This window comes from Drosophila eugracilis, unplaced genomic scaffold (genome assembly GCF_018153835.1).
Source record: "Drosophila eugracilis isolate 14026-0451.02 unplaced genomic scaffold, ASM1815383v1 contig_1317, whole genome shotgun sequence".
In the NCBI taxonomy this organism is placed as follows: Eukaryota; Metazoa; Arthropoda; class Insecta; order Diptera; family Drosophilidae; genus Drosophila; species Drosophila eugracilis.
The window spans coordinates 292,240-406,615 of NW_024572115.1; the positions used below are offsets into that span (position 1 = coordinate 292,240).

Genomic DNA, 114,376 nt, shown 5'->3' on the forward strand with positions numbered 1-114,376 from the left:
TAATTACAGCTTATAATATGTTATCAGAACCTTAAGTTTTCCAAAATTGCAATATTCTTTCAAAAATCTTTAAGAAAAACATAATTTTTAAGATAAAGAAATGTTAATTGGCCCGATTAGTTTATCGATAAACCTAAAAATTGCTTTCTTTTTGTGGAATCAGAAGTAATAACTTATCAGAAGTTTAAGTTTAGGAAACAATCCTATTATAATCTAAAATTCTTTCATTTAGTTTTGTAAAAAACCATCACATGAAAGTTATCATTATTAGAGTATCGATAGATCTGCCATAAGAACTCTTTTAGCATTTGAAGTCCGCGCTCTCTTTTTTCTTCTTGTCAAACAGTCAGAGGGGTGCGGGGGCGGTCTGCAAGCGCAGCTGCTGTCATTGTTGTTGCTGTGGCATTTTTCAAATTTGCGCATTTGTCTGCGCTTTGCATAATTTTCGTCTTATTTATTTTGCGGTTTTTTTCATTTTTTGTTTATTTTTGCTTGTTGCGCCTGCCTGCCTGCCTTCTCGCTTCTTGCTCTGCCTGCTTCTTACCATATTTTGGGTCATATTTTGTTGTTGTTGTTGTTTTTCGCTCGCAGCACAGCAACATTTTGCGTCCGAATGTGTGGTGTTGGACTTTTTGGAGTGTTTTGCATGTGGCGGGGCAATTCTTCTAAGTGGCCAAAAAAGAGAAGAAAAACAAAAACAAAGCAAAGAAAAGCACAGTCAATAGGAAAACAAAAACCGCAGAAATAATAAAACGAACAAATAAGAAAAATAAGAGAAGAAATACCAGCCAGCCAGCAGAAACAATAAAGTTCAGAGTTCGGCCTCCAAATGAGGCACAAATGGTCACCCAAAATAATGGTGGGAATCGAAGGCGGAGGCGGAGGCGCAGGCATGTTGCACACAAGACTATAGTCGATCTAAGCCAATTGTCCAGTTCAAATTGTTGCTCCTTTTTTACATTTATTTTTAATTTGATTGCTGATTGAGTGGGTTGTTTTTATGGAGGTTAAAATGGCTTAAGCGTTAAATCGAAACCGCAATGTGGTTAAGGTTTTTCTTTTTGTATTTTTCATTGATAGGTTGCTACGTTTTTTATATAAAACTTTTTAGATATAGAAATTTAGAGGGGAAAAGTATAATGAATAAACCATAATTATCAACAATAAGCTGATATTTTGTTTAAAGTTTAAAAACCGAATCGAAAGCATTTAGTTCTACTACCAGCTTTTTATTTTTTTGTTAAGCTTAGCTTAAATTTGTTACTATTTTGGGCCAAATTATGCCGCTCATTCAACGAAATGTGATATGCGAGACCTCAATTAAAACTGTCATTAGTCACCAATTTTAAGTTGGTTAATTCTTAGGTCTTAGGTGGAACTGCATTATTAGAGGTGGAAAATAACAAAGGGGGAGTAGGTTTTTGTAATGTTTTTTTTTTAGACATTTTTAATTGAAAATTAAAAAATGATGAATATATAAAAGAGTAACTTAATGCTAAGATCAAAAAGTCACAAAAAGTTCTTAACTAGACAAAACTTTTATGGTTTTCTAATATTAAACAAAAGTAATTTAATTTTCTATATTTTTTAATTTAAAATTGCCTTAACAATTATCTGTAAATTTCTTAATTTTATTTTACCAAAAACTTTAAATCTTTTCATTAACATTTTATATATGAAATTTAACATAAAAAACGACATAAAACTTATGTTTTAACACCTTTTTTAGCTAAAACTTTAAAGCATTCAACTTAGCCATCTCCCTGTTTTGCCTGCCTGCCTCCGCCCCAAAATCATCCATTCATCCTTCTCTTTCATTACTTGCCCCATCCGCGCTGATTGCTTCCCACCCATTTACCATTTTTGGGGTGACTCGAGCAGAAGTCAATTCACCTACAAAAGTTCGCGGACCCGCAACATTTGACCCCTTTGTCTTGCTGTCTCTCTTGCTCTTCCAAGTGCTCCTTTTTCTGTTTTTTTATTTGTTATTTTTTTTTTTGCATCATTCCTATATTCTATTGCCTGCTCGCTTGCACACCTTTTCGTGTAACAGTAATCCAGTTGCAGGCTTTCGGAGCTTTTGTTGCAACACGCTTTTGTGGCACGTTCGTTGCCTGAGTCTTTTGTTTGCCACGCAGATTTATGTCATTCCTTTTGGTTTTCATTTTGCATGGCCTGCAAAGAGGAGGTGAGGAAAGGGGTAGCAACTTTAACTGACCGAAAGTCTGGGATTACAGTGGGCACTTGATGAGTTGGATTTATGCAATGAAAGTATTTATTGAGGAAAAGAGGCTGAATGTGAGCTAAAACTAATTTTTTGTTAAGATTACATTTATGTTTTTAAGTTTAATAATAATTTTTTAAAGAGATTTTTTAAAATAAATTTTTGAAATAATTTGAAAAAACTTTCTATTTTCTGTTATTTTGTATTTTCCAAGTCCCTTTTAACGAGTTAGTCCTGTACTCTTTCAATTGTTGCCTTGCGCCTTTTTGCTATTTCTTTCTTGCCTTGCATTCTGCTGCTGTTTCTGCTTCTGTTGTTGTTGTTGTTGTTCCTGCTGCTGCTTTAGTTTTATTTCTTATTTGTGTTTCTTTTTTCTTCGTTGTTGCTGTTGCTGTTGTTGTTGTTTTTGTATTTTGTGCATTCCTTGGGCGAACGAACCTCAACCGGTTCTGTGTTTGCCATTTTAGTTACATTTTGTCCGTCCGTCGTGCGAAGAGGAAGAGAAGTGGCGAAAATTGTTGTCAGGTTGGTTTGCTCTTTGGCCAAATGCAAAGAGACAGCCTCGAAAGAGATGGTAGAATGGCAGCGTGACAGAGATAGCCTCAACCATTGGGGAACTCTTCTCCTTTTTCCCACCTTCTTTTTGGTTTGGTTTTTGTTTTGGTAGCGATTTGCAGTGGCTCTCCTGCTGCATCCTGTTGAACCGGTTCACCATCCACTCCTGCTGCACGAGAAAAAAAAGAGATTAAAAAAAATAAAGCCACAAAACTGACACAAGTCAGAATTCTAAAGGAGCATTTTTCGACTTTCGGATTACCCAGTAATTGGGTTTTAATATTGTTTTTATGTTAAGAAAAGTGGATTTTATTTTTTATAAAAATTATGGAATTTTAGGCTCTATTAAGAAATCTTTTTTATTAAATAATACAAGAAAAATATCTTATAATCCTTTAAAAAAAATATATAAAAAATATCAAATTGAACTGAAATTAAAATCTTTTTTTCTTCCCCTTCCAACTGTTGCACATACCCTTGCTCTTTATATTCGTTCGTAGCATTAAAAAAAAAACAGCGGTGGCAGCTTGTTTTTCGTGTTTTCCGTTCAGTTTATTTCGGTTTATACGGATTTTTCCTTAAAACTTCTTCTTTCCTCCTGCTGTTGTTGCTATTGTTAGTGCACCCAACACATTCCACACTTGCAACACGAACTTGCAGCATCAAACCTGTTGTGCTATGCAAACGGAGAATAAAAACGTCAAGTTCTATTCGAACCACTGTTGCGCTAACGCAACACTTAACAGTTATGTTAAAAAAGGAGCCAAAGGCAAACAACAACTGTTAGCCATATGAGTTCGATGCGAACGGCAACGTCGAACCGAAGAAATGTTCGATGTGAAAAGTGAAGTTGGAATATTGTAGAGTGCTTCGCTCGCGATTCAAATCGAATTTGGACTTCGCTGTGAACGTTTCCAAAAGGCGTTCGGTCGGAAAACGGTAAAAACGGCAAATCGGGCAAAAGGCGGGGAAGGAAAACTTCATTTCGGAACTCGGCTTTTCGGCCTTTCGACGGGCGCGCGCGTTTCTTTGTCACTGTGTGTGTTTTTATTATTATTATTATCATCATTATTATTATTATTATTATTGTTGCTGCTGTGCGTCGGTGTGTGTGCGTATTTCAAGCGAGGGAGAAATTGTTAACACAAAACAACAACAAAAAATAGAAAAAAAAACCGGTTCCTTTATATCTGCTTTTGCTTCTTCTTCCTCTTCATCGTCGTCGTCGTCGTCGTCATCTGCAATTGCCTTTTCGTAATTCGTAATAACCAAAATCGAAATCGAGCCTCTCGCCTTTTTTATTTTCATTTCGGTTTTTTGGCTCCTGATTTTTCGGTGCGAAAATAAATAAAGAAACCGAAAACAACCACAAAAAAACCATTGCATTGCAAAAAATTACCAATTTTTTTTTACTGTGCGAACGAATATAACAAAAAAAATAAATTCCAACGAATCAGTGAGTGAGAGAAAATCAAGGAGATAAAGTTGAGAATTTAAGAGTCAGTGCCAAAAAAAGAAATATAAGGAAAAAAGTGAGCGAGAAATACGAGAAACAAAACAAAAGTTGCAAATTTAACGAAAAAAAAAATAAAATTAAAACAAGCACAAGCACCAGGAAAGAAATACGAAATACAAGGAAGAAAGGTGAGCGAAAGAAGGGGACAAAAAGAATACGGTAAAAATCGAATTGTTGTTGCCTGCACCCATTCACTTGCATTTTGCGCGAGCAAGAAGGAGATAGAAGTAGGCGAAGTAGGCGCAGGCAAGCAGATAAAAATGTTCTCTCTCTTTTGAGAGGAGGATCAGATCGGTTTAGGTCCTCTCCCTCCTCTCTCTTTTCGGTTTTACTCTTTGTTGTGCATTTTGCATTTATGTTCCCTCTGTTTGTGGTTTTCTTCCTAACAAAAACCCAGCATATTTTGTAATTGCTATCCCTTTCTTACTTGGTACTTGCTTCCGTACTGTGGAATTTTCTATGTTTTTAGAGTGAAAAATAAATGGATTTTTTTTCGAAAATTAAGTTAACTTTGTAGGTTTTGCGTTAAAAAGGAATTTAGTATTCGTTTTTTTATGTTAGTTAAGTAAAAAACATAATTTCAAGGGTTAAATTCGATTTAAAAATGTAAGGTGTTAAAAAATTTCTCGAAAATTTAGTATAGACAGTGTTAAATATGTTAATTTTTAATCGGAAAAAGACAATGGAAATGTATTTTATCTTAAGAATTGAAGTTTTGATCTTTAAAATTGAAAATTTAGCAGTTTTCTTAAGTTTTTTCATGGGAAAAGTATAACATCTTAAGTATTATGATAAAAAACGTATAAGTTCTGAGTTTTTATCATAGATTTTGCCTTGATTTGTGTTTTAAATCAGAAAATATTCAAATACAAGTGACATATTCGAACTTCTAATTACTAAAACTAGTCAAACTAATTCTAAATTAAAGAAAAAATCCCATACTAAAAGGCAATCTATAATTTAGCCTGCATATATAGGAATTTATTTCGAATTTCGCTTGTTAAACGCCATTTTCAGTCCCATAAAATTCGATTTAGTCAAGTTGGGACGGTAGTAGTTTTTGGTTTTAGTTTTTCTAACGCGCCAAGTGCATGACATTTTAATGGCCTGTGGCAAGAGCAGTGTTTTTTGGGTTATGGTTGGGGTAAAGGGGCGTGGCTGGGTAAGAGAGGGAGGGGGAGGGGTGTGGGGACTCCAACATTGTTAAGTGCCTTGCAATGTGCTGCATAAGAGGAGGAGGGAGGGGGTTTGGGGGCAATAGCGGGCTAATGAGCCGCAGCCAATTCGAATGCCAATTAAGCGGAATCTAAATAAAAATTTCAATTTTTGCGGTCTATTTTAGCTGCAGATCAATAGGCCATCGGGGAAATTGTGTAGAAAATTCCAAGGGAAACAGCGCAAACCCATTAAAAATGAAAAGGCAACAAGAAAATGCATTCGAAATTGTTAGTCTATGCTTTTGGGGGTAATATTGGTAGTGAGGAAATTAAGATGCTAAAATAAGTTTTAATGATTTCATAATTAAGTTTGTTCTTAAAGTATTTTCTAGTTTAAACTTTAACTAGTTTACATTATTTAACTATGATTTTCCGTACAATTTCTTCAATTAACTAACTTAACTTAACTTGCTTTTTCTTTCCTAATAAAATAGTTCGAAAGAAGAAACCACAAAGAAAACATTTTTTAAGATGCTCAAATAAATCAGGCAGACCACAAAAAGTTAGTTAACATCGCCATTAACTGTAATAAGGAATTAAAAAAAAAAAGGGCCAAGAACTATGTGAACCTAGACAAGCTATAAAAAAAAAAAATAAAACAAAAGGGAGAATCAAAAACGGAATATAAACGGAAAGAAAAACTATATAAACGGGGGCCCAGATGAAGTTGGCTGAAGATGATAGTTAAATGTGGCTGAGAACAGGGTTTCCCCTCAAAGAGAAGATAGGGGATTAAGATATTTTATAGTTTAAATAGTAGAGATTAAAGATATATAGTATATATATTTATTTGATTTTTTGAACATTTTTTTTAGAGGATTTTTAGGGTTAGGCAAGTTTAAGTTAGTTAAATGTTGCTGAGAACAGGGAAAAAAGCAAAGAAAAGATATGGAATTGAGATGGATAGTACTTTAAACGGCAAGAAAAAGTTGAGATATATACTATATAAGTTTTCTAGATTTTAACTGGCATTTTTTAAGGGTTTTTAAAAGTTGTTAGTTAAGATTAAGATGGCCAAAAGTAGCAAAAGGCAAAGAAAATCAAAGGAAATATTTTAGATAAAGTTTAAAGATTTCTAAAGATTACATAAATCAAAATTCCTTCCACATTTCACGATATTTTTAAGAATTTTAATCAAGTTTAAGGTAGTTAAATGTTCCCGAAAACAGGAGAAATCAAAGAAATGTTGAGATATTAAGATAGTTAGTAATTTAAACGGCAATAAAAATAAAGATATAAAATTTCTCAATTTTTCTGAGTTATTTCGAGGGTTTTTAAAAGTGCGTTAACCAAGTTTGAGATGTTTAAAAGACGCAAAAGGCTAAGGAAATCAAGTAAAACATATTAGATAAAAAATATTCTAAAGATTAAAGTTTAAACCTATATACTATATACATTTACCATAATTCCTTCCACATTTCAAGGGATTTTCAAAGTTATTAATTAAGTTTAAGACCTCGAGACGACTTGCCAGCCAAGTTGTAGTCAAAGTCGAAGTCGTCTCTTCTTCAATAACTTGGGTTTCCTCTTACTCTCTCTTCATTTCCCCTTTTAATAGCCAAAGGGGCCTCAACAGAGTTTCATTTTTCTTGTTTATTATTATTTTAATTTTATTTTTTTCTTTATGATTTTGTGCTGTTTGTTGTTGTGTTTGTTGTTGTGTTGTTTGTTTGTTTGCTGTGGTTGTCTTCCGTTTAAGGTTATATTTATTCAACTTTTATTGCAGTCGCCGCGTGCGACAAATGAAAATAAACGGAAAGTAAAGATGAAAAACGTTAGGAAAAAGCACAAAATAAATTGAAAATTCCCAAAAAAAAAAAAAAAAAAAGAGAAGTTAAGGTTGAAGTTGATTTGATTACATTTTGGCAGCAGGAAAATTATATTAGAAAAACTCTGTGAAAAGTTATTGTAATTTATGTCTTTGGAAAATGATTTTAATTTGATTTTAACAGGGCTAAGTCTGCTTTTTTGCTTTCCACATTTTAATTAATAAACAAGAATATTGATTAGTTTTAATTTAAGTTTAAGGTTTCCGCCTTTTTTAATAAGTTTTTCATGTATTTTCCCAGAGAAATTGTTTACTTTCTTTGCTTTCCTTTTTAACTTTGCCAGTTCTTTGTTAGTTTCTATATTAATCATGAAAGAAAAGAGTAAACCCTTTATAGATATTAAATTTCCCAATGATTTTTCCATCTGTTGCAAGATAAAGATAGAAAGAGAAAACTAGACAGAAAAAAGGGGGTTTTGGTGAAGGGAAAATGTCGGCCGCCCATGGTAACTTGACTTTGATTGCTTTCGGCTGATAAACGTTTGGAAAAAAAAAGAAAATTCCAACTAAAACGGACATACTCCCACTCCTCCCTTTACAATTTCCCCCCTCGCCCTGCGACAAATTGTGTGTGTGTGTGTGTGTGTTTTTTTTTTAAGCAACGGAAAGCGTAGAAAAAAAAACAGTTTTGTCATGCTCCTCTTTGCTCATATGACAATTGTCTCTCCACATTTCCATTCTCATATTTTCCATTGGGTTTTCCTTCTTCTCCATCTCCTTCCCCTTTTGTTTTTTTGCTCATTCACGGTCAACCACTTGACCTGGCCAACAATTTCCACTCCTTCGACCACGTTGATGACTTCATGTCAGCAAGTTTGCAACGTTTTGGGGCAGGGGTAGGGCTTGGAAAAGCAAATGTCAGTGGAAATTATCTTTCGAAGAAATAATCATTTTGAATTTTTTTATTTTTTTTATTTTTTTGATATGTCGCTGAGTCCCTGACAAGTCCCTGAGAAGCAGAAGAAGTCTTCTGTTTTTCCGACTGCGTGAGAAAATGCCAAGTTTTTAATGTTAAAAGGGGTTTTCTGTAGGGGGGGAAATGAAGGAAATGCAAGGGAAATGTCTGAAGTATAAAAATGTTAAATGTTTTTTTTGATAGGAAAATTAAGTTATTTAAGGGAATATTTAAGATTTTCCCTAAGAAATTTCTTTGTTTTGGTAAGCTAAAACTTAAATTTCAAATATTTTAATTAATTTTTCCAATCTAAGATTTTATATAATACCAATTAAGTTAACAACCAGCTTTGAGGGAAGTCAATCAAATGGAATCAAATCAAAGTTCTTTCATCTCACTTTGGTTGGCCTCCCTTCTGTCTCTTTCTCTATCTTTCTGTCTCTCTTTTCTAACACAAAATTAAATATTTTTGTCCATCTTGTTTCCATATTAAAACGTTTTATGGCCCAAAGACATTTTGATTTTCATGATGCTCGAATTAAAATGCAAAAAAGAGGCAGGGGGAAAAAAAAAGAAGCAGATAATGAAATCAAAACTCAAATCGATTAGCCCAAAAAAATGATAATGGTAAATGTTAATGAGAAGCAAGTCGCTGCGCGTGATTTTTCGCCCGACTTAAAGTCGTTTTATATTCCATATGATATCTCAGCAAAAAAAGAAAGAAAAGAAAAACCAAAATAATAAGAAATCAAGAATGGAAAACAAGTCAAACTTGGCCCTGACTTGGCCTAAAAGAAAGAAAAAAAGCATGTCTTGAGAGAAATTTGGTAATTCAGAGCGTTTAATCATTTAAAAAGCATCTTTGTAAGCGAGTCCTCATAGCAATTTTCTTAGGAATAAAGAAGGAAATTTTTTAGGTTTTTTATTTTGGTTTTGCTTGAAGGGTTTTTTGTATGCCCTCTAAAAAGTTGGATATTGTAAGGTTTTTTAAGGGGTTTGTTAGGGAGTGAACTTGGAATTTGTGAGGGTTTCGAATTTTCTTAGTTAGATTTGGAAAATATATATGAAAATAAAGATAAAATAAGATAATATACTTAAAACTACTTATAAAACTAAGATAGTTTAAGAATAAGACGATTTAGGATGAAAAATTCTTGATTTCTTACATAGCCTTCTGCATTTTTCATGTTTTTCTTTCATAATTAATCGATTTTGTAAATATTTCTTTAATTTTTCTTTTTAAAATAATGCTACTAAAGGTGTTCTTAAACTAAACTGAGTTTAAATAAGCTAGGAACTTACATAACATTCTGTTTTTGATGTTTTAACATTCCTAAAAGATGGATTTTCTGAACGATTTTGTGACTTTATAAAGAAGGAATATTGCCAGCCATGTTTTAGTAGATCTCCCCTTATAACTTCCCTTAAATTAAAGCTTCTAACAAAAATAACATCTTATTTATTTACTATAAATATAAAATATTTCAATTTAGTGTCGAAAACTTCTCTTAAATATCCTTAAATATCTCATAACTGTCAAAGAACTTTTCAATTTGCAAGAGTATCTTCAAATTCGTTTTCAAACTTTCTTTTCCCTGCCATTATTTTTTGTATATATTTGTCCTGTAAAACAGTCCAAAGTTGTCGTTGATTTTATTTTTTTATATATACAAAAAAAGTCACAGTTGGCAAGATTCTGCCGCCCCCCTTCACCCCCGTTTGGTCACGCATTGAACTAAAGATTGAGGTCACCAAAAAAAAAGAAAGAAAAGCAGACGAGGATTTTCATTGGGACTGTGGAAGGAAATGCGTGGCAAGTAGGCGCGCGTGGCGCCTCAGTTTCGGTATCAATTCCACCGCCCACAACCTCTATAACCCTCGTAGGAGACGCCCCTGAATAAGGCACCCCACCCACCTCCTTTAACCCAACAATTGGCCTTGCCTTGCCGGCGGGCCAAAAGTTACAATAACTTTTGCCACAGTTTAAGTTGCTGCTGCCGCCGTGCCATTTCGTATCTTTTGTATCTTTTCTTGGCCTTTTTTTTTAAATATTCTTTTTTGTTGTATTTTTTTTTTTTTTTGCGTACTCCGCTCTTCTGCTTCTTCTTAAGTTTTTCAGGGGGAGGGCAAGGGGGCGTGTCAGTGTCATTGCTACTCGAATGCATTTTAATTCGATTGAGCATCTCACGCCGTTTTTGGGCCGACTTTTTCGGTTTAAAATTCGCGATAAAAAGGGGGTGGGGTATGGGGTATGATAAAATATATATTAGAAACTATAACGACTTAAGATTTAGCTGTTTTAACTTATAAAAACTTAATTAATATTTAATTTTTAAGCCTTAAAAAACAAGAAAAATCTATAAAGTCAGCCTTGAGCTTGTTTTTGGCAAGAATTTTGGTTTAATGACTTAAAAACTCTTAAAAAAATATTACAAAAATGTTATTTTAAATATTTTCCAAGTCATAGGGTATCAAAAAGTCTATCCATCTCTCACATTTGAAAACCAATTCTTATTTTCACTTAATTTTTTTTTCGCAATGACTACGACTTTTTTTTTTTTGCCAAGACTAGCAAAAGTTTGATTCTCTTTTTTATTTTCGGTTGAACTTTATTTAGTAGTTGGTTTTATTTTCTTAAGTTTTTTTCCTCTGTTTTCTTTTTTTGCTTTTTAAAGAACAAAAGAAAATTGAACTTGAGGCAAGTTTGCTTGCAACTGAAGAAAGGTTTTAGCCCCGGGGTCAGGGTTTCGGGGAAGGAATGGAGAAAAGAGAAAAGGGCTTTAAAAAATGGTCAGCAAAAAGCGGTGGTTATCCCTTCTTGTCATCTATAAATCTGGGTTTTTGCGGTTTTTATTTATATTTCTTTTGTTTTTTTTTTTTTTTTTTGGTTTTGGTTTTAAATGACTCACAAAGTTGTTAGATTGGGGGCAATAGAAGTAAGGGAACTGGATTGTCCACATAAAAGTGTTAATTTCTCAAGTTTTCGAATAAAATAAACCAACAAAAAAAAGAAGAAGCCTAAAAATTATGATAAATATTCATGAGCCCAGTGAATCAGATGGGCTGTCAAAATAGTTTGAAAGTTGAAACAAATTGAAGGGTTTTTTATATGAAAGATTGGTGTTAGAAAGCTATGAGGGAGTTAAGTTTAACTTTAAGACGTTATTTAAGTTAAATTAAATTAATTTTTGATAATTCCAAGATTTAACCTTATTATTAAGCATTTTTCTTAACAATTAACCTTTTAAGAATATTTAACTGCATCTGAGAAAACTTTAACTTAGCTTTCCATTTAGTTTTCCTTTTCCATTGTTTATTATTCAAAAATTGACTAACTCTTTTTGTGATCTTTTTGCAGGCATAACTTTGGGGTTACCAACTTTGCCAGCATCATTGCATCTGTTTGTTGGTTGCACAGCGCAGAGTCCAGCTTTTTAGAGTGGACCAGTTGGAAAAACAAAAGCCAGAAAAGGAAAAGCAGCAGAAACCGAAACTGCAACTGGGAAAAAGATAGAGAGAGAGAGAGTAAAACATAAACACACAGGTAAGTGAAGCAGAAGTAAGGTGAAGCCACCTGTTGTCAACTAAGTGAACTTAAGTTAACTAGTAACTAGTATCTAGGATAGACTATCTACTGACTCATACGTATCTGTATCTTGTTTTGTTTTTTTAAGAAGGGGGGGTTCTCGTATGTAGTAACTTGTATCTTGTCTAGTGTGTCAAAAGTGAGCGTAAAACTTTGCGCTTTCGACTTGTAGATACTTTACACTAGCCAGCTAGCCTAGCCACCTTATAAACTATACCTTAACCTAACAAGTAACTAAGAGTTAACCTCCCTACCTCCCTCCCTTTAACTTACATCCGTTGCTTTTGTTTGGCTTTCTTGGAGTTTGCTATCTTTTGAGATACTTTCTTCGTATTTCGGTTATTGTTCTTTTTTGGTTCAGCTTCAGTTTCAGTTTTCCTCTCTGCCTGGCCTGGCCTGACTTGGCTTGGCTGCAATTTTCCAAACAAACAACAACAAATGCAGCTGCAAAACTCTTTGGAACAAATTTTCGTTGTTTTCTGGGTCTTTTTTTTCCTCTTTTTCGAGGTTTTTCTTCTTGTGTTCGGCTTTTCTTCGGAGAGGGGGTAGAAGAAAAACAACAACAACAACTCACTCACTCGACTCGATCGACAAATATTTGTGATTGCAATTAGCGTTCACCTGTGATTGAGCTGCTATTTGTTAGGGTTAAGCAGAGGAAAATTCTAGAGTTTAAAAGTAATTTGCATAGGGATTTTCGAAGGGAAATGTAAGAGTTTTTTAGGGTTATGTTTTGATGGGGGGAAAACTGTTAGGGGTCTCTCTGCGATTTATGAGGCTTAAAACGGTCCATATCTGAAGGTTACATATGGGGTATTATCTTTTTAATATATTTCTCTCACCTGAATAAACTTTTTCTGGTCAAGAAAAACCCCTGAAAAAAAAGGTCCAAAATCACAAATTACTGATAAAAAAAGAGAAGAAAACCCGACGAAGAGCTGAGTAAACTTCACTTAAGTTGGGAACAACTTATCGCTTTTTTTTTTTCTCACTTAAATCCCCCGCCTACCTGGCTTTCCCCCCTCCCACGACCTCTTCTCGCACTTTACCCGTCCGTTCGTCCGTCCGTCCGTCGAACCATTCAAATTTAAATCAATTTGATTCTGATTAGCCACACACGCAGTTTTCTCCTCTGCTGCCCCTGCTTCTCCTTCTTCGTCATCAACCAACCTCTTCCGAACAAAATAAACCTTTTTTCAGTTTTTTTTTTTATATTTTGTCGCCATGGTTTTTCGAAGTAAATTTCGAAGTCGTTTTCTTCAGCAAAACCTCGAATGTTGTTGAAGTTGTTGTTGTTGTTCTTTGTACCTACAACTAGTAAATAAATTAGTTTTTATTATTGAGAAAACAGGTTTCCACTTTAAACCGAGCCAGAGCGAGAGGCAGCGATATAGGGAGTCGGAATGCTGACTCTTGGGCACGCAGGTTCAAAAATGGTAAAAAAGCAAGTAACAGAAGGCATTGAGAGAAATTTTTTTTTGGTTATTTATGAAAGTATTTTAAAGTTTTTCTATTTTTTTATGAGAAAAAGTGTTTAATTTTTGTTCGATTTTAATTAAAATAAAATGTTTATTAATTATTAAAAAGAGAATTTAAAATAAAAATGTCTAAAAAGTGGGAAAATATTATTAAAATTGTAAATAAAATTGTTTTAAGAGGCATTTTATATGAAAATAATTAACAAAATTGTTTAAGAAAGTATTTTATATTAGTTAAATATTTAATTTTATAAAAAGAAATACAATTTTTAAGGTTTTTTTAAACAGTTTTATTATATTTATAAGCAAAAAATTAGCTAAAATAAACAACAAAAATTTAGTAAATATTTTTTGGCTCTAAAAAAAAAGAGCTTCTTTCAAAAAAAGATTTAAAAAATAAAAATTAAAATTTTAAATATTAACAAAACAAAATAAAACTTAAATTATAACTTAAAATAATCCTAAAAAAATTATCATTAAATATTTACCAAATTTAATAACCCTTAAAAATAAAATATTTAAGCAATTTTTTTTTTTTTTTTTGCCTAATTTTAAGTAATTAATTTAACTAAATTTTTTTTTAGTGCATAGGAAAAAAAAAAGAATTCTTTCACAGTTCGCTGACAGAACCTGTTTAAACAGAAAGAGACAGAGCCATAGGCCAGGCAGGTAGACTGCTAGAAAGAGAGAGGCAGACAGAAAAGGGTTCCAATACCGAATGCGGAGTCTTCTCTTGGCTTCTTTCGCTCGATTTCTTAACACTTTCGTGATTTGAATTTCTTCTCTCCTCTTTTTTATTTTTTATTTCGAATCAATTAAATCAATGGAAAATGCACAGAGTTTTCTCACTCCATAAAAGAAGAAGGAAAAAACCAAGAAAAAAAAGCAAAGAAAAACAAAGAAAAACAAAGAAAATCAAAGAAAAAACAAAGAAAAACAAAGAAAAACATAGAAAAACAGGGAAAATTCAAACAAATTATGAACAAACAGCAGTAAAAGAAGAAAACGAAGTAGAAGAAGAATTTGTATCTCATGGATATATGGATGGATGGGGGGCGACCAGTATAGGCTATAAACCCAAGGAGTTGGCCAAGCGATGAAATATTATTATTCAATGCCATCGATGCGCTCTGTTTGCCATCCACTTTAATTTTCCTCATCGTTTTTCCAGCTTGTATTGCTTGTATTGTTGGCCACTGTTTATGCGCCGTGTCTAATGACAGTTTTGTGGTCATTATTTGATATATATATCTATACTTTATATATCCTATATCTGTATATATAGATATATATGGCAATATATATAGGCTCTTAGATAGCCGGGTGTGATGCGTATTTATGCGCTGGATAACGCCCTAGAAAATCCGACACAAACAAGCTGAATTTTCGCAATTAAATGTTGGCCATAAATTAAATGTTTGTCCATTGTTGTTGTTGTTGTTGTCGTTTCAACCATAAAAACAAAAGAAAAAAGAAAAAATTGGAATAGTGACTTGAAAATAATAGATAAACGAATGTTAGATACCCTAGAAGGGAGTTTGGGGAAGTTTTCTTATGTGAAATGATTTATGGAATTTTGGTTATTTAAGGCTAAAGAAAATATTGTAAATATTTATTTAACAATTTTTAACTATTATTTAACTTGATTTGTAACTTTTTCTAATCATCTCGAAGTTCTTGAACTGAAACTAAAGGGCTGAAGGATTATAATAAGCCCTTTGAAAGCTTAAAAAGTTGCTAAAATGTTTAATAAAGTTGTGGTTTTAAAAGTTATTTCTGTTTAAAAAATATTTTAAATATTATTCTTAAAATATTATATTATAAAATGTATTAAAGAAGCTTAAGAGGTGGTCAAATGTTGGTTGTTTTTAGTCTATAAAACTTTTACTGAACTTAATACCAACTTTTCAAGGGTATTTTTAAAATATTAAAGGAATCTGAAAGTCTGAAGGCGATGAAATACTTTCTACAGCTAAAATGTTAAATATTATATTATAAAATATCTTCAAAATATTAAGCTGATGTTCAACTTTATCCTAAATTTTTAAGATTATCTTCAACATCTTGTTTGAATTTTAAAAGTCTGAAGAGGATAAAATACCATTTATAAGCTTAAATAGTATTTAAAATGTTAAATAAAAAGAATTATCTTCAAAATCATAAACTGATCCTCAACTTTATCCTAACTTTTCAAAATTCTTTCCAAGATGTTAAATTAAATCTAAAAGTCTAAACTATAAAGTACCCCATAAAAGCTTAAAATATAGGTAAAAAAGGTAATTTTTTCAAAATTTCAAACTTGTTCTTAACTTAATCCTAATTTTACAAAATTCTATCCAAGATGTTGAATAAATCTAAAAGTCTTAACTATAAATTAGTAGCCTATATAAGCTTAAAATATACGTAAATTATCTTTAAAATCATAAACTGATGTTGATCCTAACCTTTTTTTTTTTTAAATTTTTTTCAAGATGTTGGGTTGGGATGAGGGAACTATAAAGTGTCCTATATCAGCTTAATTTTGGTAAAATGGTTAAATTATTTTCAAAATATCAAACTTATTCTCAACTTGATCCTAACTTATAAGATCTTTTTTTAAAATCTTAAAAAAACCTAACTTAATGTTAAGTTTCTTAAGAGTTTCTTATAAATATAATATTTTGGGGATAATATAATATTAAACCACTGGGAAAGTTCTTAATTTCTTGTTAAATCTCCAGAGGAAAACCTTTCCCTAGAAGTCTTCTTAACCCCTTTAACCATATCTGTGTTAAGAAATATCTTAACTCTCAGTTCTAAACCCTTTCATGTTTATTTCTTAGATCTTAAATTGATCTTAAAACTAAAAACATTTTAAAAATTGAATAATTTTCATTATGGTAACCCCTAAGAAAACCTAAAACCTACCAATCTTTCTTAACCCCCTCTAGCCATACCTCTTATAAGTCTTGCCTTAACTCTTAGTTCCCTTCGATTGAATTTGAATTTGATGCGATAATGGTCATCACACTATATAATCATCAGCATGTCGATTGTTTATACACACACACACACACACACAGATACACACTCTCACACATACAAACACACACATATACATACATATACACTTCCGAATCAACAATATATATATAGTCTTATATGGTCAATGGTTATGGGCCATATAAATGATGATGCTGCTCATTTCTGGTTCGATATTGCCTTGTGGTTGTTGTTTGTTTGTTTCTTGTTGTTGTTGTTGTTGTGTGTGTGGGCCGCTGGTGTTTTTGTTGTTGTTGAAATGCCGCCTCTGATAAATGAGTTTTAGGCTTTTTTTCCCTCTTCTTCTTCTTCTGTTGTTTTCTTTTTTTGTTAAAACGACGTGGGAAAATAATGCATTGATTTACATGGCCAACACATGGATGGATGCAAAACAATGGCCAATGACCAAAAGCCAACATTGAGACCAAGTCTAGACATTCTGGTTAGGCAAGGGAAGAAGGTATAGGGAAAGGGATTGATATACTGGGATTGGACTTGTAAGAATTGTAGACTCAACTTCCTCAGATCAAGTAAGAAGTTTTCATGGAAAAAGAAGTTTAGTTTTTCAAGGGAAAAAAAGAGGAAAAAAACAAGAACTAGAAACTAGAAGTGGCTGCCAGAAACTAAACTAACTAAACTAAATTAAGTTAAGAAAGTAATTGACTTTTTAGCCAGGAAGATGTTTATATTTAAGGATAACTTTTTATCTAATTTTAATATAAAGAAACTCTATATATAGTCTATATAGATATATCTCTCATTTAGCTTTCCCTCTTTTATTTTTCCCCTCAAAAATCTTAGCCATGAAAATGCATTTTTTTTTCTGTTTTAAAAGCAAAGCCAGCTGAGAGAGGAGCAGCATTAACTCTGTGTGAAAAATAGCCACTCATTTTCAACTTAATCCCCGCACCAATCTCGATTCCCAATTACTTGACCATTTATTTTACTGCATCCACCCATTCCACCCACCCTCCATTCCTACATTGCACAGTCACTTGGAACAGCTGTTAAACTATTCAAAAGTAATCGCTCTACTTCTGGTTGCCGGTTGCCGCCCCCCTCGCCACCCGCTTAGCTTTTTTCTTTAGTTTAGCCACTTCACCCACACCTTGGATTTCCCCATGTCTCCTACTTCGTCTTCTTCTACTTCTACTCCTCTTCCTCCAACGCCACCGCCTTCTCCTACTTCTCCGCCACCGCCTTCTCCTACTCCTCTTCCTTTCTCTGATTCACTTGTTTGGCTACTTTCTCAACAGCAAAATGAAGAAGAAGCGGCCAGTAGAGTGAAAATATCACTGAGCCAAAAACTATACAAGTTGTTTTTATATTTAGTATTTATATTTTTTTTTATTAAAAGTAAATTTTAGAGTTTTTTTTTACCTCTTGAAGCTTAAAAACTAATATTTAGAAAGCCCAAAAATTTGTAATAAATTTTGGAAATATTTTATGACATTTTAAAGGAAATTTTAAAGTTTTTTTTTGCTCTTAAAGTTTAAAAACTAATATTTATAAAGCTCTTAAACTTACATTTTGGTAATATTTTATATATTTTGAGCTTTTTTGAAATATTTTTTGAGATTTTAGAGAAAATTATAAATTTTTTTTTTTGCCTTTGAAAGCTTTAAAAATAATACCTAAAAAATCCCAAAAACTTCAGTTCTGGAAATTTCACATATCTTTATAATTTTTGTTATATTTTTTACGATTTTAAATAAAAGTTTTTTTTTTTATTGAAAAATTTTATAAGATTTCAAAGAAAATTATGAAGTTTTTTGCCTTTTAAAGCTTAAAAAATAATACCTTAAAAACCCTTAAAACTTCAGTTCTGGTAATTTTACATATCTTTATAATTTTTGTTATATTTTTTACGATTTTAAATAAGTGTTTTTTCTTTTTTTTAATATAAATATTTTATGAGATTAAAAAAAAAATATATTATGAAGGTTTTTGCCTTTTAAAGCTTAGAAAATAATAATTATAAATCTCAAAAACTTCAGTTCTGGAAATTTCACATATATTTATAATTTTTCTTATATTTTTTACGATTTTAGATAAAAGTTTTTTTTATTGAAATATTTTATGAGATTAAAAACAAATATTATAAAGGTTTTGGCCTTTTAAAGCTTAGAAAATAATAATTATAAACCCCCAAAAATATCAGTTCTGGAAATTTTACATATCTTTATAATTTTTGATATATTTTTTACGATTTAAATTAAAATTCATGTTTTACGAAGAAAATAAAAGGTTTTTCTTAACTTTCTAGAGCTTAAAAATGTTAAAAAGGTTATTAATAAAGCCTTTACAATATATTTTTTGAAATTTTCTTTATTTAAGAGTAAAATTTAAACTTTTACCTTACTAAAAGTTTGTATATTAATATAAAAAAATCTTTAAAAATCAAGTTTTCTTCATGTCATAAAATTTCTATATAGATTTTTATAAATATTTCGAATTTTTAATATAAAAGTTGGAAACGTACTCTTTGAAAATCTATAAAAATAAAATTTTTGTTAATATTTTTTATATTTTTATAATTTTTGAAACATTTTAAGATGCCAATTTAAGAGGAAAACTTAAATTTTGTTAAAAAAAAAGGGAGTTTTTATAAGTTTAAAAAAGTGACTTTATTAGTCATAATGAATTTAATGGATATCCAACCTTTTCCTTTTCATATTACCTCCAACTCTCTTTCTAATATTTCTAATATTATCATAACATTAAGCATATATTTTCCGTTTTAAGTGGCCTCCTACCTCCTACCTCCCACCCTTCCACCATTCCTACTAACAAATCGAACAGCAAATCATGCCCATCACTTGCAGAACCCAAAAAGATCTCCTCTACTGGCTGCTTCCATTAGTTTGGAAAATGCCAGAAAAGTTTGCATAACAAAATAAGGAGGGGAGAGAGAGAGAGAGAGAGAGGGAGTAGGCGGGGGAAAACAGGTAAAAGTGGGCATTGGAAAAGCCAATGTTAATGAAGCGGCGGGAACGGGCCTTTGTCCAAAACTGTCGGACTTGTGATATCTGAACTGGCAATAAGCGCCTTTCCATTCATAATTCTATAGATATTTTTTTGTATTTTTTTGGCCAATGCCAAAAACGCCCACGAACGCCCACATTCCCAACATTACTTCCCTTCCCTTCTTTCACTCTGTCCTTCTTCTTCCTTCCTCCATTTACCAAAACGGATTCCAAAACTGTGTGTTAAAAGTATTTTCAACTTTTGGCCACATGCTTCATTTATCACAAATTCATTTATCATTTGTCCCCTCGCACACACCAACACACACTAGCTCACACTCCCTAACACACAGACCCAATGATACAAAATGTGAATGTATTGCCACCCACTACCCCCCTTCTCCTTTCTCTTTTTTATTTTTTTTTTTTAGAGTTTTTTTTTCGGTTGAATATATGTCGCTGGCAGTGCAAGTCGCCATCGCCATCAACGTCGTCGTCTTCTTCGAACCCAAAAACTAAGCTTGGCCAAAATATAAAGCGTAGAGATATGGCCAACTGAAAGGTGGCCGGAGAAGGGGTAGGAGAGGAAAAACCAGACGAAGAAAAATGATAAAGCAACAGCCAGGAACGAAGAGGAGGTTGATTTTTAGAGGGGTGAGTAGAGGGGGTAGAGAGAGGAGCAGCAGCAGGACTGTGTGGGGTCATTTTCCCAGGGCGGAGGCGCGGAAGCGCTACTAGCAAAAATTCGCATAGCTCGATAAAAATTGTGAGGCAAGAAAAAAAGAAGCAAAGGAAAAGCCCCGAAAACTGCCAAAAGTAAAATGATATAAAAGAAGTTTAAATTCGTTTTGGAAATGTTAAATGAAAGGGAAATACCCTGTAATTTAGGGGAAGATATAAAAATATTTTTAGGTTTAAATTTTAGAAGAAGGAAGTTTATCGAAAATGTAGAAGAAAAAAAAGTTTTTAAATTTTATAAATATTTTAAAAAATATGAGAAAAATTGTAAAAGAAATAGAGAAAAGCTTAAAACTTATTTTTTAGCATACAAAACTTTTTTAAAAACTAAAAAATTACCTTAAAATTAGAAAATTTGATTAGAAATTTGATGAAAAAAACAATTTTTATGACAAATTTCTTCTTTAGGAAAAGATTTCATAAGCTTGAGATCTGTTATAGCTTATATTATAAGAAATTTTAAAGGAAAGTTAATGTTTTTAATAACATAAAATATTTTAAATTAATATATTTTTAGAGTAGCTTAATTATTATTAACCAAAAACCTTATAAAAATCCCTCCTTTACCCTGACTCCTTTTCCCCATTCCGTTATTTCTCCTTTTTCCGGCGTCCATTCAGTGGATAAGGTCAGGAAAACGCTTTACAAAATCCTCGAAAGAGACACGGAAAAGCGGATGAATATAACAAAAAAAAAATAAAAATAGACAGAAAAAAAGAAAAATAATCGACGAAAATGAAACGAAGCGAAAATAAAATTTCCCAGCTAATGACAAAAATTTCCGGTTTAACAACAACAACAGCAGCAACAAAAGCAACAACAAATGTTAACAACAATTTTTAGGTGCAGGAAAAAACGCCTTAAATTGGCAACGAATAATGAAGAAGAAGAAGCAGAAGCAGAGCCAAATGTAATCGCTCACAAAACGCTAGCAAAACGCGTGCAAAACGCGCTCAGCGTCTAATGATATCATTTCGTTTGTATGGCAAGTGAAAGTGTCTCAAATTTTGGGGAAAAGCAAGGTGGGGGGAAAAACGTTTAAGGAAAAGAAAATTACACAAGAGGAAAATGTTATGTATTTTTTGTAGATTTTTTTTTAAGGTTGAATATAGATTTTTGTGGAGAGATTAATTTAGGTTTTCTTTTTTATTCTTGAAAATATTGAGTAAAGTTCTTAGATGAGCATTTTTAATATATATTAAGAAGGTTAAGGCGGTTATTGTTGATAAATATATTTAATATTGTTTAATTTTCATACTTTAATAAGTAAGAAAATGTAGAATTTGTGTTTTTATTTCTTTATTTAACTTTAAAGAATACATTTTTTTCATGATAATATTTTTAACAGACATTAATACGTTGCATTTCGATCTTTAAAGGCAAATATAAAATGTAAGTTTAAATATTCATACATTTTGGCAGTTTTTTTTAAAGTTATTTTCATGCTTAAGTTTTCATATTATATTAGTTTTTATATTATATTATTTAAATAATATTATAAGGTCAAAAAATTATTATTTTTTGAGAGTTTTCTTCAAGTTTAACCTATTTTTTCACTTGTAAGGTTTTTCCTATTATAGTTTATATATTTTTTCTTGCACATTTAATTACCAATTTCATAAGAATAATATACCATCTAAGTTCTAAAATTTAAATACAACATTAAAAAAAAAAAGATTTTTTCTTTAAAATCCACAAAATGAGTTTTTGAAAACCAAAGCCAAAAAGTGTGAAAATAAGTGCCAGATTACAGACGGCAGTAAATCAAATTTCAAGTTAACAACATTTGTGGAATATGTCGAGTGGCTAACAAACACACAAAAACACACCCACCCACACACTCACATACACACACAGGCAAATACTTGCCCCGAAATGCTTATTTAACAGTTAATTAGCCTTACCAAAAAAAAAGGAAAGAAAAGAAAAACAACAGCAAGTTGAAAATGAGTTTACAGCATTTTAAAAAGCAATTTTTGCCCAGCGATCCGATTCCAATTCTTCGAGAGAGCAGAGGCGTAGGTGGTCAAGGGGGCAGCCTTTTGTTGCGCATGCGTTAAGCGTTTGACGGTGATTTTTTTTTATTTTTTTCAAAGAGGCAAAGTCGTCGTCGAGGATTGTGGAATTTTAAGTGCTTTTCTCAGGTGGTTTTTTTTTGTGTTTAGCTTTTGTTTTGGATTTTTGTTGCTTTATTTTTTTTTGGGTTAAAATTGAATGGGAGTGGCGTTGGGTTAAGACCAAGACCAAGCGCAAAAACAGTTAAATCCGCGCAGGTAATGGCCCAAATGAATTACCACTGGCGCGCAAATCCCCGCCAAAAGTTAAGACCTCGACTTGGTCGCGGTTTCTTGCGGGGTTCTGGGCTCTCTAGGCTCTGGCGAAATTAGTTTTCCAGGAAAGCAAAAAGCCAAGGCAGGGATTGTATTTCATGGAGGACAGCCAAATGGATGAAATGACATTCCACGAAAAGGCTAAAAAAATAAATAAAAATGTTAAAAATATTAAAAAAAATTCAATTTTTTCAGACATAAATCATTTTATCGCCTTGGCTTAGCATAATAAAACATAAATATTGGAAAAAGTTATTAGAATTTGTGAGGATTTTAAAGAAAATGGCTTAAGTAGAAGTTATTTTTACATATTTTTATGGCTCTTTGGGTTTTTTTTGTAAATATTTTTGGGTTTGTTTTTGGGGGAATTTTGGCAAATATTTTTGGTTATTTTTTTTTTTGGGGAAGGGGTTCATACACCTTGTTAACTTATTTTGATGATTTCATTCATAATTAGCTAGCAAATAAACCTGTTTTTTTAAGTACTTATGTTAATAAGCTTAAAAAATAAGTTACCTGACTTAAACAAGCCTTAAAAGACATGAAAAGGAGGCTAATAAATGCAGGTTTTATGATGATTAAGACTTATGGCTGATTTTATATATCAAGTTTATACAAGCAAATAAAAATGTTAAAAGGAAATCTTTTCCCTCTTCTAACATTCTATTTTTTAACTTCTAATATATATTATTTTTAATTAAATAATTAATTAATATATTCATTAGTTTCTCTTAAAAATAAACTCAAGTTTCCTTGTAGATCGATCTCTCCCTTTTGCTTTTCCTTTTTAGATTATTGCAAAAAAAAAAAAATAAAGTGTAGAAATCTGCAGATCCAATTAATGCAGCCATCTGTTTGTCAGCGACACTCTCATAAAGTTGCAGTCTGTAACCCCCTTAAGCCACCGCCCCCACCCCCACCCCTTTCAGCGCCTTCCATGTGCTTACATCCCCCATTTGGTGTCGCTTCTTCATCTCTTTGCCTGTTCGTTCTTATGCTGCAGCCGTCGTTGCTGCACTTAATTTTCATAATTAAAAAAGTTTACCTTGGCGAACCTCATGTGCGTGCCGCGTCACCCCATCCTTGCCCCACTACCCCCAGCACCCCTTTAAGTTATCAACCTCCCTCCTCCGCCACTGGCTGAATACGCACATTGGATACGTCTCACACTGAGGGAAAGAGTCTTCTTTACTAACTTTTAAATGGGAAAAACTTATAAATAAATAGTTCTTAAGCTTAAATATTGTATATAAAATATTTTATAAAATTTATTAGGTATTAAAAAAGTTTTTTAAATATTTTAAATAATTTTTAAAGCTAGTTTTGAAAGGGATTTACATTTTTAAACTTGTTTTAACTTGTTTTTGTAACTAAAAAATAGTTACAAAAATATTTTCTTAATCTATAAAATCTCCTTATTCATTTCTAGATTTTTAGAAATATTTTAAAAATATTTTAAATATTTTTTTAAGCTAATTTTGAAAAAGCAATACATAAATTCGTTGTTTAAACTTTTTTTTATGTTATTTATTAACTAAAAAATAATTACAAAAATATTTTCTTAATCTATGAAATATCCTTATTTATTTCAAGATTTATTACAATATTTTTAAAATATTTTTAAAATATTTTTGATAATTTAATCTAATTTTGAAAAAGCTTTACATAAATTCTTTGTTATACAATTTTTTTTATGTTATTTTGTTACTAAAAAATATTTGCAAAAATATTTTCTTAATCTATAAAATTTCTATTCATTTCAAAATTTAAAAAAATATTTTTTTTAAATATTTTTTTAAAATATTTTTTATAACTTTTTATTCTTTGTTTAAAAATGTTTTTATATTAAAAATGTTTTATATTAAAAAATATTTACAAAAAAATTTCCTTAATTCACATTGTTCCCCAATTAATTTTTCAAATTTTAAACAGTGTAACTCATACACACACACACACACCCTCCCACACGCTGCTGAAAGGCAAAACGTTTTTGTAATTAATTTATGCAAATAATCAGAGACGCCGCTTAGGGTTGCCACCCCGTTTGAATGTGGTGTACGGGAAGGCGGGTTGCTTTGGGGCAATTGCAATTGCTGCCCTGCCACGCCCCCCAGCTACCTTAAAACCCATGCCGCTGCCGCCCATGCGTGGCCAGCGTTGGCATATTAAAATGAATGACCCTCGCCCCGGAAAACAATATATGTAGAAAAAATATAAGTCTTGGTTGTTTTTTTATACTTTGCCCTATTCCCCATGTTGTATATATATATATATATTTATATATATATTTTATGTTTTCTTTTTTTTTTTTTTTATTTAGCCACTCCCTCACGTAAGGATTAAGTAGACAAGTTGGCAAAACATAGCGCCATGCAATCCAACAATCCCCGGCATTACCCGCCGCTGCACACCCCTCCTGCTCTCTTGTATGTCATCATAATTCCTGCTACTACACTACACATGAAGGGGAAAATCCAGAGGGGTAGGACGAGAGGGGGGGTTGGGCGCTGGGTGTTATGGAAAACCCAAAAGGTTGGGAAGGTAGAGAGCAGAGGGGGGGGCTTTGTAAACTAGTTTTTCTGCAATACTTTATATTTCCCGGTTCTACGCTGCATTTGCATGTGTGTGTGTGGGTGTGTGTGTAGGTGTGTGTTAGTGGGTGTGTGCCTGCGCCTGCTCCTTTTGCCATTTTGGAATTTATTATAAAATATTTTGTATGTAATTCCCTTCTTGACTTGACTTTCGGCTGGCTTTCAGCGTTGGAAACTCTCTTTCTGTAGGACAAAAAAAAGGAAAAGGAAAAGCGGGGAAGCTCGCTAAGGTAGATTTAAAAAAGAAATATAAAGCAGGACCTTTGGAAAAAAAAAAACAGAAACAGGAATAGGAAACATGCTTATTGGGGGAGTGAAAAGATACTTTGGGGAAGCTAATAATTTTGGGTGTTAAGGAAGGGCATTTAAGGTTAACAATAAGGGGTAATAAAAATATAAATGGTTTAAAGGAAAATGCATAAGAAATGAAAACATAATTAAGAACAAAAAAGGGTCTAGTTTGTTGGCAAAACATAGTTTAAGAAAGCTTACTTTGGTTGTTAATGAACCAAATTTAAGTTAAATTTTAAGGTTATTGAGGGTGGCCCATTCGTTTGCGATTTTGAACTATCGATAATTTTAACTTTGACATTTCGAATGTCAATAAGTCAAATATTTAGTAGAAGGTATGCGGTTTACGAAATGGTTAAGTTTACTCTCAAAGAAAATTGCTAAATATTCATATTTTTATAGCGATTTTAAAACGCAAATCTTCCGTGGGCCCACCCTATTTATTAGCAATTATATATTCAGCTGCAATTTTTTATTAATTTAAACATTTTCTCTTCTTTTCTTTGCAGGTATGTTTGGACTTTTCATGAAAGAAATCAAAAATCATCACAAAAAAAGTGCAAAAAGGGTAAAAACTAAACTAAAGTTTGCTAAAAGCGCAACAAATTCGAACTATCAAAGTTAATATCAGTTAAAATGTCTAAAAAATTGTTAAAAAGTAATACAATTTTGTTTAGAATTTTCTAAAAAATTTAAGGCAATTTAAGTTATGATGGTAATTTTATCTTAAAAACTTTCCAAACTTTCCAAACTTTCTTAAATTACCTTAAATTTTCTTTAAAATAACCTTCAAATTTCTTTCTCTGCCCCAAAAAAAAAAAGACCGAAATCTCCATCTATTCTGTGCTCCTACTTATGGACTTCCTATAGAGTAAAAACAAAGACTACCAAAAAGTTAATCTTTGATTGGTGAACAAAACCCAAAACTATTTCCAATCTCAGAGAGTTCTAAGCTTAGAAATCCAAGTTAACTCCGTTTTAATCCTTATCAGTTTAAAGTTAAAACCAGTAAAAGTAGGTAGGATCATAAATAGGACATTCATATCTTTAGCTATATATATAGCTACATATATAGTTAGATATATAGTTCCCCACCAAGAGGAGACATCTTTGCTTTACAACTTAAAGCCTAGAAGAATGTCCCTGCCACCGTGTCAAGCCTTTCGCTGATTTCACCCTCTTACACCCTTCGCGACATTTTGGTATGGCAGTTTTTTTTTTTGGCCTGGCTAAGACACAATGACTGTATTTCATTTCAGAGTTTTGTTGCGGAGGGGGGGAGGGTGGGTAAAGAGGCGAGGCGACTCCCTTTTCTTTTTCGAGGGACCCTCGCAGAAATTGTCAAACAAAAGCTAAAGGCAGGCATTGACTGAGAGGGGGCGATGGATGTGGTGAGGCGAGCCTAATGACTTGAGCCACAGTCACACTGCGAGAGAGTCACCACAGAGTTCCCGCTATCCCAGGGACTTCCCCCTTTTTTCCTATTTTACTTGATTTCTTTTTTGTTTTTCTCTGCCGGGAGTGCCTTTTGTGACTGGTGGGTACTCTCAATCAAAGCCGAGCCGGGACTTTGGACTCGAGCTCCCCTTTTTGGCAGGGAGCGAAAAAAGTGTAAAAAAAAATATACAAAATATTAAGGGGAGTTTCAGAAACTACCAAAATGGGGGAGAACTACTAGTAGTAGTAGCAGTAGTACCGCTGCTGTTGCTGCTGTTGCTGTTGCCGCTACTGTGACGGCGACAAAAAGATGAGGGAGGAAGCAGCAGCAGCAGCAGCAGCAGCAGTTGTTGGGAAATAGGGAAACCAAACTGTGCGGTTGTTGGCCCGATTTCTTTTTTCGGGAAAGGGCTTTATGCCAGTTTACCCGATTGCTGCTGCTGCGTGGCGGTTCGACGTTACTTTTGGCCCGCTGTGGGGGGGTGAAAAACTGCAAAAGTTGAGGCTGCAAGATGCGTCTATGAAATTGGGCATAAGCGGTTCATAACCGATACGTAACCGATTCATAACCGATTCTTAACCGGTTCAAAATATTTAGGATTTTGGTTAATTGAAGGGGTTTTAATGGTTTAAAGTAAATTTTAGCTTAAAATGTATTTGAAAAATGTTTCGAAAATAGTTTTAAGTTGAAAAAAACTTGAAAAAAAAGTTATAGAATGTTTGGTATACTATCTTAACTTCCCTTTAAGAGGCTCTTTAACTTCGGGGATATTTAAAAAAAAAGCAGCTTCCTTTGGACAATAATTTTTGCACCCTTCCGTCATTTTGATGGGGCAACAATTTTGCTGTTGTTTTTTTTTCTTTTCGCCCCCTCGAAAAAGGGGTTATTGCCCGACACTGGGCAACCCTACCCACCAGTAAATAAAAATACAAAAAAAAAAAGAGAAGTAAATGGGGGAGCCCAGTGGGAAACCCTCTGTGCCAACTGCACTGACTCACTTCGACTACTTGAGAGTGTGTTGCACCCGCAAAAAAAGGGTTTTTCATTTTTTTTTTTTTCGAAATATTTTATATATATATACTATATACTAGGAGAAAATGGGTATTAGGAGAGGATTATTAAAGTGAGAAAGGGGGAGAGCATAAAAGTGGCAAATGTGGGCAATGTTTATTTTGCGTGTCGGGGCACTTAGCGCAATTTCCGTTTCTAGGCGAGGCTTCAGAGACAAAGTATGAAAAACTCTCTTCTCTAACTTGCCTGTTTCATTCTGAATCTTCAGCACTCTTAGTCTCAGGCAATCAGCCAATGTCTTTTTGGCTTTAACATTTTCCGGTTTTCCTGGCCTTAGCTTTAGCTTAAGACCTTATTCTTAAGGCTTCATTAACTGATTTTTGCACTTAAAGAAAAGTTTGGAAAGAACTGAGGGGAAATTATGGATATTTTTGGGGCTGAAAAGGTTTCTTTGTTAGGAAAATTTAATGTAGAAAAATTATTTTTTAAAGCAGAAATTAACTTATACCGGGCGGCCCACGGAAGATTTGCGTTTTAAAATCTCTATAAATCTCTATAAAAATATCAAAATTTTGCAATTTTTTTTAAAACCTTCTAAATATCTGACTCAATGAAATTCGAAATATCAAAACCAAAACTATCGATAGTTCAAAAAGCAAACGCTACATGGGCCGCCCTGTAGTTTGGTTTAAATATCTTAAGGCTTGAAATATGTTAAAAACTCCATAAAAAAAAAATCTACAAATCTTAATTTAAAACTAATTTTCATTTGATTTTATGATCTTAAGCAGAAAAGAGGCCTTTAAATCTGAAATACTTTCTAAAATCTCTTCTTAAACTTCCTTAATTTTCAATATTTTCTTTTAAAAGTTTTTTAATTTCCCTGCCAAAGAACCTCCCCCCTTATTTCTCTCTCTGTACACACTCATAAAACATATTTATCTGTGCGTTTATCTTCTGCCTGCCTCACATTAGTTTCTGGGTTTCTCTCTGGAACTCAGGACTCGCCATGAGACAGACTACCTGAGCTACTTTTAGGCAAATATCGAATGACAGTAACCCACGGAGCACCCCTCCTCCTCTCACGACCTTTGCTTACCGCTTAAGTGGCTCAATGCTCATTGAAATTTGAGGCTGCAACAGCCTCTCCTCCGCCCATCTTCCCGCAGGGCTACAAACGAACATCAAATGTCAAGCAGCCGCCAAAAAAAGGAGAATAAAGAGAATAGAAAGAAAGAAGGAAAGAAAGAAAGGAAAGCGGAAAGCGAACAAATCGCAGGCAGAACCTTTAACGGTCTCGCTGACAAAAGTCTCATTGTCTCACCACGGGCCATATGGAGGAAGCTGTAATCAAATATCAATGAAACGGAGGAGCTACTATCTTTATACACTGAGAGAAAGTTATATTTAATGAACAGAAATTTGTTAAAATTTAAATTTCATGTCTTGAAAGACCCAAATTCTGTTTCTTTAACATTGAAAATGAAAATTTAAAGTTAAATCTTATTAAAAAATATATTTTTCTTTATACACTTTTCTCCCTCTGTGTAACCTTAACCCCTTCTATATCTCTTTTTTTGGGTTATCCCTCGAAAAGTTCGCTTTAACTTTGCGGTCTAATTAAGCTTGGGGCGACACACACAGAACTAGTGTCGAAAAGCCAAGGCAAAAAGCAGAAAGAAGTTGCCCCGGTAAAAAGGGTTGCTGCAAGGCAAGCATAAGCGAAGAAGGAGTTGCTAGGCCAGAGGTTAAAAAAGAAGCAGGAGAGGCGGCGGCCTGGTGGCAAGCACAAAAAAGGAGCACTGGAAACGGATGTTGCAAATGATTCAATCAATTTGGATTAGATGCCAATTCTTAGACTTTTTCTCTTTCTTTCTGCGCGACAAACTGCGGATGTGAAAGCGAGGAAATGAGGCAAAAGGAGGGTTTCCTGAAGGTTCTTAAAGCTGAAGGTTCTTAAAACTGAAGGTTCTTTAAAGATAAAGGTTTTTAAATGGAATTAGGTTTGTGGAGAGTTTTTAACATTAAAAAAGAGAAAAACCAAAAAGGATTTAAAAAAAGAGAAGCCCCTCTGTTAAATATTAATATTTTTTGCCAGAAAGTCACAAACAGATTGACCAAAAAATACTTCTCGCGTATCGTTTTAATATTTAAAATTAAAATATTTGCCAGTTTTTTCACAAATGGAAAGCGCCTAAATGTGTAAATATGTGAAATACAGAAAAGGCCTTAGGATATGTTTACCTCTTTACCATTTTTTTAATAGCCATTTCGTTTGGCTTTTACATTTTTTTTGTTGTTAATTAATATCTGCACTGATTTAAGCTGGCTGCTTAAATAGTGCCATTTTTTGATGGGTCCTCCCTCCCATGTTTTTCCCAGCATCATCATCATCATCATCTCACCGTAAAAAACCTTCCCATTCCATCGCTTTATTCCATGGCCATTCACTCTTCCGCATTCCATTAGAGCGTCAAAAGTCCATTCCCCCCGCATCGCGAAGGGAACTCACTTAGAGACTTTTCCATCCGTTTGTCTCGCAGCAGCTCATCCCTTTGTCTTTGGATCTTCAGAACTGGGAAACCCAGAGAGCTCCAGAACTCAGAACTCTTCCACCAACCTGCTGGGTTTTTGTGTTGACTACGTCGCCGCCAGAGGTTCATTTTTACAACCGAAAAAAATACAAAAAAAAAGGAAAGAAAGAGAAAACCCCGGCAGTGGGGGGTGGGGGGTCTGTTGCAAAATTCTCCCGCAAGTTCTTGGTTTGAATATATATAATATATATATATATCTGAATATATCTGTATATATCTGTATATATCCCCTAACAAACGTTTTAAATTTTACAAAACTTTTCCCAAACAAAACGAAGAAAGAAGTTGCATGCTAGAAGAGAGAACTAGAGAGAGAGGGAGAGACGGCAGCGGCGGAAAAAAGAATTTCCCTGAAAATTGCAGTCGTAAAGTTTAATTGTGGCCAACACCGTCGTCGGTCGGCCCAGCCAGCCCCCACTTGAGTTGCCACCCGAAAAAGGGGCATCACCCTAGAACCTTGCCAAGGCACGGGCAGTGGTCATTGAGAAATGTGAAATTTTTTTTAGATTTTTTAAGTTTAACAAAATATATTTGAATCATTTTTTAAGTTAAAAAGGGAAAACTTGCAAAGTTTTATCGTTTTTATCGATAAGTAAATACAATAACTTATCGATATATTGATAACTTACAAAAATAATATTGAAAAAAGTTTAGAAAAAGAAATCTATAATTTCTATATTACAAACTAATTAAAAAATCGATATATTTATCGAAGAAAACCAATCGATTACAATAACCTACAACTCAACTTTACATTTACGCAACGCACTGTACATCGAAATACCTTTAAAAAGCAAAGAAAACTGCATGAAATTTGCACAAGAAGTGTTAAAATTGTTCGCCAGCTGCACGCAAATTTACACAGCGCGAAAAAAGAAAGGGAGAGTGAAGGCAGGGCAGGGTTTAGGGCTCTGCTGGCAAAATGGGGGGCGTGGTTGGTTAGTCAAATAAACAAGCTAAAAAAGGAGGAGAAAGGTGGAAGTAGAAGGCAGTAGAAGGCGGCTACAAACTTCTTCAACAATCCAATGAAAAATTGTCCAAATAAATATTTTTGCAATAAACTCAAAGCAAGAAAAAACAACAAAAAAAAAAAATAAAGAAAAATTTTTGGGGGAAAACTGCAAGCGTCGAACAAGTCAACTGATGAAAGCTGAAAAAAAAAAGGAAGAAGAGTAGTGGTAGGAGTAGGGGAAAAGCGGAAGTTCACACTCGAGTCAAGCATGAAATTGTAGAAGAGAAAGTGCAAGGTGAGGAGGTGAGGGGAAGGAGTGCAAGGACCAACGAACTTAACCAAGCTGGACAGTGTCGTCAATGGCCTATAGAGCAGAGAGAAGAAGAAGAAGAAACAGGAGGAGGAGGAGCAGCAGCAGCGGTAGTGCCACAGAATTTCCCAGTGACATCAAAATTTACATTTTGCACTCAAAAAGAGTGCGAAGTGAAAGGCTAAAAAAGAAAAAAGAAGAAAACAAAAATTAAAGGGAATGAAAAAAAAAAATACAAAATTGTATAAAAGGGAAATGCAACTTCCACTGGGAGGAAAATTGGAAAATGGATGGGGAATTTTTAGAAGCAGAGGTGGAGGTCAAAGGGGATTAAAATGGGAATTTTAATTTGAAAGTTTGAAATGGAAAAATGTTTGAGTTTGGAAAAAATCTTAAAAAAAATATGTTAAATATTCAGTTTATTTAATTTTTAATTTATAAACATTTGTTTTTAAGTTTTTTTTTTTAAAGTTTTTTTTTTTTGATTTTTTTCTATAATTATTTTCAGTAAAAGTATAAAAAATCATTGTTTTTCCTATAAAAAAATCTTTCTTAATAATAAAAATTAATAAAACTTTAGGCTAAAATCTTAACTTGATAAAACCCCCTTACAAAAATCCAAAACAACTCCCCTGTTAACGCCAGTAGGTGTTGACTGTGCAACAACAAAGTTGGCAATAAAAATGCAACCAACCTAAGCGAGACAGAGATATATAGAGAGGGAGAGAGAGAGAGGAACCAAGGAAGGGACTAAATCATAAATGGATGATAGTCCAGTCTATGCCAGGAAAAAAAGAGGGGATAGGGAGTCATAGGGGTCATAGGGTAGAGGAGAAGGGACTGAATGAGAAGCTACAGGAGCTAGCCTTAGGGGAAAAGGAAAAGCCAGTAGTGGCTAAGGGACAAGCGGGAAGAAGGAGCTGCAGCTGAAGGAGCATAGGAAATGAGTTTCCAGGACTTTTCCCAGCTTTCTGTCTAATGGCAACTAGCTTGGTCGGCCGGTCACTGCTACTCGAAGGCAGCTCACAGATTTCATTTTGAACTTTTAAGGTCTAAAATGTATATATTATATAAAGATATATATATTTATGATTTGTGGATATATATTTAGCTAAAAATATTTAAATTTTAAGTAATTTTTAGAAAGTCTCTGAAAAGAATTTAGACTAGGAACACTTTTTTGACTCAATAATAAAGAATTTTTAGTCTCATTTCTTATGACTTTTTAGCTCTTTTTTCTCTTTAATATTTATTTAATATTTATATTATAAAAAAAATTCTATAAAATCCTTTAAATATATTTGAAAGCTTTTCTTAATATTTTCTTGAATTTTTCTTTTTAAAAATCTCCAATTTTTCGTAGAATTTTCTTATTAAAAAATATAACCATTTCCTTTGGCATTTCCCTTCCACACACACACACATCCCTTTCTTCTTCTTGCCTTGAAAATATTTTTTAATTTGTCCTCTTTCGCTCTATATATCTTCCAATTTTTGGTCCGTTTCTCTGTTTCATTTTAATTTCCACTTGCCACTTGCCCCCAATTGAGTCACTTGCCGCCTGCCATTCACCAAAAGACACAAAAAAAATATGTAAAAAAAAAACAAGAAAACGTATAAAAAAAAAAACAGATGGAGAAAACATAAAAAACTGTCATGTGTTTGCCTCTGAAGTTGAAAATGTCACTGTCGGTGTTTTTGTAGCTGTGTGTGTGTGTGAGTTTTCTGGTATCTTGTAGTGTTTGATTTGCGCTTGATTTATGCGCTTTTTAAATGGCAAAGATTAGACATTTGTTTAGCAATTAATTTTGGATGACACTTTTGCCCACGAAAATGGGGATGGGAATGATTGTTGTTGTTGTTTTTTTTATATTTGTTTTGTAGTAGAAGAGTGAGGGGGGAGAGGAGTGGTGGCTGTTTGGGATCATTAAGATAGAGAACGCCTACACACGGTCACCCAACGTCTTGTGGCAAACACACTCTCAGTTTGGCTGCCTGTCTTTCTGCCACCGTCTTTACATCGCTTTTCCTCTTCACATTTGGCCTGCCATTCACTCATCCGCCGCCCGCCTTTCCACTACCAATTTTTCTTCTTTTTTTTTTTTCTAGTGGCAGCAAGCGAAACGAGGCAGGCAGGTGCTAATTAATTATAAACGCTAATCAGAGGGTAGCAGAGGGTTGTATTGGGTTGGAGGAAAATGTGATTTTAACATAAAATAAAGAAAATACTAAAACTTGTTGGTATTTAATATGGAAATACCAAATTATTTATAATATTTTGGGTTATTAAATATTTTATTGATCACCTTAAATCAAGTTTACTCATTTTAAGATCATTAAAATACCAAAAATTATAGGTATTTAGAAGTATACTCATTCGAAGATCATTAAAATACCAAAACTGATTAGTATTTAAGATAAATATACCAAATTAATTATAAAATTTTTATTTGAGTATCTTTTTATTTATTGATTTAGTAAGTTAAAAACTTTCTTCTTCATAAAATCATTAAAAATACTAAAAATTTTAGGTAAAACTTAAAACGCCTTAAATTATAATTATTTTGGTATTAAGTTGGGATTTGGTTTTTTTTTTTAGTATTTTCTTTGTAAATACTTCTCAACTCCCTCCTTAGGGTATCCACCAAGTTTACATCCATTTCGAATGCCTTGTCATCTGGTCTTGTGAAATGTTTGGAAGGTGAAAGGTGTCTGGGTGAAGTCTAAAGTGGAAAGTGGGGACCAGAAAGGTGGTGGGGTGGGGGGTGTGTTGCAAGCTGCCAGCAGGCTCTAAGCATGTGGATAAATATGGAGGTGTCTTTGGGGGAGCATCAAGTGCCGCACCTCATTAATTTGCCTTAAAAATTAGTTGATTTTTTTTTTTTAATTTTTCGAATGACAAACTTTGGAAAATATTTAACAACTTTATTTTCTACTTAACTTGAATATTTAATTGCTTAAAAACTAAGTTTTCTTTTTGTTTTTTAGGAACAGAAAATGTTTTCATTTTGCCTTCATTAGCTAAAAAGCTGCCAAATGTCCAATGAAAGTTTTTCATTTCCTTTTGTTTTTTTCACCACTCATTTCCCAGCTCACTCTCTTTTCTGTTTTAATACAATAAAAAAAAAAATACAAAAAAAAAAATGAAAGAAAAACCAAACAAAAAACGAATTAAAAATAAAAACAGACAAAAAGACAAACAGAACTTTTGCTATTGTTGAAAGTCATACAAAACTTCAATTAAATAAATTATTTTTATGAAATTAATTATGTATGGAGCAAGGGGAAAAGCACAAGCAAAGAGATAATTAAAATTTAAATATATATGTATTAAAAAAAAAGGAAAAAACAAACAAACAAACAAACAAAAACCAAAAACAATTGCAAGCAAAATGCATAAAAGGAAACTCCAGGGCTTTTCTTTCTCCCTGGAAAATGACATTAACTTTTGGTCTTCTCTTTTTTTGTTGCTTTTCCTTTTGTTTTTTAGTGGCCAACTGAGAAAATTTGCTACTGTTAGGAGTTGAGAAAAGCTTAAAAAAGGAAAATTATAATAGATGGAAAAATGTAACAAAATATGAAAAGTATTTAGATTAAAGGATTAAAGATTGGAATATTTTTCTCTATTGAAAAAGAAAAGCACCCATTAGATTTCCTCTTAAGTTCTTCTACCCATTTAGCTTGGCATTTTCACAATTTTTCCTATTCGAAACGTTTTCCTAGTGCCTTGCTAGATTTATTTTTAAAAAAATTTTTAAGCATTTGGCAATTTGGTTTTTGGATTTTTGTAGAGTGAAGTTGAAGGCATTTATGCATACACTTCTTTATATAAATATACATGCCCCCTCCCGCTACTCTTGCACCTTAGTGTGGCATGTAGTTTATTTATTTCATAGTTTTTGTGCTGCATCATCTTCATTTCCGGCCAGAGTTAGGGCCATGGCCTGATGGCGAAGGCAAACAACTTCCTAAACAGGCCAGAGCAAAGCAGCAGCAGCTGATGATGATGATGGGCGGGGCAGGTTTAGTTAGAGTTGGAATTAGAGTGTTGGAGTTAGAGTTAGCGTTAGCGTTAGAGTTAGAGACCCCGCAAAACATTTTGTTTTTATGCCCCACTTGCGTGTGGTAGCTGCATTAAGCCAAAACAAAAAAAAAAGAAGAGGGAATGGGTTGGGGCAGGGAGAGACCCCACATGAAGTGAGCCAAAAACTGGGCGGGTGACAAAGTGGCTGTGATTATGGCCACGACACAAGGGCGTAAATTTTATGTATAAAAATAAGGAATATAAAAAGTGAAAGAAAAATATATAAGTAATGATATTGATATATAAAGATTATGATTTATAAAGATTATGATTTATAAAGAAAATTATATTATAATGATAGAGATAAAATCTTAAAAGAAACTTTATATAAACTTTCCTTAGAAGACTTTTTGGTTATTCTAAAAATGGTTAACTTTTTGTATTACTTTAGCATTTCTTTAAAATATTTCCTATATAACAGGGTGGCTCATTTTTTAAACTATCGATAATTTTGACTAATTAACTAAACTAATGTTAAAACTTTTGCTAGTTTTATATTCAGAAATATATCCTTAAAGATTTTTAGTTTCTAAAAAGAAAAAGATAAGCTTATTTAGGGAAAGTATAAACATATTGTTTCAATAAGCCTTTCCAGGAAGGGGCCAAAATATGAAACAGCAAAGGCTAAAAAAAAGTAGTTAAGCCCAAAACAGATTGGGAATTTTAAGGGATTTTTAAGAATTTCAATGAATATATACAGGGTGGCCCATATAACGTTTGCTTTTTGAACTATCGATAGTTTTGACTTTGACATTTCGAATGTCAATGTGTCAAATATTTAGTAGAAGGTTTGCGGTTTACAAAATGATTAAGTTTACTCTCAAAGAAAATTGCTAAATATTCATATTTTTATAGCGATTTTCAAAAACGCAAATCTTCCGTGGGCCACCCTATATATTAGCAATTATATAATTGGTGAAATTTTTATTAATTTAAACATTTTCTCTTCTTTTCTTTGCAGGTATGTTTGGACTTTTCATGAAAGAAATCAAAAATCATTACAAAAAAAACAGTGCAAAAAGGGTAAAAACTAAACTAAAGTTTGCTAAAAGCGCAACAAATTCGAACTATCAAAGTTAATATCAGTTAAAATGTCTACAAAATTGTTGAAAAATAATACAATTTTGTTTAGAATTTTCTATAAATTTAAGGAAATTTAAGTTATGATGTTAATTTTATCTTAAAAACTTTCCAAACTTCCTTAAATTACCTTAAATTTCCTTAAAAAAACCTTTAAATTTCTTTCTCTGCACCAAAAAAAAGAGCGAAATCTCCATCTGTGAGGCTCCTACTTATGGACTTCCTACCGCATCCCAAAGGCACCTAAATTTACCACCACGCCTCCTCTGTAACCTCCCTAACCTGCCTCTAACCTCGTAATCTTTCCCTAACCTTCTCCTAGTACCAATCATCATCATCATCGCCGACGTTTAATTGAAATGGCCCAACGCACGCCATGACCATAAAAACCATTTCAAGGTGCCGCATTAGTCGTCAGCCACAACGCCCCATCAACCAAAAAAAGAAAATATGTTGATGAGTGGTGAGGTGAGGTGAGGGGGTCTTAACTTGGCCATTTCCCAACCAACTACCAAAAAAAGAAGCAGCAGAAGCAGTAGGCCCAACAAAAAGATGACAATTATAAACAATTTTGATTTGCCAGGGCGATTTATCATAGCAGAGGAAGTGGCTGTACGTGGGTTTGTATATGAGTGTGTTGGTGTGTGTGCTTATAGGTCTGTGTGTGTGTGTGTGTATAAGTGTGTGTGCCCACTAAATCATCATAAAAAACAGACATTGAAGGAAAAACTCAAGAACTTTTCTTACAATTTTTCATATTTTTTTTTCCTGCTTTTGACGAGCAAAAATTAAGAACAGAAAATGAAAAATTATATTTAAAATTAAGTGTTTAGGAATTTAAATCAAGATTAGGTTTTTAAATGATGAAAAAATTAAAAAAACAAAGAAGGGAAATTTGATTAAAAAATGCAGAGCTATTTTCCACACACTTTTCTTTACTATTTTCCCTTATAATTTTCCTTTTTGGTTTTCCTTATTTTGGTTAACGCCATCGAATGATGTTGCAATAAAATGTTTTTCACGATGACGATTATGAGGCAAATTCTCTTTCCTTATGCTTCTGGCATAAATTTTCAAACAAAGTTTTCTTCACTTTTCCTGTGGATGGGTGTGTGGGTGGGTGTGGGTGTGGGTGTATGTGAGGGAGAGGTGACGAGGTTGGGTTGGGGGAGGGTATCGTGTTTTACCCCGATAAGCATGCAAAAGTTGAGTTTCAGCATATTTTTCGGCAGTTGGGAAATTCAATTAAAAGGCAACAAACGAGCGTCTCAGCGGGCTAAAAAGAGAGAGAAGGAGGCAAGCGAGGAAAGCGTGGAAAGCGCGTCATGCATCAATCAATGGCATCATCAATCATAAGCCAACAAACAATATATATATATAGAGGGGGGGCAGGCAGGCAGTATGTATGATATTCATATTGCGGCAAGTCATTCATTGAGTTTCGAGTTCAAAGCAAATTGATTAGAACGACCGCGGAACGGACGGCTCGGCTGCAAGGGGTTAATAAGGCTGTGGTGGTTGAGGCTGCCAGCTAGCTTCGAACGAGGGTTAAGACGGCCAAGCCAAGTGTGGAAATTATTTTTTGAAATATTTTTTCTTATCTTTATGGGGGTTTACTTTGCCTGATATTGATTTCCCAGGGTTTGGGGGGTTTTAAGTTTATGTATGAGTCAAGCTTGTGTGTCATCAAGTGTTAATGTTAACCCTTCTTTTTAGTAACAGGAAGTTGTTATTAGATCATCAGGTTTTGTAAGATAAGAAGTTGGTTTTATTTTACAAACAAATTTTGTTAATTTTTGTACAACGAAATGTGAATTTTTCTCTTTTTGAAACTCTGACGGGTTAACTTTTTGATTTTTAACCTTAATTATAGTGATTTTTCCCCTCACATTTCCCTATTTATTGGTTTTGTTAATGATAATTCATTGGTTGTGTGATTGGCAAACAAAATTGTTAATTTCTGTTGCCCTGCCGGTGATGATTGGGGCTTTTTGACTGTTATTTGGTTATTGTTAACGAGAATTTTCGTGTTATATTATTACGTGCTGTAAATTTACAATTTATTGGCGTCGACAGAAAGCCAGGGCATGTGTATGTATGTGGCAAGTTAATGAGGCATGACGGGCCCAAACATATAGTTAGCATTAACTATAGGCAAATCGATTCGGTAAATGGGTAGAGGGAGGAGGAGGAAAGGTAAATGGAGGGGAGGTGGTAGAAGAGGCCTGAATTAATTGTTGCCTGATTTTGCCTGATCTCGTATTTCGCCGCCCCCACCTGGCGTGGAAATCATCATCTTAATTGCTTTTCTGACGATTAGCGGTTTACTCTAACGGAAGCAATTTTCCCTCGTCGCCATCTTTAGCATATTTATGATTATGTAACTGTGATGGTGGGCAGTCATTGTTTGTTAAGGTTTTTCTTTATTTTTTTTCTTTATTTTTTTCTTTATTTTTCTCTTTATTTTTCTCTTTATTTTAGTTAGTTTAGTTAGAGGAAGATGGGTTCAAAAATGTGTAGTAAGTTGTAGGAAAGAAACTGGGGTTTTCCTTATAACATTTTCCTTAAAAGATGAACTTTCTTTAGAAATATTTTCCTTATAAACTGGATTTGCTTTATAAATATTTTTCTTATTAGCTGGATTTTTTCTTTATAGATATATAGATTATAGATATATATAGATATGACTTTATGTTTTCTTTTTTTTAGAATAATTTCTCATAAGTTTTCTGCTTTTTATTTTATTATAAACTCAATTAAGGTCAGTTTTTTGTATGACCATCTATATATGAAGTTCCCGGATATCATTAGGGTCACCCATGGGTGGTTCCGCTAACAGTTCCTATTTTTTTTTAAGATTTATAAAGGCATTAAAAAACTATTAAGTAGCGATAGAAAACTATTATGTAATGATATCAGAAAGTTAGTTTTAAACTTAGTTTTAGAAGAAATGTAGCCCCTGTAGAGTTATTTTCGAACTTCCTTAGCCTTAACCCTCCTTTAACCTTAAATATTAATTTATTAAGTATAAAATCCCCTTAAATTCCAACTATCAAGTATATTTTTCAATATTTACTTTGATAATATATAGTAAATAAAACCCGCCCCAAAGACTTTTCTTTTCTTGCCTCACTTGACAATTGGCATTCAGTTGAGATGTGGCATCTACTTAAGCAAATCCCCACTTTGGGCCCTGTTGTTGCCAGTTTGGTAACGTTTTTATTTTCAAACCCCTTAAACCGCACTTCCAACACACCCCCCTCCTTCCTTGCCATAACCCTGGGTGTGCATTAGTTTCTTTTTGGATTTTTTAGTCTTTTTTTTAAAGGATTTTTAAGGTTTTTTTTTTGATTTTTTTTTTAGAAGGATAAATCAACAGCAGACCAAAAGGAAGAAACGCATCTTTGTCGCTTCGCCTTCGCCTGCACAAACACATCCATAGATACTCCCATTTTCTTCAGTTGAGTGTGGGTATTATATATATATATACTATATATATCTTTTGGTCTTCTCACATCGCTTAGCTTTTGTTTGTTGTTGTTGTTTTAGTTGTTTTTGTTGCTGTTGACTGGCCAGAAACTCGCGGTTTTAATGTGTTTTTAATGTTATTTCCATGACATGCCGCCAACATTTAAGCTTGGCCTCAGCCAATGTGTGGGGTTAAAGGGGATATGGGGGCCCAGTGAGGGGTTTAAGAAGGCGATACCCTCATCCTGTTGTGTTAGAGCGAGATGTAAGCATAGTTTGTTGCACGTTTTTCGCATAGCTGCGACGACGACTTATGGAAGAGAGAGCAGGGGCAGGCCCCCATTCTTCTTTATTTCTTCCCATATCGTGTCGCTCTTACGTTTTGTTTTTTTTTTTGTTTTCTGTTTTTTTGTTGTATTTTTTATGTAGTTTTTTTTTTCTTTGTTTCTTTATCTTTTAAGTATAGTAGGGTGTTTCAGTTTTGGCTAGATGTTTGTGTTTAGAAAGAAACAAAGATGTGAGAGAAATTTTTGGTTTGGTCTTTGGAAGTAAAGAAGAATTAGAAATATTAATGAAGTTTCTATGTTAAAATGATATACTTCTGAGGATATTGTGTTCCTCCATTCTTCTAGCTATACTTTTCTAAGTTACTTTTTCAAAGATTTGCTTTCTTATAAGATATGTACTTAAGCTTGCTTTAAGATCTTATAGGAAAAAAGAAACCTAATGTTAAAGTAATAGTAACAGAACTGCAATATCTTACTGTCCATATATGTTAACCTAAAATATCCTTTTAATAAGATCAATGTTAACCTAAAACATTAAAGGGTTATTTTTAATGGGTTCTATTATATCATGGATGTAAGTAGTAACTTTTATTTCAATCTTTTTATTGCCAATGGAACCCTCATATCATCTTTGTCAATAGTAACTTACTACTATTCTTCTACCAAAGGAACCCCTATATCATCTATATCCATAGTTACTTTATTTTAAAGTCTTACTGATAATATAACTCTTATTTAATGGATTTTAAGGGTATTTTCATTTTAAAGTCTTATTGCCAATGGGAGCCTTATATAATATCATCTTTTTTAATATAAACTTCATTTTATAGTCTTACTGTCAAAAGAACCTTTAGATCACATATTTTATTAGTACTTAAAACTTCTTATCACTAAAAGAAACTATCTACATCTATCTCTATTCAGAGCAACTTTCTTATAAAGTCTTACTGCTTATAGAACTCTTATATCATCTATGTTAAAAGTATTTATGTTAATAGAACTCTCATATCGACTTATTAAAAGTGCATTTATTTTAAAGTCTTAATGTTAATAGAGACCTCATCATGGATTTTAAGAGTATTTTCATTTTAAGGACTTATTGTCAATGGAAACCCCTCTATAATCTACTTTAAAAGTAACTGTAGTAGTTACTACCAAAAGAACCCTTATATTATCCATTTTATTAGTAGCTTTGTTTTAAACTCTTACTGATACTAGAACTCTTATATCAATTCTCTACATTTTTAAGTCTTATTGTCAACAGAAACCTTAAATTATCTATTTCTAAAGAGAAAAGGTAGAACTAGTATATCATAAATTTAAAGAGTAACTTCATTTGTTAAGTTTTACTGCTAATAGCAGCCTTATGTCATGTATTTACAAAGTAACTTCATCTTAAAGTCTTTTAGTCTACAGAACCCCTATATCACTTCTTTCTATGATGGAAACTTAACTTGAAAGTCTAAACTGTTATTAAACTTATAAAATATACAAAAATTCCCAACTTTTCTAATAAGTTTATATCCCTAAAAGGGTATCAAACGATGGTTACTTCTAGTTCTTAACTTTTTCTTCAATTTTTTCTTTTATTTTTTTAATGTTTGTGGCCGCTTCCTGAGCTATGTATCTCTCGCCCACATTTGGCTGAGAGTGTGTGAGTGACGTCGCCCAGCCAAGCGAGGAGTAGTCACACCCCAAGAAAACCAGAACTCAGTTCCAGTCTGCTTTTCGCTACCCCCCCTACCTCTCTACCTACCCCCCATTTGGCAGAGACGACGCCTCCGCCCTTTTGGCTGATGCATTAATGTGGTACTAAGAAATATTTTGCATATTTACTTTGAAATCTGTGTGAAATAAGTTGAATTTATGATGTAGACGTGGCGTCTTATCCTTTTTCGTGGGGGGAAGCAGGGAGAACTTGTGGGGGGGTGGAAGAAACACTTCAATTTATTGACCAGAACCAGATTTCTTTAGCCAACATTTCCGGCTTAACCAAATTGACAAAATACTTTGAAGAGCCAAAAAGTTGAAATTGAAAAAAAAAATTCAAGGAAAGGAACTTTAAGAGGGGAAAAAGAGAATAAAGATAGCCCATGGAAAAGCTTAAATCCTTATTCATTATGGCTTATTATTAACCAAATAAATTATATTTAATAAGATTTATTTATGATTTATGGTTTAACCCCTATAATGTAGCAAATATTTTGACATCAAATCGAGAAAACCAAAAAATGTGTTCCCTCTCAAATTTCTGTACAAAAAGAGGAATCCAGAAACACCTTTTGGCTGATCTCATTTTGCCCATCAAAGTGGGCGTGTCGTGTCGTGTCGTGTCGGCTTTATGGGGTTTATGGTTACCGTTAAATGAGGGTGAGCAAAGAGAAGAAGCGACAGCTGGTTTATGTCCCGGCTAAGTATGATCGATTGATCGATAAGCGAAAAGCATTTTGTGCAAAAAAAAAAATATATGCCAAGGAGATTTCTTCTTCTCCCTCAGCTCTCGTTCTTCTTTTATTTATATATTGTTTTTTTGGGTTCCCTCTTTTTTTTTGTTGTTTTTGCTGTTGCAATTTGCCACGCCTCTTGACTACACACAGCACACAACTCCCTACTGTTCCCATGAAATACCATATTTTTTGTGTATCTCTTGGTCTTTTAGGGTTTTTCCATATCCTGCTGTTGCCTGTCCCTCCTCCTCCTCCTCCATCCCTTGCCTTATCCAATTTGTATTGTTGTTTTGGTCTTTGCCACCGATGCCGCACACATGTTCCACAAATGAGAGAGAGGGGAAAAAGGCATCTTGAGGTTCAATTACTTGTAATTTTAGCCTTAACAAAAACAACTTACACCAGTCGGAGATCCTTTTTAATGCCCCTTGTAGCTGGTAGAGGTTACGGAATTTTTTGGTAGGACAAAATGTAAGATGTAGAAGAGGAAATTGAAAGGTACTTAGTGAGATAAATTGAAGATGAAATGGTTTAGCTTAACTAGGCAGGTTATAATAAGCATTATGTTTATAATTTTTTATTAAAAATCATTAAAAAAAAGGTTAAATTATGACCATAATTAGGAGAAATGATGTCTAAAGCTTTCATTTAAAGATTATTTTAGTAATACGATCTATTTTGAAGTATATTTGATCAATATTGGTAGAAAAACTTTTTAAATTATACAGTTGACTAACCATAAAACGTATGTTAATAATAATATTTGATATTATTAATGATTTTATGACAGTTTATGTGTAACCGAAAGTTAATTTTTTCCAAAAGTTTATTATAATTTCCATTCTTAACAAGGATATGGAGTATATCCAACCATTAACTTGTTTCATTTCTCTATTCATTTAAAAAATCATTTCAATATGTTGTGTTTTTATTTCGAGAAAACTCGCCTGGCCGCCTCTTGCTTTTCCCTCTTTTCCCTCATTTACCTTGTTGTCTTTCGTTTTAAATTGTGATTTTCCTTGCAGCATCATTTACAGTTCTCATCCTTTTTCTTTCTCTTTCTCTCTCTCTCTCTCTTTGCTATTTGTTGGGATATCCTTTCTGTGGGATATCCTTGCCAGCTGTTGTTGTATTTCACGCTCAAGTTGTTGTAATTGAAGTGTAAATTTTTACATCTGTTTAATATGCATTAAAAGCAACAACAACAACAACAACAAGGGGCAGAGGCAGGGGCAGCTACAATAACAGGAATCGATAAAATGATTAAGGCAAAGGATATGGAGACAGCGGAAAAGTTTACAATAAAAGTTGGGGATCCAAAATGTTGTGAGATGGTGAAAATGGCAGATGGAAAGTAAGGGAAAGATATGATGAAGATGGGTGGTGGAGAAGGGTATAGAAAAGCGGGGAAAAGGAAGGGGAATGCATAGGGGGAAAAGGTTAAAGATGTCTATATTGGAGCATTATAGAAGAAAATTATAGAAGAATATTTAAGAGTTAAATTTTGACAAATTACTTAAAGATTTCTCAAAACTGTTTAATATATAAACTAAATATTTTAAAATTTTTTAAATATTTTTCCTTTTAAGATCTAAATTATAATCTTAAATCTAGAAAATCACATTTTGATCTTAATTTTGATCACCTTCTATAACTATATTTCTATTACTGTGACAAATTGGCTAAATCCTTGGATTGTTAGCTACCTTTCCTCGCCTCCTGCCCATCTCCTTTACCTCCTCCGCCCCCTACCCTTTCGTCTACTTTCCACCCGTAGGCCATCGCTTAATTTGGTCTCATTATCAAAGCCACCTTCGCTCCTTTTCTTATGTTTTTGTTTCTCCTTCTCCTGTCGTATTTTCTTTTCTTTTTTTTTTGTTGGCTCTACTGTGTTTTTCTTTTTCCCATTTTCTTTTTGTTCTTTGTTGATTTTTCCGCTGTTTTTCCAACCTTCAGCGCACATGTTATGTATGTGTGTGTGTGTGTGTGAGATTTTTCCCGCCGCCATCCCCATCCGATTTTTCCCGATTCCTTCGGGGTCTGTTATTTTGCATTCATCTGGCAAACAAGTCACGTAACATAAACGATGTATGATGGCTGGCAGTCGAGGGTTAAGCAGTTGGATGATGGGTTGGCTGGCTAGACGGTGGCATGGGTGGGAGGTGGTAGCAGCTACTAGCTGGTCAAGGAGAAGGTGCAAACAAAGGCCGAGACAAAGCCGAAGAAGAGGAGACCAAGAGGAGTACCAACAATCAAAAAGGAACAAGAAAAATATTGTGCATAAAACTTTTCTAATAATAACGATCACACGGCAACGAGAAGGGGGAGTAGTAGTAGTAGGAGGAGGAGGAGGTTGTTGGGTTGCAGATTTCCAAGACAATGCCTAGTACAGGGAGAGCGCGGGGTAGGTAGGGGAAGGTAGTAAAGGGGCGGCTGCCGTTCAAGGCTATTGTTTCACTCAGCCAACAAAACTTTGCGTGCAGAAATTAATTGCGTGACCAACAAAACAAAACAAAACAAAGTACACGAAAAAAATCAAAGCAACGAACAATAAGTGAAAGCAATTGAAAAAGAATTCTTTTATTTCACCTTCTTTAGGCGGACGGCAGAGGGGTGGGGTGGGATGGCCTAACAGAATGAAATATTCAAAATGTATTTAGTTATGGGTTAAAGAAACAGAGTGAAATGTAGGGTTATTACTTGGAATATCAACTAGTTTTTCATTCTTTAGAGACTTGCTTTTAATTGAGTTTGAAATATTAACATTTTACCTTAATTGAGGTTGGTCTTAGCTAGAGATAAGATGGAGTTATTAGCTAACATATTTACATATTTTAAGCAATCAACTAAATCAGGAGAGCTCAACGCAACGCCTCTGCTCTGAGTGCTAATTTGTTTTTGTAAATGCTCTTCTTTGCATATGAGCTGGTTTACCCATAAGCTTTCAGTGCTCCTGAAGCTATTACGCTAGCAATTTTTCGGTTTCTTCTTTCCGTCTTATTTCATCGCCAACTGTAATGTAATTTGTTTTTGTTTCATCTTCGATCATACTCGAACTCATTGCTGCTTTTACATTAGCAATTTTTCGGTTTCCTCTTTCAGCCTCTTTCCGTCGCCAAACTACAATGTAAATTGTTTTTGTTTCTTCCTTCGATCGTCCTCGAACTTTTAGCTACTACACTAGCAATTTTACAGCTTCCTCTTTCCGTCTCATTCCATCGCTAACTGTAATGTAATTTTTGTTTTGTTTCTTTCTCGTTGATCCTCGAACACTTACACTGGCATTCATTCCTTATACTTTCTGTTTGCACTTTAAAGTTTATTTCGCAGTTGACTATTTGGCGAGTCTGTAAAACCAGTGATGATTTGCTTAGCAAGAAGAAGTGTTTCTTTTTCTCTCAGTGCACCGTTGCAAAACAACACAAAAGCGGGACTAAATATGTGCAGGCTTTCTTGTATTTGTGTTAGCAAATGCTCTGCCGTGAGCACCTCTGAACTAAATACTTGAATGAACTTGAATGTTTTCTATGAATTCTTTGAAAAATATAGCCAAAAACGCGGAAATCAAATTGTGTAGCTTAAAAGGTTAAAAAACAAAGAGAAACGTTTACAAATTACTTTCTTCCTCCGAAAGTTTTTCTTTAAATTAACTTGCAATGTATTTTTTAATTTTATCATGTAATTCGTTATATAAAACTGACTTTGATTAAGGTATTTGATTTGATGGAACATCACTTAAAATGTTAAAATATTTAAAACAGCCAATTAGGCAGCGCTTCAGTTTGATTTTCTATAAAAAAAAAAATAACAGTAAAAGTGAAATAGTAAACCTAAAATAAATAGCTTAAAATTCAGATAAATATCAAACTGAAAAATAAAGGAATTTTCTCTTAATTTATTTTGAATTTTTACTTATATTATTTGATATTAAATAAACTTCACTTAAGGTTCCGCTTTTCTTGAGCTTTTAACCAGTAAAATCTTTAACTTAAATGCTTTTGAAAAATCTGAAAAAAAAGTGTCTTAAAAATTCCTTAAAATCCAAAGACTTTCTTTTAATTAACTAGCCAAATTGATTTGATTAAACTTGCATATTGTCATGTTAAATTAACTTTAATTAAGTTTGATTTCAATATTAAAGGAATGTCTGGCTGGCTTACGCACAAAACTAGCACTTAAATTGTTAAAATTTTTGAGAATAAAACAAAAGAAATATCTGCCAGTTTAGCTATATAATTCCCAATGCTTATTTATTGGATTTATTAATTCAGCTTTTGTTGATTTAATCCTCTCAGACAGGCAGACAGTTTAAACTTTGAAGAAGGATGTGAAAAGGTTGAAGTTTGCCGATTTACAAATTATTTATGGGGCATAAACAAATGCCAAAAGCACAGAGAGAGAGAGAGAGATATAAACAGAGACAGAGAGAGATATAAAATTGACAAGGCATTTTGCTGAAACACCTTGAATGTGCATTTTTAAATCCACCCATATACACCCCCAGCACCAACTTGCAAATATTTTACGCTCAATTAAATTTTTCCTGATTTTACCCAATGCTGTTGTTGTTGTAGGTTTATATATATATTATATATATATATTTTTTTTTTCCTCTCAATTTTTGTTCTCTGACGGAGTTTGGATAAAATATTTGCGGTCGAACTGAAAACTGACCCCAATCCCTGACCTGACCTGCCTGCGCTTGCGATTCTGATTCAGAGATTGTGACTCTGATTCCCATTACCCCCGCGGATTTTCCCCAGCTTTTCTCTATCCCCTTCCCCTCCTTCTTCACCCCTTCCTGACTCTACCGCCATCACACGCTTTGTGCTGGTCCCAGTTGGGGAATTTAATTCACATTGATTGCATTTCGAGCGCCGCATTGCGTTGCATTTTAAATAATGCCAGCGGCTTCTGATTTTTTCACTCAGCCGCCGTGCAGCGACGCGGGGTGGCAGGAGAAAGGCAGGGCAGGCAGGCAGGCAGGCTGGTAGGGAGGTGAGGTCATCACTTTAATTAAACAAATGCCAAGCGAAGGCGTCAATTTCTTCTTTCTTTTTTTTTTTGAACAATTTTAAGATGGCACTGGCAGTCAGTCAGGGCAATAAAAAAATCAAAAATAAAAATCAAAATCAAAAAAAAAAGCAAACAAAAAATGGCACAAAATTCGAGAGAAAATGCCTGGAAAAGATGAAATGAAGGGGAAGAGAGAGAGAGATTGATGGAAATGGAGTGCTTCTGGTGGCAATTATGAACTGCTGTCGGTCTCAGTCTATATAAACAAGGCAGGCATTATAGATAGATCGGTGGCAGCTGTCAGCGTTTAACACTCGCCAGGTGGCGCTAATAAACACCATAAGCCCTTGAAGTCAGAAAAGAATGTGTAAAAAAAAGGAGAAATAAATGAAGGAAGGAAGGGAAAGGGTGAAGGAAAAAACAAAGGGAAACAGCTGCAGGTTGTTTGGGAAATAATGTTTATTTTTTATATTTTAATAATATTTAAAAATATTTAGAAAAAAAGGAGAAAAAGTGAACCAAAAATTCTTGATTTTCAAATAATGTTTTTTGTATATTTTTAAAACATTTTTAAGGCATTTTTTTCCACTTTATAAATTCAATAAATGTCAAATTTATCAATTTTACTAATCAACCAAAAAGTTTTATATAAAAAATAATAATTTAAAAAGCTTAAATTTAGCAATAAATAATTAATTAACAGCATTAAGTGTAAAAAAAATTAAATATAAAAAGCATAAAAAACATAAATTTATAAATATGTTTTATTTTTTGCTCACAAATTCATTCAATTAAATAGTTTTTTTCCCCTCTTTTTTTTTGTTATAAATTTTAATTTTATTATTTAATTTCCACTGGCAGCGGCTCACTTTAGAAGCAATTTTCGAAATCATAAGTTAATAGACATTTAATCTGGTCATATAATTATGTGGAAAACTTGCATACGAAAAAAAAAAAAGAAAAACAGAAGGAAAAACTATGGAAAAGTGTGAAAAACTTTCAGTTAAAGAGGAGAATGGGCGGTTAATTCCAGACGCGGAGAGCTTCGCTTTTATGTTCCTCTTTTTCGCTTCGTTTTTAATTATGGACATAATTATTTAATGAATATGTGTGAATACATTATGTCTGAGTGTGAGTGAGTGTGTGTGTATATATGTGGGTGTAATTATATGTCCAGACTGCCATTGTAATCGGTGGGCGGGTCAAACGCCCATTTTTTCTCTTTCTCTCTGCTTCTGTTGGTTGTTTTTCTGTATTATTTTTTTTTTTTTTTGTAAGGTAAAATCAATTTAATTTTGGCTGCCAACGAATAAAAAAAATAATAAAATCATCTTAAAATTCAGGCAGCGTTTGCCAGTCTTTTCTACACTTTTTTTGTTCATTTTTTGTTGTTGTTTTTAAATATTTTTTTTTTTTTATATTTTTCATAAATCGAGTCTCGTTTGTATAATTTTAATCATTGCCAACAACAACAAGTGGGAGGCAGAGCGCGAGGGCCTGCTGAGAAATAATAATAAATAAGCATATAATAATTGAAAATACAATTAGCATAATTGCTGGCCGAGGCGGAGGCAAGGGCAAAGGCAAAAACAAAAAAAAAGTATAATTAACATAATTAGTGTTTACACATATTTAGCCAGCTTTGAGAGGCGGGGCTTGTATCTCTTTTTTTTATCATTCTCTTTTTCACGGAAGCAGCAGCAGCAGCTTCTTTGGAAAATGCAAAAAAAAAGAGTTAATAATAATCTGGTCAAGAAAAATCACGAAAAAGCGTATTTATTATTATTATTTTTTTGACTTGTCAATGCCATTGTTTATCTGGCCATATAAATAAAAACATAAAGTGCAATATCTGTTTTAAAATAAATACCACAAACTATAAATAAAAACGAGGGGGGAAAAAAAATAGTTCAAACAAAATTTTTGTTTGCTCATAAATTTTCCGTTTGCTTTTTTTGCTTTGTGTTTGTGAAAGGGGTTAGGGGGTTGGGTTAGATGGGGTTTGGGAAATGCTTATCAAACAATTTCCGCAAATATATATTTTTAGTGGCAGCTGAACCTCTGCTGTTAGTCCATATTTTCTATATAAAGATAAAACTTATTAAAAGGTTTTTCCATGCGCTGTTTTATAAATATTTTAATCCAATTTTATTTCAATCGTTTTTTGCTATCGTTTTTCCTTTATTTTTTCCTGTCCCCGTTTTCTCGTTTAGGCTGGCCTGTAAAATTCGAATTCAGCCTGGCAAAAGAAGGATTAGCTTTTTCAATAAATTGTAACAGAATTTCCTCTTGGGTGGCTAGTTGGTAGAGATGGCTAAATTATGATAAAAATAACTATGAAGTTGGGTTTTAGGATATATATTTTATATAGAAGAGGCCCACGTTAGATTTGCGTTTTAAAATCGCTATAAAAATAACAATATATAGCAATTTTCATAGAGCGTAAACTTAATCAAACCGCAAACCTTCTATTAAATATGTGACACTTTGACATTCGAAATGGTAAAAAATGGTCAAAATTATCAAAAGTTCTAAATGCAAACTCTACATGGGCCACCACCCAAAATCCAATGATCTTGTGATTAATTTCCTTAAAAAACAAAAATCAACTTCCTATGTTAATGATCTGCTGCCTCTTTAAGTCAAAATCCTTTCTTTTTAAATTCTCTTTAATTTTGTTCGTTTTAATTTATTTTTTATTTCAAATTCCATCCAAATGACATTCCTCATATATATTTTCTTTGCATTTTCTGCAAATTCCTGCAACGTTTTGGGGCATTCCTGTGACCAAAATTGGCTGCTGCTTCTTTAAAAACGCAAAACTAGAAAGAGAGAAAGAAAGGCAGGCGTCTTTTTTTCTCGGACACTGTCTTCTGCGTACGTGAGGCATGAAACGAGATGGAATGAAACAAAATGAAATGAAATCAGGCAAATAAAATAAATAAATAAAGGCGCAGCCAGGAAAGGTATATATATATACATATATAATATATAATACATATACAGATTGCAAAAGCAAGAAACTTTTGAATAACAAATGAAGGAAGGCTGCTGGTGGATGCGACTGGCACTGCTATGCCGACACGCTGCCACTGCGACTGCTGCGGCACAGACAAAACCTGAGCGGACTTTTTAAGCAGATTCCCCAGCATCAAATACCGACCTCTCCTTCGAGTAAGAAGAGTAAGAAAAGCATTCAGCGGAAGAAGAGTGCTGGGCATTTGTTTTTTTCACCCCCCTGCTTTTTCTTCCTTGAGTTTTGCTGCATCAGCAGTAGTAGTAGTAGTGGCAGTAGCGGCAGCAGGAGCCGCCACAGAAGCCGCAGCCAAAAGTCAGAAAGTTAAGCATCCTCCTGCCCTCCACCTCCTCTCTCTCTCTGTGCTTCCCCTAACCCATCAGCATATATTTCTTCAAGCTTTTTGAGCGTTAGAGGTGGCTAGCTGGTCATATAGGGAAACAGTTAGATAAATATATGAAAAATTAGACAAAAAATAAAAGAAAATTAAAGGAAATGGTAAGGAAATTTGAGGAAAATTAAAGATTATAAATATTTTTAGTCTTACAAAGATGAAAACGTCTAATATTCCTAGGAAAATAAAGTTTTTCTAATAATTTTTGTAGTATTTTTGGACTTTTTTTTTCGATTAAATTAGATTTTTAGATTTTATTTTCAATATTTTCAATATCCTAAAATCTGTTTGTTGGCTGTAAAATCTTTTTTAAATCAACAAAAATGTATTTCGATTTTTTAGATATTTTTCTACCTTCAAAATTTAGCTTAATTCCAGTCAAGTAGCTATCTCTATTTCTCAACGCGGCGTATACGTAATCTGCGGCTGTCTGATCACTCACACGACCTGTCGCCCCGCTTGCCGCTTGCAGCTCTTAACTCTTAACTCTTAGCTTCCAGGCTTCCATCACTCCCACCACCTCTCAGCTCCCAAGCTCCCCAGCTCCACTCGGCGACCGGCTCATCCGTTTGTTTGTTTGCTTGTTGGTTTTGTTTGGTGGCATGCCTCGACTCGGCTGCCTTTAGCCTGATACGCCACTGAGTAGCAGATTAGTAGCGCTTATGCTTGCACCTACTACGTGGCAGCTATCCAACGCACATGGGCATGGTCGAGAAGAGCTAACAAAGGGGGCAGATGGGTGGTTAGCTCACGCATGGAGGCTAAAAACCCGCGTTACTCGTTCCCCGGGATGCGGCTGCTGCTGCTGATGCTGCTGCTACTGCTCCTGCTCCTGCTTTCCGCTTTCATTTCGTGGGGGGAAAGATAGCAGGCGGGCGGGTAGAAGGGGGGTGTCCATCAACTTTGTCAGGGACTTTGGTTTGTCGGTTTAACATATCTGCATATCGGGGGAGTCCAACAGATATGATCAGGAAGCGTTTTCGGTTAAATACTTATATTGTCTGGCTTTTGTAGGTTGTGAAATGTTGGGAAAGCCAGTCAAAGGTTAAGCTTCTTTCGATGAATTTTTGAGATTATAAAGATATCTCTTGGCAACTTTGTTAGTTTATTGACTTTATTTTGATATTTTTCAAGTTTAAGATCAGCAGCGCTGCTTAATAATAAGCTGTTAAGTTAAGAAAATTGGAAAATCGAATCTCTCTTCGTAATGCTTTCATAATCACTCGTTTTGGTAAGGTAAACTACTGATCAATTTTAATCGATTCAGCCTGGCTGGCAAGAGTATTCCCGAAACGTGTTGGCCTGCCTTTATTGGTTTTTGGCTCCCAGCCTTTAGGCCATGGGTTTTGTTTTTCGGCTTTGAGATTGTGCCTTCTCTTGGCTTTTTTTTTTCTTTCTGGTGCGCCGTCTGTTATCCTGGTCGCGTCTTGGACCGCTGTCATCTGATCTGTGGCGTGGCTAAGTGGCCTCTCTGCACTCTCCCCGCTACCTTGGTGAGGGGGTAAAACCTGGATCCCGAATATAAACCTCCCTCCCTACCTCCCTGAAACTACTCCCCTTGCAATGAGTCCGCGTCTGTCCATCAGTCGATTGCATCCATCCACCCGCCATTGCCATCGCCATCGCCATCCCATGACATGACTCGCTTTTGGCTTTCCTGGTCGTCTTCTCCAGCTCAGTGCTCCTCCACTTCATGGTTGTCTGGCGTATGCGTTTGGAATTTTTGATTTTGCCACATTGCAGTCTACAGTCTACAGTATACAGTCAATATGCAGGATGGTCCCTGCTGCTGCTGCTGCTGCTGCTGCTGCTGCTGCTGTTGCACTCCATACTCCTCCATGCCTCATCCCTGGACTACTGTGGTCCGCTCCGCTTGCCGTTTTGTTTGTTTTTGTGTCCGCTTTTTCCTGCTTTATTTTTGCTCTTCGCCAAGCAGATTGAATTTTGATTTGGCGGGTAATTGAACTTTTACTACAGCAGCAGCAGCAGCAGCAGCAGCCAACTGTCCCAAACCTCTCCTTTACTCCCCTCCTCCCTTAAATCCACAATTTTGTGCTGGCCATGCCTTCTCCATTGCCTTCTCTTTCTGTGCCTTCTTGGCCATGATTAATGGCCGGCAATGCGCAACGCACGATCTACGTTTTTGGCCTCATCATAAATTATTAAACAAGTCCACTTGACACATGCACATGGAGCTGGGAGATGGGGAAGATGGGAGTTGAGAGATGGAAGCTGGAGGGGATTGAATGAAACTTCACAATATAAATGACCAGAACGAGATGCCGCTTTTTTGTTGTTTTCTTTTTGTACCCCCCTCTGGATAACAAAACTGTACAAAACGGTCTCAGGCTCTCAGGTTGTTGGTTCTCCTCCAACGACCATCCTTCTCCATTTCAGAGAAGCTTCATTCTGGAAGAGATCTCCACACACACACTCACACAACATTTTTGGCATTCCCCAGACACCGAAAACGGTAAAAACGAGACATGTCCAAGAGCCAAGAGCCAAGATGACAAAGACAAAGTCGCATCTTCTGCCAGCAATCCAACCAGCCATCCTGACCAACCTCCTCTCATCGCCATTTGTGGACAATGTTTAAATGATGATATACTTACTTATAAAGTGATCAGTGGATCGTCTCGTATAAATTGGCAAAAGTTGTGCTACAGAAATAACTAGGATGATGATGATGATGATGGTTGGGGCAAGATCGATCGATTGTATGTGGTGAATGTGATCGAAGAGGGGAGTACTCTTTGGCCTACAGAGAAATTCCAGGAATGCCAGAAGGCAAGAATAGCTTTATAAATACTTGGCTTAAATATCTTTAATTGTTGTGGTTTTTTGATGACTTCCTTTTGTCAGGAAAGGTTTAAGGTGACTTTAATGAAAATCCTCAAAAAGTTTGTCTCTAAGACGGCGGATGGTCGCGTCTTTCTATGCGATTTAAGTGCAAACTCAAGGGAGTTGAGATTTTTGGGCTTTTGTTTTGCTGTTTAGATGATAGTAGCCAAAAAGCCGTCTTTTATAGAGGTCCATAGGGATATACTGTCAAGTTAGAAAACTTTCCTAGCTTAGCTTGAACTTTTGAGAAGCGCAGAGAGAGGTCCATTTCTGTGCTTCACCTCTAAATGATAGCTAAACATTGTAAATAAACTTATAAAATTTCAATGCTTAAAGCTTAAAGGGTATGTTAAAGCGAATGTTAATGATGGCATCTTTTACTTTTTACCCCCTCATCGACATTTCCAAAGGTGGAAGCATTTATGTAGCTACAACACTCAGATAAGAAACGAAACGAAACGTAACGAAAGGTGCTAAAGTTGATAGTCCGGCGACCTGGTCAAAAGACAAGGGCAGCAGGAAGCGGGCTAGGAGGAGGACATTGAGGAATGCTGGAGGAGGGGTTATGGCAAAGGGAGCCAGCCAGCCAGTTTAGACAGCGGAACAGCAGCAAACCAGGCAAGCGTTTCGATGGATAGGGAGGAACAGGGTTGGGGTGTTTCCCTTTTGCTATATGGTTTTGTTTACCCTCCAACGGATGATGGGAACTGCAGAGACAGAGCGAGATCCGATGGCGAACAGCGATAAAAAGAGAGAGCGAGGAGGGAGAACGGCAAGAAGTAAAACCAGAAGAAGTAGTGGTCCGTCCGATGATGATGATGATGTTGATGATTTCAGCAATAATAATGACAACACACAGCAGCGACAACATTTCATAATAATCAGCGCGCTGGGGAATGCATTAAAATGCCCCAGAGATGAGATCAAATGAGATGGGTTTGATGATGGAATTGCTGAGCTTGGCAAAAGGAGACAACCTCTGCCAGTTTCTTAATTTATTTATCAATTTATTTTAGAAATCTTAAATTGAAAAACAAATTTCTAGCCTAGGCAAATTGCATTTCATCGTTGAGAAAATATTCTTCAAACTCCAATTAACAGTTTTAATTGTGTTTTCCAAGCCTTTTGATGAATGTCCTTAAATTGCTTTTCCTTTTTATTATTATTAATATTAATAATATTAATAAAGAGCTTTAGCTCTCGATGAAATGCATTTTCATTTTCGTTTTTCAACAAAAATTGATTTCGTAAAATTGAATTTTTAATAAGTATTGATGTTAATTAACCGACATTGCTGGCTGCTTGTTGCATGCCACGTTCTTCTTCTGTTTGCCACATTCATTATTTTAAAAGGCGAAATGGAAAAGCATTTAATTAGCTCAACTCAGCTCAGTTCGATATATATATATATATATATATATATAGATATATTAAACACCGATTGAGTACTTGCAACATAATCGTTGCTTAATTTCCCCACGGACTGCTTTTACTCTTTTTTTGTGCTGCACTCGGTAAAAGTTTACCAAACTAAATGGGGCAAACTAAAGGAAAAACTATAGACATCTGATTTCCTAACTAATCGCATTATTAATTCATTGTTTTTCCAAGCTTGTTGTGTTTCGTCTTTAAGGAAGATAATTGAACGCTTTTCTCTTCGAGGGGAAAGAAATTATCAACTCTGATTGCGCCTTTGGTGGTTAAGTTTTCCCTTTTAAGTTTTCTTTCTTCTTTCTTTTTGTAGATTTCATTTTCCTGTTTTGTTATATTTTTCTTCTCTACGTCTAAGTAGAAGCTACCTGGTAGCCACCTGTCTGTTGGCTCGTTCACTTTGCCACACATATTGTCATGCGGAATGCCAATTTAAATTGTATACCCAAAGGACATTGCACATTGCACATGTCGAGACATTGCCTCGTTTTGTTGCCTCCTCGCTTTGGCTAGAGATGGTACTTTACTAGGTCTGGGATTAGTTTCTAGAGGTGATGGGTGGTTTTTTTTTTTTTTAACTTCTAGAAAGTTAGGATGAAATATTAAAGAGGGGATTTAATAGAGAAATTTACTTAAGAATGAAAAGTTAAGCATTAATTTTATTAAACTGGAAAGACAGTATGTAGTAAGATAGCCTGTGGGTAGTTTAGGTACATTTTTTGTATCTTTTACAGAGGGTAACAGAGCTAACAGAGGAGTTTTAGCTGTACTACCTTAAGCTTATAGAAGGGTAAAAAGGTAGATTTGGGAAAAAATAAATATAAGAATATAAAGGAGCAAATATACTCAACCTTGCTATGGATAAATATTAAATTTACTGTACCTAAGGTACATTTTAGTGCACTTTTACAAGCTAAACTATAGTAAATCCTTAAATTATTACTTGGATGAAGGAGAAGATGATGTCTGCATAGATTAAGGACTTGAAGTATGAATCTTCTACTCCTATTAAGCTATAATGAAGAAAGAACATTGTACCTTAGGTACAAAAATGTATAAAACTAAGTACCTTTAGCCCAAAAATTGATATTTATTGAGCAATTTTGATGGTTTTATAAAGCCTTTTATCAAATATGATCAAAATTATTTAAAAAATGATCCAAAAATGCTCAAAAAATAATTTAAAAAATTATCAAAAAAAGATTAAAAAATTATCAAAAAAATGTTTTCAAAAATTATCAAAAAGTGTTCAAAAAGTAATCAAAAAAATATAAAAAAAATTATCAAAAAATTATCAAAAAATTATTAAAAAAACCATTTAAAAAAAGTTATCTAAAAAATGATCAAAAATATAAAACGATAACATAAAAGCAAGTATCGGATTGTTTTTTAAAACTATTCTGTTGTATCAAATTTTTTAGGGAAACATCCCGATGGCTAACATCTCTAGTATATTGGTTGCTGTTGTTATTGTTGTTGTCCTGCCAAGAGATTTGCCATAGTCACCGTCTTTTTAGTTGTTATTTCCTTGGTTCGTTAGTTGTCTAGGTCTTGACAGGGACAACCTTTACCACCACCCTTGACAAACCCACCCACCACCACCGTCTGTCATTTGCTGTCGTCGTCATTTACCTGGCTTGCCTGTTCCTGCCCCTCTTCCTGCCCCTGTCCACTGCCACTGGCTCTTCACCTCTGGCATGTCCTGTTGGAATTTATGGGAAAATAACTTGCTGGAAATTTATGAAAACTACGACGCCATAATAACAATAATCAGACTAAGTAGTGACCGCTGCCAGACATAAACTCTGACCAGATAAACTCGTCGTCGTCGTCGACGTCTCTGTCTTCTTTTTCTATATAAAAATGCTAATGTCTGGGCGACATTTTTAATGTGAGTAAAGGAGCTGCTGGCACGCCTCCTATTCGCCTCCTCCCGTTGGTCACAGCTTAATTAGCAAAAATGTCTCGCGAACTTCAGAGACGACGACGACGACGACGACGACGACGACACATTAAGATAAGAGGTTCGCCTTAAGCTGATTGCCTGGTTTAGTGTTATCTGGACTATTTATAGGGCCACTGGCGGCAGTCAGACTGCCAAATGGTATATATATCTATATCTGTATCTATATCTATATATATATATATATATATATATATATAGCTATAGCTAATATAGCTGCCTCTTTTTGATGAAGCGCGCCAAGAGCGAAAGAGATTCATCTTCGGCTATCGGTTTTGTAGATTTTTATGCCTCTAGCAAAAGGCTAAATGGAAAATGTTTCCTGGAAAAGGGAAAACATAAACAATTTAATGGGATTTTAGATAATTTGTTAATCTCTTCAAATATATTTTATTTTTTAGGGTTTTTTAAAGACAACATAAAAATATTATTACTTTTTAAGAAGGCGGAAGCCGTTCATTAGTTAGTTTTTCTAACTTTTTATGTTGCTGAAACTATTTTTTGGCTAAGCTCTGATGGCTGTTGACTTGCCTGGTGCTTTGCAGGTGCGTTCACCTCTTCACCCCCCCCCAGGTGACCACGCTCCAGTGACTTCCCTAAGCCTTCTCTATGTATGTGGCAAGCTCTGATGACGTGGGAAAGGGGGCGGTCTGACCACCCAAAACATACATAGACTGACAAATTTCTGTTTACACCCTCGAAAAATATGCAAAAATGGCGACAGGTCGCTGGCCTTTTCCATAGTTTTTCTTCTCTTTTATTTCAACAACTGCATTTAAGCGCAAATTTTCACTCGTTCTTGACATTCATTTCGCCCAAAAAGTGTTTTGGGAATGAAAACCAGGAAAACTGAAAAGGAGGAGAAGGTGGAGAGAAGGGAAAGCAGCTTGGAGAAGCCGACAGAGTGACTGGCACTTGACATGCAGGCAAACGTGTTGACTTTGTCTAGGGAATTGGTTAAACTGAAGGGCCAAGAAGGTGGCGGTGGTCGACACATGGAAAAATGTAAGAAAAAAAGGGGAATTTTTAAAAAGATTTTTTAAAGGGTTTTTGAGAGGGAGCTTTGGGTTTGGGTTTTGGTATTTTGAAAAGTTTTTAAGCTTAAATTTGTTTATTTTTAAAGATATTTTAAGGAAAAGGCAGAAAAATAGTCTAGAAAACTAAGTCACCCTACTAAAAATGACCCCCATTACCTTCAACACAACTCTCAACCCATTTTCACCATTTATTTTCTTCCAGTGTATGCATTTGTATGTGTCGCAACTTTTTTAATGAGCGCCGCGCACAGGCAAATGAAGTAGCAGTGGCGGCAGTCACCGCAACGAAATGGCAAAAGGGGGGTTTGCTGGTCGAGGAGGGGGTGTAGAGGAGGGGTTTTCCAGTGGTGAGAGCCAGCAAACCGCCAACGTGTCATGGCCACCATAAAAGTTTTGTGACACTTTTTTTGTGCCTCGGCAGGCGGCGCTTCTTCTGCTGCTGCTACTTCTGGCCGCCTGCCTTCCCTAGGCGAAAGTCAAAATCTGTGAAAGAAGTCGTCGGGAAAAAAAAGGGAATTTTAATAGAAAGAAAAGAATATATATTGTGGGATATACATATGATATATATATATGAAAAAGATATATACAAAAAAAGGGGGAAAAAGTGCAACTTTTATGCAGCAAAATGTAGGAAAAACAAAAGTTTGGGGCACAGGAAACTATTTCAAAATGTTATTAAGATTTGATTTTCCTCAAGGAATTTTTTAAGAATTTTTTAAACATTTCTAAAAAGTAAAAAATAGTTTAATTTAAATATTTTTTAGATTTTTTTTAACTCAAATTAAGTAAATCTCAAAAAAAAAATCTCAAAAGATCAAAAAAACAGAAAGTTTATTTCTAGCAAGAAAATAATTTTCAAAAAAAAAGATGCTTCTAAAAAGTACAATTTTTTCTTATGGTGGGTGTATGTGTGTGGCATGCCACTTGATGTGGCTTCTATTTGCCATTTGCCTCTGCATTCAGCCCCCTTCTCCAACCTTATCCATACTCCTCCTCCCTATCTCTCCCTCTCTCTCTCCTTTCTATATTTGCCCGTCGTCAACACACGCGCAAAATGACAAATTAATGCGACGCTTGCCACCCTGCCTCTGCCACGCCCTCAACTGTCTGGTGTGTCGCCACTTGGGTGGGCGTTGCGTAAGCGCAAAAATTGTTTACGACATCCCCACCTACCCAACCCAACCCAACCCCCCCTTGCTCCTTCATATATATATATATAAACTATAAATACTTTATAAGATCTTCTTGCGGCTGCTTTTAGGAGATTCGCTTACGCGGTCGTTGCTTGTGGTGTGTCGTTTTGTTGGCGCCCTCTGGCGGTACCAAATCAAACGACAAAAGCATATAATGGCATTATATTTCCAACTAATTTGTAATGTCTTAACATGAGCTAAATTTGGATTGCAAAAAAAATAAAAAAAAAAAAGGGGGAAAAAAGTGAGAAGGGAAAATGGCAATTGTTAAGTGGGAACATGTGTAAAATTTTAATGAGAGTGAGATATATTTTGGGATTACGATAGGGGTTAGTTAAGATCCGGATGAGGAAAGAAAAGAAAAAAAAAAAAAAGTCTATTTCTGTTATGATATTTTGTAATTTTTTACAGTCTTTTCTTTCAATTTCACTTGATATTACATTTTTTGATATCTAATTTGAGATCAAAGAACCGAACCTCCCCTTCTTATAACCCATAACCGCTCTTCCGCTTTTCCATCAAAAACCCCCAAACTAATTACCTCACTTAACCAATCTCTCAGCTCAAGTGGGGAGCTTCTTGAGTTCAATTCGGATACAGCAGTTTCCATTTGGAGAGTCGTAAATCTAGCCCTGATTATGGCACATGATCTTTAAAAAGTTTTTGTAGATATGGGCTACTTAGGTTAGGCTCCGTACGTACTTTAACATAAATCCCCTCGCTTTCATAAGCTTATCTTATAGCTTGCCCCCAAGTGGCACTTCCCGGCATTTCAACACCCTCAACGAAATCAATTTGTTTGGATTCCGAAAATAAGAAAAAGACTGGAAAAAAGAAAGAAAAAGAAAGAAAGAAGAAAACTAAAAGCAAAGCTCAAGTGATGAGTGTCAGAGCCCCCCTTTTCCCCACTAACCCACCAACCAGACTGGCCCAGCCTGGCTATATATCATAATGATGAGGATCGTTTGGAATTGCTTTTTTTTTTTGGGAATTTTTTCATTCAAGTGAAAAATCTGTATTCCTCTTTTGTTAGGTTTGGTTGTGGGGGGAGGGTGTCTGCCACATATTTCTTTCTTTTCGTGGCCCTGCTTGGTGCCTCATCTTCTCTAATTGATTAAGCGTGAAATAATTTCTTTTGATTGACTTCAATTGAAATGAATTATTCTTTAATTGGAGGCGCGCAGTCGGTGACCAAAAAAAAGAAAATCAACCAAAAACCAAATGAAGGAAAAATACTTCTAAGCAAGTTTAACCCATGATTGGTAAGGCAGGAGGGGGAGGTATGTGAATTTATGTCTATGCGGCAATAACATTCAACAAACAACAACAAATAACTTTGATTTGGATTTGGATTTTGATTTGGATTTGCCTTGCCTACAAATATAAATGCAAAATTTGCAGAAAAACAAAAATAGAAAAAGAAGAAAGAAGGAAAATGGGGGAAATAAAAGAGGGAAATAGTTTGGGTAAAGCGGAAAGCTTAAAGGTTAAACCAAGTGTTACTTAGTAAAGGTTTTTAAGAACTGAAATTAAAAAGCTCAAAGAATAAAATAAACTTTTTAGGGGTTTTATAGGTTTATAAAAATAAAATATAAAATATAAAGCAAAGTATAATAAACATAAAATATGATATTTTTTTAAAGTAAAAAAGTAATTTTTCGAAAGTTTTTGAATTGATTTTTAGGCTTTTTGAAGATGTTTTACTTTGGAAAAGATTTTAAGATATTAAAATTATGTTTAAAAAATAATATAAAATTTTATCAAAAATTCTTCTAAAATTCTTCTAAATCTTAAAAAATATCATACATTTTATAAGATTTTTTTTTAAAGAATATTTATAGATTTTTTAACCTTTTTTTAAACAAACTTAAAAAAAAGAACCCTAAAAGTACATGAAAATAAAGTAACTTCCTCCGCCCCCAAACTAATACTATCCATTTTGGCCTGGCCACACCCTGTATTTAGTTTCGGGATATGTTCGTTCCTGCCACCATCACACCACCATCAGCTCCTATAGCCCTCCTCCTCTTGGGGGAACCCTCAAAAAATCGGTGTCCTGCCTTGCTGACTATGTTGTTGTGCCTTCTGCTGCTGCCACTGCTACTCCTCTGTTGCCCGTTGTCGTTGTCAAGAACAAAAATAATAATAAAATTTGCTGTCGCTGCGAATATAAACAGGCAATTTTTGTGCCGCTCCCCCGTTGCTGCCCCCTCTCAAAAAGCAAAAACAAAAAAAAAAAAAGCTGCCTCAACAGCAATAGCAACAACAACAAGAACAACAACAACGGAAAACAGGAGACGATGGCAGCTGTTTTTAATGTCTGCACAGCCGCCTAATGGCGCTTAACGGTTCACAGAGGGGCCAGCCAAGGGGGGGCCTGGCAAAGGTTGGGGGTTAGGGTAGGCTAGGGGGGTGTGGAAAGTTAGAGGAGTTGCCATGAAGTTTAAGCTAAACACTGAGAGAAAATTTTGAACTAAAACAAAGAGTTTTGGGAAGAGAAATGGCTTTTAGGAAGTTTAGTTTTAGGTTTTTTAGATTGATTTTAAGTTTTTTTTTTTTAAGTTTTTGAATTTATTACTTAATTTCAACTTATTTTTCTCTCTGTAACCCATTGGCACTTATGGCCGACCAAGTTTAGACTGTCTCCCGTGTGTTTGTGTGTTATTTTTTGTCTGGATTTGTGGCAAAAATTGAAAATCATATGCTCATCGTCGTCATTGTCCTCACATTTTCACCCCAACCGTAAAAAAAAAGAAAGGAAAACCGCGATCCTTATTGGCATTTATTTTATGTGCTCGTTAAGTGGCAGGCATTTTAGCCAGAAAGAAATAATGTAAAAAATTAGGCAAAAAAAACGTAAAAGAAATGAAAATGTAAAGAAAAACGTTGCTTTAATTGAGAGAGAGAGAGAGCGGCCCAGTGGGGTCGTAAGAACCTGTGAAGGGGGAAGCTAATCATGTAAATTTTTAAAGCAAAATTACTAAAGAGCTGGGAATGGGAAAATATATAAGAAAATCTCATATTTACTTCTTAATTTTAAGCAATATTTAACTTAAACACTTTTTAAAACATTTTTAATCTTTTTAACTTACTTAAAAATAACTCCTTTTTTTGATAATTTTTGAACTCCATTAACTCGATTTTGTTTGGTCTTTGGAAAAAGTTAAACATGATTTGACCTAAGCAAAAGCTGATTCTAAAATGGAATTACAACCTTCCTAACCCTCCACCCCTTCGGACTGTTTTGGCCCCAAAAACTTGCCAAGGTTTTCCTGTTTTCAAAAACATAATTTCCTCAACACAAACACACAAACACACATAAAGGGCAGGGAAAAAATGCTTTCCATACAAAATGTGGAAGCCAAAAAGTTGCACAAAATTGCCAAAGTTTTGTTTGCTTATGCATTGCCTTTTGCACTGCCCTTGTCAACCGGTGGACACCAGCCCCTTAAGCCTCACCAACCAACCCCGCCCCCTTTATATACCCCCTGAAAAACCTAAAAAACAAAATTCCCCTAATTTTGAGTTACCCTGCTAAAAAAAAAGAGCGGGGGGAACAAATTATGTCAGCAGAACGAACGAACGGACGGGTGTGTAAATTATTTATGTGCCAACCAACTGTCCTTCCCCAACAGACTGCTTCGTCTTCTTCTTCTTGTTGCGGCACGCATGGGTTAAGCCTGACGCCCTTAACCCCCTTCTATCTATGCTCCTCTTTTACTGCTCCTATATTGCTCCTTTGTGCCAGGTTATAAATAAAAATCATTATTACTCGACTTCTGGGTGAGAGATTAGGCCTTAGATTGCTGGAAAATATATATCAAATTTATGTTATTAACTTGTTATAAATATAGTTAATATAGTTGTTATTAAACGTGTCAGTTAATAAAATATCAAGTTACAAAATTAAAGATAATAAACAGGAATTAGAATTAGAAATTAGATTGAATTTTGTAGATTTTTCCGATAATTTTTATAAAAATATTTATTGTTGTTAAAAGGAATCTTTCTGTATGATCTTAATTTGAAAATTTAAAAGTTAAATTCCATCAAGATCAAGAAATTACAAAAGTCGGTATTTTTTATTTTATTTTTTTATTTTCAGATTAAGCAATCAAACTTTAAACTTACAAACTTCCAAATCTTTAATATTCCGTGTTTATTTTAGTAATTTTGTAATATTTTTTAAGGCTAGAAAAATATATATTTAAGAGAAAAGAAATAAAGCACAAAAATATAAATTTTTCTAATAAAAATAACAAACAAAAATGTCTAGAAAATTGACTTAAAATCTTTATAAATTTTAAAATCAAAGTTTAAATTTCGAATTTTCAATATTTAATATTCTGTGTTTATTTCCGTATTTTTGATACATTTTTGTAAGGCTAGGAAAATATATTTTTTGAAGAGAAAATAAATAAAGGTCAAAAATCAAAAGTTTTCTAATAAAAATAATAAAAAAAAATTAATCTTTCATATTCAGAAAGTGATTTTAAAATATTTTCAAACTCTTTAATGAAACTTCAAATTCAGAAAACTTAAAATTCAAAAATCTGTGTTTATTTCAGTATTTTGAATAAGTTTTTGTATAGCTAAAAAATATATATATTTAACAGAAAATAAATAAAAGTCTAAAAAGGAAAAGAAAGAAGGATTTTTCCTATAAAACAAAAATAACATAAAAAGCACTTTTAAGATGAAGAAAGTTTGAACCAAAATATTCTTAAAAAGATCAGAAAAATTAAATCTCCAATATAGAACATTTCAAATTCGTTAATTCCTTAACTATTTTCGATGAAAATTCTTGTTGACCTTTTTTATATTTTTTGTGTTTTCTTTTCCGCTTCGCTTTCAGCTGGCCAGGTTGAAGTTTTCGTTTGAAATTAGTACGCATTGTCCTTAATTGTTGGGGCGTTTGTACAGAGGGGGTGGGGGCTGGAATTTTATGGTCTTTTCAGAAGGGGGTTCAACAGTATAGTATATATATATATATATATTTAAGTATATATATAGAGAGAGACAGAGAAAGAGGAAGTATATACTGACTTTTGGTTTGGCCAAGAGCCATTGACTTGGCTCCCTGCTGCGTGTTTATTTATTTGACTTGTGCATGTCGCTTTTGGGTGTTAACTTTAATAATTAACGGCATTAATTGCCGCATATGTCACATGTTTGCTTTGCCTCCACAAACCCACCCCCCCTCAAACCCCCCGAAACCTTAACCGCATTTTGCCCGGAGGGGCGGCCCCTCTGCATTTGTCTTCGTTTTGTTTTTATAGAACTTCCTCTACCTCCCCCTCGCTCTCTTTGGGTTTCTGTTTTCTTTTTACCTACCACCCAGCCCACTCCTTCCTTTGAAATATTTAAACGCTTATGTCATTCGCCTCGTATATATCCCTTGTTTAACCATCCATCTGCCCCCCTTTTTCCACCTTTCAACTGCATAATTCATAAATGGGCTAAATGGAAAATTATGCATTTGTAGGTCTTTAATTGACTGGGCTGTATGGGCCACTTTGAGGGTGTTCTATATACTCTTCTATATATATAATTTCAAAGCCAATTTGAATCGATATTTTGAGTTTTTAACTAGCTTGGCTAAGTAAGTTTAAGCCAGCAAACCAAGCCAAAGACGACCACCCAAAACTTAGAGTTTAACCATGGCATAAGCATATCTTAAGAGACTTTTGTTTAGTTTTTTCCTTTATCTAAACATTGATATTTATTAATCGAGGTTCATTAGAGACGGCAATAAAACCGGTAAGAAAAAAAAAACAAAACCTCGATTGATGTTTTGTTTATCGTTCAGATGCGAGTTTGGTTTTCAAAATGCTTTGCTGCTCCTCCTAATGAGAACTAATGAATGCGTTGGAGTTGAAGTTGAAGTTGTAGATTAAGATGGAGTTTTGGGTCTCTCAGCCACCGGTTTTCTTCTTTATTATTATTATTATTTGTATTTTATGCGATGCGGCAAAAGGTAGGAGGTTGCACAACCCACACACACAGCAGATAAAAAGAAACCAAATCAAAAACTGGTTTTTGATCTCTGCTCTGATTCGTTTTGGTTTGAGGGGAATGACAAATGCATTTGAGATTAAGATCAGAGATCTTATCGTGGCTGCCAACTAATGGGCTTAAATGTGATGACAATAAATTGATTTCATGATTATGGGAATACGATTTTTGGAATTTATGGATGCTAATAATGCAATTTGAAGTCATTAAGATGGTAGAGATTGTCCCATTGGCATGTTATTAAGATATTAAAAGGTGAAGCCAAAGGAGATTAAGATAGCTCAAGTGGAAAATCTTCTTTAATTTTGAAAGCTCTAAACTAAGAATAGTTTATCTATCAGTGGGTTTAGAGAGAAGGTGGGAGGTTATTTTTATAATAATATTTTATTGGTTTTTAAATAAGCAGGAAGAAAGCCTTAATTTTCACACTCCCCCCCTGTGAGAGAGAGGAGGAGAGGAGGACATGAAAAAGAAAAACTTCTGAATGCTTTTCATGTTTTTTGCTTTCCCATTTTGTGGCTTCTGTAAAGTGTTTGCCACAGAACGCTTAAGGCGCTTATGGGTGGGGTGGCAAGCAAGTAAAAGTTCAAAAATCTCATTAAATACAACAATATAAACATGCAACAACAACAACAATATACTAAATATTTATGCTCGGCTGTAAAAAGTTCATTTTTTTTCTGTCTCTCTCTCTGTATGTGTATCGCATTTGGCTTTCCATATAAAAATTGTGTAAAATAATAAAAATAATTTGAACAACAACAAGAGACGGGGGAGGAGGCAATATACAGACACAAAAAGCATCGTACACCACGCATTCATGCAACACATTGTCGCCCCAGACGCCATTTTGGCTTTGTTGTTGCGTGTAATGGATGCCGTTATGTGCAGAAATGGAAGGAATCCAAAGAGGTGGGCGGTGAAAGGAGGGAGGGACAGGGATTGAAATCGAGTTTTGCGATTCGCCTTTTTGCATTACTTCGACTTGAATGCGTCCTGTGTGCAATGGTGGCCAATGCTGCACATTCATTCGCCCCTCGCGACCGTGTGGCATAAATATAATTATTTCGTTATAAAAATGCATTCCACAAAAGAGAGGAAAGTATAGGGAGGGGGTGGTGGCAAGAGGTGAATTCCTTTATGCGACACTTGTCCTCAAGCATTCCATTCGTCGTATACCGATAGGGAAAATGTTTATTGCCCCGACACAGAGAAGACCTCTCCGTTGGCTTTCCTTTTCTTAACTTTGTTTGCCTTTTTCTTTCTTTTCCTTCCTTTCTCTTTCTCTTTCCTTCCTTTTCCTTCCACACACCAAATCGAAATCCCTCTCAAGTGCTTTTTGGTCCTTTCTATGCGCTTCTCATAAATATTAGTTGGCTGGCAGGGAAATGAGAATTTCTTTGGGTTTACAAGGCTTAAGAGGTTTGCAAATTGAACTTTTTTTTGGGAATTGTTATTTATTTTTGATAGAGAAATCATTTAATATTTTAACTTCTTTGATTTATTATCATTTTATCTGCTTAAAATCTTAGCAATAAGCATAAATTTCCTAACAATTTGTCACTTAATTCCTTGCTTAACTAAGAAACTTTCAAAATACATACAAACACTGGTCTTAGTTTTACTTCTTAAACCGAAAAACATCCTCTACTCTCTACATAATTACCCGCATTAAACTATTTTTTCTACTTTCTTTTCATTGCAGTTTTTTAAAACTAAAAGGAATTCGATTTGTTAAAGGAATTTGCATCATATTTGTGGACAAGTAAGTGTAGTTTCTGGTATACAGGTAAATCCGACCAAGGATTACAGAACAGACAACTGTCATTGGCATTTACAAAGAAGACTGACCCACGCCTTAAGGAAACCTATCCTTAATCTTACTCCTGTTTTAGTTGCTTACGGAGAAAGAAAGAGGGGGGAGAAGAATGATAATGGGGTTATATGATATGAGATAAAATCTTGTCTTTAGTTAGTTCAGATCATTATATTTATGATATATTTTCATAGCAAATATTATCATAAATATATAAAATTTCTCATAATTTTGACTTTCTTCCAGTGCACTTGCCTTTCTTCACGTTTCCAGTCAACTGATTATAATAACACGATTTATCAAATGCACGTAAATTACAATAAATTAAACACGAAATTAATATTAATGACAAAGGCAGGCGCACATAGACAGAGTGTGTGTGTGGATGTGTGGGTGTAAATGAGGGTGGTAGTGTTGGGCCTGAACTGTAGATAAACGAAGACCCAACATGCAGGCAATATATATATTCTCGGTATATATCTGTTTTGTATATTTGTGCAGAGACAATTGCCAAATTAAGTGCATGCCTCTGTTCCAGCCACGCCCCATTTCACAGTCAGTCAGGGCCTTCCCTTTACATTTTCCAGAGCTTTCCTTCTCTCTCTTGTCTTGTCTCTCTCCCTCCCCCTACATGCCATCTTAAATATGAAAATCGTTCTTTTGATTGCAAATTTGCTTATTTGCATTGCATTTGCGAGGTACCCGCAGTTAATAAGCTTCGGACATAATAGTCCAAACAGAGAAGGAACACACACATGGTATACCTCCTCCTGCTGCCTGCCTGCCTGCCTGCCTGCCTGCCTGGACAGTGAAAGCCAACAAATGACCAAGCGATTGATCAGGACAAGCTAACTGAATGAGGCCTATAGGCGGCTTTTCATTCTGTACGAAGGAACAGGCTGAGGAAGAGCAGATGGAGGAGGAGAAGGTTGTGGGTCAGGAATTTCGGTTAGCAGGGAGAGAGGGGAGATGGTAAAACGCTTTATGGCTCCTCAGCTGATTGGAGATGTTGAAGTGAATTCCGAGTTAATTCTGTGATTGGGAAATGCTTAATATTCCAGTTAAGGATAAAGAGGAGATGAAAGTTAGAATTGTGATTTGTGAATGGGAAGGGTAATGAAAAGAGAAAGTTAGAAAACTGCTTTTGGGCAATTAGAACGGAAAGCCAGTCACTCTTTCAAGGATATAACACCTAATCAGACAGCCTAAAGGGAATATCCTGTTAATATTAGTTAATGATAAGCTTAATAGAGTGTTTATATCATTAACTTAACTCCTTTTGGAAATCAAGACTAAGTAGCAGTCACTGTTTGAAAACTAAAACTAAAAGCAAGTCACTGTTTCAGGGATATATGACTTAGTAAGACTCAAAGTTCACTCTAAAAGCAATAACCTAATAAGACAAGTTAATGATAAGTTAAATACAGTGTTTGTATCACCAACTAGCCAAGTAACACTCACTAAATGTCATCATTTTGATAAAGAACGATTACTGTTTGAAAACGAAAACTAAAAACCAGTCACTGTTTCAGGGATAAATTACTTATTAAGACTAAAATTTCACTTTAAAAGCAATAAACTAATAATATTAGTTAATAATAAGTTAAATATAGGACTTATATCACTAACTATATCACCAACTAGCCAAGTAACACTCACTAAAAGTCACAATTTTGATAATCTGTGATTTTGTAAGCTTGTATAGACCCAGCCATCCCCGGCAGCTCATCCTTAATTGCGATTGTTGCAAGGACTTGCAAAATTTTGCATATTTGATGAGCCGCCTGGCGCTCTCTCGCTATGGCCTGCATATGCATATGTATATGTATATCTGCATCTGTATGTATACATAGCTACATACTATATTGTACATACATATGTACAGTTTTCATGTTTGTTTGTATGGCAAGTCTCGGGGTCTTTCGATATCACAGACAGACAGAGAGACGTTCGTACCTGGCCCTGTTGAGTTGCAATTTGGCTAACAAATTATGCAACAGCAACAGTGGCAATAACAACAACAACAAAGCGGCACTACTGACCCAACTACACTGTGGTGAAAAGGGGGGTATGTACGAATGGGGGGGATAAGAGAGAGGGTGAATGATAGTCCGCGTTGACTTTATGGCCAGTCCGTCGGGTAGGCTCATCCGTCCGGCGGCCCTGTTAAATAATTGTAATTTATGGCATTTTACACAAATAAATATATGGAAATCAATAAATTTACCTCACACACACACATCTCCTCTCTCTATCTATCTTTCGGTTTCCCTATACTTTCTGTCTCTTTCATATACTACTTACAAAGACTTTCCCCATGGAGTTGGGCTTCGGTTTTTGGTTTTTGGTGCATTGCAAATTGCTTTTTGCCCTCCATTTCTCTCTCTCTATCTCTTTGCTTGTTTATTGTTATTTGTGGAGTTTAACAATTATTTTATGTTGTCACAATTTAAAAAGCTATGAGTGAGTGTGTATGAAAGAGTGATAGAGGGGCGTGGGGGAGAGATAGGCGGTAACAGCATGAGAAATTAATTTTTTCCTTATGCTTTTTCATTTTTCAATCATTGCATTTTGACTTTTCTGTGTGTGTTGTTTTTGCTTTTTTTCTTTTTCATTTTCAAATATTTATATGTGGACAATATTTTGCATTTCAATTGCGGTTTTTTGGTGGCCAGCACACACGCACACACAGGCAGCCTGATGTGGCAGACACACACACACATAAAGACTATAATAACTCTGTCAATTTGACTGGTTTTTCTGTTCTTGTTTTTTTTTCTGGTTGTTCGGGTGATTTTACAAGAGGAACGACGTTACACATTTTGTTCAATTTGCATGGCCTGCTGGCTGTTGGCTTTCGAAAGTTTTGATTTATGGAATAAATTCCAGGGCAGTTGCAGGAATGAGCATTCCTTTTTAATGAGTTTGTTGGCTGTGAAAGGTGTTAAAATGTATAAAAGTAATATTTTTGGTTATTTACAAATATTTTTAAGTCTTAAGTTTAGTAAACTTGGAGAATTTTAAGTCTTTGTCAATCATTTAAGGCATTTTAAGGGTGACCAGCTCTTAAATTGGTTATTCAAATGTGACCAGATGGAAATGCAACACAAATTAGTTAGGTTTAAGAGTATATATGGTAAGAAATCTATTCAAAATCCATCCTTTGAAGCCTTTTCTATGTTGCTTTTATATTTTAATAATTCATTTAATGTATTGTAAGTGTGACCTTCGCTTAAACAGGTCATTTAAATGTAACCAGACTCAAATTCGATATTAATTCTCTGTCTCTAAAGTAAGAAAAGCTATAAAATATAGTGTAAAAGCAAATATTAAACGAAATGAAGAGTAAATTCTATTTAGTTTTGGCATTTTTAACAAAAATTTTAACTGTTCAGTAGGGCCATCTCTTAAAAAGGGCTATTACACATGCACCAGACTCGGCGACAACACACTTTTGCAGACCTTAGAGTAAATATTCTGAAAAAGCCTTTCAAGCATTCTATAATTGGAATAAAAAGTAAATTCCGCTTAACTTGTGCATAATAATCTGTGATTTTTGTCTATTTTAAGTGTGACCATCACTTAAACAGGTCATTTAATTGTAACCAGACTCAAATACAAGTCGAATTGTCTGTCTTTTAGAGTAAATGTTTTAAAAACACTCTAAAATCAAATTTTAAACTTTTGAATAGAAAGTAAATTGCATTTAACTTTTTATCAAATATTTGACCTATTAAGTGTGACCAAACTTTTTAAATGTCATTAAAATGTAACCAGACTCAACTACAACACACACTCGCAGACCTCTTACAGTAAATAATCTAAGAACAAAGCCTTTCAACCATTCTAAAAAAGAAACAATGACTAAACTCCGCCTAACTGCTGAATAATAATCAATAATTTTGTCGATTTCAAGTGTGACCATCCCTTAAACAGACCATTCAAACGTAACCATCCTCAACTACAACACACACACACGCTAACCTTACAGTAGATAATCTATAAAAAACACTTAAAAATCAAGCATTTTAAACCTTTTAGCTTTCTCTAAATGAAATGAAGAGTAAATTCCATCTAACCAGATCCAATTTGCATAGTTTTTGTTATTTTAACCTGAAAAGCCAATATAACTTTATTCCAACTTTATTTTTTGTTGCCTTGTTGCCTTGTTGCTGTTGCTGTTATTGTTGCTTTTCTATTAAGCCCAGCGTAGTGGGCAAAAAAAATTGAAATTGACTCGCAGCTTCAACACGACAAATCAATTTCGTTTTTGATTTGGATATCTCAAAGCTCTTAATTTAGTCGATTTGATTTGAATTCCGATGGAATTTCCATTCTACTACTACTGTATATTGGTTAATGAAAAAAATCTACTTTTCTCTTTCCTTCTTTCCTATTTTTTTGTGCAAAACTAATTTTGTAAATTGCCCTCGTTGAATTTTAATTCAATTTTCCTTTGCATATGCCAGAGGAACATACAAAAAAAAAAAAAAATGATATGAACAGAGTGAAAAAATATATATCTATATAGATATATATATATATATCATAAATATGTTTGCTTATGACTGGGCCGATGTGGCCCCCAGAAAAATGTATAAAAATTTTTATGTTGTGTTGATTTTTGTTTGGCTTTCCACATTTTTTGTTTGTTTGCTTGCTGGCTTTGCTTTTTCCCCTCGTTTTGGTTGTTTTTTTTTATGTCGTTTCCTTTTTATTTTGTCATATTGAAAAATCGAAATTAATTAAATTGTGTCAAAGTTATTAAATTTTATTGTCATTTGCCATATAAATAAACAAATGTCGTGCGCAATACGCTCTAAGCCTATAAACAGCAACAGCAACAGCAACAGCAACAACAACACAAACTCTTTCAATTAGAATTTATAGAAATTTATGATTGTTTATTTGTAATATTTTCCTTGTTAGTTTTCTTTTTTTTCTTTCTGTTCTTTGCCGACTGCGTGTGATGGGCTTGTTTGGGGTCGCCTCTGGGCCTTTGGGCTGCCCCCCTCTTCTTGCACACTCGTTAGTCACGCGTTCGGTTTGCCGCCACGGCTGCCTCTGCCGCCTGGTGTGAAAAGTAATTATGAACGCTTTATGACAGCCGGTCAACTTCATTCGATGTCCATTAATTTGGCCACACTTAACTGTGTTCGGGTTTTTTTTTCTTTGGCTTTTCTTTTTTGGCACGCCGCTTGGGGGAACAGGAAACTGAAAGTGGGGGTGGGGAAAAGGGTTTAGCTTTCTGACTTATTTGGTGCCGCTTGTTAAGCTTTTCATTAGGCTTATCGAATTTTAAAATGTATAGCGTTTATTTTATAGCTTGGCAAGTCTTAACAAGTCATAAAAGTGGCTTACAAGTATTTTGGCGGCGTTTTTGGTGTTTTTTAAGTGACCAAACTTGTGTTAGAGAAAGTATGAAGTGGCCAAACTTGAATATTTTTCGACTTTTGTTGTTCTTTTTTCTTATTTAATAAGTTTTTTGATTAGTTTTTGAACTTAAAAAGCTTAAGTTTCACAGTTCTTCTTTCTAAAGTGACCAGCATTGTGTTTGAGGAAAGTATGTGTGACCAAACTTGAATGTTTTGTGTATTTTCATGGTTTTCTCCTTATTTTGGAACTTGAAAGGTTTTATTTTGAACTTGAAAGGATTAAGATTCACTGCTTTGGTTTTTAAAGTGGCCAAGCTTGTGTGTATAGCCATTAAGGTGTGACCAAACTTGAATGTTTTTCCTTTTTTGTTGATTTTTCTCCCATTGAATCTTTTTATTGATTAATTTTTGAACTTGAAAAGTTAAACTTCCACTGCTTTTCTTTGGCTTAGTGCCAAAACTATTTTTGGGAATTTTCTTCTCTGATTTTTTTTTTCTATAGAGAGTTCCCAGATCGTGAGCTTTGATTGCATGCCAACTCCTTAAACGACGTCGTCTCTTACCTCCACACACATATCTTTGTCTTTGTTTATTTTCGTTTTTATGTGTTGTCTCAGCTGGACACCGAAAGAGACGAGGCAAGAAAGATAGATAGAGAAGGAGAGAAAGAGGGCGCGCCCCGAAATTCCATAGCCGGTCACGTATGATGGCCCAAAATGTGTGGCCAACTCACCGCCCCGCTCCTTCTACTCTGCTGGCTTCCACCTTGACTTGGTCTTGGATCTCGTTTATGCGTTTGTTTGTATATGTTTTTAATAAAATTTATTACACTCTCACATGACGAACAAGCCCTCGTCTCTCTCCCTTCTCCCTTCCCCTCTTTAACCATATTTGTCTAATAGAAAAATTATGACCCAAACACAAACACGGGAATTTTTCCTACATTTTCCGATGACTGAAGAGGTGGCGGAGGTAGGGCGTTAATTTTTATTATGCATCCCTCGACTTCTTCTTCGTCTGTCTTTGGCCTATAATTATAACATAAAATTTTTATTGAAATTTCGTTTTTCCTAAGGCATTTTCTTCATTTTGGTTCTTGCAAGAAGGGATGGTATAAGGGGGCAGGGGTCAAGTGGTGAGATGGAGATGGAAATTGAAGTTGCTAGGAGGAGGGAGGCGATGGGTTTGAAGTGATGTGCCATTATAAATGCAGATACCAATCAGGTTAATTTAATTTACCATCAAATTATACAACCGCAAAGTGCAAAAAAAGTGCAAAAAAGTGCAAAAATTGACAACGAAAATCTCTCCCAACTTCTGCTAACTACAAAAATAATAATAATAATAATATAAATTATAATTATAATAATAATAATATCAGCACAAAGCCAACTGTGGCGTTTAAAGTCAGCTAACCAATAATAATAATAATAATAATTTAACTGTCAATTTCAGCCAAATGGAAAATTGAAAATCCAAATGGGAATGGGAATGGGAACTAGGCAAATGCAAATTTGTTTTCATGCATTTTTCATTGCGTTTCGTAATTTCAAACTAATTAAAATGGAAAATATTGTTTATAACAAAAGAGTCATAACAAAGGCAAGGAAATTACGAAAATCTAGAGTGTAAGTTGGGAGGGGGTGGTTGGAAAATTTAGGTTTTTAGGGAAAATAAACTGAAAACTTGAAAATTGATTAAGCAACCAAAGGCAAGCCCAGAGATTAACCATAATTTTGTTGGTAATTGAAATCAGTTTAAATGGGTATTTAGAATCACATTAGTTGGCCACTTTCACACACCAGCCTGTGTACTATGGCCATAAGTAGCAAGCAGTCCTATTACCTGGTTTTCCTGCTAAAATGCATCTTGTGTTGTTTCCATCAAATGCCAGTCCCCTGGCAATGTACAACACACACGCCAATGGGGCATTAGCCAATGGCTCTTTATCTACCTTCAAGCGCCCTTTAGCGCAGCGCTCTTCCTGTCCTGTTCCTGTTTTCCTGTGTTCCTGTGACCCCCTTTCAATCTAAGTCCTGCTTGTTGCCCCCCTTTAAGCACTCTATGTACTGTCAGACCGTTAAGTTTTTAATGAAATATAGCCAGGGCGTTATTTGTTTAATGCGCTTCATCAAAGCAGACCAAGGAGTTTGATGGAAAGGTGCACGAAGGGAAAATGTGTGTATTAACTAGTTTTTAGTACATATCTTAAGTTAGTTTAAAGAGCTTTCCTAGACTTAAAGGTGTTTTTATATAATATTCCTAACATTTTGTATGTTTAGAGTGGCCAGTTTAAGCTTAGGCTATGTTAGTGTAACCATAGTTTTGCTAGCTTGATGTTTAAGAGTGACCTTGCTTGTAAGATTCATAGCTAATGCTACCAGTCTTTATATTCTTTGAGGTTTTTAGAAGAAGTTTTGACTAGAAAAGCAAAATAAAACCTAAACTTAACCTTTACCTAACTCTAAACTAATGCCTTTTCTTTAATTCCCCAGAATTTTCTCTCTGTGTAGAATTGCAAAACCTTTCCTTGCTTGCCATTTTAGCCCGCAAATGGTTTTTCCTCTTTTTCTTTGGCCACCATGCCGCGTGTGTGCTCTCTTCTGGCAGGTGCCGGCTTTCAATTTGCTTTCAATCGCATTGAAATAAAACGCTGAAAGCGAAACCGCCAACGGTCATTCCACGCCAGAGACATGCTAGAGGGACAGAGCAAGGAGGTGATGGATGGGTTGGGGTTGGTCTGAAAAACGTTAATAAATTACGGCCAGCCGAGATTATTATATGTGTGGCATGAAAAATTATGCACCACAAGCGAACGAGCGAGCGAGCTCGAGCGCTTCCGAGCCTATGAAGGCCTCTCATGTGTCACGATAGAAAACAATTCAATGTTGTTTTTTTTTTTTTGCCTTCTCCTTGCTTCCTTTTTTTTGCCTTTAATTTTCCGCTTTTCCCCCCACCGACTCTGGTGGTGTTAAGTTCTCAGGTTGTTCAATGTGGGAATTCGGTTCGAATTTCGGGAATTTTTTCCTGACACGAAAACGAAATAATTAAAAATCTCACTTTTCATAACCGCCAAGAGTTGTCAAGTCAATGTATGTATATATATTTTTTTTTGGCCATTTATGGTTACAGTTTAGCACTGAGAGAAAAGGTAGATGAAAATAAGGGGTATTATAGGGAAAGATGTAGGGAAAAATGATAAAGTTAAACCATTTTTTCCAGTATTTTTCTACCAAAAAATGCAGCTGTGTCTTGAGTTTAACATTCAGATGAATTCATAAGACAGTCCAATAGTGAGTGAGAGGTTGAGGAGGCAAAGGTTGGTACTCGACACTTGACAGAGCCCTGGGACTCTGTGGCCCTCTCTTTCATGTCAACCACTCTCTCTCCTTCTCTCCTTCTATCCTTCTCCTTCTTGCCACGCATATTTCATCAGTGCTGTCTGAATTTTTGAAGTGATTTCAAAATGATTATTTTTTGACACATGGCGGGGGCAACACCTGCATTGCATTTGCAGCTGCCTTCCATGGTACTCTGCTATATATATATAGGCAAATGAGTTTGCCATCTCTTTCACACATTTCTCGTTGCATCTCTTTCACTCAATGGCTTTTGCGTGTGCCAGCGTTGTTTGTGTGTAATTATATAATTTGACTGCTGCAATTATGTTGTTGGCCGTTAATTGAAATGTAAACGTCATCATTATGATAAGACGACGTCGGGGTCACCACTCGGCTGCCACATGGCTAAAGAATAAGAAGAATAAGAAGAAGAAGAAGCAGATGGTGATGAAGAAGTAGTGAGGAGGTGAAAAACAAGAAGGGGGAACCCCTTTTGTTTGCGTGCATCTGACGGCAGAACGTGTCAATTCCATTTTTGATGGCTTCACACGCTTCAAACGCTCACCGTTGGTTAGGTGAGGTGGAGGTGTGGAGGTGGAGAGGGGATAAATGTTAGAGGGGTGAGGGATGTGACTCACTAAGGCTATTAGCGACAGATTCTTCAAGTCATTATTTAAGGATCAAATGAAAGACGAGAGTCGAGCAAGATGAAGTTTCTCAGACTATTTGCCAAGCTGCAAGTTATGGCAAATGGCAAAAAGGAAATCAATGAAGTAGAGTTACATCTTTGATTTGAAATCAACTTAATGATAGTTTAAGATAGTTTTGTGGAGTATCAAATTCTCTTTCTGATATTCAAAACTGTTAATAGAAGAAGACTTTCTTCTAAACTATCTCTGGTTAAAAAGTGGAAGAAACTAACTTTTAAGAACTAAAAATGTTACTTTGCTTTTCATTTATTTCCTTTTGTTTGCTAGAAAAGCTGTATGAAAAATGTGAATGGGGGAAGTATTAATAAAGCTAAACAAGGGAAGAAGGCGAACTATCTTTCCCTTCAAATGCCACGCCTAGAGTTCTGCCAACCACAACGCCCATTGAGAAACCAACAACTTTTTGGTCGCATAAAGTGACGCATAAACTTGTAGGTTTTATAGCAGAATTTCAATCAAATTCAATTGAAAATTTCCTTTCTTTCTTTCTTCTTATATTCTCCTCTTTTTTTTTTTTAAGAAAAGATGACAACCCTGGCTAACGAAGAATGAAGAATATATTTGAGCTTGAGCGTGTAGGTGGAGGGATGTATGCCTTCTTCTGACCAGTTTGTTGCATTTGCCTTCGCATTAAGTTGGCAATTCCATTCATGTGACAGGTCATATGAGCAGGGCAACCCTGCAGTCGGGACAATCTACTCCCCTCGTCCCTTCCCACTTCCTTCACTCTTCCTTCCTGACTGCCACTGTCTGCGTACGTGACATTTGGCGGCGCCACCAAGAAGCACGTAGACGGAAAATACTCTGTAAATCTGTACGCTATTTCGCTGCGTTTCGGTTCGGTTTTAGTTTTTTTGTTTTTATTTTCTCATTGTAAGTTTAGAGAATGTGGGATATATCCTAGACCTATATAGGTTTGTTGCTATTTTGGATTTTTGAAATAGCTAAGTTTGGGAGTCAGAGTTAGATACCAGAAATGCCTTTCTCTTAAGATAAATCACTTTGACAGGCTAAGAAAGTCTTAGAAATATCTTCAAACTTTTCCAAAGATCTTTATAAACCTAAAAATATCTTTAACGAAGACCTATTTACAGGGTATCTTGTATTTGCAAGAAGCTTTCTCAGACTTTCTTACTAGTTTTTTGACGAGATTCTTGCGCTTTTCGTTTTCGCTCCTTGCAACTTCTGCTGCAGTTTTTTTTCGCCTCCTTTTTTTTTTGGCGTCTTTTGGTCGTCGCCCTGGCAAGAGAGGAGGTTTTCTTCAGTTCATTCTACTGGATTTTTCTGATGCCATTTTCCGTGCCTTTCCGTTGCTTTCTTGTATTTGCCCCTTGTTTACAGCTGCGTCGCCGACCAAGCGCAAAAGTGTTTGTTGCCGCAGAGGACTGCAGGACAGCAGGACTGGAACTTTGAGACGTCGGGACAGAGAAGAGTAGCGATCGAGGACGCAAGTCCTGCCATAAATTTTGCTTATCTAAACGGAAAAATACAATTTGTAATTGAAAATATTTTCGTGCAATCACATACACACACTGACGCTGGAAAGTTGCTTTTAAGTTTGCCGCTTTTTCTGTACTTTTAGCCGCCTTTTTTTTATGTGATGGCCACTTGTTGTTGTTGGACATTTCTAATGGGTTTAGGGAAAAAAAAGTTAGCATTTTTTGTTTTGCAGGCCCTACTCTGGGCTTAGTTGGCCGAAGAATGGCAATATCTTTGATTGCTTTGTTTGGTCTTGTTTTTGCCAGTCTTGTCTGGGCCTGCTTTCCCTGCTTAGTTGCAGCTTTTCTAGCCTGAATGAAATGTAATATAAACTTGCTTTAAAAGTTAAAGGAAAAACCAAGCTTAAATATGATACTTAAGTCTCATTCATGAAATGTTTGGAAACTCAATAGATTTTCATTGTGATTATAAAGCTGATTTGTGATTTCTAATTTCCAGTTAAGCCTACAAAAAAATTTTTCATTAAACAAAAAGTCTGCTAAAAAAAAACTTCCACTTTCTGAAAAAGTTTCGCTTTTGTAATTTATACAATTTTCATTATGCTGTAAAAAAAACTGATATTGCTTTTGCTTGTAACTTAATACAACGTTTGGCTCTCAGGTTTTCCTTTTCAGCTGTGTTGAGTTAGCAAAGCAAAGATTTCAATGGCCACGTCGTTAATCAGCTTAGCGGTATTATAAGCACTCGTTTGCCCGCCTTCCCGCCTGCTTGCCTTCTTGCCTTTCTATGCGCTTCTCATGAAGTTAACCTACGCTCCTACCTAACTTCCATAGCTTATGCAATGCATATATTGGCCGTTTGACTGCGGCTTAGCGTTGCATAATCGCTTGTCGCTTAATCTAATTATTGATTGACAGTATATTGAGACCCTTTTAAAGCCACCACATATACAGCCACCCACCATCGTAACCTCTCCCATCACCCATCTCATTGGATACCCAAGGCGCCTACCCAAGGGGCGGCACACAAATCGTTTTAATGCGTTCTTAATTAGCTGCAGTCGCTGGTATGTGGCAGCTGTGCAACGCTGTTGGCGTTTGGTGGCACTTGTTCGACATTTTCAATTGGCCGCATTACTTAAAGTGCACAGAGAGCAGCGTTCGCTGCAGAAAGGGGGGGGGTAGGTGGGGGGTGGAGGAAAAAAAAACAACCTCCTCTCCAGGCGCTGAGTAACCCTTGAAACCGCAAGTGGAAGTGAGCTCTTGCCACTTGGCAGGAGAGTTGCATTTAGTTGCCATCTGTGAGGGCTTAACTATATAAATGTGTGTCTATGTGTGTGTGTGTGTGTGCAACCTCATATATATATATATCCTGGGATAGGGATAAATCCATGCATGTGGGTAATATCTGACAGAAGTGAAATGTTTTCTGGCAAAGCGTCTGATGAAGAAAATCTTTGCTAAATCTTAGCTAACGCTTATTGATGGTGATGATCGTTATGACGGTGCAAGCTTTGACTAGGAAAAATTAAGTTGCAAGTTGTAAAGTAATGAATCTGAGATGCTTGGCAAGTTAAGTTAACTTTTAAGATATTTTCTTAAAGATTTTTAAGTATTTTCCTTTTCACATTTTCCAAACCATTTCACTTTTGATTTAATTTCCTTTTGTATTGAAAGCCATTTGTTTGGGGGGGTTTTTTTCTTTCTTTATTTTTCTTGCAACACAAAAACCTTCTTGACTACACTTCGATGCTGGCGTCGTCGTTGCAGGATGTTGAGCATTTTAATTGTTTGCCACTTTTGGTGGAGGCAGCAGCAGTGGCAGCAGCATCAGCGAGCAAGTGCAAAAGTCGCAGCTTATGCCACCTGAAGAGCAACAAGTTCCGCTTGCTAACCTCCTCCTTCTCCTCTTCCTTTCAACACACACATTCTGGGGGGAGGGAAGGCAGGGACTTGGCACTAGGAATACTTATATTCATATCCATATCCTTTTGCTGGAACGCAGCTGCAGCTGCCGCAAATTGCGGCACGACTTGTGGCATGCTCCACTTTTATTAACTTTTTAATGCAGCAGCAATGCTAGGAGCTTGGTCAGGGGGGTGGGGGGTTTTGGCCTCCCCCCTTTTGGTTAGAGAGTTTTGCCAGCTTTTATAAGTTTATGTCGAGCAGCTGTTGGCTTCTGTTCCTTGCTGGCTTTTTGTTTGCTGCTGCTGCTGCTGCTGCTTCTTTTTTCTTAACTTTTTTATCCCCTTTTTTTTGGGCTCATCTCTGGCATGCAAATCCGTGGCCCCCTCCCTTGGCCAGCATCTTGGTCTTGCTTTATTGGCTTTTGGCTGGTCTCTCTCTGTGTGTGTGGGAAAAGTTTTGCAAATTAATTACATTTTATTGGGCTCGACTCGAGTTGGAATGAACTGCAACTCCAACTCTGCTCGGCAACTCCAAAGCCAAGTCGGGCGGTAAACTTTATTTGCAATCCCCCCCTCTCCTTTTGCAGTCTTTGCATAGCCAAAGGGTTTAAAGTTCAAGCACTTAAGTGTGAGTCTGTGAGTGTGTGTGCCCTAGTATTATTAATAATAATAAGTTAATGCCCTTTCAGCATATAGAGCCCACGACGACGACTCACTGTCTGTCCGCTGTTGAAATGCATTTTTACGACTTTCAAATTCGAAAGCTCGTAAAATACAAATAAAAAAAGGGTGAGAGGGGGGTATAAAATATAGGAGGCGGGAGGATGGTTGTTAAATGTAGGAGGGGACAGACCATAAAATGTGAAAATACAATCATAGAAACAAGTACGACAACGACAGCCAGACTGAAATGTGAGTTTTTCTTCTTTTTATGGCTAATCAAACCTTTGCCACAGACAAGATAAACATACTAAAGCGTGTGCGGGGCAGGCAGCCACATGAGGCACAGTGGTAAGGAAATGCAGATAATTCATATTTCTAAAACTAAGCTTATCTTTGGTTTTTTTTTAGTCTTCTCAATTGGTGGCGCAGCAATCAAAACAATTTTTAATTTTATTGATTTCTTAAAAGGAAAGAGTTTTCAGGATGGTAATTATGAGGGGAAAGCTTAAGAAAATGATTGGGAAATTTTAATCGAAATGTAATACATTCTTTAAAGTTTTATCTTTCCTATTAAATTTTTGTTAGTTTTTTATGATTATTTTTGGGGATATTTAAGGTTATTTGGGGGTTATTTAAGTTCCTTTAAGTTATTTTTATAAAACAAAATTTAACGTTAAAAAGAGGGTTGGTGGTAATGTGGAAGAAGTCAAAGATTCTGAGGTCTGTGAAGCATTATATTTTAGTATACTATAGTATATATATAGTATCTTTAGTATAATTTGGTATGTTTACCAAAGTTTTAGTTTTAGTTTATACAAACTAAGTTAATAAAATACCAACAAATTATGGGCTCTTCTAAGCCAATTAAAGTGAAAAAGGTTGGATAAATGTAGTATTAACCAAAGACTCTTAGGTCTATGAACTATCATATTTTGATAAAATATACCATATGGTATCTTCAGTATTTTTAGTATGTTTCTTAGCTAATAATAATAATAATAATTCAAAATACCAACAATTTATGGGCCAATAAGAGTGAGAAGGTTGGCTAAATGTAGGATTACTTAAAGATTGTTAGGTTTATAAATGATCTGTATGTTATTTTGAAAGAAAATATATCTAAAAGTATCTTAAGATAAGGATGTCCCAAGCATGTTAAGACTCTTAGCTAATACCAATGGGGTATTATTCAAAGTTCCTCAGGCTTATGCATTATCTTTATGTCATTGTGTAAGAAAATATATCTTATAGTATCTTAAGTTTAAGATATCCTAAGTATGTTAAGACTATAAGCTGATTCCTATGAGGTATTATGATCTATATTTATGTCATTTTGTAGTAAAATACATGTTAAGTTAAAGATATCTAAAGTCTCTGCATTAGCTAACACTAGTAGAGCATTATTCAAAGATTCTTAGCTTTCTAGACTATCTATCTATCATATTTTGGTATAATAAATCTTATAGCATCTTCCATAAAAAGTATCCCTTCAAGATATCCGAAGTCTCTTTATAAGTTTAACCCTTTAAAAAACCACCAACTTATAGGCTCTTAAAAAACATCAAATTAATATCAAAAATGATGACTTGATAAGACCAAAAATAAAAGTATCTATAAAAGTATAAAGGATTAAAAATGACAACCACTTAGCTTATGATACTGAAAACCAACAGTCATATATCTTTTATTATTATACTTAACCCTTTAGGTTTACTCTCCACACACACAGGAACACTCTTAACCCCTACACCTGTTGATAAAGATCAGTGACCATTATTTTGGGTGGCCGCCCTTTGGGCGTATATATGAGTATTTCGGAAAAAAAATAAAATGAAAAGTCAAATATGAAGTATAATTTTTGATGATGATGCAGTTGGTCTTGAAGGTAGTAGTGGGTAGTAGGAGAGTGGGTTTACCCTTTGCCAGAGAACCAGTAAGCAGTAACAGATGTTTATGATGCGTTTACGACACCATCAACCAGGCAGGACACGCACGGGAGGGAGGAGCAACAGCATGAAAGGTGGGAACGAGGGAACGTTAATGGCGCCCAACGTGGGCCCGCATGGTAATCGTAAAACTGACACTCTCCACAACGCCCTCCCTCCCCGCCCTTTAAACAATACACACACCCACACACACTCGCCCTGGTGTGTGGCACAATAACAGAAACGTGAAACACGCAAAACAAACGAAAGTAAACAACAGATTTTTGTATAAAGTTTTTCTTTTTTCCGGCTCAGCTTACACCAAAGTCCTGATTTTTATACATTTTTTTTTTTTTTTGGTTTGCAAAACATAAAAATAGAAAAAGAAGAAAAAAAACAGAAAAATAAATAAATAAATAAAGAAGAGAAAAGACAGAAGACAGAGGGAAAAAAAAGTGAATTTATTTTATACGTTCACTGCTCGTAAAAATCAATGAAAACATTTGTCAGGACAAGCTTTTCTGGCTTGATGGGAGGGGGCGGCGGGAGGCGGCCCACCTTTTGCCAAAACTGATGGAGGAGAGTGATAGAGGGGGGTGGGAGAGGTGGAGGGGAGTTATTCCAATGAAATGCCTGCGAAAAGTTTTCCCAAGCCAAGTTTGGGGAAATGAAAGGAGGGAACGGAGGGGAACTATAAAACTTGAAGTTTGAGTTTTCTTTGAAACTGTTTTCATTTCTTTATTTATTTTCGCTCTCTTCTTTCGTCTCTGCCTTCGTTCTATAGGTGGAAAGGAATGTGTTTGATGCAAGCCAAGTTAATTGGATTAACACTGAGGCTAACACACACACACACACACACACACACACTAGTGTTGGGAAATTCGATTTATGGTCAAAATGATTTAATTGCCAAACATGGCCCTGGCCAAAGAAGTTGCAAGAGAGAGAGAGAGAGAGAATTTTTTGTGTGTTTGGCTTTTTGGAGTTTTTCTTTTTGTAATGAAAGTTCAAAGGCGAGACGGGCTAAGGGAAATTGCAAAAGGCAGATAGATGGATCTTGAGATGGAAAACTTTGTCACGCACTCGGAAACTAATTTCAAGTGCGAACTACTAGCTTGTTGAGTCAATCTCAGCAAGGGTTTGCACCTACCTACCTCCCTGCCGCCTCCCTTCTTTAGATAAGTTTTTGGCCAATCAACTAAACTAGATTGAAATATTTTTGGTTTTTGGGAATGAAAGAAAGAGTCAGCTGGGGGCTTTTCTGGTATTTAAGTTATTAAAATTGTTTTTAAAATAAACTGTAAGCCTAAAAAAGATAAGTTCTTGTTAAATTTTAGCCATTACAAACTGTTTCTAGATGGAAACCCACTTAAAGATATGTAACAAACTCACCTTGACAAGCCATCTTTAGGCTAGCCATTACACTGTTTTCTCCTCCTCTCCAGCCATGTAATTTGGCCACCTTCCTCCTCCCCCGCCCATAAACAAAAACTCATTTCGTGTAATTAATTAAAGTGACCCCCAGGAAAGGTCAACAACAAAGGCGGGCAGAAAAGGGACAATACTTTACTTACTTTGTGACTACTTCTGACACGGCTCAAGTGCATCAAAGTCGGAGTAGCAATTCGGGTTTTCTCTGGTAATTTGATCAACTTACCTTGCCTGTGTACTGCTGCTTCTCCTCCTTCTGCTCCTTCTCATCGTTCTCCTCCCCCAAAACTCCCCTAAACGACAACCTTTTGTTTTTTTAAGGACAACACATTTTTCCACATTGCTGAGCATTTCACTTTGTTTTTTTTTTCTTTCTGTTTTTGAGTGGTCAAAGGTGGCCGGCTAATAATTTAGTTAAGTTTGGTAGTAGGGCTTCGTTACCTTCTTTACCCACCTCCCCCTCTCTCTTTCTCATTTTGGCCATATGGAAATCGGAATCCTATGAAATGTAAAGCGTGGCTCAAGTTGCCATCGCCTTTTCGGGGGGGTTTTCTTGTTGTTTTTTTTTTTATATTCCTCCCCGTACACGAAATAAAATTAGCTCAATGAGCATTTGTGCAATCAAGTGATTTTTAAACAAGCAAAAGGAAAGGGTTTAAGGAGGGTGTAGAGGGGGGTATTGTTTAAGGGCTACCCCTGGGAAAGGGTTGTATCGGTGATATATATACGATATATGCCACGGATACGGGCGGAACAGAAAACTCAACATCACAACCAACCTTAACAACCCTCTAGGGAAGGCAAGCGAGGGGGAGCTGTGGCAAATAAATTTCACACATATTTGCACACTCATGGGTGTAAGAGTAAGGGTGTATGTGTGTGTGTGTGTGTGCTCAATATATATTCACATTTTTTTTTTTCATTTTATTATTTCCCCTACAAGGTCGTCGTCTTGGTCTTTGGTTGATTGTAGTGGAAAAAAGTAGGAGGGGTGGGTACTTTTATAAGTACACCCTATCTACAGTAACACGCAAGTTAGTAGGAGCAAAAGTTCAAGTTGTTTTTAAAGTTGAGTTTTAAAAAGGGTTTTCTATCTACTTTTTAGGCAGAGCTTCAGAAATTCGTCTCACGGCAAAGCATTTGCTAAGACAAATACAAGAAAGCTTGAACATATTTAGTGCCACTTCTGTGTTGGTTTGCAACGGTGCACTGAGAGAAAAAGAAACACTTCTTATTGCTAAGCAAATCATCACTCGTTTTACAGACTCACCAAATAGTCCACTGCGGAATAAACTTTAAAGTGCAAAAAGAAAGTATAAGGATTGAAGGCCAGTGTAAGTGTTCGAGGATCAACGAGAAAGAAACAAAAAAAAATTACATTACAGTTAGCAATGGAATAAGGCGGAAAGAGAACACCGAAAAATTGCTAGTGTAATAGCAAGGAGTTCTAGGATGATCGAGAGAAAAACAAAAACAAATTACATTACAGTTAGCAATGGAATGAGACGGAAAGAGGACAATGAAAAATTGTCAGTGGAATAGCAAGAGGTTTGAGGATGATTCAGGAAGAAACAAAAACAAATTACATTGTAGTTGGTGACAGAATGAGGCGGAAAGGAGAAAACGAGAAATTGTTAGTGTAATAGTAAGGAGTTCGAGGATGATCGAGGAACTGTATGTATATTACGGAATGAGGCGGATAGAGAGAAACGAAAAATTGTTACTGTAATAGCAAGGAGTTTGAGGATGATCGAGGAAGAAACAAAAACAAATTACATTACAGTTGGCGACGGAAAGATGTGGAAAGGGGAAAGGGGAAAAATTGCTAGTGTAAAGCTCAGCGAGCACTCAAAACGTATAGGCAAGCCAGTTCAGATGCAACGATTATTTACAAAAAAACAAATTAGCACTTAGAGCATAGGCGTTGAGCAAGCACCCCTGGTTTAAAGTGTAACTATTTTTGCCACCTCTACTGTATATGGTAATAGCTTTGACGGTGGTACTACATATATCAAAATTCTTTGCCTTGGCTGCAAGTTTGTTTATCTGTGGGTAAACATAAACCCCTTACCCCCGTGGAAAAAGAAGAAGAAGAAGAAGAAGAACATGACTCACAGTGGCCCAAAAAAAAAAAAAAAAAAAAGGGTTGCTCTCTGGAAGCTCAGCTGCGGGTCTTCCGACATTCAAAACCCAAAAAAAAAAAAAAGTACATAGAAAATAAAATGTAATAAAAGGAGAATCAAATGAGACATGTAGGACTTCGGTGGCGGTTTCTTTGACGATTAATTTCCAGCACAGATCATTGATTAACAATTGGCCATTGATTAGGGGGTAGTTGAAGAAAGGGAAAAGGATGCAAATCGCAAAGAAAAACAAAAGGGAAATAAGGAGGGTTAGGGTTAGGGCTAGGGTTACTAATAATTAGCTTACTTCGATAACCTTTATGTTTTTCTTCAATTTATAAGGCAAATTTCCTTCTTTAAACATAAAAAATGACTGCGGAAAAACCTTTGACTTTAAAGAAAGCTTTGTAAAGCTAAGGAAAAACTCAACAACTGTCGACATTCCGTGGCTCATCATCATGATCATTATTATCATCATTTGCACAGGTTACGCCAGGTTACGTTCAAGTTCTTAGGAGCTTATTCCTTCTGCCTGCTTTCTTTTTACATTTTTGTCAATTTACCGCGAGAACTCAAGTCATTTGTGGGTGTGTGTGCGTGTGTGTGTGGAAAATTCTGGATGAAAAGTGGGAGTGAGAGTCTGTCACATTTGCCGCGACACGATTTCCTTTGACTTCCCTTTGCCCTAACCTCAACACACACACACATATCCTTATTTATTCCTATTTTTATGTTCATGGCAAGAAATAAAAAAAAAAAAAGTACAAAAAAAAAGGAGGAAAAAAAGTAACAGAAAAAAAGGGAAAAATAAAAAATGGCAAAAGGCAAGAGCAGTTATTCTTGCTGCGCATTTTCACTCCTTCAGAACCATTTTCCTGCCCCTGCCCCTGCTTCTGCTTCTTCACCATTTTCCACGGCGACATTCGCATTCCTCCCAATTGTGTTATAAATTCAAAAATGAATAACGCACGTTTGCCTGCGGTTTGAAATTCTATTTTATTTGTATTTGTGTAAAGGAAATGCTTTCACTTTCACTTGCTCTTTTCTCTACCTCTTCCTCATGCCTCTCTCCCTTTTTTGGAGTCCATTCTTGGCTTTCATTCTTGGCTCAATTAAAACATTTTTGCAATGACATTTGTGGGGTTTGACTCTTGGCAGTTGGACTTTTGTGACCATTTGGGTTTTCCATTCTTTTTGGCTCTTTTTTTTTTATATAGGTTGAAGCGGCTTAGGGAAATATTTTTATTAGAAAGCATTTGCCAGGCTGCAGTGATGGCAATTGCGTTGATGTAGAGCTTTGGGGGTTTCCTGATAGAGAATTTAGTTTTGAAAATAGGGAAAAGTTAGTTACCTAAAAGTAGGAAAAGTATGTTTAGAAATACTTAAGGTTACCTTCCATAAAACTCAAAACTAATACAGATCTTAGTCCTGCATTCAATCTTGACCTGACTTTCCCACAGAAATTAAACCTTAGGTAAAGAAAAAAAAAAACCACAGCTGACGACTGCTAGAAAAGTATCTCAAACTGTTTTTGGCTCCAAACTGGCCACAATTATCCTTGTTTACTGCCAAAAGAAATCTCAATCAGAAAACGAGAAACGAGAATCCCAGAAATCCGAGGCCAATCGAGAGAAAGAGATAGCGAGAGAAGCCAGCCGAAAAGCCGGAAAGTTCCATAGACAAACGGCATCAGAATTTAATTCAATTGCAAATCCCATATCATCCCCACAAAGTTGAGAGAAACATTCAATTATGAATTCTGAGGAAAAGCTACACAAAAAATACGAAAAAAAAAAACGGAAAGAGGGAAAAACTACAGAAAACTGTGTTTTATTTATCCAACATTTGACTTTGAAATGATGAAAAAGGAAAACCAGGGGGAAAATTTCATTTGGTCTGACATTGTAAGTCACATTTGATGTACAATGCTGGATGGCTGGCTGACTGGCTGACTGGACTTTCGACTGATTCCCAGTGAGCATTTCCATCATTGATGGAGTTTTCCTTTCCTCTCACCTCCCTCCCCCTAAACTCAGCTTGAAAAGTATACGCATGCTAATTAAATTTCAACTCTGTACTAATATTTTTTTTCCCCCCGTTTTCTTGTTTGTATTTACAGAATCCAAAAAACAAAAGTTTGGCAACAGGAGAAGAAGAAAAACTGGAAAAATTCTTGAAAAAATTTCGGTAAGAGTGGTATGGGATATTTTCGGGGGAAATCTTTTTATCCAAAAAACAGAACCTTTACTTTTTTTTTTGTTCTTCCAATTCGCTGTTACCAAACTTATTGGAATTTCGGAAAATGATAGCGTTGACATGAAAGTTTCTTTATATTTTCCCCACCCCTCTCCATGTCATCACCCCAGATTCTTCTTCTCTCTTTTTTTTTATATCACTTTTATTGTGTTTTATGTGGCAACATAGAAGTCAACCCAGAAATCGGCTTAACGCACACAAATAGAGAAAGAGATGGGGGGCGGAAAATTTGAGGAGCAACAACAATCCGAAAGATGCGTATCTCTCTGTGTTGCCCCCAAAAATAATCCCCCCTGCCCATTCCCGTTTCACTGTCTCTTCATCAGCATCTTCAGCTCAATATTTCTGATATGCATCTTCTCATCTGTGTGGCTTTTTATTGTGATTTGCCGGGGGTAAGAGGTTTTCCATGACTTTTCCTCCCAAAAAAAGAAAAAAAAAAGATACAAAACGTATCTGCAGCTGGCCGTCGTCCGTCGAGCGTTTTGTTTATGATTTGTCAAGATCTTAAGGCCGGGAAAATGTGTTTTAAATTGCCACAGAATTGGGCTATAAGCAGCACATTTCTTAGACAGGGAAATCTTGAGGAAAATCATGAGATTTAAGGTTGCTTTTTAATTGATAAACAAAGAGGAGAAATCTTAAACTTTAGTCTCTTGTTTTTAGTTAGTCATAGTTTTCCCCTCGAAGACTTATTGATAGAGTATATAGTTTCCTTTCTAGTTAGATTGAAATTTGTTGTGCCGAAAAGTACGAGGTTTTCCTTGGCAAACTGTAAATGAACCCGCTCGCTCGCTCGCTTTTCCCTTCTAACCTCCCACCCCCCTCCTAGTGCTAATAAATTCACCTTTTACCGCAAAATATTGCCCAACATTTGCGAAAGACAAACAGCTCGGTGCACCCATCCCTCTCTTTCTCTCTCTAGCTATTGCTGTGTGGGCGTAGTGCCAACATAAATCTCTTCAACAATCTGCCACAACCCCCCCTCCTACCGGATTTTCCTCCGTCTCCCCTTCTCCACCTAACAGAATTTTCCTGCTCATCTTTTGGCTCCTGTTTTTCCCCGTTTGGCTGTTGATTTTTGTCAACCTAATACAAAAGGCAAACAAAATTTGTGTTGGCATTTGGTTAGATTTGCCTGAGAGGAGGGGGAGGGGAGGGTGGAAAATGGTGGAAATGGAGTTACGGTTCAGAGTTCATGGGGGCAAGTGGGCACTGGGGAGTCGACTTGATGAAGGAGCCCGGAAATCAAATATTCGATGAGTTGTATGAATTACAGGTGGGTCAGGGAGAGTGGGGTCAGGAAGACATATCGAAGCGATTATCGGGTGTTGAACTAAAGGTTCCCTCTGAACCCAAGTGACCTTTTGTAACGGTCGGTCACACGCTTCGATGTCACTCTATACGCTATACTCAATTGCAAATTAACAAGATTTAAGAGGCCCGGGGTTCATTTTGCTAAGGGAGGTATGGGGGATTTTGTATTTCAAGGGAAAGTAGGAAAATCTTAGATTTGGGGTCACCAAATTTCATTGGAAAAGGAATAATAATTCATTGATTTGATTATTATTTTGTTTTTATGGAAAACTTATTGGGAATTACCGAATTTAAGGTCTGGCTGACCAACTATCGCTTGATATTTATAACGTATCGGGGTTACCAAACCAAGGATTTAACTACTTTTAATAGAAAACTTATAGGATACAATGATTGTGAACTAATAAAAACTTACATTTAGGTCTTTGTTATTACTTTGCACTTGATAGTTTTAACAGATTGGGGTCACCAAATACCATTTGATAAGCCCAAGAACAGTTTAATTACTTTTATTACTAAACTTATGGGAAATATTGATTATGAAGTTATAAAAACTGATATTTAGGTCTTTATTACTTTTTACTTCATAATTTCTAAAGATCGGGGTCACCAAATCGTATTTGAAAGTTAAAGGCTTTCATTATTTACTTTCAATACAAAAATCATTTAAAATAATAAAAATCAAGTTGTAAAAACTAATATTAAGGTGTTGCTTACCATTTTGCACTTGATAATTGTAAAGGATCGGGGTCACCAAACCCAAAATCCTAGTGCTAGCTCGATATAAGGTGTCTTAAAGGTGAAGCCAGCTATTCCCAGCTTCTTTGATACTTTCTAAGAAGTAACTTAAAAGATTTTTCGGTTTTTTCAAAAACATTAACATCCCTTTCCTCCCCTTTAAACCTCAAAAATCTCCATATCAAAGTATTAATTTAATTTCCAAATATTTTTTTTTTACCAATTTCGACTTTCCAATTTTCACACTCATTTGGTCAAATATTGACCAATACATATTGGTCGAGTAGTAGTTCCCCACTTGAGGGGAAAGAAAAACAGCTGGCCGAATGCATTTCCCTTTCATTAAGCGTTTGTTGTTGTTGGCCAAAGAGCTGTTGTTGTTGTTGTAGTTGCTGGCACTTCTGCAGCTGCTGCTGCTGCTGCTGCTGTTCATGAATTTGTTGTTGCAGCTGCAATTGGCCACCAAGTTGTGGCCCACATTTTGGGTGTTTTTGCTACGGCAGCTGCTCTCGGTTCTCTGGCCAAAAAAGCTTCCACTTGAGTGGAATTCTCCTCTTTCTCTTCACCCTCACCAACCTCACTTTGCCAACCTCTTTCTCTGGCTCCTGTCACGCCCCCCCTCTGTACCGCCGCCGCCACCGCCGCCCTCGAAAAGTTTCGTGTATGTATGTTAATTAAAGTCATTACGTGGAGGACGCCACCAAAAAGGAAACAAAAGCCAAAATGGCGAGCGGCTGAAAATTGCACACAGAAGGAAAAATTATTAATAAGTTTTTTTTTGGGAGGTTAATAATTAAGATTTTTATAAGGGAGTTAGATAGGTAGAAAGATAGATAGTTATATATGGAAAAAGATAAGAGATGGAGATAGATAGAAAGGATAGAGGGAGCTAGATAGAAAGGCGGATAGAGAGATGTATGAACTGCTGGATGATTAGGGAATGACTGTAAAATCTTAAGGACTGCATTCTGTAACTAAGAAAGGCTTATAAGGCTTATATATGAAAAATATAAACATTTTCTTGATTAAAAAATCTTAAAAATTTGTTTATAATAAAATAGATTTTGTCATATATTTTTAAAAATAAAAAATCTTCATAAACAGCTTCCTCCTCTTTAGAAAGAAATAAAATAAAAATTTAATCTCATTTTTTCTCTGTGCTTGATGATACAGGAGCTAGGTTTGTTGGCTAGAGAGGATGAGGAGGAGGAGGGGTTGAAATGGTATAGCGGTACACACGCACACACACATAATACAATCACACACACTCACATAACAACAACAACAGCAACAACAGCAACAACAACAACAGCTACAAAGCGAAGCCAAACGCTGCGCCAAATTGGCCAATTTTCATATGCATGCCAAGCAGCAGCAGCAGCAGCGGCAGCAGCAAAGGCAGGAACTGAAAAGCAGAAGCAGCAACACAGCAGCCAAGCGAGCTCAAGGCAACAACACAGGGCCAGAAAAGGGGGGCGATGAGGGGTGAAGGGGTAGCGGAAAGTGGCAAGGAAAATCTCCTCTTTGGCATTGACATCAATGAATAATTTTCAGTTGGTAGAATGAGGAAGAAGAGGGAACGCAAAATGGGTATGGGTATGGGTATGTGTGTGTGTGTGTGTGGGCCAACTGCAGACGCCACGTGTCAGGAGCATTGTTGAAATAACGAAACATGTGAGCTGAGTACAGGGAGAGAAAAGGTTGGGTTAATTAGAAAGGTTAAAGTTAGAAGATGGCTTAGAAAGATGTAGAAAAGATCGTGCATAGATTTCTGAGCTTAACTTACGAGAAGAACCCCAAAACTAGCTAGAAAATGTGTTAAAAGTCTTAGAAAGTATTTTTAAAGAAGGCATAAAGAAAATAATAAAAAATAGGAAAAAATTAAAATTAAGACATTTTAAAAGTCTTAAAAACAGTTTTTGTAGCTCCTTAAACCAAAAATTTGTTATAGTTTCTTTTTTTAAAACAAAAATTTCGTTAGTTTCCAACCTTTTTCCTACTGTGTCTGAGTTTAGCCAACGGCTCAGTGTCATTTCTGGCGGTGTATTGGTCCTTTCATCGGCCTCTCCATTGGCATCACCATCATCATCATCATCAGCTTCGGTATCCAGAACCCATCAACCACCATCCACCAACCAACCAACCAACCAATCAACCAACCACCCACCCACCTCACCTCCCAACCCATCACATCACATCACATCGCCATAGCTCCTCTAATGATGCACAACATGCACAAAATGTGTTAATGACAAACCAACCGACTGCCGGGTACTCACTCATGAGTTCTTTCCTAGCTCGACTCGATCGCCGCCTAATGAGTCCCGCCTGTTTGTGGAACCTGTTGCCCATATCCTGCCCTGCTCCCCTTAGGTGGCACATGGGCGTGGCAGTTGTGGGAGTGAAACCCAGTTTTGTACCCCAGAGCGTAAGGCGAGAAAGCAACTCCTTGCCTTGTGAGTTACTTTTGCTTTTCAAATCGATGCCGCCGTGGCCAGAGTGAAGCAAATTAAATTGCAGCATGAAATCGAATTGCCAGCAGGCAGCTGAGGCATTCAAATGCAGAGTAAAGTGGGATGATGGGAGTAGGGTAAAGAGGAGGTGGAATGTATCTATAAGATACATTCTGGGCCTGGTCTGCAGCTGGTGCTGCTGTTGCTGTTGCTGCTACTCTAACTGCCTTTACCAAAACGTACAGGAAGAGGATGAACCCAAGATTCAGCAGACTTTAAATTGCTTTTGCCCCTGCCTGTCACCACCCTGCCTCCCCATTCCAACCTCTCTCACCTGGCAAATATACAAAAAAAAAAAAAAAATAGAGAAAATAGCTGACTGGTAAAAGAGTTCTACAAAGTGTTCGATTAAAATAGATATTTTTATGGCTTTTGCATTCGAAAATTGCATTAGGCAAGTGGTTGGAGTTGGGTTTGGGTTGGGTTTGGGTTGGGTAAGGCGGGGGGTTAGGTTTGCCTGCCTTTGCTGAGGAGGAAGAATTGTTGTTTTCACTGGCCAGATCGATCGGATCCCATAAAGATGTCAGTGAAGGAAAACCATTTTATTTCCTTGACTCTAACTTGGTTCTTACAGAAATTTAAGAAAAAAAAAAAGAATAGCAAGAAAATTAGTTCAGAAAGAAAGGGTAAAAGCGGAAATCTTAACCAGTACTTATATTTTCCTAAAATAAATTTTTAAAGAAGCCGCCCAGTCATTGCATTTTCCATTTTATGAATCCATGCAAAAATCTTAATTGAAAAATGCATATCAATATGCGATTGTTTCCATTTCCCGTTATCCTTTTAACGCTTTTTGTTTTTTCTTTTTTTTTCGATTTTTGTTTTTTTTGGATTTTTGTTTTTTGGGCGGGCTCTATCTCTCTCTCAAAACCAACTCAATCAGGCAAAATCAAAATGTTGCAAAAATGCAGCAAATAAACGGCAAATTGTTGTCATTGTTGTTGTTGTTGTTGTTGTTGATGTTGTTGCCTTGTGTTATCATTGGTTTTTGCATCGCAATTGTTGTTACTTTTGTTGGCAACGCCTCGACAAGACCACAAACAACTCGTTAGAATTTGCATGTGAAATGCAATCGGCCAAAGCAAAAAGCGTTGTAAAAAAAAGGCCAAAAAGATATAGCCAACTTTGAAAAAAACAGCGAAAAATCAAGGAGTATAAAGCTAAAGATGAAAGGAAGTTGGTGCATAGATCATAATATATATCATAAATATTTTATAGTATATTTTAAACTTCTTTGGAAGATCTCTTAAAAATCAAAAGTGCTTTCAAAAATCTCTCTTAAAAGACTTCAAAAGTGATTTACTTTATATTTTTATATAAGAAATATTTCCAACTTGATTTAGGATCTTCAAGAAATAAAAAATATTTGTAAAATCCCCTTTAAGAGTCTGTAAAAGTGATTTAAAAATATATTTTAAGTAAGAAATATTTTAAAGAATATTTTTAACTTGACTTGGGATCTATAAGAAATTAAAAATATTTTTAAATTCCCTTTAAAAGTCTCTAAAAATGATTAAAAATATATATATTAAATAAGAAATATTTTAAAAAATATTTCCAACTCGATTTAGGATCTGCAAGAAATAAAAAATATTTCCAAAATCCCCTTTAAAAGCTTCTAAAAATCATTTAAAAATATATTTGAAATAAGATATATTTTAGAGAATATTTTTGACTTGATTTGGGATCTCTAAGAAATCAAAAGCAATTTAAAATATCTCTTAAAAGTCTCTGAAAGTGATTAAAAAAAAAAAAATTGTAAACAAAAAGTTCTCAGAAGAAAATATTTGAGTTTACATTGCATACTTTTAGCCACACTAATAAAAGCCAGACTCTAATAATTGTTCTGCCATAACTTACAAGCTAACTTCAAATAGCTAAAGTTTCAAGCTAACAATCACCTCTTGACTATCCAAAATCTCACCACATGCTCATCTCCAAGCCAAACATAAAGCTAAAAAAAAAGCCAAAAAAAAAGGTGAAAACCCAAAAAAAAAAGGCAAAAACGCAGGCACAAACATTTCGTAGCTTTGTTAAGTGGAAAAGAGATGGGCATAAAAGAGAGATAGCGTTTTCCGGGGGGGAGTTAAAATAGAAATATCTACGCGGCAATGGAAATTGGGTATTCCTATATGCCTACAACAACAACAATAGCGATAACAACAACAACAACAAGACTATATAGCTATATAGCAGCGGATGGCTATCAATTTGATATATCAATCAGAGTGAGGGCCAAAAACAAAAGCATAGAAAAACAGGAATAAAAATTCAGCCAAGAGAAAGGGGGGAAATTCATTTGGATTTTGTGGGCTACTGCCACGCCTACTTTTTTGGAGAAGGCAGAGTGAGAGGGGGAGAGAGAGAGAGAGGCGTTGCAATGAAAGAGTTTTTGGTGTGAGTCCTAGCTAAGCGGCTGAATGGTTTTTTTTTACAGGTTTTTCGACTTTAATTAGTTGTTATTTTTGATTTGTTTGGTAAAAAAAATATATTTAAAAATAAATATTTAAGAAATTTCATTTAAAAATAATAACCTAAAGAGATCTTTTACAGCCTTACTCCCTTTTTTTGGTTTCTATTTTATATTCCCATCAACAAAATCTATTTGGTATTAATTTTTATGAGTTGTTTTTCTTGTTTTTTTATAGCTTTGAAGTTATTAATATCTGCTGCTTGTACAGTAAATAATGACTTTGACGTCTCAATATAATCCACAGACAGACAAACAAACAAAAATATAAACATATATGTGTATATAGTCTAAGCATGGCATCTTAAGTCGATATTTGATATGGTTTTATTATGTTTCGGAACGTTAATAGCCCGTGCCCTTTGCCCGCCGCCCACTTGGCCTTGAGCTGGGCTTACATGTGCTTCTACTTACTTGAATTTGTATATGTATATATATGGTATATATGGTATATATATATAGTATATATATCTTATATATATTCCTGTTTTGTCAGTCTGTTTCTAGGATTATCTTGGACACACGCTGGGCCACTCATAAAGGGCGGCCCTGCCCTCCCTCTCTGATTGATTTATGTTTTTTTCTCCCTAAAACAAAAATGGGGAGGGGGTTGGTTGGGGGGGTCTAAGGGTGGCTCTCGTCACTAGCTATTTTTGCTTCTTCTTCTTCTTGTTGGCCTTCCTTCCTTCCTTCTTCTTCGTTCGTTTTCTTCCCGGCTGGCTCATTTCTCCTTTGACTGTTAATAGCTTTAATGCTGTTTTATGGCATTTCGTGGAGAAAGGGCAACAATTTAGTGGCAAGAAGAAGAAGGAGGGGGTAGTGTAGGAGAAGGAGGAGGAGGAGGAGTAGGAGGTAGAGGAGTAGAAGAAGGAGGTAGAGGAGTAGGACTAGGTACTGGAGTTAAGGAAGGGGTTGGTGGGCCACTGCTTGTACACATTGGGATCTGGAACTGGAACCGAAACTGAAACTGGGACCTGGCATGCCAACGCCAAATGTTTTACATGCGTGCCTGGCCAACACTCTGAGAAAAACTTACCTAAAGTTGGGAAATTTATAGGAAATTTATGAAAATTTCAAGAACTTATAAAAGAAAATGGAATGAAAATATGGAAAAACTTTCATATTTGTGAAAAATTTCATCACAAAAGCAAATATTTCAACTTTACTTTGGCAACTAATCTTAAAGTTCCATTAAACTTGAGATATATTCCAGGAAAATATGAAATATTTCCCATAAAATTGTCTATATAATCCTGAATTTAGAGATACTCAAATTTTAAGATCTTCTAATAGAATATTTGTTAATCTTAGCACTTCCCAGACTATTTCCCTCAGTGCCTCTCGGCCGTCACTTAGTGTGTGGCAACAATGTTTGCGCATAAATAAATTGGAATCGACTGCGAGTGCGGGTGTGAGTTGCAAGAGGGGGGGTGTACGGGATGCAGGGGTGTCGTATTGGTCGTGGATGGATCTCTCTCCCTGTGTGTTGCTCATAATTCCAGCTTTTATTTGTGGGATTTTGGCATGGCATGTCAGTCATGCATCTCTGCATTCTCCTCCTTTGCCAGCATTCTACCTCCCTTCCCCTTGAATCTCTCCTCTTGACCAACCATCTTCTTCTCCCACTTTCCATGCTGATTAATGGCTTTCCGTTTACTCCACAGATGATGCCCGACTCCTGTTGCTGTTAAACACGCTTTTGGACTTCTCTCTCTAGCGAGAAAAGGCAAGCAGAAATCTTCCCCAACTGAAAACTCCAAACGATCGCAGCTCTTTTGGTTTTGATTCCAACACAATGTATCCGGCCAGTGGAAGTGGAGCAAGTGCAGCGACTGCGGCTGCCAAGTTTCAGAATCGCTGCGGATCACCGCAGTTTGCTAGCGATTATCCGCATCCACATCCGCATCAGCATCCAACGCATCAGACGACATCGGTGGCGGTGCACAGTGCCCCGTCGGGCGGAGTGAGTGGCGGGTCAATAAGCAGCGGTGGATCCATGTCCATGCGTCACGGTGGACAACGGGTGGTGGCCTCACATCAGCATCCCAGTCAAATGACCCTGAATCATGGCGGTGGCATGGGTCATAATCATGGCATGGGTTTGGTGGGACATAATCATGGCCATGGTCATGCTGCAGCCACCTTGGGGCATCCACATTCGCATTCGCACAATAACAGCAGCAGCAGCAGCAGCCATGGACACGTGGGCTCGCACCTGATCTTTCCCGATGACATGGACAGCATTGAGTTCTGTATGCCGGCGGCGCCCTCCTCATCGTCAGCATCATCACAGAATGGTCTGGGAATCGGAGACCAGTTGCTCATGGGCAGTAGCAGTCATGGTGAGGCGTTCACGGAGCGCCGAAGAAGGGGTCACAGCCGGCGTAGCAATCACAAGATGGATGTGGAGCAGCAGGTAAGCCTCGGTGTGGGGTGTGGGGTGTAAGGTTTCACTTTACATATTCCTAATCCTAATCTTTACTTTTTCTTCCCCGCTCCCCTCCGCTCTGTTCGGTTTTTCTTAAACCAGGTCAAGTGGTCTCGCAAGAATATCGCCGCCACCATGGAACGCTTTGAGCCCACGCCCAATACACAGTCCTCGTCGTCCACTTCATCGTTGGATTACGGATTTGCCGCCGGCGTAATGACGCCAAGCAGCAGCAGTGCCACGCCATCGCATGGCGGTGGAGCCTCTAATCCCTCGCTGCATGTGGCATTTAACGGCAGTGGTGGTGGTGGTGTTGGAGCAGTGGGTGGTGGTGGCTCAGTTTCAGCAGGATCAGCAGGAGCAAGTGGTTCGGCGGGGGCAGCTGCACCGTCGGCGCCATTTAATCATGTTTATTCGTATGCCTACTACGAGCCGGGAGCAGCCAAATGCCACACGAATGTGCCAGCTGCCCAGGGTTCGAGTTCCAGTTCCGGATCTGTTCAGGGTCAGGCCCATCATCATCAGGGCCATTCGAAGAGTCCGCCAAGGAACTCGATACGCGCCCTGCTGGCCAAGAGTTTCCGTTCGAAGAGCAGCACCAATCATGGTGGTGGTCAATCCACTTCAAGTTCGCCCAGTGCCGAGGAACGGGATCGTCATACCTATACCACACGCTACGGCACCACCGAGAATCTGTACGAGGAGGTGAGTGATCAGAAGATACGCAAAGTTCTCTCCGACAACCGGATTGCCAGTGGCTCCAGTGCGGGCAATGTAAAGGAGGAGCAACGACGTGTCCAGCACAACCATTTCAGAGTTCTGGACGAGCTCAATCTCTCGCTGGAGGCACTGATAATGCCGCCAACTCCACCGGATGTTAGTCCCAGTCATGTTCTGGGCGGCGATGAGCCAAGTACATCGGTGGTATCCGCCGGAGCTGTGGGTGGATCGGTGACATCGAGTGTGGTGGCGGGACCCTCGAAGACCGCTCAGAGGCCCAGACGCGGTGGCCTGTTGGGTGGAGCTGCTGGTGCCGGTGGCACTTCGAACTCAAGCTCCGCTTCGCATGCCAGCTTGGAGAACCTATCGAGCACCCTGAACAGCATGGAGCTCAAGGATCACGGTCACAGCAGCTGCATCAATCCGGAGTTTGATGAGGGAGATCTTGATTCCGGATTCAGTGGCAGTGGCAGCAGCAGCGGTGCCAGCTATAATGAGAGTCTGCGGTACTATAAGTCCGCCACACCCACCGGACCGATGCACCATCATCACAACCAGCACCAGCAGGCGTTGCATCATCACAGCCTGAACAACAACACCTTGCCCCATAATCTGCGCAGCTGCCGATCCTCGACAGCCTCGGGTACTTCAACATCCAAGAGCAGCATGGCCAGTTGTGGCGAAGATCAGGGCATTGGCATGACTTTGGCGCCCATGCATGAATCGTCAGGCGGTGTGGGCGGTGGATCGCTGTCGCCTTTTAACTATCCGCGACGTTGCTCAGCGGATCAGCAACGTGCCTCGGGACGATCAATGGGCATGGGACCCGGTGTGGGTATGCCCGTTGGCGGTATGAATGGAGGCGGTGGAGGCACCGGTGGTGGCATTGGCATTGGCATTGGAGGAGGCATGACCATGAGCAGCAGCAGCAATGTGGCACTGTCCACCGGAACGAAACCCAAGAAGAACTTCTGGACCATGAAACCGTGATGCTACAAAAAGGCGCTGCGTCACATTTGCAAGAAATGGACTATTGTTATGGTGAGTTTGAGCTTAAAGTCTTTGATTCTGTGAATAAGATTAGTTAAGGATTAGTATTTAACTTAAAAAAAGAGTTCATTTTCCCCTTTCCCCTAACTTTCATAACTCTTCAATGGAAAATCACGCACACACCATCTCGCTGTGATTCAGATTGTGTTCTTAAACCCCTTTGATTGCATTTTATGGGCATTTTGTCATTTATGATCATCTGGCGTGATTATCTTCAACGCCATCTCTCGATATATTCCCACCCCCACCACCACCACCACAACCAACCACTCAATCCCAAAAGGCACTTCCACAGAGCATCTCTCTATTCCATTCCGCTTTTCGGGGGGGCATCAATTTCAACTTTTCAACTTTAATCATAATAAATTTGCGGACCCGTTTTCCAGCCAGGGCCATGGCCATTCATGGCTCCATTTCACAATCAACGAGATACTTCCGTTGGATAGGAAGCAGATCTGAACAGAGAGATATAGGTACTATATAGATATATATATCAAGAGAGAGAGGGCTGGGCGGATTCCCAAGATAATAAATTTATTAACTGAGCGCAGCCCAACATCATCATTATCTCCAGAGAAGCGGGCAAATGTTTTCATCCCTTTGCCGCTGAAATGAATCAATTAAAACTGATTGAACTTCATAGATTTCCTCCCCCTCTATCCCTGTATATATGCCATATATACGATATATATATATATATATATACTTTCCTCTCTGACCGAAAAATAAGAAAAATTCATTTATAACCGAAACTGGGCTAATCCTCATCTCGCTCATCAATTTGCTTCTTTTTTTTTTTTTTTTTTGGTTTTGGGTGTGGGAAAAGCGGGAAAAGCATTTCAAGGGGCCACATATGCCCCCATTTTTATACTGGTCACGGGGATTAACCAGAATTTTCCCCCGGCATTTTTTTTTTTTGAGGATGAGAAAATTGGGTGTACGAATGGAAATAATAGATGTGGTGGCAGGAAGAGGGGGGGAGGTGGGCAGAAGAACATTAAGGCGCCTGTTGAAATGTCCGCAGAGCCAGAAGATGCAACTAGCACCCCCTTAAATCCACCCCCACCCACTACCTAGTGCTCGTGGTGTGTGAATAATACCGTTATTCATTGCATTTTGTTATAAATCTGTCAATTTGCACAATTGTGCGTACAAACCGAGGATGCACTGAGAGAAAATGGGGGGGTTAAAGGGGAGGGAAAAGCTGCTTCAAGTTAAGAAAGATTTTCTAAGCCTTGACAAGGTTTTCTAGGCCTTAAAATACATTTTTCTATGAGAAATTTCCAGAATTTAACTTTCTTTTTACAATATTTTTATATTTTTTGATAAAAAAAATATTAAATTTAAATAATTTCTTAACAAACTTTTTAGTTAATAACAAAAATGTTTAAAAACTAACAAACTTCCAGTTCCGCAAACTCATTTTCTCTCAGTGCAAGGATGCTTTATGCTCTATGCAATTCGACAGGGTTCGCAAGGGGATGCAATGAGAGTGCGTTCTGAGGGGTAGAGAGGTCGTGGTAGCTGGAAATGGAAAAGTGGCTGTGTGTGTGTGGGGGAGGGCCAACAGCCACACACTTCAGCCCTCGAGGGCAGGGTCGCGCGCGCACATGTGTGGCAGCCGCAGGGTGCACGCTCTTCGCGTTCCTTCCTGTTCTTCCTGAGCGCGTTCTCGCATTTCGGTGGCAGCAACAGCAACGGCGACAGCAGCGGCCATAAAAAATCTGTTGCGAAAAACTCGGAAATGGCTCCAAAGGCCAAACAATTTTTACAGGGTATTATTGATGTTATGAGATTGAATGGGGAAAAATATAGTTTGAAGAGGCTTTAGATTGACTTTAACTTTGGTTTGTTAGCTAAAAAAATGGAAAATAAAGGGTTAAGGGAATGCTAAATGTTAAATAAGTTAGGTAGATCAGAGCTTTGATTATTAATCAGATAAAGATTGGCTATATCTGGTGAAAGATTTATATATCAATCAAAGATTAAGAACAGCACCTAAAAGTAGGCTACATTTGAGGGCTTTTCCAAGTAACTTTCATTAAATTAACTTTTATTTTACACCTTCTAGATACATATTAACTATACAAAACAACTTTCCAGGGTATCCCTTATAACGTTTCCTTGACTTTTTCCAACCATTTCCTACTTTGCCATTCGATGTTGTTGTTACGCTGCTGTTGCCGCTGCCGTTGTCCGCGTGTTGATTTATATTCGAAACTGCGCCGAGGCGCAACTAATTTGCCTCGGGTGTTAAGTAGCATGTGAAATAAACGCAACGGGAGAGGAGAAAGCCAAACAACAGTAAAAGGAGGAGGAGGAGGAGGAGGAGTAGGAGGAGGAGGAAAATCACTGAAAAGGGAAACTCGTCGGGTGCATTCAATGCCGTTTGAATGAATGGATGCATGATATGAGATGAGAGCGAGTGAGCTGAGTGAGTGTGTGTGAATGGTCCATTGCCGCTTCATGAATAAGTGACCGAGTGTATGGATCAAGAGGTTCCCCTGACATATATATATATATACTATATACTATATACTATATATATATAGCAATTCTTATTCAATCGCATTTCTAGGGAGATTTTCCAGAGTTCATTTATGAATTTGGCCAAGAATGCCAGCTTTCTCTGAATGAATGCTGGAATCTATTCATAAAGCCCATTCATTCGGTCGGGCTCCCTAGCATAGATAGCATTCACCTTGAATTAAGTTAAGCTAGCAAAATCAACTTTAAGTTTACTTTCCACTAGGAAATTATTTTAATTTTTAACTTTTGAAATTTTCAAACTCAACTCTTCTTTAAGGATTTTCCTTTCCCTTTTAGCTGAGTAAAATATTAAGTAGAAAAGCCTCGCTCTTTCCACTTTTCCAGCCCTAAACCTATTCATTTATTTAAGACGACGATGACTTTTTCTCGAAGGTTTACATTCATTTTTTTGTTAGCATTATTTTCTCTTTACTACACCAGACGAAAGTTTGTATGCCAGACATCTAATCATCATCATCATCATCTGTATTAGAATTTCACCCTTGACCCTAAACCCTCTTTCTCCTCTACTTCTTGCCCAACAAAATGGGCAATATCCTTCGTACTTGCTCTTGGCCAGCTTCTCTCATATGTGACCCAAAACTGGTCCTGGGGCAAGTCTATCTGCAAACGATTTGTGCACACTCGATTTGACAGTCAGTCAGTCAGTCGGTTGCCATTTTCCGCCCCCTCTTCTTCTTGTGAAAAACTGTAACCCTTTTCCAGACACACACTCACACACAAACCCAAAGCCAAAGCCATTTGGCATTTCCCTTTTGCAGCGACGAGAATCGTTTAAATGTTGCCAACAATAATAAAACATTTTAAACTTGCGCCGGCTAATAAAGCAAAAAAAAAGGGGAGGAAGGGGAAGAGGAAGGGAAAAAGAGTGGAAAAAGGAGAAAACTTGAAATGAAATCGTAGGGAGGGAAGGAGGAGCCAAATCGAAAATAAGGGGGGAAAAACCGTCTGCTTTTCAGCTTTTGGGCAAATATGAAAATGGATCTCGGCAAGGACGATTTGGGGATTCCATTGCCGGACAATGGAGATAAGGAGGAAAGGAGGAAGAGAAGAAAAGAAGGAAGAGAGGAAAGAAGTAAGGAGCCATACAGGAAGAAGAAGGATTGTGAGGGAGGTGGAGAAAGTAGAAGGGGAGCCAGCACATGTGCTGGGGGAAATCGGGCATAAACATTCACTTAGCCATAATAAAAAGCCAAGCCAAGCCAAGCCAAGCCGCACACAAAGTACTCAAATGAACAACATTTCTATTTAAACAGAGGGAGTGCAGGAGGGGAGGCGGTAGGGGTTAGGATGAGGGGTGTGAGGTCAGGGGTCAGCCCGCCCTCTCCCCTACAACACAAGCTCTCGAGGGCAAGTTGGAAATTTGTCAGAAGTTTGCTTGAATGAAGCAGCGTTTTCGCCTGGTTCCCGGTTCCTGGTTGACTTTTCTTCTCCGGCGAGATTGCGCCCAACTGATTAAAAATTGAATGATGAAGAAAGGCACAATCTACCCCCCTACCACCCCCTGAATTTGTTAAACTTACCCAGAAAGTAGGAAAATTTCGAGGCAGACGAAAAGAAAAGCCAAACACAGGCCTTATTCTTATACAAGACTCACTGCAGGAAAAGAGAAAGTTTAAGTTCAATTTAAAATTGTTTAAAAATCATAAAAAACAAAAATGATTTAAATTAATCAACAACTTAATAGTCATATTAATTATTCATAAAAAAAAGAAAAAAAAAATAAATAGAAAATTGGCTAACAAATTGCAAATTTGAATGCCATTTTCCAAACAAAGCAAAAACAATTGGAAAAGTAATTACAGCTTTGTATGTTTGTAGACCCGCCTGCCGCCTACCCACCAGATGGCACACACAAATTAATGGTGAAAACTTTTTAATATTGAGAAGAAGAAGACAGGTGAAGGCAGCTGCTGCTAGAGGGAAATGGCTTTTCATTTTTAGTTTCTAACCAAGCCAATAATGGCCAACTTAAGCTAAACGTTTAACCATAAATATAGCTTCCTATTTAAAGTGTTTACCCAATACAGAAGCTAAGTATTTTCTTCAAGTGCAAGTGCCAAGTGAAAAGCCAAGAAAAGCGAAAGAAAACCTTAACCCGCTGGCGCCAAAGTCGCGTGCGTGGGTAACACAATAAATTTGCAAGGACAAGGACCCGTTTGGTCTGCTGTTCCCCTTTCATTGGCAAGGCGCCAAGCTGGTCCAGGCAGGGTAGAGACAGACGGACGGACAAACGGACGCAATGGATAACGGACGGACATACGGACAGAGAGAGGGTGGTTGTGCGGGGGCGGGGGTCTTGACTATGGCGTAACGGCGGACAATGCCAGGCGTAGAGCAATAACACACACTGAGTTTTTGGGGGTGGCTCAGCAACGGTAGCTAGCTGGTGGTGACATTGTCCGTCCGACGTTCGCTTTTACAAGAAGTGCTGTACAAAAGGCACTGAGAGAAAAGTTGGGTTGGTTGGGGATTAAATAAGGCAAGTTATGAGGAAAAATGGGAGAGAGATTGAGAAGTTTGAGGAGAAAACTTAATAAACTTTTGGGAATATTTTATAATTTTTTTTGTAGAATTTCTTTTAATTAAAGTTCTTTAACCTAAAATATTAAATTTTGTATACAAGTTGCTAAAAATGCTTTTTTATAAACATTTTCCAACTTAAAAATGTTTAAAAAAGAAAGCTAAACTTCTTTTTTAAACTTAATATTTCCCTTTTTAATCTTTGACTTACCTAAAAGACATACTTTTTTCTCTCACTGCATACACACAGCTCATAGAGTCTGTGGGCACTCCTTGGTTTTACTTTTTTTAGGGGGTTGTCTAAACCAAAATCACCCACCACTCGCGCTGTCTAAGACGAAAACTGTAGTAAATAATTCTTTAAAGATTTACAGACACACCCAAACCCCCACCCACCCGCACAATTGCAAATTTTTATGAGACATATATATATATATATACACGATACACGACGAGAGTACATATATTTGGTACAGCTGGGGCGGTTGTCTAAAGTATAAGCCAAGGAGAAAAGAACGAAAAAAAAGGGGGTGCCGAGAGCGTGCTTGTCGCGGCTTTTTAGCTATTTTCGTCAGTACCGCTCAAGAATGAGACAGAGACAGGGATAGGGAGACAGAGAGCCAAGAGATTTTGTCGCCGACATAAGCTGGCCACATATCAAGATTAATTTTTTCCAAGATAATAAATTCAATGCAGATTAAATGGCAGAGACCATTAAATTATCGACTTGAGGTTCGTTGCGCGCCCACAGCTGGTGTGTGTGTTGCTGTGTGTGTGTGTGTTTTGTTGTTGTTGTTGTGCTTGGTTTAATATCAAAAGGGGGTTGGGACTTTGGACAGAATCTTGGGCTATTGTTCAACTGCCTTAAGCTGATGACTGCATTAACATTAACATTAACAACGGGCAAACGTGCGTGAATGGCAATTGATAATGCCAGATGAGATGAACTGAGATGAGATGAGATGAGCTCTCTGCTCAGAGATGGAACATTTGTGTTGCGTAATCATCAATTCAACTGCCAAATGAGACGCAGTTGTCAAAAGGTTTAGATTTTGGGGTGCCTGGGTCTGGATCTGAGTCTGAAGTTTATGGTTAGGTGACATAAGTCGTAGCCAGCCTTATGGCCGTTATTGATGTGGGCTTAAAGAAGGCTAAACTATCAATTTATTTTGATGTCTTAAGTTGGTTAGTTAGATTGCAAGTTTAAGTTTTTAGAATTTTGGGAATATGATTTTTAAGAAGAAATAAGAAATAATTTAATTTAATTTCCCCAAAAATCAATCTAAAATCAAACAAAATGAATACCTGATTTCCATTTATGGACAGCTTGACTTTTAAGCCGCTTTAACAGTCTTCATTTTTCCTAACTATAAAGCCTAAATCCTAATGCACCTTCCTCTGAGCTAAGCTTTATGGTCTTCAGTCTTCAGTTACTCCGATTTTTCTTTCTTCTTCTTCATCATTCATGACCATCATCATCAGGCCATGAAAGTTATAATAGAGATGTACTACAAACTCTCTGGAATCTTTGCTGGAAAAACAGCAAAAAGGCAGCCAAAAAATAAGCAAAAAAAACTGCAAAACAGCTAACAAAAAACAGAAATAGCAAAACTTGTAAGTGAAAACGGAAAACAAAACGCAACGCAGACACATCAATTACGACAAAGGGTGGAAAATGGGAAAATCTGAAGGCAAAGGCGCAGCTTCAATTGAACGCGCGACTCGTTGTTCTTTTTTTCTTTTAACTGTTTTTCTCTTTCTTCTTTTTGGCCAAGAAAAAGAGGCATATATACCACCGACTGTTAAATGCAAACGACAGATCCCCTAACCAAAAACCTAACCCCACCCCAAACTTTGCTTTATCTCAGCCCATCAATCAGGACCAGAACGCTAAAAACACAAAACAGTACTGGAGGGGGGCGGGAGGTGGGTACAAAAAAAGAGAAGGGAAAACAGAGAAATAGAAACTCAAAGTCAATTTTTTGGCAAACAAACAAACCGATTGACGTAGGCCCCTCCAACCAAACTACCCATCGCCACCCCCTTGCCTTTGCTTAATCAATGTATGTGGTGCTGCTGGGAAAACTCTGCCAGCGGTAGAAAATGCCAGCTAGGAAGCTAGGAAGGAAAATGGGTGGCAAAATGTCAAATGCGTTGATTGGAAAGCCGCCGATGGAAAGCGGCGACCAAAAACGCTGGCAAATCGCGTTCGCTTAATGTGAATGAGATTTGTTGCAAATCAATGGGCCAAAAGGTGGTAAGAGGTGAGAGGTGAGAGGTGAGAGGTGAGGGGCAGGAGGCTAGGAGGTAGTTGTCCCTGCCAGACCGCACAATCAGTTTCCGTTTCCGGTTGCTGGCCGCACAATTAAGCGCGGCGGCGGTGGCCATTTTGCCAATGTTGTTGTTGTTGTTGTTGTTTCGGCACGGCGTTGGCTAATAAACAAGCGGTGGAAATTGTAATGAAAGGAGAGAGGAAGGGATGGGAGAGGTGTAGGAGCAAGAGGTGCCAAAGCGTTGATTACACGGAAAGAATATGAGAAGAGAAATAGGAAAAATCTAGGAAAATGTGATTAATAATTGACTTAAAATGTTTAAATTAGTAAAGAAAAGTGAGAAAAGGGATGGAAAATATTAGATTTTACTATTAATTCTAAACATATTCCTAAAAAAAAACCGCAAACCTTCAACTAAATATCTGACTCAATGACATTCGAAATGTCAAAGTCAAAACTATCGATAGTTCAAAAAGCAAACTCTACATGGCCCACCCTAAATATTCATTGAAATTCTTAAAAATCCTTTAAAATTCCCAATCTGTTTTGTGCTTAACTACTTTTTTTTAGTCTTTGCTGTTTCATATTTTGGGCCCAAATCGAAAGGCTTATTGAAACAATATGTTTACTTTCCCTAAATTAGCTTATCTTTTTGTTTTTAGAAACTAAAAATCTTTAAGGATTTATTTCTCAATATAAAACTAGCAAAAGTTTAGTTTAAAATTTCTTCAAGTTTTTTGTATAAAACACGAATGGAAATGGCAAATAGCTTGCAGATGAGTTAAATATTAAATCTTAAAATCTAAAAGTCTTAAAATCTAAATATCTTAAATTCTAAAAATTTTAGAATCTAAAAATCGTACAATCTAAAAATCCAAAAATCCAAAAATCTAAAAATCTAAAAATCTAAAAATCTAAAAATCTAGAAATCTAGAAATCTAAAAATTTAAAAATCCAGAAATTTTAAAATCTTAAAATCTTAAAATATTAAAATCCAAAAATCTTTAAATCTTTAAATCTTTAAATCTTAAAATCTAAAAATCTTAAAATTTACAAATCTTAAAATCCTAAAATCTAAAAATTTTAAAATCTTATAATCTTAAAAATCTTAAAATCTAAAAATCCAAAAATCCAAAAATCTCAAAATCTACACATTTCTTCCACAACTTTTCTCTCTCTGTAGCTGGACATTCCTTGTTTGCTTTGGCCGCTGCCGCTTGGCTATTTTCTTTTTTTTTCTGTTGTTTTTTCATACTTTGGTGCCTGGTCCTTGGTCGCTTCATTAACTGTAAAAAATACACACGTTGTATATATGTAAATGAAGGCGGCGGGCAGAATGCCACTTGCTATTATTATGGGGCATTGTTGTTGCTGTTGCTGCTGCTTGTTGCTGTTGCTGCTGCTGCTGCTTGTTGCTGTGCCGCTTCACACCTTTATTTGTATTTGTATTTGTGCAAGAGCTGTTGTTGGGAATGCGTTTTCATTTCGTTTGGTCTGGTTTTGTTTGCCGGCGAGCAGCAAGCACCAGGCAGCAGCAACAACAACGCCGACATTTGGTCATCAGAATATATATCTCTCAGTGGGTGGGTGGGGGTTGTATGTGTATTTGGCGGCGCTTGGCGGCAAAGGCATTCCAAAGAGGATGGGGGAAGACCGCCCGTTGCGCCAATTTATGACCTGTCAGAAATTTCCCAACACAACATCGTCGACGACGACGGCGGCGCCTTGAAGCGACTTTAAGTGCATGGCCCCAAAAAAGTAGGCAACACTTTGTTGGCGGTAGTGGTGGTGCAACGATTTTTGCAAAGCGGAATCCTTGCCACATGATGGATGGATGGGTGGCGAAAAAAAAATATAAAGAAAGGGGGAATCATGGTAAATGACCAACTTGGCCTCATTTAAAGGAGTTATATAGCCAGCTTAGCTTTTTAATCAAAGGGAAATATTAAATATTATAGAAAAAACCCCCGTTAAACTACCACATCTGCAAGACTTTTGACAACCCTTCTCCTTTGTTTGCCAAACCCCACTTAACAATATGCAATGATTGTCCCAATCAAATACATATTTCCCCAGTTTATAAATTTGTATAAAAAAAAAAAGAGGGAAGAACTGATCCATTATGAAAACGGCAGGGCAGATGGTGCCATATTTGATTATCTCCGCCCATCCCAACCTTTCGAGCCATCCAATACATAATCAGTTTTAAGTTTGCTGCTTACTTACGACCCAATTCGTGTTTATTGCAATTTATACATATATATTGAGACGCCCCTTTTAAGGGTAAAGTCGTCACACCCCCTTTTGTGTTGTCAGAATATTTTCACTTGCCTCGAAATTGTTTTCTTCTTTTTTTTTGGCTTCTCAACTCGTTTCGCCTGACGCGCAGATTTAATATTTCCGCACTATTGTCGGGCTGGGCAGGTGCTTCCCTGTTTTCCACTACTTCTCACTCCCTTTTTTTCCCCACCTGCCTCATGCACAGTGGCGTAGGGCAGGGAGCAAACAGGGTGTTGCCATGACATTTTTGAGGAGGGCAACAGCACGCACACACACACACACACACATGTCACATGTCGGTGCCACGCCTTTGGCCAAAAGCAGGCGACGCCCATGATGATGATGATGATGCAGAGACAAACGCTTTATGGAAAGTGTTGGCTTTCACCTCTACATCTGCCTCTGCCACGCCCCCCTTTTGGTTCAATGATGCTTTTTGACGGCTTTTGACTTTTTGGCATTGTTGTTGTCGCCTGCTTTATATTTATATTGACGCTTTTTTACGCATACATATGGCCGGCCATACAGCTGCGGTCGATTTAATAGTTGTGGTTTTTCCATTTCAATTTTAATAGTTAATTTAATTATTATAATTTATATAAATTTTACTTCTTGTTTTTTCGCAAGCCCAAAAAACCGCGCTATAATTTGATTTAATTGCCTGTTTAAGGCTGGAAATTTATACTTGACATTTGGGTTTTATTTAACGTTGTTTTAGGTAATTAAACAGTTGCCTAATAAATATTATAGTTTTTTTAATATGCCGTTAGATAAAACACGAATTTTTTAGTTAATTTTCCGTTAAATAATAAGCTTAATCGTGAATATTAAGTTGAATTCCCAGAAATACCTTAAAATTCCCAACCTGTTTTGGGCTTAACTTATCTTTTTTACCCTTTGCTGTTTCTATTTTTTCCTGCCACGAGAATTGTAGGCATTTTTTGTCTCCCTTACTCCATTTATCTCTTTGGCACTCTCATATTTTTCCATTTTTTTTTTCCTTTCCCCTTTAACTTTTTCATTTTGATTTTTTTTTACCCGCTTGTGGATTTTGATGTCTGGCCGAAACGCAACGAGCCACACAATGACCGACAAGCAACTGACAGCCGCAGCTTGCCTCCCCCCCTACCAAAAACGAAAAACAAACCACCCACTTGCAACACCCTGTAGCAGCAACAGAGCACAGCCTCTCATTCATTCATTCAGTCAATCATGCAGCCATTCAATTTATCGTTGACTTAACTTTTTGATGGTTACAAAATGAAATTTATGGAAACTTTGAAGCGACGCCTTGTTCGCCGCTTTTGGCCAATAAGAGTGATGGTAGGATGTATTGGCAGTTTTTTAAGGGGATTTTTAACTACAAAATTGTTTTTAAATTTGAGATTTTATGGGTTTTTTATAAGGTTTTTAAGGGGATATCTGACAAAAAACTGACTTAAAAAAGAGTTTTAAATCCGAATTTTAAGTTTAAAATAATCTATTTATTAAGTTAAACTAACATTAAAGATGATCTTCAGTTAAATTTATAATCTAAAAGGTAGCAGCATCTCTGTTAACTCCTTCACCTTTACCCTCACTCATAAACCGCCCCCCAAAAAGCCGCCCAAGCCCCAACCCCAAACCCCCTACGGCTTGACACTTGTGTTTGGGCATCCATCAGAAGTCGAGTCTGGACCGAAAAGCGAGTGTTATCTTTGCGGTCGCATCTATAATGGGTTTTGTCACGTTGCAGACGAGTCTGCACCCCATTTACCACCCCCCATCAACCCAAACTTTCCCATATTTTGACCTCATCTCTTCTCTGCTGAGGCATGAAACACACCCACGTCGGCATCAATAAACTTGAAACAAAAACGTTGAAAGGGAAAGGTGGGTGCTAGGGAGAAAGAGAGTTACGGTGAAAGGTGGCAAGGAGGAGGTTGCGGCTAGTAGGTAGGCGGCAAGGTCCTGGATATGCACAGGATGTGTGGATTATTCGAAATACATTTGCCTGCTTAAGCCGATTTTAAAACTCAGTCCAGCTTTTGAGGGGGGAAGTCAGGAGTGGCCTCTCTCTCTCTTAGCCTGGTTTAACTTCCACAACCTAGTTGTTGTTGCTGCTGTTGCTGTTAGCCATGGCCATCCAAAAAGTGCTTAATAACTTTGGCACCAAATGGCCAGGCCAACACCCAGCGACAAGTGCATCAAATTGTTGACTTTGACCGAACAACCCGGCAAAACATAATTGTTAAAGTCCCCTCAGCCGGAGTCCAGTCCAGTCCAGCCGCCAGAGGTCTTCCTCCGATATTGCGGTTGGAATCTGGCAGGGTGGGAGGATACTACCTTCTACCTTCCACCACCTCCACCTTTTGGAGAACGCCCAATAAAAGCACATGCATGCAACAATAAATAAATTAGAACAAGGTGCGGTGTGGCCAGGGTCCAAGCCCATATTACAGAGAGGCACTGAGAGGAAAAGGGGGGCAGGAAATAGAAATAAATTTTGAAAAATTTATAAATTCAATTTTTGAAATATCCCAAAATAAGGTATAAATATTCCAAAAATTAAATTTAAATTTCAAATAATTTAGAATATTTCTTTCACTCATTTTTCCCTCAGTACCTTTAGCCCTCGCTTAATAACGGGTTAGTCAGGTGGGTGGGTGGTTGGGTGTTTTGGTTGTCAAATGCGGTGGGTGGGAAAGGGGGGGGTTAGCCAGATAGGGCTACCGTTTTGTTGTCTGCTTGGCAGTCAGATGCAATTTATTGATAATATGCGGGGCACAGGAAGGTCTACAGAGAGGAGAGAAGAGGAGGAGGAGGAGGAAAGGAGGCAGTACACCAGGATACCCCTGAAAGTCAGCGCCAACTTTATGAGAATGCGACCTTTCTGCCATTATGTTGGTTATTTACACACACACTCTATACACACACACACACTTGGCCACAGATGTCGAGGCAGTGCGCCAAAAGCCAAAAGCAAAAGCTGAAGCACAAAATTTGTTGCACAAATTGTGGCAACAAATTTTAGCGCAGACAATATTCAGTTTAGTTCAGGAAAAGTCGACCGAAAGGGAAGTGAATATATCTATAGAGAGAGAGAGTAGAGGGGAAGAGGGAGCAGGATCAGGAGCAGTAGCAGTAGCAGGAGCGGAAGTGGATAAAAGAAGAAGCTGCCAAAAGTCAATTGCTGGAATCTCCTCACTTGACTTGACCAAAAAGCCCGAACTTGTTGAACTTCTACGGCATCGCAGGCAGTTCAATCGGTTAAGGTTTCGATTCGCTTTGAATTTCCCAAAAACCAAAAGAGCAGCTGAATAAATGACATGAAATGGAAAAAAAATACGCAAAATATAAACTGGAAAATATATATATATATATATATCTCGACACAGAAAATAAACACATTGGAACTCAAACTAAAAGCCAATAACGAAATATGAAAGTCATTTAAATCGAACGCCCCCCTCCCCCCCGTACAGGCAAAAACTAATTTTACACCAGAATGACTTTGATTTGGCGTTTTCCATATAGTTTCCAGCATTTTCATTTACTCAAAACGCAGGATTTTCCATTTTAAAAGTGAAACGATTGCGTTTAGAAACTAACTTTTGTTATATAAACTAAACTATACCCAAAATTAACCTTAAATTCTCGCCTCTTCCTTTCAGGAATACAATACAAAGACTGCCTCATGCCATGCCATCCATTATTACCATCAACCCAATAGCGGCAGCAGCTATGGTAACTATAGTAGCCGTCGTCATCATCAGCATAAGCAGCTGACGTCATCAGCGTCAACGTCATCGTCCACATCATCACTGCAGCCGCCCCAGAAACGCTACTCCCTAGCCCAGGATCGTTTGAATCCCTTTGAATTGGATATCTGCGATCAGGGGGGGATGGGCAGTTACATAAGGAAGGATAAAGAGGAGGAGGAGGAAGAGGAGGAGGAAGAAGACGAGGAGGAGGAGCAGGAGCAGGAGGAGGAAATAGAGTTGGAGCCAGGAAGAAGTTACTACCAGAGGAGTCAGATGAACAGGAGACGGCGCCACTACAAGTACGACGCCGTTGAGGAGTGCTGTCGTCCGATATGCCAGGAGCAGCACTATGGCTCCATAGCGGATATGTTGTAAGGGAAAGAGGAGGTAGGAAGGGGGGATACCGATACGGATACGGAATCACTTTATAGCGAAACGCAAGGTACCTACAACAAAGTAACTAAAAAAAAAAGAAAAGCATGAAATAGGAAACAAAAACGAGGAATGAGGAAAAGGAAGAATCCCCCTGGCAGAGAATGAAGGATAAACGATAAACGATAAACCCGATAGAAACCGATGAACGAATTGCGCATGTTGAATAGATGTATATCGAAGATTTTTTTTCCCCCGGCGGCCGATGAAAACATTTTTAAACTAATCGTTACTAAGCACAGAATTGATAGATATATATATATATTCAAAATATATGTATTATTAACCAATATCTGGCAGATCTGGCACCGCTATATAAAATAATATATATATATATAAACTGTATGTTAGGCATATGTCTATATAGAATATATGTAACCCCCGAGCACTCACCCAACACACACACCCACAACCACAACCACACACACACACTTGCATACAATATATATCTAAATATATATAATTATTCATGTACATACGAACTATGTTAAAGCGAATTTTTTTTTAGTGCATCCCGACTAGAAATACCCGAGAGGG

General features: G+C 36.3%; 1 protein-coding gene across 4 annotated transcripts; it reads left to right on the forward strand.

Moving 5' to 3' along the window:
- Window positions 1-3,489: 3,489 nt before the first annotated feature.
- LOC108103559 (hornerin) lies at window positions 3,490-113,407 on the forward strand. 4 transcript variants are annotated; one of them, XR_005993928.1, is made up of 7 exons: window positions 3,491-4,423; window positions 11,594-11,779; window positions 67,522-67,581; window positions 88,666-88,733; window positions 97,505-98,256; window positions 98,371-100,029; window positions 113,318-113,407. XR_005993928.1 is itself a non-coding variant. In XM_041819331.1 (6 exons), the coding sequence occupies exons 5-6, from the start codon at window positions 97,636-97,638 to the stop codon at window positions 99,976-99,978; spliced, it is 2,229 nt and encodes a 742-aa protein (XP_041675265.1). In that variant the 5' UTR covers window positions 3,490-4,423; window positions 11,594-11,779; window positions 67,522-67,581; window positions 88,666-88,733; window positions 97,505-97,635; the 3' UTR covers window positions 99,979-100,030. The 4 variants fall into 4 exon arrangements, 1 of the variants encoding a protein (XP_041675265.1); XM_041819331.1 differs by lacking the exon at window positions 113,318-113,407 and having other exon boundaries at window positions 3,490-4,423; window positions 98,371-100,030; XR_001772232.2 differs by lacking the exons at window positions 67,522-67,581; window positions 88,666-88,733; window positions 97,505-98,256; window positions 98,371-100,029; window positions 113,318-113,407 and adding an exon at window positions 36,587-39,356 and having other exon boundaries at window positions 3,649-4,423.
- Window positions 113,408-114,376: the final 969 nt, after the last annotated feature.

What these genes read in the sequence shown, in the direction of transcription:
- LOC108103559 (XM_041819331.1), top strand. Translation starts at nt 97,636, where the DNA reads ATGTATCCGGCCAGTGGAAGTGGAGCAAGTGCAGCGACTGCGGCTGCC. An exon ending in AGATGGATGTGGAGCAGCAG is followed by an intron (nt 98,257 to 98,370) that starts GTAAGCCTCGGT and finishes TTCTTAAACCAG; the next exon opens with GTCAAGTGGTCTCGCAAGAA.